General features: G+C 37.5%; 1 protein-coding gene across 8 annotated transcripts; it reads right to left on the bottom strand.

The window, feature by feature from the left end:
* Window positions 1–27,280: 27,280 nt before the first annotated feature.
* TBC1D32 (TBC1 domain family member 32) lies at window positions 27,281–118,426 on the bottom strand. 8 transcript variants are annotated; one of them, XM_052781202.1, is made up of 34 exons: window positions 118,316–118,426; window positions 115,855–116,009; window positions 112,108–112,269; window positions 109,070–109,247; window positions 108,358–108,429; window positions 107,019–107,144; window positions 106,028–106,106; window positions 105,782–105,882; window positions 105,634–105,695; window positions 104,998–105,142; window positions 104,141–104,200; window positions 102,583–102,682; window positions 102,170–102,307; window positions 100,686–100,778; window positions 100,275–100,417; window positions 94,548–94,675; window positions 93,203–93,404; window positions 90,133–90,215; window positions 88,296–88,434; window positions 87,511–87,598; window positions 85,862–85,980; window positions 85,125–85,241; window positions 81,560–81,648; window positions 68,927–69,049; window positions 67,556–67,664; window positions 66,601–66,694; window positions 56,880–57,005; window positions 49,187–49,270; window positions 38,981–39,050; window positions 38,134–38,249; window positions 37,009–37,163; window positions 35,251–35,391; window positions 33,240–33,428; window positions 27,281–29,957 (listed from the first exon to the last, which is right to left on the bottom strand). In XM_052781202.1, the coding sequence occupies exons 2-34, from the start codon at window positions 116,007–116,009 to the stop codon at window positions 29,838–29,840; spliced, it is 3,906 nt and encodes a 1,301-aa protein (XP_052637162.1). In that variant the 5' UTR covers window positions 118,316–118,426; the 3' UTR covers window positions 27,281–29,837. The 8 variants fall into 8 exon arrangements, with proteins under 8 accessions (XP_052637162.1, XP_052637163.1, XP_052637164.1 ...); XM_052781203.1 differs by having other exon boundaries at window positions 100,275–100,402; XM_052781204.1 differs by lacking the exon at window positions 35,251–35,391.
* Window positions 118,427–144,179: the final 25,753 nt, after the last annotated feature.

The following is a 144,179-nucleotide window of genomic DNA, read 5'->3' as shown; positions in this document are numbered from 1 at the left end:
TGACAGATTTTTGAGTCTGAGATATTAGACAACTACATATCCTGCTTTCACTATTAAGAAACAGAACGTTATTCCCATGCATTCAAGCTATAAAATTGCCCTTTGTGTAGTGTAGGTTAAGCAGTTTCATGGTTTTGAGGGTTCCATAAATCTTATAAGCCAAGGTGCTGATGAGTTAGTGTCCTTACATGATTGTTTTAAAGTGACTGCCTATTGCTAGCTGTAGTTCTCCTGTTACACTGGGAATTAAAGATTAAGGAACCTTGTTTAAAGAATGCTTACTGCTGTCTTTTAGCACAAAGAGTACTAATTTGCCATTGTAAAAAGATTAAAAAGTACGGTGATTCTTCAACATCTTGGGGTCTGCATTGAAATTAACTCTTGCGATAACAGAAAGGGATTTGGGGACACTTCTGGAAGAGTTGTAAAAGCATTAAATGGGTCATAAAGCAATCAGCAGTGGCAGCTATATACGAGACTCACTGGGCACTGTAAATGAGAATAATCTATTATTTTCACATGTAGCATCAGGAGTTATTAATAATGAAATGGTGCCTTAACTCCCCAAAGATGCATCAGTGAAAGAAAATAGCTGGAGAAGAGGCCTGAGACATCTTGCTAGCTGAAGGTCTAAGAGCAACCCTTTTCTAAGGAAACGTGTTTTTTCACAAGCTGAGTAATTTCAGACAAAGGAGCAATGTGTGCCCTCGCACTAGTTTCCCTGGCCAGCTACAACTTCTTTGTTGAGAGGTTACAGAGGGAGCCTTGTCAGCTTTTTGTCTAGACTTCCTTCCCCAGCTCTGCTCCTTGCCAGAGGCTTAGAGCTGAGAAGGTCTCTATTCTCAGGTTCTGCAGTTCTCATATACCGTTTTGGGGGGTAATTTAACGTTTTATATTACTCTTCCGAATAAGACAAGTAAAAACTTCATCTACGCTTCTGATGATTATAGTTTTCAAAGTTTAAATCGAAGGCAGCAAGAGAGATGCCTTTAGAAGCAATTTAGAAATTTTAAAATTTTACTCTTGCATTTCCCATCCTTGAACCTTTACTGACAATGTGATTTGGCCTTTCACCTGCCTTCACCAAAAAAGCTAGTCAAGCATGCAGGAAGTTGTCATGTTACTCTAATAACTGATTCCTTAGACCAGGGCAGTTGAACTGCAGGAATTTTGGGCTGTCTTTTTTTTTTTCTGCTGGAATTTTCTGTTTTTCCTCTGGAATAGCTTAGTTTCTATTAAATGAAAGAGAGTTCTAATGCTCCTTTTTCTCTCTACTTTGTTTCTTTCAATGTTCATCATCTGCTGATGATGAACATATTCATCGGTTTCATCAGAAAGTGTTCTAAGGAAACTTCCGCTTCTTTTTAATGTTTCCTGAGCCACTTGCAAATTAATTAGGCAGTGTAATTTCTCCTTGTGTATCCCAACTCCTGATTTTTATTTTGACAATTTTTTACAGAGCCTATGTTGTTCTTCAAATAGCTTTGAAGAAAAGCGTAGAACAATTTTATAGTTAGATATATCAGGACAGGCTCTCTAAAACAGAGGAAATAGGGCTTATGGGCATCTTGCCTGTCTTTTTTTTCCCAGAAGGCTTTTCTTTTTGATTTAGCCCTAAGATGTGATTTAGGTTGGACAGCTGAAATGCTTTAAATCAGCTGCCTCATTTAAATGCCATACTCTGGAAATTCTGACAACGTCCAAAAGACAGAGCCTTTTTGGCCTGAAAGCTAGTGCATAATATTTTATTTGTTGGCCCAGTAAAAGGTATTGCATTATCTACCTTGTCAGTAGATCCTGACATTCATAGTGCTTGGCACTTACCCTGGGACACATAAAACCCTCTTGATAAATTATTTATGAAAAGGCTGGGTAGACAACAGGCATAATGACAGTAGCGTATCTCTCTTCTCTACCTCATTCAAACAGGAGAGACAGTGTGTTTAGTTTTTCCAGTGTGGGATGTTTCAGGACGATTACAGTAATTGTACCTGGTAGTAGAAACATTTGTGGCTTTGCAGAACTATAGCAATGTTGTAAAATAGCATTCGTTGTTTTCTGTCTTTAGTCTCTTGCAATGACCCCCTCCTCTTCCCACTGAGAAGAATATCGACTGACATAATAGCTTTTATATCTGTTAAGGAGTTAGCCCTTAGAGTACATATCAAATCAACCTTTTTATGTGCATATTGGCTTCTTACAGAATGTCAAGACAAAGTCAGGGATTCAGCATTGTCCAGACTGTGTTTTCAAAGCCATTCCGTGACACCTGGAGTGTCAAGATAGAAACCTTGTCCTAAGAGTTGCCTCAAGCGAAACAGAGGTTTCTACAGGAGAGTAGAGCTTGGCCATGAGGAAGACAAAGTTCACTGGTTGCTGGGTCAACGCAGGGCAGGAACATTCTGAACTGGTCATGGGCAGGCCTTAATGTTCAGCACCATTCACTAAGGAAAACCCAAATCCAGGCCCCACTAAAATAAAACATCATGCAGCCATTCATCTGGAAAGTGGATGAAAGAGTGGACACTGTTTATGCAGCTGATGGTCTACAAATTCAGGGACTGTGAAAAATGCTTGGATGCTACAGTGAACTGTATTTCTACAGGACCATGGAGGAGATGTAGTTTCAGTATAGGCTTAAGAATCTATGCAGATTTGAACTGATGTATAGAACTACTCCATCCTCATCCCTGAAGACTTACACCCTAACCAGCAAAGTCTGAGGGTATAGAATGATATGAAAGAAAATTCATTAGCTGCTGAGAAACCATGCATTTTAACAGGTTACAGAGAATAGATCTCCTAGGGAAAAAAAAAATCTACCTTCTTAAATCTCTCAGGTTTTTAAGGATAGGTATGAATGACAAACTTGCTTTTCAGAAGTCACTAATATTCTAGGTGAAATATTTACGACCTGTTTTGTGGGGTTTTGCTGAAGAGGTTTTTGTTCACTTTTCCTCCTATAAATATTTTAATTAAACAAGTGAAAATAGTGTAGGACAACTTTAAAAGTATTCTTGTGCCCACAGAGATTGGCTGAATAGGAATGTCGTGGGCTTTCTTGGGTTGGAAATGTAAAAAAGAGATTATTCTTTTAGTACCCAAATATTCATCTAAATGACATGAATCAGTCTATAAAATAAGGCAAGAGCTGTATAAATGATTCATACATATTAAAGTTCTGGAGTATTTTAGGAAGAAGATTTTGTAAGGATCTTGGGGTTGAAAGAAATGGGAATTAATGAAAAGTAGTACTCAGAAAACATGCCAGAATGAATTCATATAACACTGATGTGAAATAGTCTGATTGGGTCCTACAGAAACCTTGAAGACCTTTCAAAGAATCTCTAATTCAGCTTTGTAGGTGGGAAAGATCTAATTCAGCTTTGTAGGTGGGAAAGTGATGCTCCTTAAAAAGAGTACCTGTAATCTATGAGGGAAACCATCTGAGTACAAAAGAAAGGTTGTCTTTAGATTGTGACTTTCCTTTTATCTTCTCTTTCTGGTCTTTCAGGCCTTGCCTAATAACTGTACAAGGATGCAGAATGAATCAAAACACAGTCATTTATATTTCATTTGAATGCAGGTAGTATGTTTTGTGCTAGAGCCTAGGACTTACCTCTTAGAGGGGAACATCACTTTGGGAGTACTGCACAGAAAGTCCAAGCCTGTAATAAGTAAAGATTATAAAATACTCTTCTGCTTGCCTCTTATTTCTTCAGTCCAACTAGCTGTTTATCTGTTCTTCACCTCTTGCAAATGGAGGGGAGGGTCTCAGCTGATCTCTAAGAAAAAGTAAAATACTAGCTATTACTCCTCTTTCCTTGGTGCAAGAAATGTTCTACGGGAGAATTCCTATATGTTTTTTAATAGACCAAAATGTTAGGGAGGAATGTTTCTTGCAGAAAGTTTTGTCAGAGGAAAAGTCCTTAACTGTACTACATAAAATGCCTCTTTCTGGTAAGCTGCTGGGAACTATTTATTATTGGGAAAAAAAAAAAAGTATGCTGTCATCTGCAATGTCAGGTAACAAGAATAGTTCATTTTTTTTTTGCTCAAAGCTTTCTAATACCTCATTTTTTTCTGGAAATTATACCTTTGCACTTATCTGAAAGGCCTTTGCATTAATTTAGTCTCATAACTCTCTTACAAGACAGAAAAGTATTAGCCTTCTGTCATGGATAGGAGAAGTGGGATACAATGTGTTTCAAGTAACTTCTATCAGGTTGTATGTGGAGTCACTGCAGAGTCACCATGATGCAAGATTGCTGAATGTATTCTTTTCTCTCCATCTATTGTGCCTAGTCTCACATACAGACCATATTGTTCCCCGGGAGCATGGAGACAGATATATCAGTGGGAAGCTTTGTGTTCTAATAAGTGGTAGATGAAGTTCTGAAAAATGTGTATTAAATGGGCTGTTTTGCTTCACTGTGAAGGATGAGAAGAGGAAGATGATATTTCTGCCCTTTAGAGCAACCAAACAAAACATTTGGCATAGCAGGAATCCTATGACTGACTAAAACCAGTGATCATTCATATTAGACAGGTTTCTTTTCATGAAAGAAAGAAAATAACAAAAGAATGGAAGAATGAAAGAACAAACTTAGGATCGTAGTCCAACCTTTCTGATACATGAGTGGGAATAAGAATACGATATGTGTAAAATGAGTGCTCTTCTCATGGAGAATTTCTGTTAGAATTTGGGTTAAAAAAAGGGTTGCAGTTTGGGTAATGATTTCCATTTTATGCTATTACATTTAAGAGTTGCATGTTGAAACTCTCCTCTTGCAAGTTCATGTATCTATAAATAAATTTAAAGAAACAGGTTACGCCTGCAAAATTCATCTGGGTATGAGAATGATTGATGGTGGGTTATCAGTTCACTTACCTAGTGGTTCCCTCCTGTGCTAGACCAGGCATGGTCCATGGATGCAAGAGCAGGAATCTATCAATGAAGATAGTGAGATGGCCACAGTTGAGCACACTGAAAACTTGGAAAGGGTTTAATAAAGAAATCAGGTAATTTTAGCTCTTGGAGAAAGAAAAAAGGAAAAAAAAAAAAAAAGAAGAAAAGAAAAAAACTCAGCAACAACAAAAAAACACTAGACACTCCACTTTAGTTAGAGATCTAAGAAACACAGTCAACTTAGTGTTTACTTTAATTTAAAGCAACTTAAAAGGTGAATTGATTACAGTACAGAGGTACCTAGCTATTGGGATTTCTGACAGTGAGGAGCTTATTAAAGTAGCAGAAAAATGCAAACCACTAAAGAATGGCTGAGTTCAACCAGATATGTTTCCATAACAAGGAATATACTGCTACTTTTCACTTTTCTTAAGGATGGCAATTAAATATGGTCATCAAGCAGCATGATAATCCTTTAATACTTGAGGCATTATGTCAAGACGTAGATATAGATCAAATAGAAGTTATTGGCTGGGTGAGGTGCGTGGCCTACATTATGGAGGAAGTCAGTACTTGACCATAAATGATTTGTTTGGCCTGAAGATTTGTGACTTTTCTGTAAAAGCAGTTTTCTTATTAGCGGTTTAATCCATATTTCCAAGGAAAACAGCTTTTCCCTTTAATCCTTAATTTACCTACAGCTAGGTTCGTTCAGAGCATTTATGTTGTCCTTTTTGGAATGCTCTTGATTGAACACTTACATCCTAATTGCCTCAAAATCATGTCCATCTCATTAGCACTTTTGAAGGTAGGAGTGTATTCTGTGTATCACTAGATGGATTTGGGATGGATTGGGGATCAAGTGTCATGGCTCTGACTATGCAGCAGTTTCTTTTTGAGGCAGAGATAAGGAAAGGCCCCCCACAGAGCAGTAAAGAGACAAGTAAACAGTTGCCTAAATGTCCAGAACCAGTGTATTTTCCCTGATGAGATGTTTGCAGTCAGGGTATTTGATGTCACATCTACTACTTTGATCTTGGGTAGCAGTAAGCAGGTCTTTTCTTACTGTGCATATTAACTTTCGTTGGCCAGATGTGAAAGTAAATGTATCATAGTCCAGGTCTTTGCTATCACCATGGAATAGAATGGGAACATTGTGGATGTTGGGACTGTGTAATCATTAGGCAGAGCATATGGACTGACAAGCGATGCTAACACAGGAGCTGTTGTCCTCATATTCCACATTTTGTCCATACAGACATGGATACATGTCTATTCGTCAGTGACAAAACAGGACAAGACCATATCCTTTGATTGATGTATTTACTATTCAACTGCAACAATAAAAATGGAGACAAGGTGACTGCAGACAGAAAGTTTTCTGTTGAAGTGGGTTTGTGTCTTACTCAGTATCTAGGATTTCATCTTTGCAAGGACATTGCCACATTTCTATACGCAGCCAGCATGTGTCTGTCCATCAACGGAGTCAGTGGGAGCTTGGCAGTTCACAGATTAAGTGACAGCTAAAAGACATGGTCTCTATCATTTAATTTAGCTCCTGATTGATGAGATTTGGTCAGTTTTCCTTTCATTCCAAGATGCAAATCTTTTAACTGCACTTCAAATAGAAGAAAGCTACTCACTTTGTTTCTGACAGAAAACGCAGCAGGGAAGAATATTTTTTGAAGTGGTAAGAACAAAACAGTCTGTTCCATCTTTACTCACCCTAGTAAGATTAATTTCTTGCAGATCTATGCAGTACACATCCAGAGGCTGAGTATTAGTTCCAAAGGAAACCAGAAGCAATGAGTAAGTCAGCTTTATTTCTTTACAATGCTAGCATCATTTAGGTTTATTGTGCCCTCGTTAGCTAAATCAGAAATGCCACATAAGTCCGAAGCTATGACACCTCTTCCCTTAAAAACAGGAGGAAATCACTTGCTTTTATAATGAAATATGATTTGCCACGTGGGCTGTGCTTTCTAGATGTGGCCTGAAACAATTTTCATAGTGGTTAAAATCTCCTGTATTTATTGAGCGTAAGGGAAACAGAGGCCAAATGCGCTACATCTTTTCAGCTGAATTCAGTTTGTGATTCTAGAATGGAGACTAGGCTTTTACTAATAAAGCTTGTAGTGAGGCTAAGAACAGAAAAGATAAGCCCTTTGCTCTTTTTGCTACTCATTTCTGGGACTGAAATGTGAAGTCTGAACTTTTGCAAAGGTGCAGAACAGCACTTTAGGATTTCTTGACTAGCCTATTCTTCTTAATGGGCTTTTAAAAAACCTGTTCTGAGTGTTTTTCAAATTGTAGACTATTTCAGCTTTTATCCAGCACTTCTACCTTTACTCCACACTAACTCTCATTGTGACAGCCAGAGACTGTCTGCATTATATATCTGTGTTTCAGGGGAAGGCAGATGGAATTTTTGGTTTGCTTTGTTTTTTACCTAAGGCTTCATATCTTTTATTAGAATACCAAGGCGTTTACTTGCTTATGTATGTTCACATTGCTTATTGCTAAAACCAGTGTTCAAGTTTAATCCTCATTGCAGTCCTAGGAGCAGATCCTCGTATGGGTTAATTTTTGTCGTTGCCAGAAAGTTTGACGAAGCACTGACCACTTTATGTCAACAGAGCATTGTCTTTGCTCAGATTTAACGTTCCATCCATCTTGCCGGGAGTTTTCTCATCTCTTCTTGAAGGAAAAATGGAGTTATAGGAAAGAGACAATATCCTCTGTAACTGCAAATCATTGTAGGATTGATTTTGGAGGCAGGAGGAGATGGTGAGACAAAGGTATAATGGTTTATAAAAGTTGAGATATCTGGCCATAATAGGCAGACGAAATAGGAATTCATTGCAGTGCAGTACCATATACTCCTCCTTTCAGGAAAGATCTTTCTCACACAAAGGAGGCATCTATACAGGTTTGCAGTGTGTCCAGCCTGCATGTACTGCAGTGAGTGATGAAACTGTGGGGAGGAACTGCACTTAGCCCTACACGCTTGCCTGTATTCTGCCCACAAATTTGGCCCCGGGAGGACAGTGGGAGTTCAATGCACTAGAAAATGCCAACGAGCTGAATTAAAGTCAGGAAAGGGTGCTAGCCTGAACAGAAAGGCATCAGTATTCAGTATGAGCGCATAACAGGTTTAAAAGATGTAGTATAACCACCGCTGCCAGGAGACAGCATAGGCGAATCATTCCTTGTCTGCTGCTGTAGAATAGAAATTACATTGTCCCGAAAGGCTGTATTGAAATAGAACTTCATATCTGTGCTTTGTGCTTTATAAAAAGTTGTGATACTTGGAGATTGCTGAACCGAAAGTTTCTTTTCGTTTCTTTTTTTTTTTTTCATACCTATCTGAGGAAGTGGGAGAAGTTTTAGTATAGCAATATCTGCTAACAGGAGTTGTTGAAGGTTTCAGCATACTGTAATGCCTAGAGCAGGAAGCAACAACTTAAACAGCCTCAGGGAAGGCTTTTAAATGGGTTCCAGGATACCCAATAGGCTCTGTTTTGAGGGTTGCCCTTAATTGAAGTTAAAGAAAGAAAAGAATGAAAGGAAATATTTTCCCAGCAAAGGTCTTTCTGAGTTGACCTTATAAGTGTCTTACTCTCCAGTCTCTGCTGAATGAATAGCGAGGGGATCAACACTGTCAGTTGTGATGCATGTAGAAATAAATAAAACGTGGAAGAGAAACAGTTTTCTGTAGTTTAGTTGAGAATCATGAAAGTTACAGAATTATGTGAGGCGTGTAGAAATCTGCACAGTTTCTTGGAAAGAGAAGCATTGGGCAGAAGCCTATTTCATTAGGTCCGTTTTTACCCCTGACTAGCTTTTAAGAGTACAACAGTCTAGCATTTGAAACCCACAGTCGCCTCAATGCTGTGCTACTGTGGAATATTACTTTTGCATAGGTGAGGTAGACTGAGGTGAGCATTGCTCACAGGTAAAAGATGGGAAAGGTCTCAGCTATGAAATTTGGATCCTGATTTGGATCCTGAAATGGTGATTCATAAAGATTTTTAAATGCCTGGAAGTCCTAGTTTTGCATAGAATCAGTTCTTATAATGAGAGAAACATGGAGCCGTAATTTAGCTTCATTGTTATTACAAAAATAAATCAGAACTTACTTAACAATAATGGAAAAAGGCATGGTTTCTTATTCTTCCTAAGATGCTAAAAATGTGTAGAAATTTTCACTTTTAACTTCTGTTAGAATTGAGGAGGAGGGGAAATTTTAAAACTTTTAGACTTTTATCCATGTATTGTAAAGGTTTCCACATGCACTGATGATGTTCAGAATCATAGCTTTTATTTGCAGAAAAGTAACCTTTCTGTATGTTTGGTAAAGACCAGTTTGATTCTGAGTGAGGATAAGGAGGGTTGATCTAATGGGTGTCAGTTATGTTCACAGTAAATAATAGACAACTTGTAAATGAAAGCTCCCTGGAGAGTGGCATCAGTTCTTACAAGGACTGGGAAAGCAATATGAAGAGTTCCTTATTTTCCTCATCTGCCTTTTTAGCTGTCTCTGTTAGTTTTGCAATACCAAATCAATTCATCAGCAGTGACATTCTGTAAGAAGAGTCTCACTGCCTATCAGTCATGCACTAAAAAAACTATTGTTCAAGACCACAGTGTCAGGCAAAATGGACAAATTCGATCTTACTCCTATCTCAAAGGCTGAGTTTCTGATGATGACTGTTACTTTCTTAAAAGGAATTATGTTTCAGATATTTCTGAGAGCACAGAGAATCATCCTAAGTACCTCAAAGAGGCTGAGGTACGAAGTCACTCTCTATCAGTTGAAGAATGATCAATTCTTGTAATCAACAGGAACCAAATGTCAATTTTACCTGACACACTGCACATCCCAACATTGATTTATTGCTCATGAAGTCCCTTTTCCTTCTCACTGCTGCTATTAGATTTCCAGGCAAACTCACAGAAGAGTAGACCATTTTATTCCACATCATGGTGTGTAGTAAACTCAGGTAGGATGACATTAAAAAGCCTCGGATGAACTAACCCTCTGGGACCTTCAAAAATCCAACCCTTGACAGAGCAGACCTTGGTCTGGGTGCAGGTATGGCGTGCTCATGTCTGATTCAGAGCTTAGGACTGAATCAGAGCTAATCATTGCAGGCAGCATTGCAAGGCAGAGAGAACAAACGGTGACATTTAAATAAAGCAAAAGAAATTTGTGCTAAATAAGGAAGGATTGAATGAGTGGATTTTTTTATTATTATTATTTTGTAAAGAAAAATTTGGTTTTGTTACTGACCTATTGCTAAACCCAGTAGCATTAAAGTGAAACTGGAATGGTAATAACCCAAGTATTTCTTTCTGATGATTCAGGCTTAATGCACCTTTAATTAAATCTATTGGAACAAGTGCTTTGCTTTCCTTGGAAAGGTGAAAAAATGTTGATAATGATCCATTGCTAATTAAGGATTGCATTTTTGTAACAATCAATGCAATTAGTGAAGGTTGCTTGGATAGTTTGAAGCAAAATATAATGTTAGAGCTTTGAAATGTTTTTTTGTAATCTTTTTACATGTGTAACTCCTTAGCAGGCTGCTAAAATAGGATAGTGATAACAGTAAGATGATTATTCCTTTTTGTTAATTTTCTTAGTGCTTTCCCTACAGCAAGTACTGCTAGTAGTATTTAAAAAAAAAAAAAAATTGACAAAGGGAAACCAAAAGCATCTTTATTTGTTCCACTTTATTGCTGAGCATGTGAATGATACGCCACTAAATCTTACCCTTTACATACAAATAAAGGTGGAAAAACAAAAAGTGAATTATCAATGCTGTTGAAGTTGATGGGAAAACTACCCTGACTTTATCAGAGGCCAGTGTGAACTCAGAATGAACTCTAAATGGCTGAAGGTTTCAGTTCTGGCAGTAGATACTGAAAGCACAGCTGGCTGGCTGATACACCTCAGCATCTCACTAGTGCCCATTCACTTGCCTGTAACTTTTGCAGTCACAGCTTAGATAACAATAGTGGTAGGATAATGAGCTTGGATAGGATCTGCTTCAGAAGGGGTATATCCCCCTCACTTGCTTTGTGTGGGGACAGTGGGGAAGGGAAAGCAGAAAAAAATAAAAAGGAGGAATTAAGACCTTCTTCTGAATTTTCTTTTTTTAAGGGGGAAGAAAGTATATAGTGCTTAATGGGTGATGGTCGACTCCTTATGGGGTCTAACAGAAGAGTCTATCTGTTTCTATTCAAGAATAGAAATGGGGAAGTTTTCCCACTGCTCTGATATCCATAGGAAAAGAGAAAAAATTGCTAGGAATATTGCTAACACAAAGGAGCTTCTGTTCTCATTAAAGTCCCCCCCATGCTGGCATATAGTGCAATTTGCTGCCACTCAGTGTTATTTCAATACCTGACATGATGCATCAACAGGGAAAGAATCCTCCTGAACCATAATCACCGGGCTATGGCAACGGATGGTGCTAATGACTCCCCTGGGGCTGTGTTTGTAGACAGCATCAAGGTCTGCTCTGGTGTACCCAGTATTGCTTTGCTTAAGACAGAAGAGTTTGTACCAGCGAGATACCAGTTCTTCTGTTTTAAAGGTATCCAGTAAGATACCATTTGTGAGATAGTTCTGTGTTTTCCAGACCAGTGTGGTGGGTTGACCCTGGCTGGATGCCAGGTGCCCACCAAAGCCGCACTCTCACTCCTGCTCCTCAACAGGATGGGGAGAAAAAGCTCAGGGATGGAGGTAAAGGCAGGGAGATCACTCACCAATTACTGTCATGGGCAAAACAGACTCGACCTGAGGAAAATTAATTTAATTTATTGCCAGTTAAAAATAGAGTAGGATCATGAGAAACAAACACAAAACTAAAACACCTCCCCCCTGCCCCCCTCCTTCCCCAGCTCAACTTCACTCCCTCGTTCCCGACTCCTCCACCTCCTCACACCACGAGTGATGTTTTCCCTCACTACTGGGCAGTGTTTTGCCCTTCCTCACACACGCATTCCCCGAGGCGCCGCCATCTTGGCTGCGGGCCTCAGCCGTGCCCGGCGGTTGGAGCCGGCTGGAACCGGCCCTGTCCGGCACGGGGCAGCCCCGGCCTCTCCTCACAGAGGTTCCCCTCCAGCCCGCCGCTGCCAAAACCTTGGCACCTGCACCCGCTACACACACACACACGGAAGGGATGTTGGAAGGAACAAAAGAAATGAAAACAAGAACTTTTAGCATACGCTGTAAAAGAGGGGAAGAAAAAGCAGGCAGGCCAAAACCGTAGTGTATTCATTTATACAGACATCTGGAAGGGATGGCCAAAATATTCTCACTGCTTTGTTCTTGGTGTGGTTTCCATGGCAGGCTGCTGGAGTGCCTTCCTTGCTGCTTTCCAATTTTTAAAATATTAACTTTGAATGCAAAATGCTGAGTTCAGTTTTGGCAAAGGTTCAGAAAGACACTTTATACAAAAATTAAGGACTTTTATGTTTCAAATGATCTGCTGGAAACTCAGCAGGCCTGAACCCATGTTGGAAGCAGCATATGCCGTCATGGAGTCCCTTACAAATTGGAGCCTCACATAGCCTGCAGCTCTGCACACTCCACCTTGGCTCCTGGAGATTAAGCAGAAAAAGAATGAGCAGAAATGCTACTCAAATAAGCATTTATCTAAGTGTTAATATAATTTGGGGTGGGTCATTAGTTCTAAAGCTGATGTCGGAGAACTCTGGCCTGTCGTCGTGGTTCAAGCCCAGCCAGTAACAAAGCATCAAGCAGCCGCTCGCTCACTCCTCCCCCCTGGCCACAGTGGGATGAGGAGAAAATATAAAGAAAAGCTCATGGGTCGAGATAAGGACAGGGAGGGATCACTCACCACTCTTGGTCATGGGCAAAAGACAGGCTCAACTTGGGGAAGAAACAAAATCAATTTAATTTACTACCAATCAAATCAAAACAAGGATACTGAGAAATAAAACCAAATTTTAAAACACCTTCCCCCCACCCCTCCCACCTTCCCGGCTCAATTCCACTCCTGATTTGCAGGGGAATGGGGACTGAGGTCGGTTCCTCACCCCGGTCTCTGCCGCTCCTTCCTCCTCAGGGGGAGGAGGACTCCGCACTCATCCCCTGCTCCGCCGTGGGGTCCCTCCCACGGGAGACAGCCCTTCACCAACTTCTCCAACACGAGTCCTTCCTGCGGGCTGCAGGTGGGCATCTGCTCCCCCCCGTGGGCTGGGGGGGGGGGACGGGGACAACACAGCCTGCTGCCTCACCATGGGCTGTGGGGGCATCTCCTTCTCCTTCTGACCTCAGTATCTGCAGAGGGGTTCCTTTCACATTCCACTCCCCTTGCTTGCTGCAGGTTCCCCTTCTTAAATCTGTTCTCCCACAGGTGTTACCACTTGCACTGACGAGCTCAGCCTGGGCCAGCGGCGGGTCCGACTTGGAGCCAGGGAAGCTTCTAGAAGCTTCTCACAGGAGCCGGCCCTGCAGCCCCTGCCCCGCTACCAAAACCCCGCCACACAAACCCAAAACACCTGTAATGAATTAATCTCTACTGCTTTAAAATACAGGTATTCATAAACCTGCTGCAGCCCTGATGTTATGGGTAAACTGAGCTTGAGGGGAAACTGAAGCAATACAAATGAGGATCGGTGTCATATGCACAAGCAGTATGGAAAAAGAGGTAAAGTTAGAAAAGTAATCATAGTAAATACAGGAAGACTGTTATCAGTGGCCTTAGGTTGTGAAAAAACAGGTTCTTAGAGCTTCTTTAGAAATGTTATACATGTAGTGGTAGTAGCTGGTATAAATTTCTTTGACTGTCCTCTTTTGTGTACAGGCAGGCAGGCTGAGTTTACACCCGAGAATTAGGTATTATGTAGTACGGATTTAGGAATTATGGAAGAGCCAGGTGTAGATTTTAGAGTTTTAGTAAATCTAAAAGGGTTGGATTTGGTCTGGAGGCCTCCCTATCTGACATTTCAGAGGCTGAAGCATCTATAGAGTTAGATCAGAGATCAGCAGGGATTTTTACAATATCAAAGGCAGATTAGCCAAAAGATTCATAGGTAGTTGGGTCCTAATTCTTTTGGTATTGTGGGAAATAGCCTGTATTGTAATATCATCGCAATCATAAAGTATAAATACCTTTCTCCTATTGGCATTAGACTGAGTTGCAGAAAAGAAAGTTAAAGTTTTATCAGAAAAGACTGAGGAAAAAAATCACTATCTATCCACATTTTTATTTATTCTTGGTGGTCGGAAGGCTTTTTTGTTTGTTTTGTCTCACTCCTTCCCTCTCCATTTAACTTTTGGTGTTTACTTGGAAATTCAAGAAACCAAGAAAAATTGTTATTAAATCCTCTGTAATTCCTCTTTTGCAAACATTTCATCTATATTGGGTTCTAAGACTGGTGTTTTGCTTTCAGCCTAACATACAGGAATGAAAATGTTCTCTATCAAACTGGGCATGGGCTTAATCCCTACTTTTTTGTGGGTGAAGGGGGTTAATTTTTTTCCAGTCTGAAATCCTTCTCTTTGATGAATGGCCTACGCTGCTTAAGAGCTTTTGTACCTTTCATCTCTAGACCAGGTGGAGTGCTGCATTGCTGCATTTCAGAACAGATCTTCTCTAGCAGTGTTCCCTATTCACAAAGAAATAAATGGCTCTTGCAGAGTCACAGCAAAGTAGAGTGGGGAGATGGGGTTAGTCACAATTTGAAAATAGGAAGAAAGCAGTCTCCTGAATGAATGCTTTCCTACTCTATGCGGCTAATTAAAATCCATTACTGCTTTCTGCTTTGCAAAAAGCAGTTGAGATAGATTATTGGTGGTTTGTGGATAAAGCCTGAAGAAGATCATATTGAAAAGCAGTGATCTATTTGCAGCTAGGTATTGGATGGTAATGGATCAGTGATGTATAGCTGAGACTGACTGCGAATGATCAAAATATTTGAAAGAAGCTAAGCAAATTCTTAGGACACACACCCATAGTTGGCAGTGGAACATCTAAACACCAATTTTAAAGCCTTAGATCCCTCTAAAGATGCATCTTTAGAAGGATCTAAGTACATACGGCAATCTGAATGCCTGTACAAAGAATTGGATGCCAAGTATTAAGCACTCCGAACTTTCTTTGGGGGTATGTTTCTTTAAGCTAGTTTCCAGGATTTGTTATCTGTTGTAGTGCTGTTGGAATACCTTTACCTAAACAAATGTGTAGAGCTGGGACTTGCAGTTGCTATTTTTTAATCGTTTTTTGATTCAAAAACCTGGAACTATTTAAGCACTTCCATATACTAAGAAGGTGTTTAGAGCTTGCGGTTTCTCAGTGAGATTGGAACTGGTTAGGCTGACATGGAGAGCTGCAATTATGTGCTGTCTCTGAGCTGATCCCTCTTGCCTGGAAGTTGTGTGGACATAGTATGGGCACATGTGCATTAATAGGTGATCTCCGGTAAGCCAAGCAGGGTTTTTAAAACACCTGCCGTGGGTTTATGGAAAACTCTTCACCGTAAGTTGTTTCAAAAGAGCTGCCTGAGGCCAATACACTGGCAGTTTTAACAAAATGGTTCTGTCAAGAAATTGTCAGCTGAGTAAACACAGGACAGCATTGCACAGAAGACAGCGTTCTACAGTAGGGTGAGAGCTCTGTTGATTTCATATACCCCTTGGGGCTGACTTTTGTTGCAAGCGGATGATACTTCCATATCCATTGGAACTGCAATTTTAAATTCAGATGGTCTCTGTTGTGCTCTGATTATTTTATGAAGGGCTTTGCTTTCCAACTCCATGCTGGCATACTAATTTGATAGTTATTTCTTTTCTAATTTCTTAGTCTCAGACCTAGTGTTTACACTCCCTCTAATTGTTTTTTATTATTACGTTTACTGTTTTAAATTCTGGTTTCTCTCTGTACCTTAAGTAGCTTGCTGCCAGTGCAGTATCTTTGCTACACCACTGTGCACACAGTGTTCACTGTCTGCATTTGCATAATGAGCTAATCTTTGTTGGCTGATTACTTTGTGGAAAGAATTGAACATTTAACTGATAATAATTGCAATCTATCAAACTGCACAGTCACCTCACAAATGATCACAGTATGTTTGCTAACACTTCTGCTGAATTTTATGAGCTCTCACTCTCCACATTGACACCTGACAAGAAACTTGTTCTGGTTTCAGCTGGGATAGAGTTTATTTTCTTCCTAGTAGCTGGTATAGTGCTGTGTTTTGGATTTAGGATGAGAATAATGTTGATAACACTGATGATTTAGTTGTTGCTGAGCAGCACTTACATCAAGTCAAGGACTTTTCAGCTTCTCACCCCACCCCACCAGCAAGCAGGCTGGGGGTGAACAAGAAGCTGGGAGGGGACACAGCCGGGACAGCTGACCCCAGCTGACCAAAGGGATATCCCAGACCATAGGACGTCATGCTGAACAGTAAAACTGGGGGGAGTTTGCGGGGGGGGGGGGGTGGCGGCCTGCTGCTCAGGGACTGGCTGGGCATCAGTCAGCGGGTGGTGAGCAATTGCACTGCGCATCACCTGTTTTGTATATTCTTTTATCATTATTATTATTATTATCATTTTCCCTTCCTTTTCTGTCCTGCTAAACTGTCTTTATCTCAACCCATGAGTTTTACCTTTTCTCTGATTCTCTCCCCTACCCCACTGGCGGGGGGGAGTGAGCGAACGGCTGTGTGGTGTTCAGCTGCCTGCTGGGTTAAACCACAACAAAACTCTACCTAATATTCAGCTCTATCAGAAGAAAGCCTGGGATCTTAACAGGTCAGTTGCTCTGGAATTAATAAAAGCAAGAGATTTCTCAAAAAACCCCCTGTTCTTTGTTAAAGGTAATGATGTACCTTAATATAATGTTAGTTTGAGGCTAACAGAGAAAAGTATGTACTTTTCCAAGCTACTGTTTTAAATTGACTGCCCTGCCTTGTTCTTCACTGAGCTTATAATTCTAAGATTTTCTTTGCAAGCAGAACACCTAAAGCTTTAACTTCTTTGGCCAGATTAAATAACTCTAAAGTTATTAACTTAACCATCACATCTAGCCTTAATTCCTTGATCTACCTTTTTGCAGAAAAGATTTAGCAAGTCTTAGCATGGCTTTCTGTATTCACAGATGAAACTTTTGAAGTTGAATTTACAAATAGCCTAATCTAATCTCAGTGAAATTATCACCGAGACTAAACAAAACAAAGATATATCACCGTTGGCCTCTACTACATAGCAGAGTGGCATGTTTTTCTAAAGTGATAAAGTGCAGCTAGGTCCCTTGGCCTTTGTGAGCAGCATGTTCTTTTTGTGATTTTGGCTTTCTCATAAACACAATCTATGAGACTGTTACTGTAGTTCAAGGAATTCTTCATACCTTCCTGTTCCGTGTCCTGAAATGTTTTGAAATTGCAATAGAAACTGCTAGTACAAATACTAGGGAGGAGCCTCTTTCCTGAAGATCTTGCAGGAGCTAAGGTGGAGAGGGACCAAGTGTTATTCCCCATGTTGTACAGTTGTGGATCTGCAGCACGGGGAACTTGTGATCTGCATACCATTGCCCATGAGGAGGGATGCGGAGTCAGGAACTAAATGCAACTCTTTGTCTTGAGTGTCTGTTGACAAAAGACCTTTGAAGATGTGTATGTGGGGTTTCCCATATTGCTCATACTTCTAAGTAGCTAACACTCAGTTAGAGGCTATATGTAGAGCATTCACTTCGGGACAAGCTTCCAGACAGATTTCTGTTAGGGGCTGTGACAACTTTTAAGCAGTAGCAGGCTGAGCAAAGAAAGCCTTGTGCAAGGAGCCTGTGGCTGCAGTCAGGGAAGCTGGAGAAAGGCTAAACCTGGCTGATCCACAACACACATTGCGAGACCCCCAAACCATCAGGAGTTGACTGTATTGTCACCAACCTGGAATTTGCAAGTAGTGGTTGAAGTACCCCTTTACAGTTACTGGTTTGAGTGAACCCTTCTGCCTGAAGATCACAAACCCTTTAAAATGAATTCCTGATCTTATACTATTGCAGTCATTGTATAACTTTGCTATTGGTTTTTTAAAAAGTGTAAGTAAGTGGCGGGTATATGAGGACCTGAGATAGACACCGGCAACTGTGGTAGATAGTGGAGGAAAAGGACAGTTCTATCAGCAAGGTGAAGTAAAAGCGATGTGCCAAAGAAAATTTACTGTGGGTCTCAGCCAGGATTTTCCAAAGGAAAACATTTACTGTGTTGTAGGCACTGAGCTTGTTTTCTTGGTTAGAATAGGAGAGAACATTTAGCTTTTTCTAGTTTACTGCCTATTCATATCTTCTGAAAGGCTCATTTGGAAGACCAGTTTCTGGCATTTACCTCCTCTGCTCTTTAAAGTCAAGTCAAACTGTCTGCTTACAATCCAGACCATGCTATACCATAAAGTATGTTAATGTATTTCTTTAAATCTTTCAAACTTCTTCTTCAATAGCTGAAATTTATAGTAGGAATACGTTCATGTGCGGGGGGGAAACAAACTCTTCTTACATTGGACTTTTGACAGTTTCATCTCCTCTACTGTAACAAATGTTCCTGGTCAACAGGGGAGGTCCCAGAGGACTGGAGGCTTGCCAATGTGACTCCCATTTATAAGAAAGGTCGGAGGGAGGATCCGGGGAACTACAGGCCTGTCAGCCTGACCTCGGTACCGGGAAAGATTATGGAACGGTTTGTCTTGAGAGCACTCACACGGCAGCTCCAGGATAAGAGGGGGATCAGGCCCAGCCAGCATGGGTTTACGAAAGGCAGGTCCTGCTTGACCAACCTGATCTCCTTCTATGACCAGGTGACCCGCCTAGTGGATGAGGGAAAGGTTGTGGATGTTGTCTACCTGGACTTCAGCAAGGCCTTTGACACTGTCTCTCATGGCATACTCCTTGAGAAGCTGGCGTCTCGTGGCCTGGATAAGTGCACTATTCACTGGGTGAAAAACTGGCTGGATGGCCGAGCCCAGAGGGTCGTGGTGAATGGGGTGAAATCCAGTTGGCGGCGGGTCACAAGTGGTGTTCCCCAAGGCTCAGTGTTGGGCCCTGTTCTGTTTAATATTTTTATCAATGATTTGAATGAGGGGATTGAGGGCACCCTCAGCAAGTTTGCAGATGACACCAAGTTCGGAGGCAGGGTTGATCTGCTTGAGGGTAGGGAGGCTCTACAGAGAGATCTGGACAGGCTGGATCGATGGGCTGAGGCCAACTGTATGAAGTTCAACAGGCTGAGTGCCGGGTCCTGCACTTGGGTCATGGCAACCCCATGCAGCGCTACAGGCTTGGGGAAGAGTGGCTGGAAAGCTGCCCGGCAGAGAAAGACCTGGGGGTGCTGGCTGACAGCCGGCTGAATATGAGCCAGCAGTGTGCCCGGGTGGCCAAGAAGGCCAACGGCATCCTGGCCTGTATCAGAAACAGTGTGGTCAGCAGGAGCAGGGAGGTGGTTGTTCCCCTGTGCTCGGCACTGGTGAGGCCGCACCTCGAGTCCTGTGTTCAGTTTTGGGCCCCTCACTGCAGGAAAGACATGGAGGGGCTGGAGCGTGTCCAGAGAAGGGCAACCAAGCTGGTGAGGGGCCTGGAGCACAAGTCTTATGAGGAGCGGCTGAGGGAACTGGGGTTGTTCAGTCTAGAAAAGAGGAGGCTGAGGGGAGACCTTATCGCTCTCTACAACTACCTGAAAGGGGGTTGTAGTGAGGTGGGTGTTGGTCTCTTCTGTCAGGTGGCTGGAGATAGGACAAGAGGAAATGGCCTCAAGTTGAGGCAAGGGAGATTTAGGTTAGATATTAGGAAAAATTTTTTTACTGAGAGGGTTGTCAGACATTGGAATGGGCTGCCCAGGGAAGTGGTTGAGTCACCATCCCTGGAGGTATTCAAAAAGCGAGTGGACAGGGTACTCCAGGGCATGGTTTAGGGGGCATGGTTAATGGTTGGACTCGATGATCTTAAAGGTCTTTTCCAACCGACATGATTCTATGATTCTATGATTCTAAATGATAGTTTAACTGTGCATGGCATAAGCGGAGGAGAGATTTTTCCATGTGTGCACTATTACTCATGCTACAGGTTCAGCTTGCAACCCTGATGGGGTTCCCACTCCCCATCCGAGCATCTAGAAAACAACCTCCACAAAATAAGGAGGTGTCCTTCTGCTGTTTTAATGATATAAACCAGCTAGTAGAAGTATCTGGTAAGAATCAGAGTGGTGCAAGCAGTGGGAGTATTTAACATAGGAGCTGGGATTATAGAAGGTAGCAGGTTGTTAGGTTGTTTTAGCTGCGTGTAAGAGCATGTCCTGGGAGTTCCTTATTACTGTCTTTCTCCAAGGAGTGTTATATTTGAAATAATTCCTTGTTATTTTGGGGGGCAGTACTGATGGAGAGGGGGGTTTATTTTTATGGGAGACATTTAAGAGGGCTTCCCTCTCTGAAAAGAATCACAGTGCTTTTGGAAATATTTGATGAAATCTGATGTCAAAATTTTATTGTGACAAACAATTCCATTATAATTCACAACAGAGAATGAGCTAGCAGCTTGCAGGTGGAAGATGATACTGTTTTCCTCAGCATAGCGTGTTAGTATTGCATGATGTTGTCAATAGCTGTTTGAAACTCTAGCCTCAGAGATGAAAAGCAGCTGGCACTAAGAATAGCCATAGCGGTAGTCTGCAGCAGAATTGCAGAATAAATCCAGGACAGTGGTTATTAAGTGCTACACTGAGATTCTCCCACTCCTGCAGTTCAGGATGTTTTGGAAGCTTCAAGTCTACTGCATGGTGAAGGTGAAGGCAATTATTCAGCATATAAAATTAGTTTCTGTAAGGGAGAAAGCTGTTTGGCTCCAAGTGATTTGGCTGAAAATTCATTACATTTAATTTTCATGGGAATCTGAAAGGGTTGGGGTATCTAAAGGCCATGGTTTACCCTCACCTCCAGGATTTGTACAAAATGAATTTCCTACGAGTATCTGACTGACTCCAAAGTGATTTAGACAGATGGTCTAACTGGCTTCATGGGTCTATAATTTCCCTCAGAAGGAATTCCTTGCCAAAATCGTATTTGTTCCAAACCTTGATTTCCTATTTTCTAGCAGGAGGCTTTTCTTTGTTGATTTAGAGCTGGAGAAAAATAACATTATAACTAAACACCATCCTGAACCAAAATGGGGAATAAGTTCTTTTGGACCTGAAAGCTTTACCTGGAAGGTCCATGACACAAATTGTGACAGTATAATGCAGTGTTCACAACAGTGAGCTTACAAACCAAGAAAAGGTTGATCTGAAAACAACACCTGTAATTTGCCTTTTAAGTGAAAATTGTGCTGCAGGAGGTAGTCTTGATAACTCCAGAAAATGCACCTTACCTAAACCATCAAGAATTTGGAGGAGAGGGAAGTTCAAATAGATGAATGCAAATATGATGAAATGGGCACAGTGATTTTTTTTCATCACTTTTACTGCTTTGCTTGAAATTTCATCTCCTACTCTGCAGAACAGCTGACAAATGGATTTTGTTATTAGGCTCTTTCCCCTTTCTATTAATGTTCATTTTATCAACAAGGTGAGACCCTCAGCCTCCTCGTTTTATTAGGAATATTGCTTTCTTTCAGCAGTGACCTTACCTGCAGCCATGGTGCAAAAAACTGCTGCGGTGTAAAAGGATTGTTGTGTCAGCTTATGAATGTCTGTATTAATTTAAAGCAACATTTTAAAAGCTGAGTCCATTTTAAAAGCAGCTAATTCCAACATCGTGGATGAATCTGATACCATGATAGGCTTTGAGTTAGAGCACAGGAAATACCAAGAGCAGATGAAATCTGAGAGAGTAAACATTGATTTCTTTCAAATGGTTAATTTCCCTTGGAGTTTTTATTTTTGTTGTGTTTGTTTCTTTAAAAATCTACCACAAAAAAGCCTCCTTTCCCCATTCATCATTCTAAGCAAATTTCAGGTATTCTCCTTGTCTCATTCTATTTCTGAGCAGGAAACTGACCTGATGAAATATTAGTCAAGTGTCAGTTCCCAGTTTAACCCCATCTAAACTAATTTTTCAAACCATGTTGATACCTCCCTGTGCACCACTGCATTTGTATGTTAAGCTTTAAGACCTTTTTTTTTTTTTTGTGATGAAACAGAATCAAACAGTATTATGCTCTGGAGCTGTGGGGCTTTTTTAATTTACTGGCGGTTTGGTATCAGAGGAACAGGGAAAGTGTTTTTTCCCTGATCCTCTCCTGAGTACACAAAACTTTTTGAACGAGTTCTTGTTAGGTGAAGTACTAAAACTAGTTCCTCATTCATGATCTGCAATGAAAAGATTTTTTCTGCTTTAGCTTAGATTTCGAACAAAAGTGAAATCTGAAAGGACATGGTCTGTGTATCTGGAAATAGAATTTTAAATGATTGGAAACTAGGCTGAATAATCTAGCCTCGAAGTAAGAGTCATACCTCTGTCTACTTATGTGTGATCAGTTAATAAACAAAATGCCAGAAGAGGTGTCACAAATATACTCCACTGATTTGCAGAAACGGTACAAACATTACATCTCTCCAAATGACTTCCTTACAGGAAATAAATGCTAGTTACTTCTTCTGACACAAATATAATGTTATGTTTCAAGCAAGTTTTGATTTTCTATCTGCTCGAACTAGTTAAAATTGTATCTTCAGTTCTAGTCCAATGTGGTATATAGGTATATATTATAATTTGAAAGGGAAAATGTGTGCTGTCATTAACATCTATTCTTAAATTCTTTATATAAATTTTTTGCTGTTCTACCTCGGATTTGTCCATCTTTAACTCCTTGTGTTGATTTTGTTTGGGGTTTTTTTTGTTACAGTTTGCCTAAAATGCAACAAAGGGAACTGGAAGAGATCATATCCCATTGATACTAACTGGATTTTTTTTTTTTTAATATATTTTAGGGATAGAAAGGTCAGATATCACAGGTTTATCTTACTGTATAACAGGCTGTGGAACTTAGAATAAATTATATCTTTTAGAATGGCACATGATCTAGAATAGTATGTATCTCAAAAAATCAGATCATGACTGAAAATATTGAGCTGATGATTTATTATCTTAAAAGTAACTTTATCCTACTGGATAGTTATCTTCATTGTAAAATGACAACCTCTTCCAGTCTGTTTCCACAGCTCCTCATTCCTAGATCTTGCACATTCTTGTTGGCAATGTGCTTTTCTTAGGGGGGGTGGTGGGGAGACATTTGGCTAGACTAAAAAGATGTTATCAGAAATCTCTTCTCCACATAGGCAATCACAGACAGTGAGCAAATCATCTTCTAACCATCTAACCTAATAATATTCTCTTGAATTGACTTATTAGGCTATGCCTCATAGGTCCTTAACTGTACAACAGTTATTTAGTATGATATTGTAGCTCTTTTCTCAGCCTTCTAATTTTTACACATGCTTCCTGGAAGTGTTGGGAATGGAACAGGACATTATTTCTTTAATAGTCCCTTATGTTATAAAGAGAGGAAAATTGTCTCCTCATTTACAAATTAGGATTTCTTTCTTAGCCACAACTCATAAATTTCTCTATTGGGACAGTATAGGATTCTTTTCGATAGCAAACTTACTTGTCTTTGTCACTGTCCATTCAAAACAAAGTCCTTCATGTTGTAAACATGATGTTTGGCCCCTGTTGAGATATATGACGTGGCAGTTGGCTGTATTAAAACGTGTGCATTCTAATTAGCCTGCTTCACCAACTGACCCAATCAATCTCCCTCACTTACTTATCTCAGTCTTTATTTACCTCTCTATCAGTTTTGCGGTCATCTGGACATGTTCTGAGAGAGACTGTTATGATTTCTCCCACATCACCAGTTTTGTTGCAGTTTCTGCTCGTGCAATTCCTGTTACATGTCCTTGCGCCGGTGTGTGGATAAGCCTGATGAACCTGCCCATTTCCTTAGGAAATGCAGCCTAAAGTAATTGCTTTCAGTGGTTGGGTTTCAGTAACGATGGCCAGTAATGTACCTTTTTTCTCAAACACTGACAGACTCCCAGTTTCCTTCCTTGGGAAGCTGCTGCTGTAACTCACTGGTGAGTGAGGGACCTGCTGTAATCTGAGCATTGCTCTTAGAAGGGACAGAGAACACACGTATCCTGAAACTCTGCTGGTGCTAACTCCATTCTTCTTGCCAAATTTCTTGCCATCCTTGAAGCATCATCCCTGTATCAAGACTGCAAATGATTGAACCGAGTACCTGTTCACTACTACTACTGGACAAGCAGTAAAGGATGATTCTCATGCCAGAGGTGATGAAACGCAAAGAGATTGGCAACGAAGCACTGTGTCACCACTGGGCGTTATACAACACCACAGCTTTGCCTGTAGTCTGGCATTTTGTAACTTCCATCTGAAAGTCAACACAGCAGTGCTTCTGCTTCTACTCTGTGTTGTGATCTCTTGTCATTAATGATAACATTATACTGAAATTCAGCCTGTTTACCAGGATCTTTTAATGTTACTCAGACTTAGCTCCTTCTGAAATCTATGGAATATTGCTATGGATCAGCTAGAAGTTACTTTAAGACAGCACAAAATAGTTTAGAGAAGCTGAGAATATTTATCTGTTGACCTAGTGATTGCTTGAGTTGGACATCTTAAAACAGTGGAAAACAGAGTTTAGAGTGTAACTATTTAACTTTGATCAATTTTTTTCCTACTAGATCTACAGGAGTTTTTTTTAACCTTCCAAATGCTTCCACTGCTAGTATTTCTCTTGTTGCACGAACACTATATATGGTAATGGGGAAACTGTTTCCACCTGCAGAACTATCTTTTTTACAAAAGCACGTAAGCATTACTTGTATTTTTTTAGATTGGTAGTCAAAGTTTTCAAAGGTAAAATAACTTGGCAAAAGGCAACATAGAAGACACGAATAGGTGAAAAATATTTTGATAGATTATAAATTTTATCCCAAAAGGCTGAGTCATGCTGCAGAGGCTGCTGAAGGAAGTGGCCTGGAATCTGCATGTCTCCTCCCCACACCCCCTGCCATGGGATGAGGAGGAGAATTGAAAGAAAGAAGTAAAACTTGTGGATTGAGATAAGAACAGTTTAATTATTGAAATGAAAAGTTAGTAATAATGATGATGAAAAGGAAGATAACAAAAAGAGAGAGAAATAAAACCCAAGAAAAGACAAGTGATGCACAATGCAATTGCTCACCACCCGCTGACTGATGCCCGAGCAGCGATCCGCCCCCCCCGGCCAACTCCCCCCAGTTTATATACGGAGCATGACGTTCTATGGTATGGAATATCCCTTTGGCTAGTTCAGGTCAGCGGTCCTGGCCATGCTCCCTCCCAGCTTCTTGTGTACCTGCTTGCTGGCAGAGCATGGGAAACTGAAAAATCCTTGACTTAGGCACTACTTAGCAACAACTAACAACTAAAACATCAGTGTGTTGTCATCAACCTTGTTCTCATGCTAAATCCAAAACACAGCTACCAGGAAAATTGACTCTGTCCCAGCTGAAACCAGGACAGTCAGGACTGCTGACAGCTTATTTGGGGGGGTGATGTCTTCCTACAACTGGCTTCTCAATTTTTCTAAGTTGGGGTTTTATTTAGTGTTTGGTTTTCTTGTTTTGTTTTGGTTTGGGTTTTTTTTTTTCCCCCATTATGTGTATTTTAAATCATGTTTATTTACACATTTTAGGTACAAGCAAGGACTCACTTGTTATCCTTTAGTGCTTGGACTGTCACTGGGGATTGGGAACAATGAGACAGCTAAAAACAACAGAGAGAAAAAGCCTGAGAGAGGTAAATACAATCAAGCTAGAAAGTAGGGAAAAAGTAGCTGGAAGAGGCAACCAGAAAAATACAGATAGATTTAGAGATAGAAAATGTCTACATCTCAGTAGAATCCAGTTCCCTGAAAGCAAATGGGGAGCTGAATGAAGGGAGAAATTTACATATAAGCCAGCAAAGCTAGATGAGGGAGTCTTCAAACCAGAGGTAATACAGCATGTGAGCATGTCTTCAGGTATCTATCTGTTGCTAAAATGGTCATTTGTTTTTAGACAGTCGTTGATCCAAGGAAGATGGCGTTGGTTTCCCTGACTGCCATCACTTCAGGCTCTGTTTCAGCCTACTTGTAACATGTGTCGCTGTCCTGTTTCTGTCATAGGGCACAATGGAATTTTATATTATAACCAGGTATTGAGATTTAGCATTTACATAGAATTTTCATGCAGTAAATGTTTTATAAATATTCTCTAATTAATCAACTCGGCACCTACATGGACTGCATGAAACTGTTGCTGTTTTGCAGATAGGGAAACTGCAGCTGATTGAATTGCTGGAGGCAATGCAAAAAGTGCTTTTGTCAGTAGCAGCACTTGGTACTCGGGCTGTTTGGTTTATATTTGTATTCAACTCATCTTCCTGATTATTGTGTACTGTACCTCTTTGCATTGATTTGATGCAATGTTGATGAAAGATATCCTTGTTGCTAAATTAGAGACGTGGGTTTGACGGATGGACCACTTGGTGGATAAGGAATTGGCTGGATGGTCACATACACGGACCTGTTGGAGCGAGTTCAGAGGAGGGCCACAAAGATGATCAGAGGGCTGGAGCACCTCTCCTATGAGGACAGGCTGAGAGAGTTGGGGTTGTTCAGCCTGGAGAAGAGAAGGCTCCGGGGAGACATTACAGCAGCCTTCCAGTACCTAAAGGGGGCTGACAAGAAAGCTGGGGAGGGACTTTTTACAAGGGCATGTAGTGATAGGACAAGGGGTAATGGCTTTAAACTGAAAGAGGGTACATTTAGGTCAGATGTAAGGAAGAAGCTCTTTACTGTGAGGGTGGTGAGGCACTGGGACAGGTTGCAATTCCAGTCCCTGGCAGTGTTCAAGGCCAGGTTGGATGGGGCTTTGAGCAACCTGGTCTAGTGGAAGGTGTCCCTGCCCATGGCAGGGGGGTTGGAACTAGGTGATCTTCAAGTTCCCTTCCAACCCAAAACATTCTATGACTTTACAAGTCTATGATATTAAGGGTTAGCCCTGCAGTGCCTCTCTCTTCTTTGATGGGGGATGAGGAATACAAAGTGGCAGCTATTTTGATGGCAAGAGTCCCTGGGTTATTCACATGCCTAGCACAAGAGCTAATTTTCCTGACAAATACCTGCTGCTGGTAAAGGAACTGATGACTTCGTAATTGGTAGTTTAATAAACTATGGTCTCTTTGAAAATGTATAGAATTTCTAGAAACACATATATATTAATGTTCTATTCACCACCTGGATGTTTGTCACTTGGTTATTTTGAGGTATATGCCAAAAACATTATTTTAAAAATAGGACACTGCTATTAAGGTTAAAATAACAGACTTTATGGGAGTCTTAGCATTCTTTGACCCTGGTGTCAGGCAAGTACTTGGTTCCATCAGTTGTCATAATTCTTTCCTCATACATGCCAGCCTCTTTTATTAATGTAGGTGAGCCAACACATTTCACAAAAGTCCAAAAATATTTAAAACATTTTTTTTCTAGACAGGAAAAAAAGCTAAACCCATGAACTTATGAAATGCACAGTCAGGAAGATAGAAATTAGTGGCAAAACCTTTGTCAGTGTTCACTCTTAGGTTGCATATAATTACAGAAATTTCACTGCAGCTTTTAACATATTTTATAATTTGAATTTGTGTGTGTGCTCACACATTCATTTTATTTAGTGAAGTTGTTTTTCAAGAACTTTGCAGTAATGCTTAATTTGTCTCACAGGAATGCGGCAGTGATATTGGATAAGTCTAAATTCAACATTTGTGGTTTCTGTTGGTCTTATAAAACATTTATTGTATCACAAATTCTAATCAAAATATTTTGAAATTCCAGACATTCTGTAAAGAAAATGTTATTGCAGGTGTTGATAAAACATAGTATTTTCCCTACTTCTTTAACCAAATAAAGAACTACTTAATGCTTAACTTTCACTATGTAAAATCATCTGGTAAAGTTGCCTACATACATAGGATGCATTTGTGGAATTTGTACTGCTTAGTTACTAAATTAACTACAGCAGGGACTTGACCAATTATGCTGGCTACCTACACTTCACAGTATAAAGACTTCTTCCTGTAAGAATACAGATGATAAGTAATTTTTTGCTAGAGAAGCTGAATCTTGTTTCATTTGATAAAGGAGCAATGTCATTGGAATCATCAAGGTACTAAGAGTCTGGCATTACAATGCACAGGGCAATTTACCAACTTCCTATGCAAAATAATTATCAAGACCAAAAATCTCTTTAAAGGTAATTGCAGGAACAGGGCATGTCACTCTAAATTGAAGTGGTACAACTATTACTTTGGCTGAAATGAAACTGAAATCCTAAGAAAGAATAGATGTCCTAATAAAAAGATACTCTTCCATTTCAAGACATTAGTATAACAAATTTTAATAACTGTTCTAATTTCAGATTTTCTTTCCATGTGACTATGAATTTCTGCAGTTAGTAGGCTATCATCATAAATGTCTACTTTTCATCTAACCTCATGGGGGCATTGTAAAGGTTACATTTCTACATGATATTTTCTTTTTTGGAAATTTTGATGCAGATCTGACTGACTGTATGAAAAATATTAAATGGCCACAGGATAATACCTTGTCATTTGCCATTTACATCCTTTGATTACTTGCAAATACTGGGGGAAGGCCTCCTGCTTGCCAGTAACTATCATTTTATCAGCCATAATTTCAATCAAATAGAAATGCAATTATTATTTTTTGACAAGCCAACTGTAGTATTCATTTTAGGACGATGCTGTCATCTACTTGAGTATTATTTAATGACTCAACATCATGCCCAGTGTTTTGAAATTTGGATTCAAAAAACAACTATTAACTGGTGCACAAATATATATTGATTTTTTAAATGATATTTAACAATGATACAATATAATATGGAAAAGAAAGCTGCTAGAATGTTTCCTTAGCTGGCCACTGACTGTTACCTAAAACCTATCCTTACAGGAAATGGGATGCAGCACTCCTCAAGAAAACCATGTTTCTTTTGAAATTGGGAATTTCAGTCAACTTACTTCAACGATGTTGAAGTTTTACTTACACTGCACTGGTGTTAGAAAATATCTAGCAGCCTTAATTCTTGCTTTTCATTGATGATGAAAGGCAAGCACAGATGAAGCTGCGTATTAGTTTTCCTGTCTGAATGAAACCAGAATCTTTAAAAACGATCATTTTCCAGAGATATGAAAACTAGGCCACTCAAGGACTTCTCATTCACTTATGCAGATAGAGACTGTATGTTACAAATAGATGTTTTATGACAAAATTATTTATTTAAAAAAAAAAAAAGACAGGAATATCAGTCTTTTTTCATTGCATGTGTTTGAACACCTCATTTTCTCAACTTTATCCACAAAGTGAGAACAGCTGCATAGAGGGAATTTGTTTCTCATTTGCTGACTTTTCATGCATATGAATATACACTAGGAGTTGTTTCTAAGAAAAATCACTTTGTCAGACCCTATCAAAATATGCAGGTTTTAGGACTGTGCTACAAGGAGATGACAATAATGCAAAGAGTTGGGAACAGGTTCAAGGCTTTATAAGGAAGACTTATGTTCTAAGGAAGACACTTCAGCACATCCTACAAGTGGGTTCTGAAGCTGCTAATGGAAAATGAGGCTGTGCATATAGCTTGTTTGGAAAAATGTGGTATTTTAGGTCATCAAACTTAGATTAAGTCCTTTTGCAAAAACTATATTCTGAAAACCCTCCTTACTTATTTTACAATATGTACATTTACACAGCATGATTTATTTTAGGTGAGACTGACATATCAATCAATCATCATCCTTTTAAAAGATGTAACCAAAACTAGAAAATAAAGTGCTTGTTTGCTTCATCTATGTATTCTGCACTCTTATGCTCCTCATGTCTTTCAGCAGCATAGGTCTGTAGATTGCCTCCAAGCTTTCCATGTATTCTAAATAATCACCCACTTGAAAACCATGGAGTGCTTCTTCCTGCACAAATACACACAGAAAGCAAGTATTAGCTAGGAAAAAAAGATGCACAACTCAAATTTAATGAATTCCAAGCTTCTAAAGATAGCTCATTTTGTTCTGCTTGTCACAGCCTGGGTGTTTAAAATACACCCACTTTAGTACATTTCATTTAGAAATAAAGAATTGGTAATAACCGCTTCCATACAGTTCTTTCTAATCACAGTCTTGGTAACAAATTTTTCAGGTGGACATTGTTCATCTCATTTTTAGAGAATATGCCATATAAAGATTTTTAAGGAAAACAAAATAAGCTTTAAGAAGGCAAAGCCAGGTACTAAAATATTTTTTTAAAAGATTTCTATACCAGCACATGGCATGCAAGAAGTTTGTTTATGTGGCTTTTATATCAAACTAGATTCTCAATAAAACCAGGAGAGTAACAGTAGATACTTGTTTTTAAAATCAATGATAAAGATCTTTATGAAGTGCTTAAATAAAAACAGAATAAACACTTCTGCATCACCACAAACGATTAATTCTTACCTATTCCAAAACTTAGGAGTAAAAGAAGGTGCCCTCAGGAAAAAGAAGCCAACAGGCCATGTTCCTTCTCGTGACTACTATATTAGAGGGAGAGGGAGGATGCACCGCAGAAAGCAGGGTCCTGAAGAACAGTCTAGGTAAAATGGGCGAATGTGGTGTTGCTTTGAACTGGAACAACTTGTGTGCCCACCATGTACTAAGCAGTATTACCACTGTTGGCAGCATGTGCTGCAAGCAGCTCTCTGGAGCCAGACAGTCTGTGTAGACACGTTGTATCTGCTGGTGTATTGACTGTGCATCTCTGCTACCTAGAATTCTCCTGAGAACATCCACTCAGGCTTGGAAGGCTGCACTTTGGCATCTGAACAGGAATTTAAGATGGTCTTTATATTTCTCCTCCCCTACTCACCAGGGAAAGCAAAGGCATGATTTTACCTTCCAAGTTGCTCTTCATGCTCTGTGCTGTGAGAAGGTTGGCTACAGTGGAAAAGAAAACTGACTCCAATAGAGAACTGTAGCAGGTATTTAATTCTTTTTCTTTTTTTTTAAGCAGTCAAATTCTATATTGATTAAATGTGCACATGTATTAAAGCATTGGTCAGCAACTTAGTTGTCAATAATATGGCCTATAATTACAGAAAATAAAGTGAAGAGTAGCTAAATTACTTACTGGCCTACACGTGCTATTACAACAAGTCACAAACCCTGTAGCCCCAGTTTCTCTATTTTATCCGAATGAAACCAATGAAACCAAGATAGTCAAGACGGGTTTACTGAGGTGGCAGGTTACGGTATTCTTAGTTCACATATGGAAATTACAAAGCTATGCACATTCATCCTTCCATGAAAGGATTAATAAAAGACCAAGCAATAAATTTAAAATTCAGTTAATGCTGAAACTTCAAGTTATCTCAAAGGGATCGTAACTGTTAGTAACCCATCTCGGCTAATAGAAAGAACCAGAAAAAGGGAAAAAACGTTCATGGACAATTCGTTACTTCTACTTTTGTCTTTGCACAGAGGAAAGGCAAATTATAGACTAATAGATGATCTCTTTCACAGGTGATCATCTGTTTTTTATCACTAGAAGGACACACTGAAAGGGTGAATGTTTTACTTATTTGAAGTGCTAGGCATAATGTCATCTGAATTGATAGCAAAGTTGTCTCTCCAACTTCTTTTTTCCTGTGCAAATGAAAGTATATTTATATTTTAAGAAAATATTTTTAATTTTAATAGCTAGCTGGGACTACTTATTAGATAATAGCAACGAAGGTGTATTGCTATCAAATCATCTTTTCATTACAGATATAAAGCATGTTAGAAGCTTAAAAATAGAAATTACTATTGGTTCTTGGAAGGAAAATAGGCAGCAGGACTTGTTCATATAGCAAATGACCATTGCTAGTATGAAGTTCGAGATGTGACATTACATTAAAAAAATATGTAATTAGTATTCAAAGGTTGTAGGTGTATTGGTTTTTTTTCTTAACTTTGTTTATGTTCTCAGAATAGTTTCTACTTCCACTTTTAAGAGAATTGCTCCACTAGAGTAATCCAAATTTGTGAATGTTGTGCTGAGAAATAGGCTAAACTTGAAACTGAATTTGGTTATTTCAATAAAAGGGCAGATGACTAATGCCTTTGCAAGTATTAAACCCAAGCAACCTCACATGAAGCCCATAATATAGCTGAAATTGAATGAATACAATGACAGAATAATTTTTTTCTTTAGATTAATTAAGAGCTATCAAAACCAAGAGTACAGTTCAAGTATGCTATTAACTCCTCTTTATCTGCAGTAGTCACTCAATGAATTGTAAATACTCCAGTAGTGCATTAATATACAGTATTTCTCATTAATTTAACAGTACCATGTCAAATTTTTGGCCTGTTTATATTGTAGGTGACAACATACAAATTCTCTCTTTTATAATTTACATAAACTATCCCATCAAGATGAAATAGTTTGTAAGCCACATTGACCAAAACCAGGTCAAACAAAACAATTCACTTATTAGACTCTGTACCAAACATTTTCAAGGAAAATGACTGAGCTGACATATTATTCATATTTAAGAACATCTAAGTTGGATGCAAACTAGTCAGAAAACTATTGTTGTTAGGACAGACTAAGACGCAGATATATAGCTCTCAAAAGAATTTTGACTGGAGTAAAAAAAAAAAAGACCAGAGAAAAAACCCCAGACATGTCTCTGGGAAGAAGAGTCAAATATTTTTATCTATTCATGACTGCATCTATAGCTAAGCAGTACCCTGCAAAAAGAATCCAATAACCAAATGTAATTTATAATATGGCAAAGAATGTGAAATTGTCAGGCTGGTGGTTGTACAGGAATTGGCATCTGTTCAAAATAACAGCTCACTGAGCTTTGTGCCACATCTCTTCAAACTTCAGTAGGAGACCACTGTGTAAACCCACCTTTCTGGAGAACATCTAGTTTAATGAGATTGAAGCCACGTAGAACTGAATCAAATGCCCTCATGACTTAATGTGGCTATTTACTTTGCTTACAAAGGGAACTGATTGGGACAAAATGCAGGAAAGCTATTCTCTGGAAAATCCTATACCACAATTTCCTGCCAGGAAGTAAATAAAATTAAAGTATTATTTCACTCACTTAAGATCAGTAAGTGAAATTCAGTAACAGCTTTGGATTAAGTAACATACCTATCTTCGGTATCAAGAGCTTTGCTTCCCTTCAGCAATTGAAAAATTAAAAAAGAAACACTTACTTTAAGAAAAACCTGGAGATCTTGGTCTTCGGTGTGCTTCAGGATGTCTTGCTGTAGGTGTCTGAACACAGAAATACACATATATATTTGATAATCAGGACCAAGGAAAATACATATAGCAATGTAGTGACAGATCTCGCTCCAGTCCATGTAATTCCAGAAACACTGAGTTATCCATTGCAGACAAATCTAGATGAGAATGAAGTTATATATAATTAAATTGCTGTAGACATTCAGTCATAATTGATCAGCTTTATCTCTTTTCTATACTACAGATCCTTTCTCCTACAACATTACCCTACTTATGAAAATAAAGTACAGAAGAAGCCAAGAATCACCATTTTTTAAATCACAGACTCTGAATAGACTTTCAGTGAGTTCTGCTAAATATTAACACCCTGCATCCATGCATCTCACTTATCTGAGTATATTCTGGCAAATCCTGAGGTTGAGACATAAAACTCAAAGTCCAATGAAAGCGAAGGTGATTTTTTTTCCAAGATTTTTTTAAAATATGGCCTAAAGGGTAATGAGGGTGATGAAGGTGTTGAACGTGGACTTTCCTTTAAATTAAAGTAGTTCTTTGCCTTACAAATGAATGTTAGTTAGGCCCTTCCCTATGACACGTTTTCTTTTAATGAAGTGAGTATGGAACACACATAGTGACTCCTTTTTCCAGTTCTAAATCACAATGTATTAAGATGTGTACAGCAGATTTCATTTAATTCTAGACCACAAATCTTCTGCTAATCAGTCCTTAAAGTGTTTAAAAATAGGCAGCAGCAGAAGTACCAAGATTCTAATTAGATGACAGCAGCCATACTCTGGCATTAAATCTGTTTTCAGGTATTTATTGATGCACACAAGCACTTAAATACATCAGAGTTGTTTTCCCAGTTCAGGGTTTGTTTGGTTTTAATCCTGCAGTAGAACTGCAAAAATCACACAGAAGCTACAGTGGCACCCACCAGTGGCTTTTCAGTAACACGTTAAATAAAAAAAATCCCCAAATAAAAAAATCTTTCAGTGGTTTAGAACAATAACTAGTCTATTATTAACTGAGTGCAAACAATAAAAAAAAGCATACTGTATAACTCACGCAAGAATAGTTGAGGAAGGAGTGACTGTCCCCGTGTGTTTTCCCATGCCAAAATGGGAACCTTATTATAAGCACCTCACTCCTATCTCCTCTCCTCAAAGACCAAGCTGACTGTTTTAAGCAGTATCTGTACCACACTGGCATCTGGCCCCATTAAGAAGTCTCTTAAGCTGCAAATCTTGTGGCAAAAAGGAAGTTTGAAGGCATAAGATGAAAAATATTTTTCTTGCCTTGGAACAGCAATAAGCTTTCTTACTGTGGTGAGAGGTCCTTTGCATTGGCAATCTAACCTATTATTGCATGAAGCTGTTTACGCTTCATCATGACTGTAGTCTTCACAAGTAATGCTCCACATATAGCATTCCATATTACCAAAGAATTGTAGTAAGTAGGTAAAATGAAAGCTAACATTATGGGTAAATATTATTCTTTAGTAACTTCTCTTTAATATATAAGAATAGTGTGTTCTCTGATTGTAATAGTTATGGTAGCTCATATAAAATTAATTTTGCTCTAGTATCACCTGAACTGCTTCCTATTATACACCTATACCAAATTACTCATTTCCCTCCTATGGAAAATTTAGAAATTATTCCAGGGAATAAGATATTTTATTTATTTTTAATGATAAATCTGAGGTTTTAGTATATATTATTTTTATGGAGTTTTCTGCATGAACATATAATGGAAGGTCATCAGCTGCAGTACACTGTCATTATTCTACCAAAGTCAGTTGCTTTCTATTTTCAGATGCTTTAAGTCACTATGCATTCTATACTATCTCTTACCCCCAAGTTTCATAACCACCACACAAGTGCTGTATAGAAAAACCACAGTAGTTCCTGAATGTCCTTGATTTTGTGGATTTCAGTCAAAAAGCTGATGATATTTTGATATGTTTTCATCAGTTACCTGGGATGGGGTGAAACCAGACATGTGGAAGGCTGAAAAGACAAGTGGCAACTCAGCTTTCAGCAACATTTCAATGTGGTGAGCACTGCAAAAATAGACTGGATGGATGCCAGATTCCACTGTGGTAATAGGCAGGTGCATCTGATTAACAACAACAACATCATCAACAACAACAAAATTGAGGAAAAGGGTTACAGACTACAAAAATGTGTTATTTTAAAATACCTTGCTGAGAACAATATCTTACAAGTAAACGTGTATATTTTTATATAAGTCATGCCAGTTATTTTAGAGACAGGAACTAGAATAAACGAAGAAGCTGGTGCTACCTACCATCAGGAAAAACATGTAGTTATTAAACTAAAGACAATTAAAAGTTAGAAACTGTTATTAAATAGATCCTGACTATTCATTTGCATTAGCAATCTAGATCTTTATTGCATGTAAGCTTTGTCAAAGCAGGGATGGAGAAACCATTGTATTTTAAACAAAAGAACAGAAGGGAAAAAAGACTACTTTCTGTTGGATTGTTTTTTTCCCCATCTACTGATGGATAGAACAGAACTTCTATGGTATTTAAAGTTGTTTTCTGTGTGCACATTTCTTTGCAGTATGCATGGCTGGTAGAATTTCACTATTTTGTGCAGCAAAAGGAGGAACAGAGGTTTTATCAGTATGGCAAGTTCTGGATATCAGTGCCTGGTTTCTAGGTAATGAATCCTTGGCTTGATGCTAGAAGGCCAAGGTACATCCTTTGGAATTTTCCTCCTTCCTGCAGTAGGCAGCATCACAATCCACTGGTTGGATAATTCCTCATTCATGTTTTGACATTTTATTTTAGTTTACATTCTGGTAGTTATGCAAATAGGTTAATTATTGAATTTTCTCTTTGTGTTTTCAAGACACATTATGAAAAAGAAATCATTTAGGTATTGAGAATGAACACTAGCACTGCAGCAACCTGCCTGCAATGCTGGTTAGTTCTTGTATGGAAGACGACACTGACGTTTCTCAGCACTGATGGTGTTCAGCACAATTATATTCACACAGCGGAGCAAAATTTCGTTGTGCTGGAACAACCTCAGGGCTGGACTCAGTGCTGAGTGGACCAATACAGTCACTTCTGGTGACAAGACAGACCCATGCACATTAATACAGAAGCTTGAATGTAGAAGCGATATGGAATCTAATCCGTGCTTCTTATACCCCAGAGTTCTCTAGCAAAGACTACAGTTGTCTTATAGTTTATGTTCAAAATATTCAAGACAATGTGACAATGTACAAAGTCAAACTGGAAGGGTTTTATTTTAAATAGATGGAATCACCCCTGGTGAAAGATGGAAATGATATTTCTTATACTACAAACTTGATCCAAAATACTAATAATTTAAAATTGTCAAGCATTCAGTATTTGGGCAGTAATAATTTTTAAAATTCACTAAATAGATTCTAGTGTATTTAGTAAATTTTAAAACTGATAGTTTTACTAAAAAAATCAAAAGGATGGACTTGCACACTGACTGTAGTAATAAAAAAAAAGGTCATTCAACAGTATCGCAGCCTTCATACAGAATTTAATGCCACTAACAAAGTTTACTGCCAGCTTTAAAATTCAATAACATTGCCCTTAATATCAGCCCACCTGTTATCCCACTACTTTTAAACAACCATTTGAGCAAATGTCAAATCTATATTTTTCCAAGAGAATTCTTCAGGGTCATGTATTCAGTTAGAAAGAAACAGTTTTTAAATCCTTACAGATATATGCAGTCTTGGTAGCCAGAGAAATGCTGAAACAAGAAGACGTGAAAATCGTTGAAGAAACATCAGTGTCTTCTCCCCATCCCCTGACATTATGAGGAAGATAGAAGACGTAAACCAGTCGTAGCCAGCATAGCGCTCCCTCAAGCAGCCTGCGTGAAAAGGTTAAGGAACTCAGCCAGAGATCTCCTCGCTGCCCTGCAGGAACTGCAGCCCTCCTCCTCCTCCCCAGGCCCATTCACACAGAGGCAAGAGGTGGTTTGTTAGAGATGACACAAGGGGAATATAGCTGCACAGAAGGCAGCTTCTTGAGGCACGGCTGCCTCTCAAACTGAATTAAGAGAAACTGTTTAAGCTATTTTCCCTATACACCACTTTTTTCCCAGTCCATAAGTAGTCAAGCCAAATCAACAAAAGTAAACAAAAACCAAGTAAATGCAAAAAAACCCCACACCAAAACAAGCGTGCTTATAGTACCAGAAAGGAGAATGGTGGAGGAGGAAAACAGGAGTTGTGAAGATTATGGAAAAAAACCCCTGAGGTAAAAGAAAAGCTTTAAAAAAGAGATTAAGCATATTCTGACTAATATACCTGAAGTGTATTTCAATAGTGATATGTAAGTCTAACACCTGAAGAATATAGCAAAGTTTGTTGGGAAGGGGTATCTGTTTTATTTTTAAAAAAAGTTGCACAGTAGATTTAAAAGAGTCGGAAGTCATAACACTCCTGTTGATCAGATTACAGCCACATATCATTACACGGGCAATACCATTAACAATGTTGGTATCACGGGAGTATCACCAATACTCATTAATGCTCAAAGGTGCATTGCTGCAGACTCTTTATCACATACAGAAAGATGTGATCCTACTCCAAGACAGTTTATGACAAAAATGAATGAGACTTACAATTTTAACAAAGTATGGGAACAAAAGGGTGAAGATTTTCTTGAGTGTGTGGGGTGTGCATTTTAAATTACCAAAATTTCAAAGTAAAAGTGTTGCTTTTTTTTTTCTTTCAGTATGTTTTACACATTTACACCACCATCAAAAGCCCAAACTGAGAGTTCAAATGCCACTGGCATTTTTAGGCAATATAATTTATGCCACCAAGGAAGGATACAAAGTGAGGATACCACAGTTCTTTGCTGTTTTTTCAGAAATTTCTCACAGTTCATTAACACAAAGCACAGCCCATTTTCAGCATGTTCTTTTAGCAAGTTTAGGTATTTTCCATATCTAGCACAAAAAGTTAAAAATGAAAACTGTTTAAAGGTTAAATATTTAATTCCTAAAAAGCAAGAGCTCATATTTAATAGGCTTGTGAAAGTTAAGCTGTCATAACGCACCAAACATCTGCTACTCAGTGTTACAATTCCTCACCTAAATTCCTTGTAGTTCAGTTTTAGAGACTGTGGTGGTAAGGACCAAGTACTCTAACAGAGACTACACATTTTCTTCATGTACCTTATTTAGAATTCCATCTAAGTATATTGTATGTGTAATTATTAGCATCAGAATTCAAATATTAATGCTAAAGATAACAATCTGTGGAAGTACAGATGTATTAGCTTTTCCTTCACCATGGCTCTGAAAATTACCAGCCAAATAAAATGTTGTTTAAATGGCATATAACTAAGCTTAACTAAACAGAACCATTTAGAGAAGTAATGTGAGGAAAAAAAGACACGTAACTCAGGATAATGTGATTTTATGGTAAATCTCACTAACAAGTTACAATTAGCCTTTACAACAATAAAGGATAATAACCTATATAATCTGTAAAGATAATTTAATTATGTACTAATACCTTTTTCATTTTCAAAGTTAGAATTCATTTTCTTAAAGACGATCTTTAGATTTAAACAGTACTAAGCATTGAGTTGACGGATTAAATATCATTAAAGTCACTCCATGAAAATCAAACAAATCCTAGAAATACACTAGGGAAATATTTTAATACCATGTACCTGACTGTCATTTCAACACCAAGCTGCTGCACAGATGAAAGGCTTTCACTCTTCACATCTGCATCCATGGCTAAAACAAAAGAAAAAACATAGTAAAGTATTATGATAAATATGATTTTAACTGAATAGTAATGTAAAACTTCTTTTATGTATGAATACCAAATCTGGAGAACTGTTTCTTATTTGAAATAAGTTTAGCAGTGTTTGCAAAGGATGCGTCAAGAACCTGCATTCTTCATGTACAGTTTGTTTGGTTTTTTTTTTATTAAAATCACCTTCTTTATAAGGAAATCTTCGCTGTTAGTATGGTTATCAGTAGCTTTACAGCATGATGTAAACAAACAACATCTTTTTCAGTCCCAATTCTTAGTAGAGCTTTGTCCTTTCTGGCCAAGAAATCAGACAAAGCAGCATTTTCTGATCTACTTTCTTCCATTCCAGTGGCCTTAAAGTCTCCTAGCTGTAAAACCAACTTTCTTAACAAAAATTCTATTTTGATACGAATCACAGAAAAGAAACTTTATAGCTGATGGATCTAAAAAATCCTGTATTTATGCGCATTGTTCCTTCACACAGTAATATATATCCCATTTTCTGCATTTGTTTAAATTAAAAATCCAAGTTAGACAAATTAATAAATCATGAATTAAAGCAACCTCTATTGTAATATTTTCCTCAAAATTTTAAATTCTAAATGCAATTAAAAATGGGGCATTGTTTCTCTTGTGTACATATATCATGTACCTCAGGAAAAAAATTACAGTCCCATAATATCACGTGTTACAAAGCTGAGGGCTTAAGACTTTAATATAATTCTTTCAAAGTGCTACTTAAAAACCAATAACAAATGAAACAAATAAATAAAAAAACCCCTAACAACAGACATAATTTGTTAAAAATGTAAATAACAGATATGGCAGCAGAAGTTAAGATATATTCATGTAAGTGATAAATGTAAAAATCTGATTAAACAGACACACAGTAACTTAATATGTATTTTTTTCTATGTCCTTCTCAGACAGAGAAATCAAACTGAAGGATTCCCAGGTGTCCTGGTTTCAGCTGGGACAGAGTTAATTTTCTTCCTAGTAGCTGCTATAATGTTATGTTTTGGATTTAGGATGAGGATAATGTTGACAACACACTGATGTTTTCAGTTATTGCTAAGTAGCGTTTAGACCAAGTCAAGGATTTTTCAGCTTCTCACGCCCAGCCAGCAAGAAGGCTGGAGGGGCACAAGGAGTTGGGAGGGGACACAGCCAGGGCAGCTGACCCAAACTGGCCAAAGTGGTATTCCAGGCCATGTGACGTCATGTCCAGTATATAAACTGGGGGGAGCTGGCTGGGAGGTGCAGATCGCTGCTCAGGGACTGGCTGAGCATCAGTCAGTCGGTGGTGAGCAATTGCATTGTGCATCACTTGTCTGTCTTGGGTTATATTTCCCTCTCTTTCTGTTAACTTCCCTTTCATTGCTGCTATTATTATTATTATTATTATTAATAATAATAATAATAATTTATTTCAATTCTTAAACTGTTCCTATCTCAACCCACAAGTTTTAGTTGTTTTCAATTCTGGATAATGAACTAAGTGTTAGGGTCATGAGAAATTAACCCTGTATTTTGACAAATAGATTTATACATAAGAAAAATCAACTGGTCTTTGAGTAAAACAAATTTATTCAATAATCTGATGGGATTGAAATAGCAAACTCACATCAGAGAGGTTTTTTTACCCAAAGAACAGAAGTTCAAATATCTTCTGCATGGCATACCAGCAACACAGTATTTGGAGGAATACATATAAAAATCACAGGGCATTTCAGTTAAAAACCCACAAAGATGAGTGACACAGTTCATATCTTTTTACAGCTCTTCTTCCAAGTTACTTGTTTACTCAGGCTGCAACTACCATACTAAGTCAATTCATTTTCAGGTTCCTGTGTGCAACTGTGAAGGCAAGAGGCATACTTATATCCTAGAAACCAGGGGGAATTTGAATGAGTTGGCTACGACTGGTGGCTAATTCAGTCCTGACACGACCATATTTAATGGCAGGAGAGAGGCAAGCAGTGTAACAACCTCTAAGCCACATGGAAGCCCTGCGTCCATTTTGAGGTGGATCCTCCTGTGGGTGGGAATGCAGGAACTGGTATCCCAGTCCAGCAAGGGTGTAATGAGGAACAGCTGTATCACAACCCACAATCTGACCCCAGTTTCCATTCTGTAACAGTTTACAGCAAGGACTGAATGCTTATTTCCCATTAACATTAAAAGAACATGACTGATTTCATTGATTCTCATTGCCTTTTCTTCTCTGTTGTAACAATTTCTTAGTTGCTGAAAAGAGTTTTCTCCTTATCAGTTTTCCTTTTGATATTTTCCCCTGTATTGTGAAAGAAGATAAAATTAACAGAGTTTGGATTGAATAATAATTCTATATTACACAGTACCTCATCAAGGCAAAAACTGGCAAGTACACCAGTGTATTTGATATAATCATAGCTCCGCATACTAGGCAGTCAAGTTGCTGCCAATCCACAACTCACAATGGGAACACACAAACTGTGGTTCTTTGTCCTGGGTCAAAAGTTTTGATTTTCCATTTTGTTTACCAATTAATGCACTGGGAAGACTAGGCTTTAGAAAACTATAAAGTAATTAAGAATACACAAAGGACAACTTCCCACTGATTAAAAACTGGACCTAGAAACCATAAATGTTCTAATAACAATTTTCTAAGCTTAATAAGTGGAATATTGAAATACTGCATATTGCAATCCATGGATAAAAAGTTGACTAGTAAGCTTGCAGGAGTATGTTGTGATTGTACTATTGTAATGATGCTCATACCTCTGATTTAATACAGTGAATTTAATTTTCTACAAAACTCATTTGACAGATATTCATCAATATACCTGATATAACTGTCTTGAAACACAATGGGTTTCATAACAAAAGGCATCGACAGATCAATTTTCTAAATAAGAATGCTGTTTATCCTCAAACAAAGGACAGAACACCTCTCTGAACTGTGAATTAGATAACAACATGATACAGCACTGTGGCTATTATTAAATGGAATGAACAACATGCTTTGGCAGCTTGCTTTTCATTTATCTAATAAAACAAAAAATTCTATGTTGAACAGGTATTTTACACTTCTTTCTTTAAAAATGTGAAACACTGTAAAATAGAAATTAAGCCAAAATTAAACTAGTGACTTGAAGGATATCAGATTTCACTAGAAGCTGATTTACAATTAAAAAAAAATTATTATAATAGAAAGTTGACTTTATCTCTCATCTCATTGTAAAATGCATTAAAAAACCCACAGCAGTAAGTATGGACCATTTTTAAGTATAAATTATATACTTTTTTTAGCCTTTTTTAGCCATGCAACTGCTCTTCATATTAGTAATCTAACACACACACACTTCATATAAGCTAATCATAAGAAACACTGGTATGCCTGCTCTCAAATCTTTTTTTAAATCCACTATTTAACACAATCTTGTTCATTCAAAAGAGAAAATGCTTCCTTTGAAACATCAAGGACTGTAAACTATTAATTATCAGTGATAACTTTAAACAACAACAACAAGGTACACTACACGTGAAAAATTTTAGAATATTATCTTTTTCTACAAGAAAGAAGTATTTCTTTTTCTGACTTGGTAATCATCTCCCTCTGGTTTCCAATCCTCCTACCACTAAATCAAATTCAGTGTTCCACAGAGAACCAAAAAGAGAGAATTAGGACCTCTGCTGCTTGAGTGGGGAAGCAGTGAGGGTCAGGAGCAGGGCAAAGGTGGCAAAGAGGGCTCACTGAGCAACTTGTCCCACCTGGTTCAGTTAGCCTAAATCTGGGATTCCTAGGTAAGGCATGCTTCACTGTCATCGCCTGTCTAGTCTTCATCTTTAAAGAGAAGCAATCCTGTGCATCCTGGATAGTTCCAGACGCAAATCAGGGGATCCTGGGGAGAGGTGAGGATTAACTTTGGCTTACAAACAAGCTCTTTCCTCATTTATTATTTATGCTCTTTCCTTATTTATTTATTGCAAAAAAACCTAGTGATGGAGAGGAATTAGAAGGTTTTTATCTTGTGTCAATAAGAAAAGATGGGCTGATTGTCCTCTGTGGTTTTTATCTTCCAGGTCTTCCTGCAAAACTCTGAGCAATCGTAAATCTCAAAAGCAATTAGGGGGAATGGGAAGAACAGGATGAAGGGAAGATGGGGAGCAGCTCTTTAAGCAATCTTAGTGTTTCCTTGCTTCAGGGTCATGACTGGTCATTCGTACTAACTCTGATCATGCCCACTTCAAGCATCTCAATGGGCAGTACTTCTCAAAATGTTTTGTAGCATTCATGCAAAGCACGGTCCCATAAGGCATGATTTGCAAAGGCAATTATGTATTATTATTAAACTCAATCTATAGCTACAGACACTTTAAAGTTAACTGGCATGCACAGTCCAGTAGTATTCTTTCTGATCAGACTAGACTTCAATCAACTTTACAACTCCTATGAAAGATTGCTTTCTTATTCGTTTTCCTCTCTTACCACAAAAAAGCTTTTATGTGTTTAAGTCAGAAAATGGGCTACATCATTGCATTTATGCTGAAATGACAGGATGCCAAGCTGAAACAGCTTTACAGCATATCTCATCAACTTTAGGTAATAATTAATTTACTTCCCTGTTTAACTGCTGTTACCCCAAAGAAACTACTGGCTTCCCTTTTGTGTTAAGTGAAGAAAATTACTAAAGCTGTTGCTCACATTATTTATTTAGCTTTTTCACTTCCCAGTGCCCAGGCCACATGTTTTTATGGCTATATAAATAATCTTTGCAAAATGTTAAATTTTAACTTCAGTGATGGTAAGAAAGATTAGTTTTCTTTGTATGGATGGAAAATACTTTTGATTCAAAGGAAGCACGCAAGTAACAATACTGCAAACACCTGAAAATCCCATGATGGCCAGAGCTACCTGCATAATTCCTGCAGATGCTTCAAAAAGCTTTAAAGTACGTAGTTACATTTGCTATCAGATCTCTAGTCCTTGGCTTTGCCCATATAAACTGAAATTGTGGAACTCGCAACTTTTATTTTTACCAAAAAAGCAGGTTTTTTTACTTACTCTTCAACAGGTTAGGTACCTAACTGTCAGTGGGCAGGTGCCCAAGTAGTCAGTATGGAACTTTTATGTTTTGTCAGTACCTATCCTCTCTCCTTCTGATATCCTTATGAAAGTTTTCCATTTTAAAACATTACTTGGACTTGGGGCAGAAGTCATACGTTTCTCACTGTATTCTCTTCTGCCATTTTGCTACCATTTTTTGATGGTGTCATCTCCTCCACCAGGCTAGTCATCTAGAGCACTTCTGACAGTCTGAATCTCATATTCATTGTTAGAATTGTCTATAAAAAAAAATCCTATTTCAAAGAAAAGTATTATTATTGTTGGATTTGAACTGTGAATGGAGACAATGTAAATGAGATCCAAGAATAATTGCTGGAGAATGTTGTTGGCTTCTAATCAGAGCTAGATAATCTCATGTGCAATTCCACCTTGACTATTGAAAGTATCTGTTATGTCGTCAGTACGCTTGTCATAACAATACAAGATCAAAATATTCATATCTAGAACTTTTTCTTTATGTATTGGTCATCACAAAAACTCAAGCTATTTTTGGCGGCATCATCATCAAGAATGAACCACTTTTTCAGTCCAGTTACATATAACTGGCAAAGGGCAAAATGCTTATTCCTAACAGCATCTTTAGAGTGGGCAGCCATCTTTAAAGAATTCCATTCACCAAATGATGCAGGAAGAAGGGAAGAATGCCCTTCTTTCTCCTTCCCTTTCAGCCCAATTTGGGGTTGTAGTCCTGTATTTCTCATTTGCTACTCCTTCTGATCAGCTCTATACTGATAACTTCCCACTGGTGTTTTTAAAATTTCTCAGTTCATTACCCAACCCACCTGACCCTTAGAAGATTAAGAGCTCATTAAACAGTAGAAAGTTCCTATGAGATTTTGTTCAGTCAGAGAACTAAGCCTCATCTAGAGAGGGAACACACCGTGACTTTTGAGTTTTACGGCCAAGACCCAAAATCCCTGAGGTTCTGTCCCTTTGGCAGTACATGGCAGAGCTGTTTCAGAGAAAAAGTCCAGTGGAAACAGAGAACTCAAATGCAAAGTCATCTGCGCAACCAGAGCTACGAAAAACCCCAGTTGATCCTGAAGGGTCGTAGCATTTCCAAGTTTGGGCAGTCTGCAACACAGGGTGGAGATCAATTAAGAAGTCCAGACACCAACATATTAGATGACTCTGCAAGTGGAGTTCTTTGAGAAATGGGTTTGTTGGAACCTTGAGAAAACTAATACATTTCTGCAAAGCACTCATGTTGCAATGAACTGGAATGTGCTAACAGGAAGAGTAAGTGGCTATTTTAGCAACTTCATATCCCCAGTGCATCATACCTATTTTACCACTATAGCACATTTCAGTTTCTTGCCATTCTATTGCCTATTACAGCTAGACATCAATGATTTGGTTTTCAATGGTTTCTGGGTTGTTTTTTTTGGTTTGTTTTTTTTTTTTATTAAGAAGAAAGAAAAATAAAAGCAACCTAGTAAGTATTAATTCTGGGAAAGGGGATAGCCAGAGTTCATTAACATTTAACGTACATACTGTATGTTATTTCACTCATCTGAATCCACATCACAGCAGTATCATTGCTGCTAGCAGAAAGTAAACTTCAAGTAAGATTTGTGTTACCGTTTATAATTAAACACTGCAACTGCATAGTCGTTTATCAGGTATCTTTCCTTCTCTCATCTCGAAAATGATAACAACCCAAACTAATTTGATTTTTCCATATTTGCAAATTTTATAATAGACTGAAATCCTGAGGGATTCCACAGCAGATGGATGACTGTGTTATTCTAATTACAACTACCGATGGGTTTAGAAAGCTGTCATTTTTTAAGATAATCAATTTCTCATTTCAAGAGACATGATAAACACTGAATATCTATGCATTGTACTGAATCCACTTTCATGAAAATTGTGGCTTCTCTTCATTAAAATTAAACAACTATTAGAAACTGTTTTTCAGTTCCTCAGACCCAAATTTATTCAAGAGAATGGTGGACACACGCAATTGCCAAGTGCATGTTTGGCTTACTTAGATGTGCAGCTAGAAAGATGCATTTGGAATATAGTTTACCTTCTAACAACTCATTAGCTTTACCTAATTCAGAAAAATGTCTCTACTGTAACAGCAGTTTTAGCATTTGACTTAGTGCTTATACATACATATATGGAAAAGATACTGTGAAATACCATGGCATTCAATAATTAATTGCTCTCCTTGGAGAAATTCCAACCCTTCATACACATCAGCAGAAAACCCCAGGAAATGTATACAAATCTGATCAATCATTATTCAGTCAGTGAGAAACCTAATTTTAAGCAAGTAAGGTCTAAAGATTTGAGTGTGTTTTGTTTGTCCCTTCTGTACAAACATAGGAAGCATAATACAGACTTGGGTTCTCAAAGCGCATTCCCTGTCTTCATAGGAATGCCACGCTGTATGTTTCGTGATGTAAAAAAGAACCTGAAATGAGTGTTAATTTAGCTATACAACTGATTCTTACAATCAAGACCTTTTACTGTTCCACAGAGGAGTATGATCATATATTCAATTTTAAAGCCAGATTTTTGTTTCACTTTCCTGTCAATCAGCATGAATTTATTGGTCTAAACTAGTTTCCCTGGACAACACTCATTGCTATACCTGTCTGAAAAAGGTGCTATGAAATTTTAGTAACTATTTTCCTATAAAACTTAAAGAAACCCTTGATGAAATATGCTGTTTGCCTGAGCAACACTCTTTCCTGGACTGGAGAACTTCACAAAAAGCATCTGTGATCGTGGTGTTGCTGGCAAGGAAAGAAAGCACTAAGACAACACCAGCCCTTTGCCTACATTTCACATAAGTTTCTTACCACCAGACTATTGACTATCCTTGAGAAGGCTTCTCACTCTCCCATTTCCAAGCTTGTCTTCATTAAAGCACACGGAATATCAAAAGCATTTGTAAATGAAAATTGCTCATCAGCCAACCCTTCAATTTTGGAACTTTTATTTGAGAACTGAACAGGCAAATTTATCCAGAATTAATATCCAATAGTGCCTGTATAAGACCGAATGAAAAAAATATTCAGAAAATACAAAAAGGAGTATCATACAGACTGGGTAATTTTATCATGGAAAGAAAAATCTGTCAAGCTCAAAAAAATCGAGAATTGAGGCTTTTATTATGTTATCTCTGTTTTGTTTCTGTACCTATTCTTTGGGATTTTCCATTCTAAAAAATTAATGTATACAATTGTCACAGGATTTTCAAACCTGGTGTTTCTTCAGAGTGGGCATTACATTTTAGATAAATAATGTAGTGTTGTTGCCACCTCCACCTAACCAATGGCTCATGGTGAAATCGCACATCAGTGAAGTGGAAGATCCAAGTTCAACCTTCCTGAACATGTTTTAAATCCTAGCTTTGACCAAAAGGTTGAGAAGAGTGGATTGAAACTAAGGTACTCGACATCTGAGCGAACAGAGTATGGACTACTGCTTCCCTTTGTTAGAGTTCTTCCACACTGGATGGAAGCACTTAGCTGTTATGATTAAGAAAAAGCAGGATGCTGTCTTTGCTGGGCAAGGCATCCACTTGGAGGTTGCACAGTTGACTTCTGTTCCTCCTCTAGTTAGTTTTTGCCTTATTCAAACCAAGCAGGTTTTCCTGTTTTTCTAACAGGAAACACTAAGATAACCTTGAACAGTTCGGTCTGCGGGCTACACTGTTCTCCAAAGAAATGCAACATAGGCATTCCCCAAGACAGAAAAGAAAAATACACCTGGGCCTTCTGTATCATTGGAGAATATGTGATACTTTGAACTGTGACTTAAAAAGAGAGATGTAAAGAGGGGCAGTCTAGGTTTCAAATAAATCATTTACATCATGAAGACATTACGTGGGCTTCTAAAGGAACCATCAAAATCATCATTTGAATTGGGAAGTGTCAGAAATATGTAAATAGCAAGTATTATGAGTCCATTAAAAGATTTTTGTTGCTCATTATGCCTCCAGAGAAGTTGAAAAGTAAATGACAAACTAATGCAGGAAAACAAAAAAACTCTTTAAGGATCTTTTAAGGAAAAATAAAATAGTGACAGAAAGAACTGTCACTTCAGCAACTCTCATTACGCAAAGAGAGAGGTTCTCAAATAAAATTAAGAGTATTCTGTTAGCAAGCTTTCAGAAGGTAAAGTCCACTACTTAAAAGAAAGAGATCCGTTAAATTACTAAAGGGGTTTTATGCTTTGAAACTTCAAAGGCAAGTCTGTGAAGTCTCCAAGGACACTATATTTGCATCCTATGGATGTGAGAATAAAATATCAGTATAAATAACAAACTCTCCCAAAGCAGGCTTGGTTCTCCAGAGTTAGTGGCAGAATAAGTACTCTAAATGACTGAACTACAACCTAAGAGGAAAGTCCTGGACAGAGAGTAAAGAAGGAAAGTGCATTTTCTGGCAGGTATTAACAATGCTTCTAAATCTTCTGATTTTGTATGTGCTTCAAAATATTAAAATGTATTACTTTACACTCAGAATAAATTAACTTTATCATTCATCCTTTATTCTTGGCTCTACGCACAACATCTGTACAAAACTAACACTCAGATTACTCTGCCAACAATAGCAGTTCTTTAATACATATCCTTTAATGCAATATAAATTGCATACCTTTGGGTTGATTATATATTATGGGGCTTTCAAAAAGTGAGGCAGATTGCTTACACCATCTTAAATGTTTATGCCACCAGGTTTGCAAATCATTCTATAATAGGTGTCAACAAATACTTTGAATCATACCCTCACCTGTTCTGCATCTCCATCTTTCCATTACACATACAGAAATATGAAAGCCCATCACTAATAATTATATCTGTACTGTTTACTCAAGCGCATCATCTTTTGCTCCAAAGTGAGGTACTTCCCACCACTTAAGTAATGAATTTCTGAATTGTTAAATAACATATTAAACAACCCCCAAAACACTACAGATACATTTAAAAGGAAAGCAATTTAAATATGAAGAGGCTGCACGGCAATAAGTTATTAGGAAACTGACCTTCATAGTTTCCTGTGCTGAAATAACAATCCGATCGGCTTTCAGAAAGATGCAACACGAACTTTTCAATTAATTCTGCCAAAACTGCAAGAAGTTAAAACATTAAAACATTAGAGGCAATGAACAAAATGTGGAACTACATTACCTAACAAAATGACAATATGTGAGAAACTAAAGCTATTTGAATTCCTGCATGTTTATTCATGGTTTTATGGGGGAACAATTCAAAGCATGCACTGAGTTTTTGCATTCCTAACACTGCTCCAAATTAAATTAAATTTTAATGGCTTTACTGAGAATATATTCAGTGTAAACGGAAAGAGAATCCCATTTATATCCTCTAAGGATTACTTCAGAATTTGTTACACAGTTTCAATATGAAATGAAAATTAACTATAATTAAACTACAGTATCTTACCATATTTGTCTGTGTATGTAGACAGGAAAGAGAAAAAAAACAAAAACCACCCCCACACAATAAAAAACCCACACCACCCCAAAATGATGCTAACAAAAGTAAACGAAGTTTTAAGGGCTGTTTTAAAACACGATATAAAACCACCTATGCCATCACAAGATAAAAATTATTCACTTAAAATTAAGCAATAGGAGCACCTCCTTTGGAAGATTCTGTATTTTATGACTAGGAGCATTTCCTTTGGGAAAGTCTGTATTTTGTGATGACCATAATGTTCTTATTCAGTTCTTGCCATGGAACTTTGAGTCTGCAGATACTGCATAAGTCAGTCAAATGCTGACATCTGGTCACTAGGTAGGAAATCGTATCTCCCACCTTAAGAGCATGTTAGCCAGGAAGTTAGTGAGAACTCTCAGTGACAAATCATTAGCAAAAACTGTTGCCGATTCCTCAATTCTGCAAGTTTGAGGCTACTGCAACTGAGCACACTACCACCTTACAGATTTAAACAAAGGATACAAGGAAGCCTTTACACAAACTGCATGGAGGAAGCCCATATTGAGATGAGCCACATTAAGAATTTAAGAAAGCAACAACAAACATGTTTTGTACGTAAATACTATCCCAAAACAGCTGCTGTTGTAACGATGAATAGAATTTATAGAACAGTGATATAACATTCTTTTCACAGTAATGCATAGCAAGGAAGTGTATTTGGAGAGTAACGAGTGCTGCTACCCGTGGGATTTCCTGTTTTCAGACTGCATGTTACCATTTCCTTGGCAGCAGCTCAATTTAATTGCACTGAAGCTTCAGCCCCTAGTCACCCGCTCCTGCACATTTACTCCATGCACCTACATGTGGTTTTGCTGGTTTTATACCAAATAATTCCACTTAACCATTTTAGTGGATAGGTGTACGAGCAGCTGTATCAGCAGAAAGCGTAACAATGTGTGGTGGAGGTGGCAATGGAGAAAGCTAGAAAACTCTTGAACTAGCCTTACTGGCAGAAAAACTAACACAGGAGATTGCAGTGCAAGCTCTTTCGTGCATGGTGAGGCAGAAGAAGATGACAGAACCTCCACTCACAGTCTGATGCTTCTTATGCCAGAAAAATAATGAAGAAAAAGATATCATAAAGACAACTAACTCTTCTTCCAACCATTTTAAGCTAACATACTGGTATTAAATCATGATTTTTTTTTTTCTCGATTAGTTGTCTAAAACATTTACAGAAATTAATTTACACTGAGTGAGTCCAGAAAAAATTTTTAAAAGGTTGAGTTTTGGTAATACTATGTTGATGGGTAGGGCAAAGGAGAAAAGTTTCACTGCAACAGCTAAACATGGATTTACACTTAGAGGAGCCAACTCCAACAGTAACAAAATTAATTTTGCATTGCAAAGGACTACTAAATCCAAACAAAAAAAATTACATATGTAATTTATATTCTTATGCATTTTTATGGAGACAAGAAACTGCTATTTAAATATAATATAGCTATTTTTAATCATGGTTGATAAACCACATGGGGCTAGCAAAAAGCAATTTATTTTATAGAAGAGTAACACTTTATTCATTTTGTGAGAATAAACAGTATAAACAACCTCACTAATCTTCACTAATATGCTTAGTGGAATTTGGTCCACAAAGAATATAACAAATATTTGTGTAAAATGAGAAAAGGTGTCTATACTTGGAGCTGTAGATTGCAAAAAGCAGAAATTAAACTTAAAATTTGTAACTAGCTAGATGTTTACTGTATGACTATTAGTATTGTGATTACTGAAATATGCCATACTATAATAACAAACAGGAACTATGTTAAAAAGACTAAAATACCACATAATTCAGAAAAATTAAAACCAAGTCAGAACATTGTACATTTCTTCCCTTTTTGTTGGAAGGCATCCACACACTTGACCTAGCAGTCAAGTATTTCAGTTCAGTGCTTGAGTTAATGGGAGAAGTGACAGCTCAACTGCTAAGCAATTTTTTGAAACTGAAGCACTAAATTGATTTCCACCATTTGAAAATATTTATCTAAGTGGCTATCAGGATCTTTGAAAAGCTTTTAATCAAGTTTGAGAGAGGAAGACACACATAAGAATTTATCAAAACAAATGTGGTTAATACATAAATAGAGGGTTTTCACAGGACATTGTCTCTTCCAAAAGAAAGTCCATGTGAAATGACAAGTAGTTATTTTAATTTTTGTCTTTTAATACTAAATCATTTAGCTGCCATTTGAACACTCTCTGAAAATCTTTATAAAGGTGGAAATTGGCTCAGTGATTTTCATTTAACGGGAAAAGTAGACAAAAGAAATTTAGGAAAGTTCATTGTATAGTACAGTCAGTATTGTAAAAGCCCACATTCTCATGCAGAGGTTATGTTCAGAGATAGAGATTAGGGTTGTGGCCTACCAACTCAGTGAAAATGTTGATTTTCTTAAATTACGGTAGCTTGGCTGTATTAACATTGAAGTTTTTGAGAGACTGGCAATTACCTCATGCAAATTTAATCCACAAAATTTTAATTTAGGAGTGTGTAATCATATACAAAATAAATGAGAGAGTTTTAAAATTCCCTAAATGATTGCAGTATGCTCATAAAACACCCGAATTCCTGCAGGATGGGTTTTTTTCCTTGAAGAACTAATGTACAAAAGGAAGGTAGTTAAAATGGCCTCTAAACTGCATAAGAACGCTGATTAAAAAAATCCATGTGATTAAAACTGTTTTAGTATGTAACCAGCATGAGAGGTTATCTAATTCCTACTCTTAAAGGTTTAAGCCAAAAAGGTCAAAAACTGCAAAAAGCATAAAATTTTTTTAGATCTTCTAATGTAACTAGTGTTCCTGTATCATATTCTATACCAATGCACAGACGCTTCAGAGGCGTTTAAAAGAAAAAAACCTTAATCTTAAGAGTTAACAGTAGTCTTGCTTGACTTGTGCTAGAGGTTAAAAATTCAAGAGTGAAAACCTTGGACAGCTGACTTCTTTGTAAGAGTAGTGTCAGAAAATTTCAACTCCATCAACAATACTTCAGTTTAATAAATCTACAAAAACCGCAGCTGGCAATTCCACTCTTAATGGCAACAATAAGGAGGACTTTTTTGAATTCCTAAGATGATGGGAGAGACTTTAAATTATTGTACATTGAAATGGCAAAGGAACAACCTGCATTTTCTTTGAAAAGAAGAAAACAAGATCATAAAAATTCTGACAGTGCTTCCATTAGAGATGAAGGTTGCATATCTTATATACAAGTATCTTCTCTATTAATGGAAAAACCAGCCTTTCAAATCTTATTCAAATGTTGTAATCTTCACATACATACAAGCACGTTCACATGTGCTTACACTGCTTACGGGATATTCCTTTGGAAATTGCTCCAAACTGGTTTGGGAGACAGAAGAAAGAAGTTTTTATTTGCGATTGTTCTTGCTGCGTAACATGAAAGACCCACTGTTCCACTCTAATTCTGAAACAAGCCTCCTTGAAAAATCAAGTAAGGACATAAAAAGGTAAACATCTTTTCTGTATTATTCTAAAAACCTCTTTTGTGAACTCAATATTTTTAAATTGTTCATACTGAAAAATGAGAGCAGACCACAGGCAGAATCTGAATGACTCCATGGAGGAAGTCATTTCAGCCGAGTTTATTATCCCTATCCATACCCACATACAGACATAAAGCTTGAGGAGAATGATTAGGATTTGGGGACTCAATGCCTCTCATTATGAAGGGAAGAATGTCAGCATATAATTAATTATATGATCCCTGCAACACCCGTAATTTCTCTTACTTAGGGTTTAAAGTCTCCTAAGAGAAGAGAGGATTAAGGATGTTGAATCTGCCAAGACAGGAAAGCGGTCAGCTGCTCATACAACACTAACTGGGAACAGATAAAAAAGGAGTTCCCAGGGTTGAAAACAACAGAAACGCCTTCCGCCATGCCTGAATGACGAGAAGGGAGAGACAACTGAAAAAGGCATGGATGAAATAGTCAAGCTGAGATACTGGTTCAAAAAAAATACCTCCCAGTCACGTGAACAATTTGAACATACAATATACTAAGCCTAGATACACACAGACTAATAATCTTCTACATAAATCTAAGCTATTGCTCAGACGAGTTGATTTGTCTATTTCTATTCCTGCCAAAGCTTAGATGCCAATACATAGAAAGCTCTTATCTAGATGTACTAAAGATGCTTCAGGGAGGCCACAAGTATTGCAAAGAGTAGTCCAAAAGAGGCCAAGACTTAACCTGACCGAGGGCTCTATCAACGGTTCTCTAGCTGATCTAAGTGACCCAAAGACATAGGCAAAGCCACGCAATACCAAGCAGCTATAACCGTAGCATCCACAAATCTGTGGCACCTTAACAGAAGGAATGACTGGAAGAATGCCTTTGTCTTAGCTTATTGTGCTTAAAACCATAGAATGTAGAAGCTTGATTTGCTTTTAGATGACCAAGGAAAACCCCACACTTTCAGTCCTGCCACACTAAAAGACATACAAGCCCAAGGAAGGTTTGTATCTCCTCTTAGCAGTTCAATAAAGCTATTCAAGACTGGATCTTGATGTTTGACCACAGAAATTACTTAAAAGCTACAGTCAGAGGTGATGCTTTAGCAGAGAAAACACCAATCTAGGGATGAAGATGGACATTCCCAAAAGTAATGTGATACCGCAGCCATTTGCACAAAAACACTCATCAATTCAATGTGATGGTAATCAACACCAGAAGAGTGAGTTAGAGATATTGATACTGTATGGTTTGCTCAAGAATTTTCTGATGGAGTTCAAGCAGGTTCTATAGATTCAGCATCTGGTAATCCTGACACCAGATCAGAAAATATTTTAAAAATCAATACATGTTGCACTATACAGTCATTGAATCTAACGTCATCTTTGCTGATTATGTTCTGGCTCAACTGCTGTTAATGTTAGTCTCCTTTAGAAAGGGTCCGGTACATGAAGTGTAAGTATGCATCTTTGTCCTGTAATCCTTGCAGTTTGTTCCATCTGTAACTAAAGAGAAAGTTTTGATTTCTTGGAATCTGGACTGAAGCCTCTCAGTCCTCTGAAATTTGGGAGAGCTTCACATGCTGCAAAAGATACAGAGCAGCACAGCTGTGTGTCATAAAATAGTTTCAATGATGTTGTCTCAAACCACACAGCTAGCAGATATTTTGCTGCTTCTCAAATATCTCCAAGCAGATATGCAACATCTGAACAGCTTTGCATCCACCTTAAATTACCAGTACTTAGACTGAATTTATAATATTACTACCCTTTTGTAGGGTGTTTTTATTTATTTAGTGTGTCATGCTATTCTGTTTCTGTTTTCATACTCTACTTTTTTGTGTGGTTTGTGAAAGCACTTGCAGAAGTCCCTGTGAGGCTTAACAACAACTCCACGGATACTTTCTTGCTGACTTTTACTCCTGATTCCATCTCAGCTGGAAACGGTTATCCAGAAGCAAGCATAATGTTTTTGCTTTGGGTTAACAAATCTTAATGACTCTCTTTAATCCTCATTCTAGCTTGTGGTACCTCCAACAAAGTTACAGAAGAACAACCTACACAGGTTTTGAGGCTGTGTATGGATACTACAAAGCACAAAAGGAAAGACTTCTTTTTCTTTGTAAGCCATCTACTTTAAATGTATGTTCCATTTTTTTGTAAAAATATGTTTTTTCAACAAATAATTCCTTTTAGATGCAGGAAGACAGACTAACAATTTTCAACAAAATTTTCATATAATCCAAGAAGAGAACAGTCTAGAAAATATGCTGCATTCAAACAAAACTGATTTTACAAAGACTAAATTTTTTGTGCTTCACAATATATAACACCAAAAAAACCCGTCACTGAACTACTAGATCAGAGTCATGCAAGATAAGTAAACATACAAGTTTTCTAGAAAAATCTAGGGTTTTTTAATTGCTACTCTTCAATTTATTTTTCTTATACCAGCAGAAGCTCATATAAAATACATTCAGTTGTTTCTGAATGGTTATGAGTCTCTATTTGTTCACCTGTTTCACAGAGCTGTCTGAATACATGCATTTGTGGACATGTACAATATAACGTATATAAGTACATATATGCATTATATACAAATATATATGTATTCTGTCTACACACACAGTCTTCCAAACGGAAGGTGAAAGTTCTGACTAGTTTACCATCACCTAAGACTATAGACTCAAGCTTGTTTCAAACAAGCAATAAGAACAGAAAGCTCAGAATTTAGAAACATTCAATAAGTACTGATTTTACCCACATTATACAAATGACAAATTTCTTATTCACTATTTTAATACTAAATCAGTTCCTGTATAAATGACTTCCTTAAGGCTTCTGAAACCACCCTATAACTTTTATATTGCTATATAATTTATCACAAATTCAGGTCTCTATAAAACACAAATGCGGGGTTACTTTGATCTCATATAGAAGATACTTCACCTGTCTTCACTATCAGTTGTATTAATTGCTTACCAAGAATTTAAAGGGAAGCCTTTGGCATCTGTAAACAAAAACTTTGACTATGTACTGACCATCTGACCATAATCAGAATTCTTACAGAAATGGAAGCCAGTCATTTCTGAAAACACCTAGCTTCTTTATTGCTACACAAGTTTATATGATATTACAAATTAATTATTGCGTATGATTTATGTCATATGGGTGATCACTGTTTTTGTTTTGGCTGTTGTTTTAACTGATCTATACCAATGTTCCTGCATGAGTGCACTCTTAAGTAGAAAATACATAAGAAAATGAAGATAAACCTGAATGAGTGGGTTCTTTGATGTTTAGTATGGCTTAATTCTGAAAATGTTTACTGAAATTGGCCATTAATGTTATTTCCCAACCCATCTTAAAGTCATTCACTGATCTCTGGGAAATGTCTGTTTTCTCTCAGGCTCTCTTTTCCATTTTCTCAGCATCTCAGTAATGGACCCTTTAGAGATCTGAAACAAAGACTTATATTTGAGCCCTCTTTCTGTGTCAAATTTCACTGGAAACAGCCAACAGAGAGGGATGATGGCCATAAAGAGAGAAAAATAGGATGTGAGGCACAAACCTTGTTTTCTCAGGAAAATCCCATTGGAATAGTTTTTGCAATCAACACAAAATTATTGACTACTTGTACAGATAATGTAATCCTCACTGAAACTTTAAAGAATGGTTGCTTACTAGTGGCCTTCGGTTTGCTTGCTTTGTTAAACTCAGTAAGTCATACTCACTTGTTCCACTGATGATATCTGGTCTGGCTTTCATGACTTTGCAGAACTGTTTTCTACAAATTTCTGTCCACCCGGTTTGCTTCTCTGGACTTTTAAAGAGTGATAAGAGCTTGTCAAGATCTTTATCTAGAAGAAATTAAAAATGAGTGTTATTCTGTAATGATAATCTTGGCTCTTTTTTTCTTTTTTTTTTTTTCTTTCTTTTCAACTCACTATGTAAGTAATAAGAAGCTATTAGTTAGAGAGTACCACAGAAACAAGTAGATGCATTCAGAAACTAGAAACCATTTTAATGAAGAACAGTAAAGTCAGATGCAGCTGAGAGCTCTCTTGTTTTCTGGTATTTTTGGCAGACCTCATACTTCAGGAAGAAAAGACTAAAAAAATACCCCTTATCCTATGACAAACTGGAGAAGCAGTCCTAAAGCTGATGACATTCTACTTTATACAGAACAGAAATATTCATTCTACTTACTGCTGGGTTTTGAATATTTAAGATATTACTGAGGCACATTTTGTAACTGCCCTAAAGCTATTACTCCTCTCCTGAAATGGTAAGAATCAGAAAGACATTTTAAAGAATTACTACTACTTAAAGAAAGTAGTTTGGTATTTTCATGTAATTTCACCACTCTAAGAATCTAAAATTGAAGACAGGCAAAGATCCTCCACCAAATATCATTGGTTTAATAATAAAACCGTGAGGTGGCAACACTATTGTAGAACATGAAATGAAACATGCAACATAACAGTGTTCCATAGAAAAATTCTGCTTCTTTCTGTAAGCAGGTTTCCTTCAAATGCTTCCAATATGGACAGATTTTATGGCATCTATGTGTATGCCTTCAGGTTGCTAGGCATACCTATTGAGTAAAATTTGCAAAAATACATTGGGCTGCCCATGCTATGAGAATTCTTATAATAGCTTTGCTGATAATCGCCAGCATTTCCCAACTTTAGCACAAGGACTTGAAATTGGGACAAAAGGTTACACCAAAGGTATGCTTTTGCTGTTGCTGAAATGTCACCTTTTAAGTTTTGTGTTAATATTTAGAGAAACTCAGAATTTTAAATCGAGTTTTCTGAAGAATTGAGGTGCACACAACATGCTCCAGTCCAGGGCCACAGGTTCTTTGTTAGTACTGTCAGAGGCTGCAACAATGTTAATTCAGGCATTTTCTAACTTCAGAATGCTTGACTTTTTACCTGAGCACTATTAAAACACAGTCTTTTGGTACAATTGCTACATATAAGGCACAAATATATCAGATAATGTTTCACATTATATGTTCAGCTTCCTTATAAAACAAGTTTGCGGAACAGTTTACAAAAAGATCTTTATGAAAGATTCCTTTTAAATGCAAAGAAAGGATTTCAAAGATTGCTCCTTACTGCTACTCTTACCTTGTTATTAAAGACACATTCTCTCTTTATAATAGGGAGACATGCCTTCAAAATTAAAATTGCCATTGATGCAATGACAAAAGGACAGTAAGTATGCTCTCTCTCTTGGCTAAGAGTGATTTTTTTTTTTTTTTCCCCCTCTATTTTCTACTAAGGTAGAGGAAATTACACATACTCTACCAATTTTCTAGAATAAAATATCACAGGCTGAGGAAGTAAATTTCACAACTAGCTGAGTCTCACAGAGGTTTGAAAACAGAGGAACCATAGCGACAAATGTAGAACCAGCATGTGTAATCATAAATGAAAATGTTAAGTTGGCTTTCAACAATCAAAATGTCTATCTTGGAATTCACGCTGAACAATGAATACTAGCAAGCTACCATGACACATGATGACACAGCACACTGAATAATATATACAAGGTAGTGGTAAAAATAATGCATACATATGCTTTGGCAAATCAAAGAGAAATAATTTCTTCCCATATGCAACATTTGTTAAAAAATGCTAATATATTGGGAGGGGCTGACTATTCAAATTATATCTGAAGGCAGAACAAATTTCAAGTTCAAATGCCAAGTCATTTTATAAAGCAATTTTGTGTAAGATAAAACTGATCAAATTCAGTTTTCTAACAGAAAATACTGACCCCTACAAAATGGAAACAATCAGTTAGACTGCCTCTCCTCAGGCAACGTGCTTCCCAGAGTACTTGATCCTGCTATGAAATATTTTCTGGTCAACTCGAGGGGAACAATAAAAGGTGGTATCTGTAATAAGGTAAATGCACATGCACTCCAGCTGTGCGCAATCTCTGTGCTGTGGGACCATGCAGTTCCCATCATTACAAAAGGATCGTAGCCTACACTAATACTAACTATTCACTAAGGTGATAAAGGTTCTTCATACCTTGCAAGCTCTCCTTTGTTCTGTTTCTACATTTTGGACACTATAGAAATTAATTCTGTCATGAAAGGTGACTTCTGATTAAAGATTCAACAATTGTTTGAGCCAGCCTATGGCTATTTAGAATATTTGCTGTTACTTTTACTTCTCTATAGTATTTCAGTTTTCCAATAAAACTTGTTTCCACAAAAAAAATACTATTTTAAAATTCTCTTATTCCTTTAAGATTATTAGAATATTTTCAACAGAATTACAATATTGCATATAATTTATTCCAAGCTGATCTAAAGACCTTAATGATTAATAATCAGTAAATTCTCTCCCTGTCATTGGAATTTATTATACAATACCTAGTATTTCAAAAGAAGCTTATTATAGTAACTTAATTATTATCATTAATAATTATTCCAAATTAACCTGAAATTCCTTTGTTATCCTCAAATAACTAAATTCTCAGTTAGTATCTTTCCAAATAACATGCACTGATGCTTAGAACAGCTTACATGAGTATGAAAACTTAATGAGAAGAAGGATTTACTCTTATAGTATTATCAGTAGGATTTCTAGTTGCTTCTCTGCCCTTTTCTGCTATTTCTATAACCAGTGAAGATTGAAGAAAATCTTAGAACTGCAAAGCAACACTCCTCTACAAGTTAAATAGTTATTTTACTTCCTAAAGGATTGTAGTAATTCAGTTTGGCAGACAAGGATCAGCGACTACAAGCTGAGATTTAATCAGCCAGCTTACCAACAGAGACCAGGGTGAAACTTTGATCCCTCTGAAGGAAATAAAACTACTAAAAAAAAAAATCCTCCAATAATTTCAAGAATGCAGGATTTCAAGATCATGGCCCGTCTATCTCTGCTGCCTCCTTCTGGCTTCTTGATTTGACCCCTATTTTTCTTTGCACAGTTTGTCTCTCTAATATTCTTCCTCTCTTGCAGGTTTTATAAATTTAAATCTTTTGTTTGTGATTGCTGAAATGCGCACATGCTAGTATCTAGCAGTGTCAATGCATCCAAAATTGTACTGTTTAAACATGTCACCTTTCACAATGTTAATTTATGCTCCAACAATAGGATAAAGAAGTAAAGATTACAGTACTACCGTCTTTTCTGAAATTTTGCTAAAAAGACCACGGACCACTGTATTTGCCTTAAGGTTCCTCTGAGAAGGTAGTATTTAATAAAAAAGGAACTTAAACAACTTCAAATATGTACCAAATGTAACTAATGCAGATGCGTGTTCTGTCATCAGAATAGTGACAGGCAAGCAACCTACTGAAAACAAGAACTCGTTTTTATCTAACCAGTGCAATTTCCCCCCCCCCCAGGAGGACACAAGACTTAGGATCCTCAGAGAGTGCACAGGAATGTTCAAACTCAAATGACAGAGAAACAAGCTTAAGATCCATGCAACCAAGATACTGTAGCATAACCATGTATTTAATAAATCCATTACATACTGTAACTGGTATCATATTGTGGCAACTTACAGCATCTTATTTTCTTCCAGCTAAACCACTTGCTTCTCTAACACCTTGTCATTAACCATGGACTATCACACTATCACTTTCTCCAGCAGGTCACCACAGTACCAAAAAAAAAAAAAAAAAAAAAAAAAAAAAAAAAAAGAGAGAGAGAGAAAGAAGCTTGGGGGGAGGGGGGGTTGAATGAAAAATGTATCCAAAAAACTCATGATACCAAATAAATGCCAGCTCACTTTCACAAGTTAGTAGGCAACTATAACTTGCCCAATGGTATTACTATGCAGCTGGAACTACAACTACCACACAGTCCTGGGCTATGCACATTGCTTGTTACTGAGGGTGGGCTTTCACACTATTGCTGGAGGTGTTCTAAACGCATGCCGATGCCAAAAGAGAGAAGTCCTGCTCTTCTTTCTTCTCTTCTCTGGTACATCACTAAGTGGGTTCATTAGTTATCCTATATTAATGACTTGAATTTTTTTTTTTTTTTTCCTGGAAGAAATACCAGAACTGCTGAAGGACAGAAAATGAGGGAACAGAGGAAGAAAAAAAAAAAAAACCAAAAAAACCAGCAATAGAAAGGAAAAAAAAAAGTGAGGAAGGATATGAGTAAGATCTTCCTCCTCTGATGATAGTGAGCTTTTAAATATGCTCAACCCTAACAGTGTGATTGAAGAGAAGCTTATGTCAATTTAATTAATCTGCTGCAGTCTTGCCTTCTTCCTCGTATGTGGTTATATTTTGCCATCCCATCCCTTCCTTTGTGCTAGCACTGGTTGCTCTGTGTAACCTTGTCAAAAAAAAAAAAAAAAAACAACAAACAAAAAAAACAAACCAACCCCCCAAAAAAACAAACCACATTTACTAGTTTATGAAGCTATGGAACTGCACTGTAAATATCCTACAGTTACCTGCATGTATGAGATCTGAACCACCACACCATAACTTTCTGCAAGTTTAAACCGATCTCATTCCCTAAAAGATGCTGCTTTATAATTCTTCAAATAATTCTTCAGCTAGCTTTTATGTCTAAAGCAGCTAAGACCTAGGAAAATTCATAAATGTTTTAGAAAATGTCAGAAATGCCACAAGCCGTTTCTCATCTGATTTTGTTTTGTGATAAAAGTGTTTTTCTGTGGATAAGAAAGTAAGATCTGTAAATCCATGTGTATCTTACTCAAAATCTAAATTTAGAGATAGTGAATAACCTGACTATATCATATTTGACTGCTACATGAAAACAAATCCATGTAAGGATATATATATTTTAGCAAAGCCCATGCACATTTCTGATAGACCTGTCCACTTACTTCTCTTTCATTTTTCATTAATTGAGTGGACTTCTTAAAGAGTAGCAGACAACAGGCTTATACATGAATACTGAGCCAAATATAAAAAGGAGGACAAGTCAAAGAAGTACATGTGATGAAGACATTTATGTGAAGTTCTAAGGGATAACAGGAAAGCTAATATAGCTGGTTCTTTGGCAGACAAAGTTTAAAAAAATTTTAGAGAGCCTGCTAGTTTCAGGCAGATATAACAAAAAAACCCCCACAAAACCAAAACATGGCTGAAAAGAAATCCAATTAAAAAAACCAACAAAAAAACCCCCAAAATGGAAACATAGCAGCATGTTCCCATTCAAGTTAAGAGTATAAAGCAAAGAACTCAGAGAACAGTGGCTGAGACAAAAAAATCAAATGTCTTTAAGAACATTATCACTTAAGATATTTGGTAGTAATTCTGGACTGTACAAGCCAGGAAGAGAGTAAGATTAATGAATGACAGGGTGCCTATGTATGTGGAAACGGTAAGCAGTGAATGCATCATTGCAGGACAATTATGGACACTATTCTTCAGTCACACTCATCATCAACTGTCGTAACTGCAGAGCTAGGAAAAGAAAAGGAAAACAGATCTGTGCAAATACAAGAGTGAATATTACAGTTTAATGTGGTTCTAAAAAGTTTAACTTTTAATAACCTACAGTGTAGCTAATATTACAAGTAAAAAAATCATTATTTTTAATAGTTGTATCCTGAATAACAAAAGACTCTATCACTCTTTGAAAACCACTTAATATTTCTTCCTCAAATTATCTTACTGAAATAATAATTGAACAATTAAGACAAAAGAAAAGCAACAGGGTATCTTGCTGCAGTGTAAACAGGTGGTAATGGCATAATTAATTTCCACATGTAAATAATGATCCGCATAAATCATTTGAAGCTTCACTATAAATTATCTTTGACAGAAGTGAACCATTAATATACTGCTATCCAATAGTTTTCCAACTCTAAATACTGGCTGAAATAATTAATGCATATTAACACACAATGAAGCAAGTTTGGTTTTCCATATATCCTTTTCTACAGACACATATAGCATATGGGCACATGCCTAACATCTGCAAAACCAGGGCAGATATTTGTAAAGAGTGAAGCACTACAGATTTTCCTCAAATACAAATATACTTTTTGGGTGAGTCTACCCATTCAAAGTGTCATTGTGAAATGGAGGAATTACTCCACTACTCCAATGTAGTTACTAATTTTACCAGCATAAATTATGATAGCTTCATTTTCGATCTAGTGAAGCAAAATATCCAGTTGCCAGTGTCTGTGAGCAAAAAAAAGTTCTCTAAGATGCAGCCTTCAAGCCTTGGTGCTGGTAAACACATGTTCCAGACTGCAGAGTTAGCACTGCCCTTCTTTTTCTTACAGCTAATTAGTCCTCCTCTCTTTCCCCCCTAAACTGAACAACCAAAAAGGTGCCAGTGATGCATGTTTACCACTGTCCTTCCACAGAATTTAGAGAGGGAAGAAAAAAAACCTATTTCTTGGGGTTTCTTCATAGAAGACTCAGTGAGAATAAGTCCTTTTCAGTGACCACCCCTCATGTGTTACTTTAAGATTTATCTGTGGTTTCCATTGTACTAGATACAGTCACAGGCTACAGGAGGTCTAGGGCTCTGGAAATGAAGCTTCCTGTTCCCTGACCTCAGTAGTACATAATCTTTTCAGCAAGCAACAGCCACACTAATTCCAAAACATTCAGTGAGTAACGTCAGCTTGCACTTAGAAAGGCAACTTCCATTAGTTGAGAGACATCCCTGGGAAACAAAGGTTCTTTTATTGCATCTGTCTTTCAATTCCATCTGAAGGGAGGGTCAGAAGAGAAACATGTTCAGAGACAGCAATATCATATCTGAGTGCACACCTGTAACTTTTTTTTCCCTCCCCCCAGCCATCTCCAATATCCATTCTATAGACATATTTAAAAAAAAAAAAAAATCAACTCCGGTTATGTTTTTACAGCTGACATCACGATTACGTGATTGTCACAGGACCAATTTTCAAAGGAGAAAGAAAAGGTATGCTTCTCTTCAGGTGTCCATGTCACCTGGGTAATAAGAGAGGAGGTAAGAGATCAGGACAGACAGAATAAAACCTACAGTTACAGCCTTTTCAGCCAATGAAACTACGTTCTTTAACAGTACTAAGAATCCAGTAGTCTCAATTATTCACGTAATATAAACGCCCCAAAAAGAGGACAGGAATGATACCGCACAGGTTACATAATGAAACACCGCAGCACGAAATCTGAACACAGACAGCTTCAGGGAATCGCAGAAACATTGTGCTGGCCTTTGACCCTTGCTGACAGATCCAACAAAGCAGTCATGCATTCCCACTCATAGGATGTACAGGTGTTTGCGTGGTTGCAGAACTCTTGCCACTCAGAAGACAACTGTGTGAACCCTGTCCATCTCCTTGCGCTGAAGCAGAATTAAAATTTAACAAGTATTTGTCTGAACTGTTTTTAAAACCTCCGGGCAAGTTGTGTAAGTAACACACAACATAAATTCTGAATATTCACAACGTCAAAGAAGTTGTTCTTAAAACCTCCAATGATGTTTTCATGACTTCCAGATGCAGCCTACTAGAATTTTTTTTTAATTAAGTTGTAACAAACCTTTATTGCCAAGTAAGCCAACTATTCCTTTTTCTGCACAGGGACACAGAAAACAATCAGTCTGCCCTCCTTATAACTGCTTTCAACATACTAAGAGACTTGCATGACCTCTGTCTTTTCAGCATCAGCCAGTTCCAATTATTTCAATCTATACTTGCGTATTGCATTTCAAAGTCACGATCTGTAGCTGCACTTTAGAATCCCTCAAATGTATCTATTTTCCTTAGACTGCAGTGTCCATGCTAGAAGTACTCCACCCAAGGACTCAACACCTTCAGCTGACAAATATCATCTTCTGTCTTGTATAAATGTAACTCACAGATCTTCCTCATAATCACATTTTTAACCTCTTTTGTGAAAGAGCACTCCTATCACTGCCACACTGTAGTGCTGAAGAATACAATTCAGATATTCCCCATCTTCTACTCATGCTCTTGATTTCTTTTTTTCCAAGCACTGGAATTAGCAATTTATGAATTTCATTTTTGATCTATTTATTCTGATACTTTCTTTCAAAATAATTTAGACTTCCTGAAAGCTGCAGTCTGACAAAACAGATATTCACAGTTTGGTGGAAGAATCTTTTTTTTTTTTTTTTTAATGACAACTGAAATAGAACACTTTCAATGTTTTGTTTTCCTTTTTTTTTTCCCAAACAGCAAACAAAATATTTTGTTTTGACTATGAAACTAAATGTTCTGTTCATTTTTCATTTATATAGTCTTTTACTTCAGTTACTGTTAATATAAAAAATGCCATTTCAAATTAAAATATTTCAATACTTCATCAAACATTTGCAAACCTTTGAAACTTCATTTCAGCAAACTCACTGTTTATCAAAAAGTTTTACCCAGGCTTTCCTAGCTGGTTGTCATCCACAAAAATGACAACTACAATCTCTATTCCATTATCCCACTGGTTAATGATGAGCAACAGAATTGCTCTGAATAGGAGAACAGAGAGATTCTGTGGCATATAATAAAAATATGCTTTTCCAATCTAAGAGCAATACTACCTGCTTCCTTGAATACATATTTGAAACAACTGGGCACCCACTTTATACCAATTTGATTGTTGTCTTACGAAAATTGCCTTAGGAAGCCTGGAATGGTATTACTAAAATTAAGATACAGAAAACTCCCTTCTTTTATAACTACATGGCCTTTCCTCTTGTCAGAGAAGGGAATCACCTTTTTTTTTTTTTTTCTAGATATTTTTAAACAGACTATTTTGTATGCTACAGTTAATGTAGAATTTCTATCACTTTTGAAAATCTGTATCTGCTAAGGAAATTCACAAATAATTTCTAGTAAGTACATCTCAAGGATACAGTAAACATGAACAAATAGAAACAATGATTTATTTACTATAAACCATTCATCAGATTCTTTTGCATTGTCTACGCAAATTAAAACCTTAAAACGGTTTCTCTGTATGAATTAAACTGCTTTGCCTAGATAGTTCTTCAAAGAATTCTTTAGTCTGCCCACATTCCAAATTGATGTTCAATGTGGAAACCAACTATCCTAAACGCTGTCTATTTCACACACCACCAAGTTTTGTAAACAGAGGGATCTGAATGAGGGAAATAGTGTACAAAAAATTTGTAGCTTAACCATACTGTCTTGCTTCAGTTACTAGAGATGATATAAATGTATCTCATGAGTCACCCACCTGAGACGAGCCAAAAGGTTAATCTTGAAGTTTGCATAAGAATTAGATTACTAAACAGAGCTTTGCAGATTGACAGTTGCACAAAGCCAGACAAGCAAAACCAAACCAACTTATTTAGCTACAAATGCAGCCAACAATAAAAAAATCCTTAAATACTTAGGAGATTATAATCTGGGGGATGGGGGACAGGGAGGAAGGAAAAAAAAAATTAAAAAAATCAACAGAGATGCTTGTTTGACATCTACACTGCTTGCATGCTTTGTATGTACCTTGTCTGAATTCAGCTTTCCTAGGAATTTCTGCAAGATAGCACTTTGGCAAAGGGAACGATGAAAACATTGGCCAAGGATATGGATCACTGCCCTAGAAACAGGACCAGAAAAAAATTAGTTTAGGAGAAGAATTAATAGCACTTGCTCGAATAAGACACAGGTAAAGTTCCCAGAATTATTGCCTATGCACCAAAATTATGCTTGATAGTACAATTTGCAATGAGATATTCCATAACTAAAAAAAACAGTTGAAGGATACAAAATCCAAAAAGCATTTGAGCCAGAATTTTTTCCAGTATATGCCACTGACAGTTTTGATTTTACAGTTATTTTTTCAACCAAAAAGGAAATTGCAGTTTTTATAAAAACAAACAAAAAAAACCCCCACAAAATTCTATTTCCAATTTTATACATTGATCTAGCTGTCTTTGCTGTGTTAACAGTAATTTGCATTTCATCTTTACGAGACTGACAGCTAGTGAGAAGCAGAACATTTAAGGGAGCTGCTTAACAAACACTGTATTGTTAGAAGATCGATGAAAGCTCCAGGTATTAGACACTGCAGATGAAAACCAAGCACGGAAAAAAATACCAAATAAAAGGAAGACGCAACAAATGGAAAGCTAATAAAAAACCCACAGAAATATAAAAGTAAAAAAAAAGACAAATTGCATTCACTTCTGTAGTAGGAAAAGCAACATTAAAATGGAGCGATATAAACATTTCATCTGAATGCGGTATGTCCTAGACACATGCCAATCCCCAGATAGTGGGAACAATGTATTTTTTCAGTGTACCACTTCTTAAAAATTTTAGTCCTTTATAAAGCTAAAGGTGGACTAGTATTTCTTAATGTTAAATAATTTTCCACATGCTGAATTATCAGCAAAAATGTTCAATTAATGAAGGCAGAAGTTATGGAAAGAGAAACTGTTGAACTCTAGATTCTTACCTTATTTAGTACTCTCAAAGGCAAAATCCTTTCCTGTGGTCCTCCAATCAGATTTATCCTTACAAGAACATGGTTTCTCTCCACTGATAGACCATCAATTATAAAATCTCTGGGGAAAAACAAACAAACAAACAAACAAACAAAACCCAAGAACCTCCAAAAATCAGAACCACTTTGATATACTGACTGTTTAATTCAGAAAACTTTAACGAGCAAGAATACCTTGAGAGACATACTGGAGTTAAAACACAACCTGGAAAACACACAGGCATAAAGAAATAAACAGAAACTTGAAGTATTTTGAGATGTCTCCAAGCATTATCCTAACTTTGTACTTCCCTACCTACTGCTGATTGGAAACATCTGAGCAATTACTGGACACAAAGGAGTAGAAAACTTCGCAAGCTTTGTTATGCCCACGTGCTCAGTAATTAGGGCAGAGACAGTTAATGGGCCATCACAATTTGCTCCTTATTTGGCCTACCACCAAATTTCTGCTGTCTCAAATAGAGTGATTCATAACTTAGCACACAGTCAACTTGCTGTCTGAATTCACTGTGTAGCCCAAGGTACAAAATTTCTTAAAAGGAACAAGAATCTGGTTTTATATACCAAGATTCTTACAACTTTTTCCTTAGTAACAAAATAGTAGGTTTCATCCTTAAATGGTAAATAACAATCATCTGTATCTGCTGAGATTTCACCCATACTGTTTGATTTAAACTCTGTACTGGTGCCATACAGCAAACAGTAAGAGGAAAGTTCTTAAAATTCAGCATGCTGAAAGAAAGGACAAAATGTCTGTGACTAAACGACTGTCCACTTCTGTCCCAAAAATACACTTTTCTTTTTGAAAGGATGCATTGTGCAATTTTATTTAGAAGTCAGCAATGGAAAGTCACAGAAGTTGGAGTGTTGACTAAGTTATAAATTACTTAAAAAACCAAAACCCCCCAAACCAAAGTACTGATGATGCCTTTACTGCATAAACGTTAAAACAATACTCTAATTATATATTATATAGGTAAAAGAATAATATAAAATAAAAATTAAAAGGCATATTTATATCCACAAATTTTGCACTTTTTTTTTTTTAAAGAAATAACTTGAGATTAATAGAAATAAAAATGAGAAAAATATTTCCTTTTTTATTTCTTACACTTTTGAGGTGGACGTGGGAAAAAGAACAAGTGTTGTCTCTTTTCATAATTTAAGATTGATGACAAACCTGCATATAAGTAAACTTATGCACATTAGAAGCCAACTTCAGTGAGAGTATTTGTATGTTTAAAGCCACTAAGGTATGCATGTGTTTGTTCTCAGGAGAAAAGTTTGATAGTTAAAATAACATCTACATCAGTCACTTCTTACCCCGGTCCTTCCGAAGTTTCTGTGACGTTTTCCTCCTGAGCAGTTAGTAAAACTTGTGACACTTTATACTGAGTCTCCAAGAGTAAAAGGGTATTGAGCTCACAGCATAGCACGTTTAACAACCTGCAGAAGGACACATTGACATGATAGTACATCAGTCAGGAATCCAGTAATGCAGAGTAAGACAAAGGTGAACATGTTTATGAGATCTCAAAATGGAAAAAAAAACCAAAACAAACAAAACCCAAAAAACTTAGTGTCTGAAAAATACCCAGACAGAACTGGGTCAGGAACACTCCTTTATATCCTTTTTAGCCACTCAAGTGGCACAGCCTTGAGCAAACAGGGAATGGTTCCCAACAGATTTTTCATGTGCACTGAACAGGCAGAGAAAATATTCACTGGCCAGTGCAGTCTGCTTTTGAGTTCATATCACGGAATAACAAAAGTGACACTGACTTAATACGACAATGTGAAGACATTGTACAATAATAGGCTGGTAAGGCAACTCAGAATCAGGTTGTCCGAAGCGAAGGGGAAGGGAGGGAGATAAAAATACATCTTTCCTTTAGAAAACAGGCTTTTAAAGCACTTCCGTATAATCAAATTTAACACAGGTCAAAAGCAATAAAAGATTTAACATGTAACAAAAACATGCTGTATTGTTTTATTTTAGAGAAACACAAAACAATGGTAAATGAAATTAATAATCACAAGAGCACATTACAGCACATTACATACAATTTTCTTTTATAACTTCAGGGCAAATTAACAGTAAAAGTACTCCAATATATTTCATGTAAATCTGATGTAGGGCAATCCAAATCTTTTCTTTTTTATTTTTTTAAATAATCTATTCACTCTAACACAGCAACAGAGTAATGTCATTGAAGGCTTCCTGTTCATGGAAAATAACATGACTAAACATTCTTGTTGCTATTTTTATTTTCTATCACAGTCATAAAACACAATATAAATTAAGTCTGATCACCATTATATTTTGCATTCACGTAAGACTTGATATGAACTAGAGAATACATATTGTTTGAAGTTTGTAGTCTGTTAGTCAATGCTTATTTTCTTCCATGTAATTCCCAATACGCTTCTACTGACAACAGCAAAAATTTGCAAGCCATTCTCTGGATAATATAACACAAATTCACACAATCGTGGCCAAGGATTAAATAGTCAAGATGATAATATGTCTTTTTTTTTTCTGTTGCTTTTTTAATATAACTTGATCTGTTCAGTTTCAGTCCTCTTCCAGTTTTATTTATTTTGCATTAACTGTTTCCTGACATTGATTTGTTCTCAGTACTTTTCTTAATCACAGAAGAAGAAATGACAGTTCAACTATAATTTTTTTTATTATTACATAGAAGAAAAATCCACAAAAAGAGCACTGAAACCATTATGAAGATGGACCATTTCTTCTGTTAAGTATGATGACTTTAAATGGCAAAGAACCTGTTTCCAGCAGTTAAAAACCACTTGGGAGAAGACTGATAGCTGAGAATGCTTATAATGTCTCCTCTGGTACACAAAGCAGAGCAAAAAAATAAAGCAAACCATGAGCAAATAAAATTAGGTGGAAGGGATAGTGGCAGGAGAAATGACAAAATATATGAGATCCAACATAAGCAGACTCTGTGGGGGCATTCAAGTGAAATTTTCATCTACATGGAAAAATCCATTTAAAAATACTGTCACTGAAGTACAGATATTTGGTTAAAGGTAATACTCCATTGCTTTACCTTCCAAAGTCATAAATGTATAGACTAAAGTTTGAAACTAAAAGAAAAAAAAAAAAAAAAAAAGACATTTTCTGGTGTGTATATTTGTGAGCATGCTTGAATATGGCTGTGGAGTTTTTCCTTTTTTGTTTGTTTTTAATTGCATTGGGAACATAAGAATCGGATCAGACTGCCCAGCTCAGTATCCTAAGGAGTGCATGCTTATGAAAAGGTATAAAACGTCAACAGACGTAACACAAGAAAATCAAAGCATATATGCTTTGATGTAAGGTCTTGTACCTTGGAAGTAATAACCCCATGCAACAGTACAGGCTGGGGACTGACCAGTTAAAGCAGCTTTTTCAGACAAGGACCTGGGGGTCCTGGTGAACAACAGGTTGAACATGAGACAGCAAAGTGCCCTTGAAGGCCAACAGCATCCTGGGCTGTGGAAGGAAGAGAGAGGTGGCCCTTGTCCTCTTATCAGTAGTGGTGGGGTCATCCCCAGACTGCTGGGTCCAGTTCTGGGCTTCCCAGTAAAAGCATGACATGGATGCACTGGAGCAGGTCCAGCAAAAGGCCAGGAAGATGATGAAGGGCTTGGGCCATCTGACATAGGGAAAGAGGCTGAGAGAGCTGGGACTCAGCCTGGAGAAAAGAAGGCTCAGGGGCAATCTCGTCAATGTGTATAAATACCGGCCAGGAGGGTTTGAAGACAGAGCCAGACTCTTCTCAGTGACACCCAGTGAAAGGACAAGAGGCAATGGGCATGAATTGAAACACAGGAAATTCCATTTTAACATACTGTGATGGTGGTGAAACAGTGGAACAACCTGCCCAGAGATGTTGCAGCATCACCGGGCTTGTAGATGTTCTAAACCAGAATGGACACAGCCCTGAGTAATGCTCTCTAGTAGAACCCACTTTGAGCAGAGCAGTTGGAGTACACAATCTTCAACCTCCCTTTCAACCCCGATTCTATAATTCTGTGAAAACTACTACTAAGATATACCATATTCCCAGGAACAAACTGCAATACAGGTAAAATAAAAGGTTAGCTGAAGGCAGTTTTTATAGAACAGTAATTTTAAACAAATTCAGAAAAATCAAAATACATATCATAGTTGTGAAAATATGGTAGTAATAAGTAATTTTGTTTGAATTCTGCATTTCCTGTCCTATGTCATTCCTGTCTTTCTTGGAGGGTGCTCCCTAGATTCTCCCACTTCAACTATAATTTCACAACTAATATTTCACTGTAGAAAACTCTAGTCTGAAAGAAGGCATGCTAACTAGTACTTGTGTACCTATGTAAACTGACTACCTCCTTAGTCTTGGTAGGTGGAATCACAATGACTTTTTCAATTATGGCAGAACAGAAGGTCCTTCATGGGATATAAAACAGCTAGTAAATAATTCTAGCTGCTAAAAAAAAACGCTTGTTAGTTTTTATGTTGCCTCTCTAAATTTTTTCATAATATAAATAATATATTTGAAGTATGAAATATTGAAAAAATGAAAATAACTAAACCACCTATGAATTTCTCTGAGTTGCTAAAAACACTTATTATGAGGATAGCTTATTATCATAGTTCTCAATATTTTTTTCTGCGAGTTCCTTTTAAGAACACAAAATAATATGGTGTTCCCTGTACTCCCATTTTCTCAGTTGTCTTGCCCCCCCCCCCCCCCCCCACTTCAAATCACACCTCTCTCAAACACCACCTTTATTATGGTAAAGCCAATTCTAGTTTTCTGTAGTTCCCACTGCACTCCCATAGACTATTCTTCCTTACTTTCATAACTCAACATTCTTTCCAAAGCCAATCTCTGTCCTCACTTCAGGGATGCCTGCAAATGCTTGCATCAGTGACAGATGCAAGATACTGTTCTTCGATACAGCAGTTGTAGTAGTCTGTGGTGGGTTGACACCAGCCAGCAACTAAGCACCCACCCAGTTGCTCGCTTACTCCCCACAAGCAGACCAGTGCCTAGCCAGTCTCTGAGCAATGGCTACCTGCAAGACCAACTCCCCCCCCCAGTTTTTATTGCTGAGTGCGATGTTATGCAGTTTGGAACATCCCTCTGGTCAATTCAGGTCAGCTGTCCCAGCTGCGTTCACTCCCAACCTCTTGCACACCCCTGGTCTGCTTGCTGGGCAGTGGGGGGGGGGAAGAAAAAAAAGAAGAGAGAGCCCTGTTGCTGAGCAGTGCTTGCGGTGTCAGCCTAAACACAGGTGTGTTATCAATACTGTTTTAGTCACACATCCAAAATACAGCACCACATGGGCTGCTATGAAGAAAATTAACTCCATCCCAGCAGTACATAGTCTCAGCAAAAGAGAAAATTTCATGCTATAAGCAGAAGTCCATCCACCATAGGGAAGAAAGGAACTGGCAGATCCAAAGTAAACTATACTGCAGTCTCAGTAATATATGTGTTCAGGCAGTGTGCAATGGCTAACAAAACCCGAACTGCTTGTGTCTATGCTGTCTATATGGTGTTGCAGTGATGCGACCCTGAAATGGAGGACTAAAGAGGTCTTTAGTAAAAGGTTTTCTTTTGCCTTGCAGTTACTGCCTTCTATAGATACAAGCATGGCGGATTCAGGCCAGTGCAAAACATACAGCATGACATTTGTAGAGAGCTCAGTTATGGGACAAGGTAAGGTCTTTCTTTTTCTCCCAGGAATTAATATTAAAAACATAAGTGGAAACAAACAAGGACTGGAACCTCTTTACAGTAGCAGGACCTCCTTCTTGCTAAATGCATATGTATAAAAACAGAGAAACCCAAAGCAAAATTTTCATTAAATAATTCCAGTGTCATCAACATGGGGGCCAGCCTCAAAACATTTAACATCAGAGCCTCTGTTACTAATTTGATTTATTCTTTATTATGCTTTGAGTAGCGGCCTGAGCTCCAATGAGAACACTGATCCAAACAGCAAGTGGCAATTACTATCAAGTGTGCCAGACCAGTAGACAAAGGCAAATAGCTAGGGGGAAAAAAAAAAAAAAAAAAAAGCAAAGCCAAAAGCTACCTGGTCAGCATTAGAACACAAAGGGCACTTGGAAGTTTCAGCCATGCAAAGCTTTACATGCTGCCTTTGCAGACTGAACAAAGGGTATTAGTAATCAGCAGAGAGACAATGCCTCCGCATGTGGTCTTGCTAAAGAATCAAGGCTTTTAATTGTCCCACTGAAGGCAATGCTTGTAGTGGCTTTGAAAAATATGAGATCTTATGGATACAGAGTATTTATCAATACCTCGAGTACACCTCTGATGACTGGGGCACTGGAAGCTACTACCTCAGGGCAGTCATGTTTCTCCCAATAAGAAAACTCGGGGACTGATGTGTTCCTTATGATGTTCTCTACATAAAAAGATTTTCAAAAGAGCACCTACAGCACTTTAGCTACCCAATGTACTTACAAATCACATGTAATGTGATTGCTAATGGTAAAAGAGTTTCCCTAGCTAAACAAAAATGCTTTTCATGAGCATCACTTGCCAGCCTAGAGGACTCAGAAGTGAAGCAGATTTTAAATTGCAGGAAATGAAGCATTTTAATTTCCCTCAGTGAAGTAAAGAGAAAAAAAAAAATCAACAAATAAGTGTAATAATCCTATCATAGAACCTGCTGTTGCTATTTTATTAATTATAAATTATTTTAAATTAATAAACCTAACAAACTTCTATTAACATATAAACTAACAAAAAACTGAACTAACTGTATAACTATATGATGTGGAAGCATGCCAACATAATCCTGTTGCAAATATCCATCACTACTAATGTAGACTCTGTCTTCTTTTACCTTTGGATTATTAAACAGGGGTCAAAGATTTACAGGACACATGCACTCTCCATCGATCACTACTGCAGAAGTCTTTTCCCTCACACACATCCAGCATGCACACCTGCAAGGAAGAGGTTCATTTTCAAAGAACTGTATGTCACTTACTAAACACAAAACACACTTAAAAGAATAGATAATGTGTCATTAATTAACTCAATCAAGTCTCCTTATTTAATTGAAAAAGGTTTGGTAGAAAATAACTGGAGGACTACATAGTCTTTCATGCTTCTAACATAAGATAATTCAAATCTGGCAGATTTGGAGAAAGAAAGAAATACTGCTAGGCTCAATTCCTCCCCTCTCTCGCCATACTCCTCCCTCCCTTTGAGAGGAGGAACTCTATGAAACATGGCTTTCTTCCATTCACAAAGACATAAGGGTGTTGAATGCCACAGGATGTGGCATGAGAAGGATTTCTTCAGTACATCCAGCCAATAGCACCATAAATCTTGTTGCAAATGTACCAGCCAGTCATTCAAATGTTAGTGATCAAAAAGATTCATCAGTGACATTAGTTTTCATGGGCTATGACAATATATTTAAGATAAAGATATGTGAAAAGCAAGAGGTACAGCCTTGTTTCTGGCTCTGCAAGGAAGATGGAAAAGAAAATATGAAAATAGTAAAAAAAAAAAAAAAGCCATGTTTTCTAAAGGGGAAACTGAATTTGTTTAAAACCAGTGTTAAATATAAATAAAGTCTTGCTTCAACTTATAATGAATGAGATTTTAAAGAATTATATACAAACATTTTCAAAAAGCTTCTGCTACTCATACTGCTTTTTAATAAAGAGAAAGAGGGAATAAATCTAAACAGCATGTTGACCTGAGGAAAAAGAATGATCAGGATTTGTATCTTCTACCTTTAGAAAATACAATAATTAATGCTCCTTCCATTGTGTTGCAATCATATATAACAGGGCGTGTTTACAATGCAGATGAAAACACAATGGAAAAGAACGCAGGGGTGTTTGTTATCTCTATTTCCCAAACCCACAAAGTTCTCTCTTGTCTATCACATGCTTCTTCATCTCCCAGCTCCTGTAGGATTTAATTCATTCACCTGGATTTCACAGGAGTGCACTAGACAAAATTTTGACTAATACATACCGCTTTGAGGCAAATTTCAAGACACTGATTGATTTTGATCTCAGTATAGAATAAGCCATTGAAATTCTTTTTCTTAAATCTTTGTCTTACTAGTTTTGTAGGCCAACAGAAATAGATAGAATGCATTTTTATCATCTGCACCCATTCGGCAAGTAAGAAAATGAGTATTGTAAGAAAAAACATATTCACCATGATATTTTATATGACAAAAAAAATGTCACTTAACAATGTCAAAGTATTTATTATCTAAATCTGAAAATAACAAGCCAATATTCTTTTTCTATCTGTAGGAGGCTCTGTAGCTCTACAGTCCTGGGGCTGATACTGATGAACATGCGACTTAGACTAATATTTACAATTTTCTATAATTCCAGAGAAACATAAATGCATTTAGACGATTCACACAGAGCACTGTAATAAATACTCTTTTTTCAGCTTTACCTTACACAGGCCTAAAATAAAGCTATTTTTGATTGCAGTTCAAAATACGATTCTACAAAATAGGTTATCTTCAGATATCTCTAATGCTAAGCAAGCACACCGTGTCTTTAAAATTAAACAGTCCCAATTTGCATATCTAAAGGAAAAGGATTTACTCTCAGTGTTTTCCAGGTATTTTCCTGCAGAAAGTCAAACTCTTGAACAGAGTGCTGTCCTCGTTGCTCGATTCCCATTAGCGTGAGGCGTTTCAGTGAACAAGTGTGGGACTAACAAAGATTTTTCCGATTCAGAATGTAAATTCACAGAATCATAGAATGGTTTGGGTTGGAAGAAACCTTAAAGATCATTTAATTCCACCCCCCTGCCATGGGCAGGGACACCTTCCACTAGACCAGGTTGCTCAAAGCCCCATCCAACCTGGCCTTGAACAATTCCAGGGATGGAGCAGCCACAATTTCTCAGGGCAACCTGTTCCAGTGCCTCACTGCCCTCACAGTGAAGAACTTCTTCCTTACACCTAATCCAAATCTGCCCTCTTTCAGTTTAAAGCAATTACCCCTTGTCCTATCACTACATGCCCTTGTAAAAAGTCCCTCTCCAGCTTTCTTGTAGCCCTCCTTTAGGTACTGGAAGGCTGCTGTAATGTCTCCCCAGAGCCTTCTCTTCTCCAGGCTGAACAACCCCAACTCTCTCAGCCTGTCCTCATAGGAGAGGTGCTCCAGCCCTCTGATCATCTTTGTGGCCCTCTTCTGGACCCACTCAAGCAGGTCCATGTCCTTCTAATGCTGGGGGCCCCAGAGCTGAATGCAGTACTGCAGGTGGGGTCTCACCAGAGCAGAGTAGAGGGGGATGTATGTATGTACATACAAAAGATCTTTGGACCACATAATAAAAAAAAAAAAAAACAAACCAACCAACAAAAAAACCCCAAACCTCTATAGTGGTATATGTATAAGATAGCCAAAGAAAGAATGGGGGTTTTTTGACTCTTTAAGGTGTTTGGATGCCTATTACTGCCATATAAGTATATATCCATTTAAAATAAATAAATAAATAAATAAATTCCAGGAACAGTATATGTTATAAAAGTACTCTGTTAAACGACTGGAATTTTTGCAAAGTTGCTTGTAGACCAACTCTGATGCCCTCCCACTGCCCACAGTCTATGCCTATTCCCAGTAACGCTGTTTCTCCTTCTGTTTTTTATGCAAGCCAATACTAATGGAGTATCTTTGAATTTTTTTTTGGAGTATTGATACTTTTTAGGAACAGGGGATTGGTTATTGAGGGTAAATATTTGGTGCTTTGCTACATTTTAATCCAGCTAACAAACACAGTGTCGCTAATATTCACAGAAAAGTCAGTTCCTGAATAGAGAGAACAGCAATATGTAAATGCCTGAATAATGCTTTAGGCAGAGACTTTGAAAATATATATTATGCATATATTTTCTTGGCAGGCTGTAAAAGCTCACAATTCATGGATGTATTCACTGTACTGAAATAATAGATAAGTTGCTGTGATACCATATAATTCATCAGTCTGAAAGAAAAAGTACGTTACTGCTGTTTACTTAATTCCTTTGTTAATATAAGTTACGGAGATTCAAAGAGCTTGGCCTTGAAAGTGAGGTCATTAAGATCTCTAGTGTCACACCTTTATGAAAATTGTTCTTTCTCACATCCAGTAACTTATAAGATCAACAGGTACACTTGTATCACAGAAATAAAGCTGACCATTAAATTAAGAAAATTCTCTGTTTAGTATGTTAAAAATTTATTACTTTAATTACTGCTGTGAATTTCCTTTCTCTAGGATTTGTGCTCTGATGGCAATTTAAGTTCAGAATCTTCTAAAACAGAAAGACTATTGAGAATTTTTGCATCAGTTCCTGTGCATCCAGATTTTCAGTCTGCACAAAAGAGTGGCTGAGTCAGCCTTCAGTGTTCTTTTATCAACCAATATTGGCTGATGGAGAGACTTCCTGATTCTAAATAGGTGCAAATCTGCTTTGAAGTTGAAAGTTGAACTGACACTTTAAAAATCTTTCTATACACAAATTAGGAACTGTCTATATACTTTCACTTTTCTATTCTTATCTCCAACTTCTTGCCTAAAGTTTCCCTTTAATAATTAATAGTAATAGTAATTTTTTTTTTAAATTAGTTTAAAAGGACCTTCACATGAATAAATCTTGTCCTCGAAGCATGCAACAGCTGCAATTAAAGGAATGCCAGATCAGTGTCTGTGAAACTACTAAAGAAGAATCCTAGGCCAAGATACTTCCAAGTTAAGAATTACAAAAAAATACATTCGCACTAAGCTATAGCTTGCCATGGAACTGAGTATTTTACCTTGATCACAGAGGACCTAGTCTGTATGAATGCACTCTAGGGACCATTCTTTATAGACTGAGAAATATCGGCTATGCAAAACCGTATCTAGCTTCCTTACATTTTCCTTTAATTTCTACTGCATAAACACCACTTTTCAGAGCGGGCAAGCTTGAAAAGGAAAGTTGACAGCAAAGCCTCTGCAGGATTGTCCTTCAGAATAATAATTCAGAATTCAAACTTATTCAAAATGAAGACAATCATCCACCAGAAAATGCAATATTAACATTAAAAACATAAATAGATACACCTATGGGTTTTGGATTAAACAGACTGTGGAAATACCTATACATTGTAAGTTTTCTATGTAGTTACACAGCTAGTAGCCAAAATAAATTTCAGTCACTGAAGCACAGTATACACGTGAAGAAAAAAGTACATCTAAATTGCAGAAGTTGCTTAACATCCAAGTAAGCAAATTTGTAACTCTTTTGAAGAATAAAAGTAGGTTACAGGACCTCAGAGTATAACCTATAAGTTACAACAGATCTGAAGTTCAGCACTCAGCTTTGGGTGAGCCACATGTACAAATAACAAAGTATATGGCTGTGTAGATCTGTGAATGATTAAAAGAATGTGGGTCTGGCTGTGCTATTGGTATTCGGTCTAGCGGAAAGAAATGTTTCTAGACAAATATTTCACCAAAATCATTAGGTCACAAAACTGTTTGATTTTCAATGTTGCAGTTATCATAAACATTTAATATTTTATTTCTACATAGCAGCAAAGAGAAATGTAGATCTTTTGCTCTAATTTACTTGCTGAATTTTCAGATCTGTTAAGCATCTGATATTATTTGATCTAACTGCTGCTGAATTTGGTATTCTTGATGGAATTTGGTCAAGAAGCAAATCAACTACACAAGGCAAGGTTCACTTTACAAAACACAGATGTCTGCAGTCAGCAGCACTCACAGAAAAGCTCATGAAACTTGGTTTCAAAAGGTATTTAAAATGAACTGTATACCTCTCATATTCAGATAATATAGCCCAGGGTTTCTTGCAAGTCAATCCTATAAACAATACAGTAAGCATGACAAATTCCAGAATCATCCGGAATTCTGGCATCATTTTAATAGGCAACTTTGAATAACTATGTAAGAATAAAAATTCTCTTTGTGCAGGCAGTTGAATTAGTCCTAATAAAAGGCTTATATGTGCCAATTCTCTGCCAAAAAACATTCGTACTGCAAGCCCCACATGCTCATGAAAAGCAATTTAATCAATAAGAAAACACACTCTTACATTATCTGTGGTATACACAGGCCCACATTAAAATCCCTCAAGTTCTATCTTCCTTTCTTTTACAGGAAAGGCAAAGAAAGAAGGGGGGGAAGGGAACAGGAGTTTTGAACAAAACAAACAAACAAACAAAACCACAAAGACAACTGAATCTGTTAAAAATGAAGTTAAATATGAGGTCCTAGGTATCACCAAGATTCCAAAAGTCCCTGCAGAACACAAAGCCTCTACTGAAAATGATATTTGAAAGTTTTAAAAAATCTTTCCTTTACCTTATTATCTACCACTTTTATGAGTAGGTTTCCACACTGAAAATACTACTTAATGTTTTCTTGAAATCTGGCAGTTTGACTGGATTTTCACTTGGTTTTTGACTTTCATTGTCCAGCAGAAAACGTGATTACCACAGTGAACAATAAAGCTCATCTTATCTGTTTAACAACGTAGCTTCTTTTACACGAAAACAGATGAGCTTTTTACATTTGTCATACGTGTACTTAGGGGTAGTTCTGTTGCTTCACAGGGTATAGGCCTTGTTAAAAATATTGTAAGCATTCAACACAACTTCCAACACATGATCCATGTATTTGTGTACCAGTCTCTGTCTTACAGCATGGGAGTCAACCGCTTACACAGTCAGATTAAATAACTCATTTTTGCCTATACCTTACAAGGGTTCCTAATGTCATTGTAGGAGAAATCTGGTTTTTTACCTTATAAACGTAGAACACAATCTAAAAGTAAATTATTATTTTAAACTGTAAAACATCTCACCTTCCCTGATACTTAATTAAATCAGTGGGACTTCTGTCAAGCTTTTTATGGAGTCAGTATAACCCAAATGAAGAATAATACCTTATTTTTCAAATTTCATCTTAGGACTTCTCATTCCTATCCAACTAGTGTTTTCCTCCAAAGCAGCATTTACAACTTCTGATTTATATGACAAAATCATGTATCTCCCAACTCCAAATTCTGTCACTGTTCATCTCCTCCACGCTCAGCCTTATCAGCAAATTATACTGTATCTTATGGTTATTCATACATAGTATGAAATAGTTTTACCGTGATATCAAACTACAAATACTGCACAGAAAGCTAACATTGCAGTACTTAATCAATTGGGTTATATCTTGCCTAAGCAAGGTTATCAAAATTTTCCATACTATGAAGTACAATCCAGAAGATCTTTTATTTCAACTGCACAAAATATGTCAATAACAGAAATGTGAATTCAAGGATTTATATACTCAACTTTGGAAAACAGAAAAAATACAGACTAACTTCTGTGTTAAAATATTATAAAGCACTTAATATTACAAAACATGAGCATGATGGTATGAGCATATTGTAAGTGTTCCATCAGGTTTTAGAAATATTCGGGATCAAATGGTACTCTCCTTTGCAAAATAAATTTTGGTAAAATCGGTGATAACTGAACTAATACATTAAAGAATAATTTTAAGTACAGGGAGACTAGATAAACCAAACTCTGATATAAACATGGTAAAAAAAATACTTTGTTTATTTTACTATTTTGGTACAATTTTTGGTTTATGCACTACAATGGATGTACCACATGTTCTTTTCAATCAACTAGGCAAAATAACAACATGCAATTTCTATTACTGCTTATCAGATTACAATATATCCACTTACAGGTAATAAGATTAGTTCATCACTATTCTCATTTTGTAGGCCATTTTTCATTTAATCTTCTTATGTTTAAATAAAGGGGGGAATTTCACCTTCGTGCATAACAAAAACCAAACAATGTTATCAGAAGCAACACATCCAAGCATGTTACATCCTATTTAGTTAATGTGACCAGAGAATAAAAACCAAGCATCTTACCTCAGACCAAAGATATGTGATTGTTCATAACTGAATAAGGAATGAATTTTAGCATCTGAATTCAAAATTATAAGCCTGTCAATGATATCCTGCCAAAGGAAGACAAATGTAAAAAAACTCATGTATGATTTTATATTTTATGCACATAATGGTTTCATTGGAATGTTTACTATAAAATCAAACCTATTATTATAACACACATTGAAATTATTTCTGTAAGAAGAGGTGCTTTCCACCATAAAAGTCAATGGCAAAAAGAAACCATACAGAAGGTGGGGGGGGGGGGGGGGGGGGGAACTAAAAAAAAAAAAATCACTAAACTTACAAAAAGAACCTAGCATATCAAGTATCCTACTTCTTATTTAGTATTAAACCACAACAAAAATGTTAAACTGGTTCTTTATATGTTTGAAATGTGTATACATCTATTTTAATGAAAAGAACAGCAAACCCTTTAGTGTATTACCCTTTCTAACACTGGTTAGTACTACATGCTTCAAAACAAGGCCATTTATTCTCAGTGTAGCAAGGCTTGGCTTGGATGTTGAGGCTTACATCTTTCATCCTACAGCATCTCATGTAATAGACAATGAGCTGTGGCTGCTTCCCACTTCTTCCACAAATCCAACCTAATTATCTTCCCCTCTGGTTCACTGCATATCCAAACTGCTTCTGAAGAAATAATTTCATTAAAAGACTAAGAAATGCATAAAAACATTCACTGATGTTATCATCTCAGAGACAGATTGCTGTGCTATGGTCAGAAGAAACAAACTACAAAGTTCTTATGGGCTTTATTTAATCTGGATTAAATCCAAACTTTTATTTTCTCCATGTTTAAGAAGTATAGTTTCAGAGACAGCAGAGGGAGTTATTATTCAACTGGCTAGATCAATGAGTCATTTCAATATGATATGAGAGAAAAGTTAGGATTCATACTTTCATGAATCAACCAAAAATCTGGTTTTCAACAGACAGAAAAGTAAACACCACAAATAAAACTCCTAGTAGCAGAAAAAAAAAAATCTAGAACTTATCAAAAGTAAACCGTCTTCATAAAATGCATTCTTATTTAAAATACAGTGAAACGATGTTTTCCCTGTTACATTTTTTTGGGCAGTAGGGGAGACAGCTGTGAAGAATGTACTTTTTCCACATAGTATGTTCACAATAAAATTCACAATAAAACAATTCAACTCAGACCTCAATGCTGTTCATAAAATTGGTTATGCAAGGAATTGATTTGTTTGAGGTTTAAGGCTTTTTAGATATTTACATGTACAAAGAGTTAAATGCCAAGGGATATTTCTCCGGCAACAACCTTATTCTCTCATCTATACATCAAAGCTTGGAGCATGCAAAAGAGTAGAAAGAGCAGGCACAGAGAGAGGACTATTGAGAAAGCAGACCAAGCTCTGATTTGGGATATTAGGAAGGAAGATAATGAACTAGGTGCAACACAAGGTTTGATCAGAAAAACGTGCAGATAGATCTGCACTGCTCAACTACAGAGCATAGCTTAAATATTACAGGTAGGATGTCATCTACTTTGAATACCTAAGATACACCATCTAAATATAAGATTCTCCATAATCACTGGAGGGGGGAAAAAAAAAAAAAAAAAAAATTTCACCTGTCTTTCAAAGCTACAGATCTGGAGGGTACCTTCCAAGCTAGATTACCTTGCACCACTTGCATATATGTACTGTAGAACCTCTCAAAGGAAGAGTGGAGGCAGGCAGAAGGACCCTGATTCATCTGCCGCACTTTCTAAAATATTTTTATATGGCAAACAGAGTAAAAAAAAAATCTGGCATGTATTAAGAAAAATTTTTCTAAGGGCACAAAATAAAAACCTGAAAACCTGATTAGTCAACAGTTAAAAGTAGTAAAAGCCCAAATTATAATCTGTTCAGTCAATCACGCAACTAGTTAGCCAAAAATACAGAGGAAGAAAAAAATGTTTAAATCCTGTGTGTTTAAGAAATAAAGGGCATACAAAGATGATTAAGTTCTGTATATTATCAAATATAGTTCAGCATAAATATTACAAGTCAGATTCTGTGGCAATGTGACATGATTCAGAAATAGAGAAAAAAAAAGCACACACAGCAATTAGGTCTTCTAACCAAATCTTCTAGTGGCACTGAAACTGCTTTTACTTTGCTTTCTAACCACAGTTACATCTGGTCAAATCTTTTATCTTTAGCTTTCTGCAATCACTGCCAAAACCGTGGTTATAACAAATCTATATGTGTGCTTAACCCCAGAAGTTTTCCGAGTACTTAGACTTAGCCATTATATGTTAAATTAACATCAGATGAACTATTTCCCTTCTGTTAACTGCATAATCTTGGATGTCTAGCTTAGGCTTAAAAACCCCACAGTTGCACAGTAGTTAAGTGAGACAAACCCCAACCAAAACATCTGTAGCTGTTCAGGGAACTTTGAACAATTGTACCAGTATTGCTATTTCTGGAAACCTACAGAATTCTATCAAAACGCTGAAGTGCCTCAAAAGCAAAAATGACATAGGCTTTCAAAAGTCACAAAAATCATTACTTAAGATCTACTCCAATCTGAAAGCTCTCAAATATGTATCACCTTCAACATACATCTATCTTCCCTGCTCCCAGTGCCTCAGAAAACTTGATGACTGAACAGAATTATCTGTCGGTGGACACACCAACATTGAGTGGACTGGAAAAGTGAAATTTATTATCCCATTTCCTCCTGAAATCATCAAAAGAGTATTACAAAAGAGAACTACAAAAATCCCTTCCAAACATAACATACACTATTATGATGTACTCTACACAACTTACACCATCACCAATCCAGAGCTTGTGCTAAACAAACACTTTAGCACAACAGCAATTCAAAGTACTAGCTCGTTAGAAAAAACAAACTGATTTTAACTGCCACTCAAGGTCACAGATTAAATTTGCCTATGCTTTGTAGATGAGAAAAAAACCTAATGGATTGCAGTTGGATGAACTAATACAAAATACTACTAAATACAGAAATGGTGATACTATTTTTCTTAGGACTGAAATATGTCTTAATCAGTAACTTTCCAATTAGTGATTTTTTTTTGTGAGTCATCTGTGCTATTAAGAAAGCCTGAGGATTTTTGATTTTCTCTTTTTTTTTTTTTAATTTTTTGTTTAAATCCACAGATAGTGCGATGGAGCAATATTATATAAAATACAAGTACAGATATTTTCCAGCATTTTCCAGTATGTAACTGCATGCACATAAAGAGGTGTTTATGTATGTCACTTTTCTTTCCATGGAAAAACACAATCCTAACACAAGCCAGGAAAGATGATCCTTAAATTAGGCATCAAATTTTATCTTTAGGACTTCAAAATGAAAATTTAGGTTAACATGAATTGATATGTGCATATACTGCCCTCATGCTGTATATAACACAAAATGCAGAAAATTTCAAAATCTTTCAGTAAGAAGAAAGAACTTATTCTATTATTACAGTAACATTTTCTCAGGAAAAATATCTTCACAGAAGTATTTATTTTTCTTTCAAAATAAAAACTATACTTACAATAATATCTGTAGGTACTTCACGAAGTGAATACATTGGTTTGTTTGGTATATCTTGTTTACTCAGGAGCTCAAAAACTGCAGGGTAAGTAAGCAAGTTTATCAGAGACAGAAAAGACTAGAGAAAGAAAAAAGGGTGGACAAAAGGGAATGTTAATCAGTTAAGTATAACCAAGTAAACATTAAAAAATATTTTGCATTTACTTTAAGTTTGTTCTTATCCTTTGTAGGCTGAACTTGACATAAATAGAGCTGCCCAAAATAGAACTGCAAACCCTGGCAGGTGTCTATATAATCTAAAAGGGCAGCAGCATCTGTGAAATATGTATTATCTATCAAATTGTACAAGCAATTTTGAAAATTACAATATTTTCATTACCACATAATTCTAAAATCTAGAGACACAGCACACTCTCAAACACACCGCTCTCCCTCATCTTACTACAGTAATCAGAGACATGAACTGATGGCCAGTATTTTAAGACTTTCACTTTTGTCATGACAGTTATTTATTATTTTATATTGACTTTAATGGATCCTTGGCATTGTGACCTGCCATGCAACACAAGGATCCTTTCAATCAGTCATCATTTGACTAGTTTATTATACTAATTTTGCCCCACATGCCAAGAAGCAGGTATAGTTGCAATAAAAATTTACAGAAAGGTACATATCACCCTATCTGAAATACAGCACTGTTTTTCCCATGCCAATACAGAAGATTAAGTAATTTCTCACCTTCTGACAGTTTTGGTCAATAGGGTCAACTGGAGTAGATTTGGGTTGGGTTATCCTCAAATCATCTTTTCCACACTCCAAAAGAGCCCACAATTCAGTTACAAGTGCCTTTATAAAGCCTAAAACAAATTTTTGTTCTAATCATGAGAATTCCAAGAATACCCAAAAAACCATTTTGATATTAAAAAACATTTTACACCACAATTCTAACTCAGATTCTCAAAATTCTCTACACTGTGGACTAAAGTTTCACCAGACTGCCTGAGGGTTACTCTCCCTGCTATTCTTAATCCTTTAGGCAAACTACCTTTATATTCAATCTAAAATCTACAGCAAGAGTTTGCAAAGACTATTATACTAGAGTAGGATGATATTTATATATCTTCCATGTAAAGGAGCTGCTGACCTTCTTTAAGAAGTTAACTGCTACAGATCAAGGCTTAGCTGGTATTGGCTCTGTGGTTTTAAAAATACAGATTTACTACAACTCATTAATAAATGAAAACATACCACAATGAAAAGTTAAGGACTCAAAAAAATCTTTTTAAGAGAAGTACTACTAGCTGAAATTAAAAATGTTAAATATTAAAATAGAACAGGAAGGATAGCCATTTAACTCTGAAATCTCCAAATGTAAATTATAGGCTTAATACAAACTTTATGTACACTACACAACCTCCTCTCAGGGTTGAAGACCAATGCTGATTATTTTTTGTCTACCATTTGTCTTTGACACCAAGGGCCATAAGAAGCAACTTGGCTGAGAACCTTGGACAGGACAGATGAGTTACTCCTCAAGCAGATCTGCTCCCTGCTTTCTGAAAGATCCCAGAGGCATAAATAATAAGCAACCAACAATCAGTTTCCTTGACTGGCAGAATTTGCCTGCCTTTCTGACAGTCTTTCACAGTTAAGCCATTTTAATTACACACCAGCCACTCCTAGATACTTAGAATATTTGCAACTTTTGTACCTCATGGAGTTCCTTAGCAACTTAAGACAGCAGCTTTACTTTATTGATAACATTCTAGTTTTAACATAACAACTACCTAGACCACTTGGTGGTATGGCAACAGTTGAGTTATCTGAGAATGAATCTGAAGGAACTTTGTGGTATGGGTACTCATGAGAAGAACTGTCCATTCAGACAATCTCAATTCCATCTCACTGTTGTATAAAAGTGCCAATGACATTCAGACCTTTGAAGTTTCTCACACTTTGAGCAGTCAGTAACCACAGAAAAGTACATACAAATTACAGAAATCAACAGTTATTAATTCTGATCTGTAGATGAATAAGAAGCACTTGCAAATTGTCAACAACTTTTTTTTTTTTTTACAGATATAAATGTCTTCATGCACATACAGGAAATTTCTGGAAATCCAATCCAATGAAGTAAAGATTTTGCAAAATTTAAGGGGAAAAAAAAAAGCCACCCCAAAACAAAATCCTGCATCAAGATAAGTGAATGTCTTAAAAGTTGGAAACAATATATTTACATGAAGAAGAAATCAACATTTAAGCAGTCTTTGCTAATACTGTGCAATTATTCCACTCAGTTGATCTTTTTTAACATCTTTCTCAGTCTTTTTCTAATATGCAAGACTACAGCATGTAACTATTCATAACAACATCATTCTTCAATTTACCTGAACTCTGTAGAGCTACTGCACCTGTTGGTGTTGTTGCCATTTGTGTAACAATCACTCTATTACCAAACTCTTCATATTCATTTGTCTGTTAGTAACAACCATAAAAGCACAGTGTTAGTTATTCAGAGGGCATGAAACTATCAAATGCTCGCTTAAATATTAATCTTTCCTACACTTGTTTACAGAATTTAATCCACTGTATGGTTAGTCTTGAACAGTTCGTAGATATTATCCTCTAAAGACTTACCAGGGTCAAATTCCAAACCAAACATCTTTAAGTATCTTATCAAAATTTAAATGCAAAATACTATGGTTGAGACATGCAACATCACCAAAGAATAAAAACGTTAGTATTATAATGGTTTTTGCACACATTCAGTAGGATGTCTGTAACATTATGTTTTTTCTCCTAAAATGCACATTATACAATTTTTGGTTACATGTCAAGTATTGTCTAGTGTATCTAGATTTCAATACCATCTACCAACATGGACTACAAAAACTGGCACTTAGAAGAAAAAAAAATATTTTTCCTAGCATTTCAAACTTTTTACTATAAAGTCAGAAAAACTAAATATATGCCTGACATTCTGAAGATGAGTAACATCCAACAAACTTAAATCAGTGTTGCACCAATATCAAAGATAAGCTACATTTTAAATCCATTTTTGCAAAAATTAAGTGAAAAAATGGTTTATGAATTTATTTTCTTCTTATTTTCTTCTTTATTTTATCATAATTATTAAAAGAAAGAAAAACTGTACAGACTCTGTAATGCTTACCTGGATTTTTTTTGATAAACTGCTGAACATAAAGTTCACACAGTCATTCACAGCACCTGTACTATGAAGCAGAAATAGTCCTTTGGGTGTGACAGAAAAATTTAGCAAGGCATCTAACAAAGTCTCTTCCCATAACAAACTGCAAGAGTAGAAAAATGATAATTAAAAAAGATATGTAAAAAAGCATGGGGAAAAAGAAAAACTACAATTTCTAACTTTGAAAAACAACTTCATTCACTGGACTCTATATGTTTACGTTAGTTAAAAAAAATATTTGGGAAAGTTACATGTATATGTATATGTCATAATATGTATATGACTGTATTTTGTACAAACATTCAAACTCACCCTGGCAAAACTAGGGTTAGATAGGAACAAAGAACAGAAGGATGATATAATGGGGAACCCAAAAGACCTATGCCATCCTTAAACATACTTATCACTTACTACCTGACTCTAGACAAGTCTTAAGGTATTAATATGGCGGTTACAAATTGGCAAAGCAGGCACAGCATTTCTCACCAACGTAAAAACACTATGAGGAACTAGTAAAAACCTCACGTGTGAGGAGATGAAGGCTCCTGCTAGATATTAGTACAGAATTATGAAAATAAGGTGCTATATATACACAATAGCTTCATATACTAACAGCATTAAATGGAAAATATTTTCTACAGACATGGCAGGAAGAACAGCAATTGCAAGAATGAAGTATGATTATACCCTCTGCCCTACAAAATATTCTACGCCCTAAAAAGAAAAGTGAAGCAATTATTTCACCTTTAACTAGGTACCACGCTGCAGGTATCACTAGACTCTTGTGATTCTGCTTCTCTAAAAGCATTTGCTTACTGGATTCTCATCTCTAGTTCTCATTTCTCATTTTTGACTCCTATCACCAGCAAGCAGCATACAGCTTTCCTCGTAGCAGTCAACCATTACCCCAAACTTTAATCACTTCTGCAGAATCCCTGCCATGTCATGTTCAGAAGCAAAAATTTCACCCAGAAATATATCAGCATGCCTTGTTCCATAGTTAAATGAAAAATCTAGATGCTAGGAGGAAATTGTAGCTTACGTCAATAGTAGTGATTAGTAACAGCCTCCTCAGTCAGAGCTCGGTATCCCTAGATTTCTTTTTACCACTAGATTTGAATTGCTATAACCAGTTCACATGCCACCACCACAGACCAAAGTAATAACTGTTGAGGTATCTTTGCAAATTATACGTGACATTTAAGGTAAAGTATAAACAAGAATCTACTTAACTAACTAGGTTCTGCACTAACACCAACATCGCCCTGAATTTTCAGGCCCACAAATATTTGTGTATTTCTCATCTTAACGCATACAAACTTCTATAAAGGGACATTCAGTTTGAGTATAAAAGGAAGGATGCCTTTCACTTAATATGTATCAGGCTTTCAGCTAGAATGCTGCCAATCTTGCTACATAATATTCTGAAGGTGTAGATACCATTCAGCAGAACAGCATTTTAAATTAACACCACATCAAAGCCATAAGATAAACTCTGACAGCTATTTTGTTTTATGCTTTCTAATTCACATTTTCCTCAAACCAATTTCTGTAGTCAAAGAGAATCAACTCTAAGTCAATTTTACATAGATTAGACACAACTCTGTAAGCCAAGAAAGTCCTGAAAGGTCAAGAACAATTTTGTAACTCCACTGAGACCTATGCTAGGATGATTTCACTCCCTCTACCTACCACTATGCTTTTGGCAAAAAGACACAGGTTTGTAAGGTGCCTCAATCGCAGATAAAGTAGCAGTGTGTGTTCATACTTGTGCACATGCATAAATTAAGCATCGACTTACATGGTTTTTGACTCTAGACTTATTGATGAAGTTGAGTCCGCACCAGTTACAGGAGTAGGTACTCTTTCTGAAAGCAAACTTGTCTGTGAAATAAAAAATAAATAAATACCTCCTTACTGTTTATTTACACCATTTTCAAACTCCAGATCTTGCTCGTTCTCTTGTTATATATTTAAAAAAAAAAAAACAAAAAAACCCAACCAGTGATCAGGTTGTAGTCTAGCCTTTGGCACAGAATAGACTATTCCACTACATTTTTTATTCTGGAAAAGCTTATTTTTTTATTTCTTCCCTGGATATAAACCATTTTAAAGCTAATACATTCTTTTAAATTTTTATTAGAATTCTTAAAATAAAAAACTCTTTATAGTTTTTAACTGGAGACTCCCAAAGCAAAAATCAGCATTAAAAAAAAAAATATATGAAAAAAAAAAACAGAAAGCAACCCTTTACTCTACTTCTGCCACAGGTAATGGAAACAACAGCCTCTGCAGTCAATGACTCAATACCAAATTTATTAAGTAATTCTGCCAATTTTTATTTTATTTATTTATAAACTATATAAATTTATCTATATTGGTAAGGATATAATTAGAGCTACATAGATAAATAGATATACATATTTTTATATTTGATGGAGTTTCCAATTTAAATGATATTTGAAAATAACTGGTGTGAAAAACACCGTATATTGAAGACAAATAATTTAAGTTGTTTGCTTTTTATCCCTAGAAACATAAAATTGCACAATTCAAATGAAAGCGAGTAGTCATTAATTTACCCTCTTATAAATGTGATCTAATAAATACACAAAAGATTCCTCTATTAACAGATCCAGGACAACTAACTAGTTTAAGTTCCCCTTTTATTATCATCTGTACAAATTCTGTCCCAGAATTCCAGCAGAATCTGCCCAGAAAAAAAATTGTTTCTCCATCAGTCTTAAAACTCCAAGACACGTGTAAAATAGGGCGAAACAAATTACCAGTCTATCCATTAAAAAAAATTGTCACTACTGCTTGGATAGAGTCCACCAAAGTCCACCATTTTTGCTACACTATAAATGGTACAATATTTATAAACTGCAGATGTTTTAAAATTGAACAGTGACAGAAGATAATTTTAAAATTAATCAAGATGGCAGAGTTGAAAACATGGCTTTCCTGTACTATCTTGTCGATTCCTGAAGTCTTTAATATGTACATTCCTCTTCAGTCTCAATTTGACCTCCAAAGTGATGTGAAGAAATGGCATTTTGTCAGATAAATGTTTCATGATTTTTTTTTAAATTCAACACATTCAACCTACTTACCTTTCATGTGTCAAAACAATTTTTCTAAATGATGTTCTATACCATAATAAAGGATTTTAATGTGCAAAGAAGTCTTTTGTGAATGTGTAAATGCTGTGGTGTTTTACAGCAAATAACTGGAAATGCCCATCAAAAGCATGTAACAGTCTGCCTGTGATAAACATTAAATAGAATAACAGGCTAGTTCAAGACTGACTAGTTACACAATAGGAAAGCAGAAAAAGACAGATTGTTGAGTTATGTAAATTACAGTATGATTCAAGTGAACTAAACTCCCTAATACAATAAAATCCTACAGTTCTCAATGCAAGGAAGACCTTAAGTTTCAAAACCAACATTCTTTGATGAGAAACAGAGTTTACTGTGATATAACTAGCATTTTAATTAATAATATATTTTGTTTTCAATCAAAATGTACGCTTTCATGATAATATTCATATATAAAAGCAGTGAGAAATACCCACAAGCTGCTGATTTAAGTCTCTCTTCTATACGTGTTCTGTCTTTCTGGTATTTTCCGCCTCAGTTTACATTATGACTGTATTTTTAAAATTTCTAATCATACTAAAAGCATACAGCATTTGACAGAAAGAATAGCTATTCATTCTCTTTCCCTTGCATTCAATCTCTCTCCTGCTTCCTCACCTAAAAAAAAAAAAAAATCTTTAGTCTTTTAGCCAATTTTTTCTTCCAGCTTGGTCTGATCCTTCTCTAAGAAAATATTTTACAATCACTAGAGGAAAAAAAGAGATGGTTCCATTTTTCAGTATAAAGTGAAACAATGCAGCTAAATTTTGGGTTTCAACTAAGAGTTCTAATACCTGTAGTTTAAACATGCTTTCAGTTTAGCTGGAAGTCAAAGTTGAAGCTTAGTATGCTACCCTTACCTAAATGCTGCCAATGTTACTTTAATGATTCAAACGTCTGTTTGAATTTTACTTCACTGTGAACTTTTTCAAAACTGTTCTTGCAGCATCTGCTGTCATTTTTCCACCTTAACTATAATTTTATAATAGTTAAGAATTTTCACATTGCATATGGCTATCAGAACAATGTAAATGGAAAAGTTTAGTGAAAAAAGCAGAGATCCATATACCTTGTTCAATAAATTTATAACAGAAAGCAGAACACAAAGAACAGTTGGACCCAAGTTCTTTTATGCAGAAAAAGCATTAGACTCACAATCAAACTGAAGTTGAAGTACAGAGTCTACACTTCATAAGATATCCAAGCACACAGGTAAGACAAGAACTCCTGTCTGGCACTTCTCATTATGGTTTCTTGAAAATATTTCAATGGCATCCAGCTATTTAAGTCAAATATTTGGAATCTCCTTTTATTCTTCCATATCTCTCACCAAAATGAACTAGCTTAACCTAAAAATTACTAAGACCACATCTCAGGAGTTTTTCCTTTCAAAATATCTCAAACCGAGAGTGAAGACAAGATCTGTGGTAACACTGGCTATCATGACATCAAGTGACTTCTAGCATCAAGGACAATGAATGATAGGTCTATCAAAGCATCTTGAGAGTTCCTGGTTTAATCTTAAGGCATAGAAGTCTCAAACTAAGCTTCTGCTAGGTTCACATACAGAAGGAAAATTTGAAAAGTAGAACTTCACTTTTAGAACAATTCCAAGCATTATCTTACTAGTTAAATATAAGCAACCTGAAGCAAAGAACAACTGTTACATAAACTGAACCTCTTACAGTAAGATTTTTTTTTCCAATCTTCCTAATCCAATACAAGATATACCTTTTTCCAGGCCTCTCCAATAGATTCATGCAAGCCATAAGGAATCAGCATCTGCAGGCCTTCACAAGTTCTGTACATCTGACGACATACAAAAATGAAAGCTCCTTTAACAACTGGCAAATGCTCGGATCCAGATAAGAGAGAAATGTCGTCATGAAGAAGTTTCTTTGTAAACTGAACAATTACATGAACAGCTGTAGGACTAGAAATAAAATAACACTTTTAAAATTTTGTTTTGTAGTTATCAATAAGCCTTGTAACAAATCCTCTAACTAAACTTATTTAAATTTTTCTAGGGGAAAAGAAACTATGGAAAGAAACTATGACCCACTATGGAGGGCCCAACTATATTATAACTTGTAACACCAGTCAGAAGAAGAGAAATGTACAGCAAGTGATTTTACTTTGGCTACAGGTCTACATAAAGCAAAAACGCATCCACTGGCCATGCAGGCTGGATGGAAGACATGAACTACACAGGCTGTGTGTTTTATAGGAGTCCAATTGGGAAGAGTAACAAGACAATCATTTTAGCTTCTGCTTAATCAGTGTTAAGGATATCACTACAAGGAAAAATTTGTCCTTGTTCTTCCTTTTTCCTATCCGAGATCTCCCTCTGAAGTCTTCTGGGTTTGCAATGCAAAGGACAACTCTTTCTCCAAAATATTATCTTTTACTTCCAACCCCCCCTTAAAAACATATGCAACTTCTGAGATTCCTCCACTTAGAAGACATACATTCCAAACATTTTCACAACCTGCAGCTTAGATATTTTTAAAGACCAGTCTCAATTTTACTGCCGTTTCAAGTTTTACATCAGCTAACAATATACCACCCGTAGGATCACACAGATCCAAAGTTAGGTACAGCGTTACGACTGTCAGCTTCTGATAGAAGATCTGTCTCTACCACATGTATTGAAAATGAAGGAATGCTACATTAAATCTATTCTTCCAGTAAGTCACGTTGATTTTTAATATTTATTCTAAAAACAAACAAAAAACAGAGAAGAGAGGCCTTTGGCCTGAATAGTAGCACCATGAATATAATGGAACTACATTCAGATAAATGAAAGCTCTCCATAAATAAGAAAAACAAGTAAACCATGGAAATCCCCCTTAATAAAAAGTATTTCTTTAAATTGTCATTTCACCTGATTATACCCATAAGTGTCTCCCTAATACATTGTCTAAAACACTTACTACTTTACTTATCAGATATTTTACTCCAAACATCAACAAAACATACAACATTATAGATAAATGAAAAAAGAGAAAATTAGTCTCGTAAGACTAATGTAATTCATTGAAGTTCTCAATAATGCCATTCATTAATGCATTCTTACCTATCATCTTTGGCAGTTTTTTCATTTTCTCCATAAAGAAGAAGAGAAAGACCATCTTCTACAGCAGCAATCCTTGCCAAAATATCAGCTACATCAATTAAAGTGGTTTCAAGACAATTTATATACATCTATTTGGAAGAAAAAAGAAGAAAAAAAAAAAAAAGAAGTTTTAAATTCAATGCTTTTGTGAAAGCTGTTTATTCAAGTCTGGCTTATGTATACAGAACTTGAAGGTCACCTTTCCAATGATTGCTTAATGGCTTAAACAAAATAAGTAAACAACCTATGTTCAAACAACACACAGAAATCTTCATCACAAATGGCAGTAACTGCCACTTCTAATGATGATGGCAGAAGTCCAACGACTGAACAGATATAGAGAACAGACATTTTTAAACTCCTTTTTCTCTTTTCCCACCATGAATGTGGAAAGGCTCTTGATATACCATCTAGGGGTATAAGAACAATACCTGAATCAAGGGGAGAAACATGCTAATTCCCTCGTTGCTGCATACATATTGGCAACTCTTTGGCTAGAAATGGAATTCCAGTTCCTAAGACCTTTGGTGTCCACCTCACTTCTAGGCTGCAGGAGGACCAAACAGCCATTTGTTTTGGAATCACGAGGAAAGTCTTCTCCACTGGAGCAAAGCAAAAGTCCTCTACCAGTTTCTTACTGCAGAGCACTCTATAGCCACAACTAGGCTGTAATCAAGCAGACCTGAACATTTAACACTGGGATTCAGACTGTTCAGTACAGCACCGTGACTAACGAATGTACTACCCAAATTAATGTTAAATTGGCCATTGCTTATTAATAAGTGAAGTCAATATTCCAATGGTGGACAAGTAGAACATAGGTGTTCCATGAAGAACCTGTCAGTGAGCAGCAAGGGCAGGATGCTCTGCGAGGACAAGAAGCCAGGAGCTGAGCTTGATAACGAGGCAGGCAGAGCCAATGTTTCGCTATCAAATGGGCAGGCACTCCCACTATACCCAAGCAAGGTGAGCAGACGAGGTCCAGCGATAGTAAGCGGGTTCACCCAACAGTCCAGATCCCCTCCACAGTGATGAAGGAGGTCCAAGGTTAAGCCGGGAAGCCAAGTCAGTGAGTTGGGGTCAGCTGCAGACATAGTAACCAGGGTCAGACACAGCCCAATGATCACCACACAACTGGATTTATAGTGACAAGGCAGGTCTGAGGTGAAGCAAACCAAGAAATCAAGTCTGTGGGTCAAGGTTCAGATCAATGGGACAGTAGGCTTCAATACTGCTACAACATAGTACAGGCAGAGAATGAGGACAAGAACGTCATTTCAAAAAACAGTAAGCGGAAGGTGGAGTGAGTCCACACTGAGGCTTATTGGCAGAGTCATCGCTGGGGGGATCTCTGCCGAGGATTCCTAGCAGAGCTTTCTCAAAAAGCTCTCTTCAAGGCTTGACATCCACACCATTACCCATGCTGGCCCTGAGCCCAGGCTGCCAAGCCCAGGGGAGGGGAAGCAGGGGGCAGATGTGCTGAGGGCCTAACAGTAGACAGTAGCTGCAATTCTGCAGGACTTTCGCAGTGTCCTAAAGGTGCTCACCAAAACTCTGCTCCTGTCCGTATGCCTCAATAATGCAGTCATGAGATAGCCAGAGTGTACCTTCTCACCCAGGGACTGAGAAACACTCCCAATTCCTAGGATTTATGCATAAACATACTTACAAAGAAGAACAATTTTCAAAGTGAGAAGTCCCCTTTGGTAACTTCCCCATATCCACACCCAGCACAACTGAGTGGAGTCACCAGTGAGATGACTTTTAGGCAAGGATGAGCTAGGGGGGAGTACTGTTCCCAGTAACACTTGTTAAATATCTAGTATGTCAGAATGGGGAATAAAGCACCACTCTCCTGAAGTTGAAGTCCACTGCTTAAATCTTTTCCCCTCTTCTATTGCTCATCAAGGACAGCTGGACTCACAAAAGAAATTATTTTTAAAATGCTATGCAATCCAGCTCCTGCTTCTTCTCTTACAGGTAGCTCTACAATTTATATAGTGCACAGAGAAAAAATAAATAGTCTTCCTACCTTAAAATTTAAAGAATTTACTTTTAATGCCAGTGGTCAAAGTAACCCAAGAGAAAAATACAAATTCAACTTTGTTTTTTTAGTTAAAATTTTCAGTGATAAGAGAGTTAAAAATCTCCCTGACCTTTTCTTTTTAGGTTACTGGGTATCATTGTTCAGGATTCTAAGAAAGGAACATTCTGTGCTGTCACTGTTTCTTCAAGAGTGTTATTATTTTGCTTTCCCTGTGCAACACAAAAAAAAAAAAAAAAGTACTTTATTTAAAATGTGAATGCAATATTCTGCATCAGCTATGCTTCAGCAGCAACTCAGAGGCTACAGAACCCAAAAGGTCAATACTGCTGCCCACAAACTGATCCTTCTGACAACTCCTGCTCATAGCCACTGAGTTTCTCCTCCCCCCTCTACTACAGATACACAAAAGTACTCTGCTTAAAAGGCAAGTAAAGCTTGCACTTACCTGAGAGAATTCAGAGCTCAAATATAAAATAACAGCATTGTGTTTGCTCATTAGGCCCACCGTACAACCAAGGAGCCCCACATGCAGCTCCAGTGCTACCTGCCTCCCAATCCCAGTTGAAGGAAGATGTGTGCATGGCCATAGCCTTCCTTTTGAGACAGGCATGGTCCACTATTAGAGTCCAGCATTAGGATTCTTGGGTGTCCAAGAAATGCCAACGGTTTGGTTGGGAAGCAAAACCAGTTCAAATTCTTGTAAGAGAGGAAGAGGGTCACTCTGACTTGGTCTACCTTTTCTAGCTATTGGTTTGCCAGATGCAATACAAAACAATTTGCACCTTTGTTAGAACAGATATGACATATTCCAGATTCACAACACATAACCAACCTACTACAGCTACTGTGCATTAAATATTCCTGAACACAACCTGTTTTTTTTAAACAGACCAGTTACTAAGTCACAGGAGGGCTTACAATTTGTTAAGAGTTCAGCTACCTACAAGAGACAGCTGAGCATGGCATAAACAAAAGTAAGGGAAGAACTGCTAAACTTTGAGATAACTTCTTTTTTAACTACTAATGTAGAATAAAGAAGAGAGACAGTTGTACATGCTTTAGAATACCATGTAACCATAGAGATTGCCTACGGGAGTACACAGGCCTCCATCACAGCAAATCAATGAAGTATTGCCTTAGTACTCTTCTTAAATTTGACTATCAGTGTTCAAAGCACATGCAGGCTTAGTCATTTTTTTGTACTTGTAAAAATTTGCACTACATTTTTCCAATGTACAGTAAAAAAAAAAAGCGTTAATCTTGCAAAAGCATACACATAGCCTTATAATGTATAAGTAAATGTATACTTATGTATACTTAAATGTATAAGTAATGCTACTGTACTCAGTACAGATACCCACAGAAGAGCTAAATTATTGACATGATCAAATTTTTGCAGGACTATGGTTTTAAGCTTTACAGAAATACATACTTTAAAATATTTACTTGGAAACTGATTGAAATAGCACTGGAATATTTTTGTATAGGTAAAAATATATTCAGGAATTAATACAAAGAGTCTTTTCTGAAAAATGAACAAGCTGCACTGAAAAAATAATCAGAAGGATACTTACAAAATTCAACTTTAAGAACCTAGATGAGGTATTTAAGTTAGGAACCCAGACTGTCTTCGCAAGCATGAGTCTCAGGAAGTAAATTCAAAACTTCTCAGCTGTTGTGACAGCCAACATGGCTTCATTAAGGGCAAATCACGCTTCACAAATATTCTGGCCTTCTACAACGGGGTTACAGCATCAGTGGATAAGGGAAGAGCAACAGATGTCATCTACCTGGACTTGTGCAAAGCGTTTGATGCTGTCCCACATAACATCTTTGTCTCTAAATTGGAAAGACATGGGTTTGATGGATGGACCACTCAGTGGATAAGGAATTGGCTAGATGGTCACACTCAAAGAGTTGTGGTCAACGGCTCGATGTCGAAGTGGAGACCAGTGACGAGTGGCGTTCCTCAGGGGTTGGTATTGGGACCAGCACTGTTTAACATCTTTGTCAGTGACATGGACAGTGGGATTGAGCACACCCTCAGCAAGTTTGCTGATGACACCAAGCTGTGTGGTGCAGTCAACTCACTGCAGGGAAGGGATGCCATCCAGAGGGGCTTTGACAGGCTTGAGAGGCGGGCCCGTGTGAATTTTGTGAAGTTCAACAAGGCCAAGTGCAAGGTCCTGCACAGGGGTTGGGGCAATCCCAAGCACAAATACAGGCTGGGCAATGAGTGGACTGAGAGCAGCCCCAAGGAAAAGGACCTGGAGGTGTTGGTTGATGAGAAGCTCAACGTGACCCAGCAATGTGTGCTTGCAGCCCAGAAAGCCAACTATATAATGGGCTGCATCAAAAGAAGCATGACCAGCAGGTCAAGGGAGGTGATTCTCCCCCTCTACTCTGCTATTCTGAAACCCCACCTGGAGTACTGCGTTCAGCTCTGGGGTCCCCAACATTAGAAGGACACAGACCTGTTGGAGCGGGTCCAGAGAAGGGTCACAAAGATGATCAGAGGGCTGGAGCACCTCTTCTACAAAGACAAGCTGAGAGAATTGGGGTTGTTCAGCCTGGAGAAGAGAAGGCTCTGGGGAGACATTACAGCAGCCTTCCAGTACCTACAGGGGAGCTACAAGAAAGCTGGAGAGGGACTTTTTACAAGGGCATGTAGTGACAGGACAAAGGGTAATGGCTTTAAACTGAAAGAGGGCAGATTTAGGTTAGATGTAAGGAAGTTCTTCACTGTGAGGGTGGTGAGGCACTGGAACAGGTTGCCCAGAGAGGCTGTGGCTGCCCCATCCCTGGAATTGTTCAAGGCCAGGCTGAATGGGGCTTTGAGCAACCTGGTCTAGTGGAAGGTGTCCCTGCCCATGGCAGGGGGGTTGGAACTAGGTGATCTTTAAAGTCCCTTCCAACCCAAACCATTCTATGATTAGTTTCTCTCAAAGTCTCTTTATGTAAGACAGCTCAGGCTCTTCTATGGGCATTTCAGACCCTCAGCCTCTCTGCCTTGAGACTTACGGTCATGTAGATCAATTAAGTCATCTCAGTCAAAACAAAAGCAATAGGACAGGCAGAAACTATAACTAGACTTTCAAGTACCTAGAGGTAGATAATTTTTCCCAAGATTTTTACAGGTCTTATAGAAATGTTTAAAAAACAAAAAAACAAAACAAAAGAGCCCACAGACACCTCTTCCTTTTACCATTTCAGAAAATAATAATTTTCCATGAAGAATTGCATATTTTACCTATACTAATTATTGAGAACACTTAACTTCAAGTTGCCAGCAGAATTTAAAAAGGAATAAAAGTAGGTTGCCTTTCAAATGGCAGGTAGAGCAAATAAGTATCCAAGAAATATCCAAAAGACACACAGAAACATTGCAAGAAAAAAAAATTAAGCAATGTGAAGAGAACGGTCTCACTACAGCACAATTTTTGCTAATATTCACAAGATTTCAAGAAAACCAAGTTTGCCAGGCCAACAATAACAACAGCCTACGCTATTTAAGGCATCCTATAACAGCTAATGTAGAAAATACTACAAAAGTTACCATGTGACTAAATCTTCTACACAGTAAATACATAAAAATGATAATATTTATAGATTTAAGAATTATTTGGAAGATTACTACAAACCTCTGTGCCACTCAGTAAACTTTGAACAGGATGAAGTAGGGCATCTATCACTGCATCCGTATATAAACATTCAGCAGCACATCCTGTTTGATCACAAAAAACTTGCAGAATCTCCATAACAAGACTTGCTGGAGAATAATTGTCTGGGGAACACAAAAAGTATTTGTTTATATTTTAACTTACATAAACATACCTATATGGCTTATGTAGATGCTTCTGAATTATAACTTTGTTAAGCACTGATTTAACACAGTTAGAGGGAAGAAGGAAAGGTAAGGGAGGAAGGGAAGAGAAGAATCTGCACAAATAACAGACCCAAATTAAAAACTGCAAAAGAAGTTACCACATGCCTCATTATAATTATATACATATATATATATATATTAGCACATATTAAAAACAAACATTTACCTGTATGCACTGCCAAAGCTGTCTTTGGGTAACTTGGAGAGTAATAAATAAGCTGAGTAAATAATACCAACAGATCGGTTATGGATACACCATCTATTTAAAAACGAAAATAAAAAAAAAGGGAAGTATTCTGCAAATTGAAGTGCAACTTTAATTTCACACATAAAATGGATTTTGTAAATATATGTAAACGATGCTTTGCTTTATTGAGGAAAACAACATATGTACAACTCAAAGCAAAGGACATGCATGTCCCTGAGACTCTACCAAGGTATTTCACAATCAACTTAAAAGGCTTGATCTTGCTCCCAGTTTAGCCATTTGCAATTTTACCATGTCTTCCACTGAAACAAATGGCCGCCAAAGTTTGAGAATGCCGAATATACACGGCTGTAGGAAAAAGCATTACCTTGCTATTAGATTAAGTGAAACAACTGGAAAAGAGACAACTCTTCCTCAGGCCTGAAACAAAAACAACAAACATGTAGCTAAATGCAGGTTGGGAACTATTGCTCCAAGTTTAATGTAATTAAGTTAATAAATCAGACAATTTGTGAGGAAAGGGTTGCTATCTATGAAGCTGAGAAGGAGACTATTAAGAAGACAGATGGTGGTGTTGTTACTTTTGTAGGGGAGAGAGAAAAGCAACCATCACCAATGGATCACTGCTTGAATGGTGTTATACAGATAATCCATAAATGACAAAAGCACTCGATTAGTAGATGTTTCTTCCTCACAACTGCTCTACACTGGATCTATTAAGTCCTGATCCTCAAATCAGAGGGACAAAATACCTTCAAAAGACAAGTCTCAGAATTAGTATCCAGTAATGTTTTGAATTCTACACTGAATTAATAGAGATATTAATGTAATGGAACACTACAATTGTTCTCACACACCTGCATTTGCCAACCTGCACAACATATCACCATATGCAGATTTCTCTGGATGCCCAAGGGCTTTTCCATCTCATATATTGTAACCTTATTAATACCTCTGTGCCACAGGTATCGACCTTTTCCTGTACCATTGTTTTACCTTAATTATATTAATAGGTTAAGCTCAGAGCAATTGTCTTCAATTTGCAATTAGCTTGAAATACTGATTTTGTTTCACACCTGACAAACAGTTTTGGTCCCTGGACATGTCTCTCTTCCAGCCAATTTTATCAATTGGTTTGACAAAAGGTATTACTCATACCTAGAAAGACTGAATCACTTACACACTGATCCAACTCTTCTTCAACATGAAATTAATACAGGAAACGTAAAGATAAAAGCAATTTATTCAACCACATCCATCAAAGATTAAAAAACTGTTGATGCTCAAAATTACCTATACCATCTTTTAAGAAAGGTTTCCAAGCACAGAATCGCTGAACAGAGTACTGTCCTATAATGTCCACAATATTGCAGTGGAAATATGTATCAAGTATGGACAAAGTGTTGCTCAACAGGTTCCATTTTCATCAGCCCTCCTCTTACCTTTTTTATTTTTCAGCTGTACTGGAAAGAGATTTCGGCCTTGCTTATAGATCAACAATCTTCCTAGAAGGCACAGTGAATGAACAAAATAGACATACTGCAATTCTGGTCCAGTGTAAGAAAAGTTCTGGGTATCACCTTTAACAATAAAACAAAAAAATCAGGACTTGACTCTTTTAGTTTACTTTACAGTATCTAGCTAATACCTGAAACGTACACGGATCATTTTGCATATAAAGACAGACAGTTTAAGTAATTAACCACTGCTATTAGTGTTCTCTCAAAAAATGGATATACAATATTTTGGGAAGAAAAAGAACAGATAGAACATCTTCCTCTTGAGGTAGCATGCTCAAAGACCTAGAGAATGTGGATGTATGTGCATATAATGCAAGACATGCAAAGATACTCACTACAATGCTGCTGGGAGAAATCATTGACTCTGGAATTTTTATTAACTGCTGCCTTGCAAAATTCAAAATAATCAAGACATTGCTGGACAGCTGCATTAATCTGTGGAAAAAAGCACAAAATAATAAAATACCTGGTATTTTACAATAAAGTCATTCTCCCTTGTATCCAAGGACTGTCCTTTAACACAAGAACCTAAATATCCACTTCACTGCAATTATCTCATGTTTCAGTGCTTTAGATAGGCTAACCAACAGAAGGCCAAATTTTACAGGGCTATTAAAACACACTGCCATTATTATTACATTATAACACTACCAGCTCTATAAGCATTAAGACAATCTATGAAAGAGAGTACAGAGAACATGCAAGTATTTTGAGAAGTTAATAGCAATCTGTGATTGCCATATTGTCATTACTATGGAAGATTTTCACCTTCCACACGTGAAAAACTTTGACTTGAATAAACTTACTAAACCGTAAGTTTGGTTGTTGGGTGCTGTCAGTGCTTTTAATGTTCTTTGCAGAAGAGCTGTATCATTATCATCTAATCAATGTATATAAAAGTTTAAAAATTATCAGCATGGATTTAGAAATTAATCACAAATATAGCACATAAACAAAGTACATTTAGATTTATTACAGTTTGGAGGTGCTAAGATTTATTGACAAGTGTAAGTAAAATATACAGACATACCCAATAAAAAAAAAAATACTTAATTGAATGTTTACTTTATGCTTATAAATTAGATTAGACTACCCTGCTCATGGACTTCCTATTATAAACTTCTTGTTGCATGGAACATGCTTTATTCTATGCTCTGTTCTATGCATACAGATAAACAAGACAAACATCTTTTGTAGTTGTCTGTATCCTTGTCTCCCATCTCAAGGTTTTATCAGTTACATATATTTTACATTATATTCCATTTGTATTACAATATTTTACAAAACATAGCCAAAGTCCTGTCTATATCAGTGGATCTCACATCTATATTGGTCTTACTGAAAACAATGAAACTTCCACTCCAGTGAAGAGATCTGCCCACACAGAATATGTGATAGGATTAATGCCTACATCACTGAAGAAGTTTTCCTAGTTTGATTTATTCTGCTGACATTTTGAATCCTTAATTCTTCATATCCTAACTTAAAGAACACAATGGTGGCTTTTTAGTGTCTTTCCACCAAAAATCCAAATTCAGCATAGAATTTGTGTGATATTTTTCATGCACCATTTGCTATTTTTATACATTGTCAGAAATAATTCTAAATATGAATGCAACATAAGGAATTAAAAAATAATAATCCTAATTAAACACCTTCTACAAAACATCCAAATTTCCCCTTACTCAGAGCTGTCACATACCCTTCTTTGCATTTAACAATGATTCATTTAAGCAAAGAGAAAGTTAAAAAAAAAATTAAAATCAATAAGGTTCATCTAGCTAAACAACATGGAACAGCTCTGACAAAAGGTGAAAAGGAAAAAAAAATGCTCAAACCACAATGTGCAAAGCAAGAACAAGTTCCAAGTAAATTTGCCTTGGGTATACTTACCAAAGATTTATACTTCTTTTCCAAAAGCCTAAATACCACTGTTCTGCTGTAATACGCATGCTAAAATGACAAAGAAGACTTAATGTCAACTTCATAGACTCATAGAATCATTTAGGTTGGAAAAGACCTTCAAGATCATCAAGTCCAACCATCATCTGTGCCCACTAAACCATGTTACTTCAAACATGTAACTTTTATTTTCTAATTAAGAAGTAGAAATCATCTCTGATTCTGTTCTATTAGAGATCCTGTGCACAGTATATATTCAATGTATTGAACTCAACGGAGCCTTTTGTTTGCACTACATTTAAGATGACAAAAAAAACTAAGTCATTCGAAAAATGTGTAGCAGAACATGCAATAAACAGAAAAATAACTACACTGAAATGTTAGACTATGTGTTTTGACATTGCCATGTAAATCCTAAATTATAAGTTTATATATGGTAGGCTGCAAAAAGCTCTAACATCCACTGGAAGTTAGCAAGTCGGGTGCAGCATATCATATATGTAACTGCACTTTCATGCTCATCACTTCTTCCAGAAAAATATTTCTATCTTTTGATAGCTGTCAGTCAATTATGACAAAGGGACTGAAGTCCCAAAGCGCAGTAAGTTCTCAGAAATTTTATGAAAACTAGTAACTGAATAGAAACGGAGGGAGAGAGTAGTGCTAAAGGGCAAAGGACATAAATGAGTAAAAAGAAACCCCAGACTTCCTTAATGACAGTGCTCATTATAGGTTGTTATCAGGTCACAATAGGTCTGTGATAACAACAGTCATAAATCAAACTTTTCAAAATATATGTTAGACATGAACAAGTTACGGGGTTGTTGGGTTGGGATTTTTTTGCTTACCGTCCACTTTTTAAACCATACTGCTTTGATATCTAGCAGAGCCAAGAAGTAGACTGGACTCAGAAAATCTGGAGAGGCAGGATGATTAGGCTCATGTTTTACTGACAAAAGTGACAATGTACTCTCCACTACTTCTTCCATGTACCTTATGACACAAATAGGAAAAAATGAACAGAAAACAAAAATCACTTAAATCTTTCCACCAGTAATACTCAGGAACAGATTTCTGGTAAAACCTCATTGTTCAGAGAAATCATAAATATCAACATTATCTTTAACTTGATCTTGTCAGGTTATTAATTCTTTGTATTACAATGAATAAAACTAATAACATACATGTGTATTCCACTACATGATAACATATTTTACTATGCTTGTTACTTCATAAAACATCCAAATTATTTTTGTTAAAAAGCACTTCAAAAGCTAAGTAAGCAGCTTAATATGACCCATGACTACTTCTATGCAACTTGCCTATTCCACTTTTCCCACCCTCTATTCATATTTCCCCCCCTTATCACTGACCAGTCATCTGTGCATCCTGTAATCAAACTTTTGCTAAAATTATACGCATCTAATTATATGTTGAAAATCATTAAATTAAGAAACAGTGACAGGTTTTTGAAGGTGACATACTTTTCTGGATGACGTATCCAGGAAGATGGAGCTTCCTTTTGGTACTCATTTAAAAGGCGGACCTGAAAACATAATTATTAAAATTAAAAAATAAAGAATGCATGATGTTTCAGTAATGACAAAAAAGGTATGGAAAGTTCATTTATACCTTTTTAAGTAAACGATTTATGTCTGTGTTAGATACATCCAGACCAGCTGAAATACGAAGAGAATATTCTCCAGAAAGAAAGTACAACTCCAAGTGTCTTGCTAAAAAAGAAGGAAAAAAGACCAACCTCACCTCCATGACAACAGTGGCAAAACAGACTGTATTATACAGCTTCATTACAAAAGTTAACTGATTTTCAGGAAGTACATTGCTCATGAAGCCTTAAATGTAATTAAAGGCACATACCTAAACTTGTATAGACTTCTCTTGTCATATTAAATGGAGAAGAAGAAAATGTTTTTGCATAGAACCTAAGAATTTTCTCCTAAGAGAGAAAAAGCAAGCAATGTATGAAATAGTCACGTAACTGTGCATCTTCATTGCACAATAATCAATATGTAGTGGCATTATTCTTAACATTACATATTGCTGAGATATCTCTAAAGATGTGAAGCATATTTTATAAAAATATACAGTTTGGGACCACAGAAACCTACAGTCCAAAGGAAATTTTACTCAAATACTTCAAATGACAGCACTAATGCAAAGCCTCACTGAGATACAAAGCAGCAGATCAGGGAATATTGCTGTACTTTTCCATTAACATTAAGGTTTTCATGTTATTAAATGTACTGATGACTTGTAAATAGCACTGTTTCAAAAAAAAATTGTAGACCTTAGCTGAAAGAGAAATACATGACAGCAGCTGGGGTAACTTTCATATTTATTTGATAATCACTTTAAAATTCAAAGAAAAAGAAAAAAAGGTTTAATTGGCATAATAAATAATCTAAATGCAGTTTAAGCAGCTGCCATTTTTTTTCTTCATCAGTCCTGTGTAATATTGCTATGTATCATCTTCTCATCATCATGGAGGATATACCTGACTTATATAGGAAATATTAACATGACATATTTTACAGAAGAGTTTTGTCATTTTTTTTATACATGTTTGCTGAAAGACATTCTAACCTTTTCATTCCCATTAAAAGATATGTAAATGAATACTCCAGTCTAAAAATCCTATTGAAATCCTGTTGTAATCCTTTAAATCAAGACCTACTGGAATCATATAGTTCTTTTACTTCAAAAAGAGTTTATCTGATACATACACAAATAATAAAATGTCTTGGGACCCTGCTGGACTACTCATAATACATATGTAACTTCTTATTCCTCTTCAGTACTCTTTAGTAAGGCTACACATCTGATAACTAAATATAGAACATTAGCTTACACTGAATGTTGCATCAGGATCTGACAGAGACATCGTTAGATGCTTACGCAGATTTGGCCAACTCTCAGAGTTCAGTATATCAGAGGGAGGGGCAAAGCACAGCGTCTGCAATGCTTCCTGGCGAACCTGAAGTGGTCAAAAAGATAACCACCACAAATGTGTTCACAGCAACCTCTCAAATATGTAATTCACAATATAATTTGGAGGAAGGAAGGAACAGGACCTGGGTGCAGAACAGATAAGGAATTCCAGAATACTTACCTTCTGCTATATTTTGTATGGTAATTTAGACAAAACACTACATCACTACATATTTGAAGAAGCGACAAACCATTTTATATAGGTTTTCAATAATGAATGCAAGGATTATGTTCTACTTTCTGCTTGTATTCAAATATTTTGTTACGAGGCAATACAGGAAACTATCATCAAATACTACAAATGGGCCTAGCAGCTCTATAAAATGTCAGTAAAGGAAAATGGAAACAGAGTTACCAGACACTATGTTTTACTGCTGAATTTTCATCAGCATTATAATCTAAATTTCAAATAACTTTCTTTTTTGTTCTATTCGTAGACAACTGTAATCTCTAGTAATGTATTTCATATTACTGAAACAAACTGTAGGAAATTTTAACTATATTTAAGAGCATCAGACTTTTTACTTGGTTTTCTAATAAAACTCAAGTCACAACGTTCATACCAGTTCCCACCTACTGTGCCTTTTTCAACTGCCAGACAATCCCAAACAAATCTTACTGAGACAGCACTCTCAAAATGATGCTTCTCCAACCTTCAAAAATATCAGCAGCTGGTGCTGATTGGTGGTTAGAGACCCAAATTAGTACTGCCACTGACAGGAAGGCAAACCTAACTTGGACTTTATATATTCCATCTGGCAGCAGCTTGTTGGCAAATCAGCAGGCATCTCTCTCTTCTGATAGGGGTAACACAAAGGACAACATAGAAGTTACCAAGAAGGGCAAGGGGCACGTATACAGGAAGATAAACTTCAATAACTTTACTTCTCACAGAACAACTTTTTTCAAACTAAAAATGCCCATCTATAGCACATAAACTCCTAAGAAAAAAAAAAAAAAAAAGATACTTGCTGAAACACAAAAGATATTTGCTGCAACACTAGCTTTTGAACCAGATGGTTATGAACAACGAAATACTGCACTGCAGAGCAGTTGCTGCACTGAAGCCAAGATACATGAACCAACAAAGACAAGATTCCACCCAGGTACATATGAACTCTTATGTACATACAGTCTGTTTTCCAATATACCATAAACATTCATCTGTATTAACATTTTTTTTCTTCTTTTAAACTTACTTCCTTAGGCTGAACAGGGTCAAGCCTTTCTGCAAGCAGCTGCAATTGTTCTTGACTCATGAACGCGTAACTCTGTAATACACATTATAAAACGATCATTAGTATATTTTATTAAACTGAACAGCAAAAGATTAAAATCATCAGTCTTTCTGATATCTAATTTACTTTTAATAATTAGGACTTCAACATTTACACTAATTTAACATTAAAGTCAACATTCTAAATGTTTTCTGCCATTTGCCCAAAGCTAAATTTACAGCAACAAAATTACTGTTACATATTTTACTTTGCTTTACTTAAGTTTCCTGTATCTTCATAAAATCCCTTATAATAGTTCATTCAGTAAGTAATATAGCATAGTGCAGCTGCCTGGAAATGAACTGCACATTACTTGGCTCCTAAAGTAAAATCACAAAAAGTTAGATTACCTTTTACCATTATTTTATCTTTTTCTATGCAGTACTTGCATAGGTACTTTAGAGCACATGGGTATCATATTAATCTCATCTAGGATATGCTGTCTAAAGGTTAGATAGCTAGTATGAGCTTAGTACTTCAGAGTGAAAGAAAGGTAATTAATTCATTTTAGGATATATCAAAGATAGGAAGGATGAATCTTTTTTTAGGGCTGTTCTCAATCTCCACTGACAGAAACTTCACAATTTTGCAGTACCATGCTTATTTCATAACATAGAGAGAAAACACATTGTACTTGGTTGAATGAGGAGTCACTGTCAGAACAGTTGTCTGTATAATAGCCACTCTGACGTTCATTCTTTGTTTTACCATCCAGCTCCTTATTACGCATCCGATCTTCTTCAAACTTGTTAATCAAAGATTCTACCACAACCATCATGACATTCTTCAAGGCATGCATCATTTCTCTGTATCTGAGAAGTAAAAATGATTTTAATATTAAAGAGCACCAAAATCATTAATTAAAAAAAAAAAATCATTAAATCATGAGTAACTGAACATGGCATAACGCTACTTAGACACAAACTCACTCAATTTACAGAAATGAATGAAAAAAGAAATGCAAATCCAAAGTGAGCAACAAAATATGTATGTACCTTAAATGTTTCAGATAACTATATTTTGAAATTATAATAAAATTCCTTTTTGCCCTTCTAAAAGCATTCAATAAAATAACTAACATAATCCTGTTCTGGCAGGTTCTTAAGAAAGAACAATGTGAATCCACCAAAAGGGAGAATCTGTCCCTGAGAAAACAGGCCAGTTCTCATCCTTGTTACTGTTTATGTTTCTTCAAGTTCAACATCCAATTTTTCTTCTGCTATAAGCCTCAAGCAGAACCAATAGAAGAGAACACATTATCCTGATTCAACATCTTGAGTACAGGTCATGCACACAAAACAATTTTCTTTCAACAAAACCAAAACCAGGGTTTTTCTAAGTTACATAAATTGAATAATAATATCCACAAGGAAACAATTCAAAATAAAAGCTGCTTCAGAAAAACCTCCTACTGTAAAATGTTGATATTTTATTTCCAATTATTTTTTACTTTAAGGCTATTACTTATTTTACAGTCACCAAAGATATAAATTACCATATTGTGTATCCTCCTACCTCTCAAATTAAAAATATAAGATACAGACATATTTAGTTCATTGGAGCTTCTTCTACCAACTTTAATGAGCACAAGAACCCTAAGGTCCTGATCCTCAAAACAAAAAGACACAAACAGCGTAACGTGAAAAACAGTCATCCTAACATCTGTTTTCTAGGTGAAAATAAAAGCCAAGTGTAGATGATTAAGAACTGCTTTCTAACATAAATGACTGTACTATGAAAATACAAAATGTATCACTACAGAGTTAAATTCCTTAACGCATTTTTCTCCATAAATACTTTTAAGCATCCTACCTACCACAGAAAATGAGTAATTGTAATGAACAAAACTGGAACTCTGAATGATCCTGAAATGGTATCAAGACCATCACAGTGAGACCCAATAATGCTCAATCAGAGTTCAGAATGTTTGCAGACAGGTGACAAGAAAAGGACCCTATAAAAGCATGGTTCATAAAACATATTTCTGAGTACTTCTAGATAAGAAACCTTCTGAAAACGAACAGAAAATAAAATCTCCTAGAACAGAAACATACACTATTTTTTAATTCCTTTCTTACTGAGGACACATAGGAAACAATAGGTATCACAGTAAAATCCTAGTTCCACTAAAAAGAGAGATGGAGATGAAGTTAAGATTGTGCAAAAAAATGAGTGAAAAAAATAGTTTGGCTGATGTAGCGTACAAAATCATTTTAGTGGCTAAAATATATGAGAGTCAAAAATTGCCTTTTTTGTTTTCTTCCTCTGCAACACAAAAATGACCACCGATGCTAAAATAGTGGAGGGTTGGTTGGTTGTTTTTCATTTTTCAACATTCACCATTTCAGGTGCTCAATTTAATTTCATTGTTTATACATTGTAATGGTTCGACCTCAGTAAAGCTCTCATCATGACTCTCTGTGACAATTAAAAATAAAGAGGCAAGGACCTGATTCACTGTGATGACAAAAGTATACTGTCTATTTTAATTAAAGAAACAATACTTTTAAAACTGCTTTAAGCATTATGATGTAGCTAGATTTTGTACAGGAATTCCAAAAACAATGTGATGCATAGACTAAACTTTTGAAGTTTTACGTATTTTCTAGAAAAAACAGCTGTATATACTAAAATTCATTTTATAAGAACTACTAACTACTGCTTTAAAGAATCATGGCTATTATCTGCCTATGCAAATTTGAAATCCAAAGCATGAAAATTCAGTAAGAGAGCTACCAGCCTCTGTATTCCAAGGAAAAGTTATTTTAATGGCCATAGGAAGGTGAATAGAGTTAGTAGGGAAGAGATGACTAAGAAAAGAATTTAACTGGTAGTCACAGAGGTTTTTCTATTTAAGGCTTCTTTACTAAATACAGTGTTCAAAACCAATTAATCTCATCCACAGACCCTATAATATGCTGATATGTGGCTTTGCACACCTACTGATTTCTGGCCATCTGACAGTTTGAGTCAAAAAAATCTCGGATAATTATACACAGTTGGTTCACATACCAATTCTACATTATACAGACAGCACTGTGGAAGTATCTTTGCATGTACACTAAAATACAAAGCAAGATAGCTCAAACTTCAATTTTTAAACTACTCAATGAAAGCAGATCTGACTAAACATACTACTCTTACAGGACACCTGGTTAGATCCCAAGGAAGCAATCTTAAAAAAAAAAAAACAACCACACACATATTCTTATTTCTTTATTTAGAAAACAACATTGTCACGCAGACTCTCCATTTATATCTAAGGAAATTATCAAAATTTAATACCTGAAAAAACCAATTTTTCCTTTAGGCCAACTTCCATATCACAACTGAATTTGATTTGCAGCTAGTGAAATAGCATGAAGTAGTGATTCTTCTCTCAAATCTTACCCCTGCCCAACTCCAGTCCTAGATACCTCAAGAACTTCACACATTTGCTACCGATCTTTTTACGCAATAGTTCGTAATCTTAATTCCAGAGTGAGACGAAGCATGAGAAATTGCAATGTAGGGTGGGAATATCTGAATTCCTTAGCACTGATTTTTGAAAGCAAAGAATCACTTTTGTTACCCATCGGTTCAGAATTTGTTATTCAAGACAAGTTCCGGAAAGGAGAAAGGAAGGCAAAGACCTAGAAGAAATAAAAATGTGAATTACATTTATATACTCACTCTTTTGATTCACGGGTCTTCTTAGTAACATGTTGGACAAGCGTGTCATAGCCAGATACTTCACCCTGATTTTGAGCAGAAGTACATTTTTCTGTTTCTTCTTCAATCACAGATCCCACAGTATCATTTATATATTGTCTAAGGTATTTCACAAACTCATAGCTGCAACAAATATACAAAATTAAAATGTAACAGATTTCCTTGAGCTCACCATCAGACATTTTCAACTTTATATCAACATTCACTACCTGCAACAGCAGACCTGTTACTTTAAGGTAAGGGTTTATGACTTGCAGAAAAATAAACTTCAACGGCGTAAAAAAACACAATAAAGTTTGATCTTCTTCAATATGGTCATTATCAGCCTATTCCAGGAAGAAACAATAACAAATATTTACTAATTTCTTTTTGTGCTTCTTCTAAATGTAAAAACCTACTTAGACAAAAGTTTAAGGTTTTGTAGACAAAAATCATAGAATATCAAGAAAACTCAAATTTAAAATTCCAAAAGAAACATTACTTGGAGCATTCTGAACATAAAACTGTCTTATGGTAGATCCATCTGGTATTATTATTTATGCAGTATACATGCAAAATGAGAAGAAACACAGAAAACACAATTTATAAATTCTAGCATATGAGCATGTCTAAGGCTTCTGAAAGTCTGTGTGTCAGGACAGTATGAGGAAGATCTCAGTCAAACCGACAAACTAGCTGTCTGTGATTACATGTACGTGTTAAACATAAGGAAAGCAGCACTTTACGCTCTTATTATTAGATACTCACAGAAACTTGTTTAAACAAAAGAATAATCAGAGGGGGATTTCCAAATGAAACACTCACCGGGTCCCTTCTGTTTTAGCTATAGAAATTGCTAAAAAGTAGTGCTCAGAATATATAAACTTTTTTTTTTGTTAGTCTTCTGATTTGTATAAAGGACAAGGCAAACAAACACAGAAAAAACTTATCATACATAAACAGTAGATGTATCGTTATATTTTCATTATATCAAATGCAGATGTGCAACTACTTTCTGTTAATTTGGATAAACACAGAGTGAGAAAAATTCAAATAAAAAAGTCAGTTCACCATGTAGGTACAGAGTCCAAAGCTATAAAATGCAAATGTAAATAAAAGCAGCTGTTACAACAGGCAGCAGCTTTAGCCTTTCTTGGGTATTAAAAAAAAGAAAAAAATATCAGATTACATTCAAGATACATAAAAAAAAAAAAAGCACAGAAAATTGTCTTGTATCATACATACTTCCTCACTGCTAGATTGCCTACCTCAAGTTCCATCAGATATAAAGTTCTGTTCTTCTTTTTTTTTCTGTCATTTACCACTTATTTCCATTCCTACATCACTTTTGTTCTCAATGAAAGTAACAGAAATACATCTCAAGGAAGATGCAAACATGTCTATTTGCATTTTCATTTGTCTTCAAGGCTGGCTTTTCACTTCTGCAATAATGAAATTGCACATGACTCTCCACTGAATGAAAGCTTTCATAAAACTTTCTCCCATTTGTTTTATGACAGTAACATTTCCAGGGTATACATTTTTGCAGTGACTGCGTTACTCTGAAATACACAGCAATCACATCATTATTCATGCCACTAAGTTTATGTCTGCTTGATGTCCTAGCCTTGATCTTCTGCATCATTCTTCCACCTTAAAAATGTTTTGTAACAAATAAGTGTTTCAGCAATGACAGAACTACTACTTCACATGCAGAATCAAGTCAGACTGATCTGGCTGAGCTTACAAAGGAAGCACCGGGGGAAAAAAAAAAAAGTGTTAAAAAAAACTCTAGGACTTTAAGGAAAAAATACAACAGAAAACACACTACTTATATAGTTAAAAATCCTGATTTCTACTACTGCACATAAATTTTGAACTTGATTCAATTTTCCTTTTTATTGGTTTTCTGAGGATCCTGTGTTTCTGTCTTTTCTATGTCAAAGTGGGAACAAAGGATAAAGTAAGGCCTCAAAATCTGATACAATTACTGAGGCAAAACAACCATGAGGCAGAAACAGTGCTGATCAAAACACTGAGCTTAAGTAGCATGTTGGACAATCCAAAAGCACACACGACTAATAAAGGAGCTTGCAGTCTGGATGGATGGGGTAAGGGTCAAGGAGAAAGTTTCTTAATGGTCTCACTAATAAATGGCCATATGACCTCCCTGACCTTCCATGAAAACCAACCTATACTGCCGTGGGTCATGAACAAGACTAGAATACCTCCAGAAATATTCCAGCACCAGAGAGTAATGCTCACATTCTGCATTCAGAGCATACTTGATTTTCCATTAAATGTAAGTTAAAACTTCTCATGAAATAAAAGTATCTTTAGGATCACCAATTTTTTAACATACCAGAAAGAGTAACGGATGCCATGGTTTCACTGTTCTAAAGGGGAAAGCTATGTATGCATTATTTCCAGCAGCTGTACAACTTACTCCTTCATCCCGAGTATTCTCCTAATAAGTCCTCAGAAGAAATACTGACAGAAGTCATTTCATAGGGTTTTGGTTGTTTGAGCTTTTTTACTGTATATATCTTCCTTTAAATAAAAATGTTTTTCTTTCAAAACTACATGTAATTTTCAACTTTGATATGTTTATAACAAATTTTTTTACGCTCCTACTTGTCACCCGGTAACACGGTGCTCAAAATTCGCAAGACTGCCAACAAAAGTGTTACCTGATACAATTTGTAATAGAAATTAAACTTGAGCTAAAATACATTTTAAAGGATTTAGCATCTTCAGAAGATAAAAGAGCATGAAAGTTTTAAAATCACAGTGAAATTTTAGATAAACCCTAGTTCTATTTCACTTATTTACTTTTACCTAACTTCTACCACTGACAAAGCAATGCTAAAAACCAGACAAATTTAAGAGAATGTAGAGAGTGCCACTTCTGAAAAAACTGGCAGGGAACCAGCTTTCTCAGAAGTCAGGTCACAGAACTCTGGTCCTTAATAAAATGTCTTCAGGGTTATTTCAGCTTGATACTCTCTTGACTTGTCATAAATGCATACTAAAAATCTCCCCATATAGTAAAAAAACAAGTTAGAATACCATGGAAGGGAAAGGACTGTGGGCTCCAGAAATGTAGATCGTATGTAAGTGAGGTCACACTGTCAAGTCTGATTTAACAGAAGTGTGATGGGGATGCATTTCTGCTTTATTCAAAACATAAATCAAAAGAATGACTACCTGATAAGATACACAAGGGTTCAGTAATAAAAGCCAGATAGATCAAATATGGAAGCCAAGTAGCCTTCTGAAAATTTACCTTATTTTGAAAAACAAAATTATATTGTCTGGCAGGTGTCAAAAATACTGCCTGACAGCCTTCAGTGAGAATTTCTTCTAGCTTCTGTTCGCATGTGCATTTAGTACATTACATGTACACATGCATCTGAGCTGGCCAAGTTAGGTAGTTTTTTAAGTTCCTCTCTCACAAACAGCTCATCAATTACTATTACAGTAAAAATATATTACCAAGAATGAAAAAAAAAAAAAAAAGAAAGAAAGAAAAAAACCTGAGAAAAATGGCAAAATTAATTTTATTCTCTAAATTAGCATCTTTTGAGAGTTGATTAGCGACAGGAATATCTATACATATAAATGCATACACATTCACACAGCAAAATAAATTGTAAACATTTACCAGGAATAATATAGTAACACATTTCACCTCCTTTAAAGTATTAAAAATAGCAAAAATATTTTTACTTGTGAAAATTCTCATCTGTTTCCTCCAAATGCAAGAGAATCTCTTCTGCACATTCTACTGATGGGGCTCCAGTGATTTTTTCCTTCACACTCTGCAGCAACTGTCTAAGCATAGACTGTAACAGAGCTTCATCTTCACTTGTAAAGCGAGACATCTGTATAAAGCAAATATAACAAGCTCTCAGTTTGGGGTTTTTTCTACCCTTCAAGATGGTAAGAAAAGCATACATCCCTTAAATTGCTACTTTTTTCCTGTTATCAACAACATGAGATTTTCTATCAAAAGACATGAGCACAGACAGTAAATATTTGATAGAGCTTATCTTCAGACAAACTGGAAACAAAATAATCAAATCAGTTTTAATAAACCCTCTGTTATCTTAGTAAAATGCTCTTAAATGAGATACTGCATTAAGAAGAGCCTGAGTATTCCTGTTCATAGTCGCTTGAGGACCTGCCCATCAAATAGGCACAAGACTACAGTCTAATTTAAAAAAGGGGGGTTTTACAGCTGTAATGACTGTTATCTTGATGAGAAACCTCTACAAGTCTCTCAGCTGCTCCTCATTCACTATTACTAGGCAGTTTTGACATTTGGATCCCTCTACTCAGAGCTGTTGCTGTGCCGGTGATGGAAGGTGCTGGCAGCTTTTGCAAGGGCCAGGTGGAATTATCAGAACCATTTAATTTCCCTGTGGTAATCACCTGCAGTGACCTGACAAAGTCCTGTCAATTTAACCCTACAGCTACTGGGAAAAACTGGGAGAAGCAGCAGCAGTGAGAAACTGGAAACATCTGTCAAGTCCAGAAGACAGCATCTTATCACTTTTATTTTCAAGGGTTGCAAAGAAACCCAAAAGCTCCATTTCTCTCTTGATTAATTAATTAACCTAAATTCATGGCTTAAAGTTCTTTATATGCCAAGGAATACTTCCAACCCCCAGTGGCAGTTCTAGCTCATATATTTCTAGTCCATTTGAGGAAGAATGATGTAGAGACCTTTGACTTCTTTTAATTTAAAAAAAAAAAGTCAATCAATGACTCTCTAAGCACCTGTGAATAAAAATACGCACACTTGGAAGAGACAATATAATAAATCACTTCTTCAGACTTAAACACTATTAACCAACAAAAAAAAAAATTGAAGCCATACAGCACCAGCTGGAGGAGTTACCCTTTATGAGAGGTAACGGTCCCTTGAGTTAGCAGTTCTCTGTGGTAAGGGGCACAGCTGCTGAACATTTTACTTTGATCAAACATAATTCAGCATTAACTCAATCATCTTACCAGAAATAGCATTAAAATAAAGTTAAAAACAAAACAACAAGAAAACACACAAAACCCTTGTAATAAACTTAACTCTGCAATTTGCAGTCCTCTTTCTTATAAACTAGCATCTCAAGATATTTAATCAAAGTCAATGCATTTTTAGGTCCGTATAAACCACTCTCATAAGTCTTACATTTTGACCTTAGCATTGAACAATATCCTAATCCCCTGCAAAAAACTTCACTCAGTATTTTGGTCCGACGAGGCATTTTTAGAAGTGCAAGTATCTGGATAACGGTTGGCAATCAGCGCAAAGACCCACTCAAATTATTCATAAAGGCAAATCATGAGTGTTGCAGTTTCACCTCCAGTTTGCTTTGAAGACTCTTACTTGGCTTATGTACTAACAAAGATGGTTATCTTTAATTTGTAAAGGTTTGTGGTTTGTTGTGTTTGGGTTTTGGTGGTGTTTGTTTGGGTTTCTTTTTTCCTCAGCAGATATATCCCCCATTCAGTTTCCGGGTAAAATTTAAAGGACCATTTTCTCCCTAAAAGACCTCTACCCCAAGCCCACTTCGTGCAGTCTTTTCAAGTTCAAATTCATTTTCCCGGCACCATCCCACAACGGCAAATTCTGCCCCCAAACCCAGAGGATGATTCAGAAGCGGCCTGTCGTTGCCAGCATTTATCCTTTCACAAGCCTTTCCCTGAGCAAGGCTTTGCACAGAAAAACCGATAATTTTAGCAACAAAACAAACGGCAGCAGTTACCAGAAATACGAGTAGCGCGAGAATTCCTACCCCTTCTCGATTTGTACCGTCAGTCATTCGACTCCCTACCAGTTTTTTTGGCACTGAACAAATTTCTAGTGGCAACTCGCCTTATGAGAGCGGCTTGTCCTTTCAGAAGCGCCAGGCGAAGAGGCTAACAACCTCACCAGCTCCTTCCCTCACGCCATCGCTAAAAGCGCGGAGGGGCGAGCCCGCCTTAGCACCGCGGCTCCCGCAGCCGCCCTCCCCTCACCCCGCGGGAGGTCTCCGAGACGTCCCGCCGCCCGGCCCGGCCCCAGCGGCCCACACTCCCGGTTCCGCCCAGCCCCAGGCTCCGGCCGGGGTTCGCGGAAAGCGGCGTTCGCCGTGCGCGGCCCTCCGCCCCGAGCCTTCCCCCCGCACCCCGGGCCGGCGGGAATCACCTTGAGGCGGCGGCGGCCGTGGCCGTCCTCCCCGTCGCGGCGGCCGCGCGTTTCCCCGGCCGGCGGCCCTTAGCAACCGGCGGCGCCCGCCGCCCAGTCTCGCAGGCCCCTTAGCGACATCGCGAGAGGGCCGGCGGGAGGCGGGAAGGCCAGCCCGCCTCAGCCCGCCTCAGCCCGCCTCAGCCCGCCTCAGCCCGCCTCAGCCCGCCTCAGCCCGCCTCAGCCCGCCTCAGCCCGCCTGTGTTGCCGGCCAAATTACGTAGAGCGAAGGAGCTGAGGAACAGCGCTGACCTAGAAAATTAATCTGCCCTCTCCCCTCTTTTTCAAGGGAAAGCCCGCGGCTTGGGTAACTGGGACAAGTTTATCAGTAAAGGGTCGTCGTTCCCCAGCAAAACTCTTAATTAAACATTCAGCTGCTGATAACTCAGCTCTCCCTCTCTCCAGGCTGGTGGTCAGGGCTCACCCCTGCCCGGCCCGTGGTGGCCCCTAGCCTTTTGTGTGGTGTAGGTTTTTCCCCTGAAATCAAAGGAATTTACATCAGCAGGGGAGCAGGTTGTCTCAATAAATAAAAATATGAATGGCAAGGTATTTTTCCAGTGCTTTTTAACTCTCTGTCCCTTCCTGGGATGGAGGAAATATTACAAAAAGGGAAAATAGTATTTTTTTCTGTTCGACAAATAAAGGGCTAACACAGAACAGTGAAAGCATTTAGATTTGAAATCATTTTCCATTAGCTCAGCTATAACAAGCTGGAAATGAGTTATAATAAACACTCATAATGATGTTTGACAGTGCTTGCATGTAAGGTGACATGAAAAATTGTACATTTTTATCCTTTACTCCTACTTTTTTCTAACTATGTTGGTAACGTCAGTAACGCTAATCTTCCATGACAAGATGTTGCTGTATCTGTAGCGCCTTCAGGTAATAGAGGTCTACCTAAGTGTGGGGATCCAGTCTCTCACAGTAGAACTACTAGCACGTTGGGTCCAAGCACATAAAGTGCAGTATTTGTATTGAAAAGTGATGATTCAGGAATTGAAACATAAACCTGTCTTACTGCTCGTTCCTCAGAAAGAAGGTTTTGATCAGTTGCAATGGAGTCTCTGCGGTACCTTTAACGCTGTTCTCTTCAGCGCTTTGAAGTGGCCAGTGCTCTCAGGTAACCACAAAACAAAAACTGGAACAATTGTCTGCTGACTGCTGCTTGCAAAGGATCTTGAGTAAACTCACCAGAGTCCTCAGCTCAGCCACGCACTCTTCACTTCTTCTAAGTGCACTGTTTGGAATGGGCTACAGGTGACAGCAGCTTATTCTTCGTCCATGCCAGGGTCTTCTTTCATACGCAACAGAGCATTTTGCTTCTTTTCTGTCCCCATACCAATTGGGAAGTGCTGTGCTGTGTTACAACACTTCTAATTCCTCTATCACTTCACAAGCGCTGATTCAAGTGACAGCGCCTCAATTTCATGGCTGGTGTGGAATAAAGAAACAGTATACATAACATTCAGCATTCCTAGTCCTTACTGAAAGAGCCTCCATTTTAGCATGCCTTTCCTATCTTATAAACCACCTTGTAAGACAGATTGCAGTTGTAGTGGCATCACGGAAAGATGTTGTCATGGTACCTGTGGTGTTTCTGAAATCCTTCCATTCCTTTCTACTCTCTTCCACCTTCTGTATTTCATCCAGCTTCTTTTGCCACACATTTTGCAGCAATTGGAACCTGGAGCCCTTTCTCCTGAGCCGAGCTGGCAGATCTCAGCTGCCATTTGGCATGATCATTAGCGTGCATCCAGGCAGATACCTTCTGAGGGTGATACTCCAGGGTGAGCAACTCTATTCGGAAGTACATTATGTTTACATGGATGGATGTCAGTCACATGAGAGAGATTGCAATCACTGTGAAATTGCTCATGCGGATTTCACACTGGTGAAATTCCACTGTCTCTTAGACCAAGGCATCCTTCTCATTGGCAAAAATATTCCAGATGTTCTCTCCCAGGTGTACAAACAGGAAAACCCCTGGCTCCTAACCCTAGCTCAGGGAGACATGAGTTACAAACAAGTCTTCTTAGGATTTCAATGTTCATAGAAAGTCACAGGGATGACTTCTATAATTTCAGAAACTTAGAGGAAACAGCAAATGCACCAGTTCTTAGAGTGTGTAGCATATAAGGTAAGCAAAGTTTCAAACTGTGAAACATTGTAGGGATGTGAGTCATTTAAGTATTACAGAGCAGTTTAATTTCCATACCTGATGATTAATAAGAAGATTCTCTCCCCATACCTTGAATATGTCCCAAAATTTGAATTACCAGTTTATTCCAAATTTCTGTAAATTTAAAATGTTCTTGCAGTGTCTCCAATGTGGCAGTTCAGAAAGGAGGAAACTGTGGACAACAAAGAAATCTTCTTTACAGCTAATGGTAGCAGTGGGAACAGCTGGTCATAGTGCTAATGTCATTACACCAGGGACATAATTTCTCTCCCTTCCTCTCTTTCTGCTCTGTTCTGCCCTGCCTTTTCTCTTTTCCTTCATTGTTAACTGTCCACAAGACCACCCCTTTGTGGATGGCTCACAAAGGCCTACAGAGATTGTGATTTTATGTAGTTGATGCACAGCCGTTAGTGTCTCCAAGAATGTTTAACTAAGACTTTCAGCAACTCAGTAGGACCTTTATTTTAGCAAACTAAAGGGATCGTTTTTTAGTATCTGATAGAATAAGTTACCAAAACCAGTATGTATTGAAATCCCACTGTATGCTTTTCCTTGGCTGATATGGTTTTCAAAGTAGTATATACCAAAGAAGAACTTAAGGGGAGGGCAAAGTACACTTGACAAAAAAACGAAACAAAACCAACTTTCTATACTCCATTCCAGAGCTAAATCAAGACCAGGAGGAGCCAGGATATCCCCACTTTAGAATTTCCCAAACTAAGACTAAGATAGATGTCAGATTAGGAGAAGTAAGTGTGAAACCTGGCTCTGGAGATAACACAAGAAGCCTACCCCAGCTTTCTGAGCACCCTGACATCCCTCTAAGCAGTTCTTGAGCTGCCAAATAAAAGATGAAGACACTTCATCAACCCTTTTATGACCACTGTGGCATTTGTTGCCCTCTTGCATCACTATTCATGGGAGTTTCCCAAATTTGGAGGAACAATGAGCATGTTTTGAAAGTTCATTAGATCATAATCTAATCATAAATATCAAAAAGGAAACTGCTTAAAATATTACTGCTGATGGGAAAGTCTTTTTAAATAATCTCCAAAGGAAATTTTCTATTTTGGAGACCATCTGTCCTTTCCTCCCTGTGCACTCTGGGGAAATACTAACCCCTTACTAGATGTTTCCGTTAAAACAAACAATAAGGAATTGGTGGGTAAATGGGCATGAGGGTCGCAGGCTGGATCACTTCATACTATCAATCAGCTGCACTTGGAAGGCTTGTGTTAAAACACATCCATACAGAATTTACATCGGTTTCATCACGAAAAAACATAAAATATCATGACTTTAGGCTAAAGTTACATCAGATGAGTTTGTACCTTACTACTGAGAGCTAAGCCGATATGAGATGCATGTAAGCTCTTATAGGAATCAAAAAATAAAATTGGGTCAGTTTACTTATTTGGTAATTAAACTTCAGTTATGCTGACATTTCATAAAGACTGGAGATCTAACATTGCTATTCCTCATTTCTTTTGTATGGGAAAAAGAAGTGAGAAACTGGCAGGGGATCGATAGGACTCTCGCATAACATTGTGAAGCACCAACACAGAACCATCCTGCCCAATAACAATCAGGAATGTTATTGATTAAAAATTTAACTTAGTGAATATATAGACACTGATTTTTCCATCTGTATTTTATGACCCAGTTTTCAATAGATACTCTGCATGTGGTTGTAAAAATAACTACTGGAACTGAGGTTCAGTGCAGATGATAAAATCTACACTGCAGTGCTAAGTAACTGCCTCAATGAATCAAAGATAAAATAAGCTTCAATGATAATATAAATATCCAAATGCCAATAAAATGATTTTCTGATCCACAAATCTTTCTTGGTGAAACTTCAAGGAGCTGAGGATATATGTGTCACTGGCTCTGATTGGCCTTAGGCAAATCTCTTAACATTGGACTTACGTCTTTATTGGAAATTGAGGATAATAAAATTATCTTTATATGCCATTATGAAAATTAATGTCACAGAAGTACAATATAATAACCAAGTGGCACCATAAATCTCTGATTTATTTGCCATTTCTTTTCTAATTAGTATTTTGGTCTTTTTTTATCATGTGTTTCCTGAAGGTGGCAGCAATATTCAAGAGTTGCATGGATGTCTGACTTTTGAACCTATTGACCTGTAATACAGCATTTCTTTCAATGTAAATTTATTTGTATTTATGGCTATTTATAATATGCTAAAATCAAACTTTGATGGCATAGATATTGTAGTTGTGGACATATGATGTACAATATCACCACAGAATATGAAGAAAATATGTTGACCTGGGGTGATGGTGATTGCTTATTCTTTCATCTGGTAAAAATTCAGAAGCTAAAGGAATATTCCTAAAGTATTAAATATTTTTAATTAACATTTGACTGTTGCTTGTAGTTAAAGTTATCCATTTCGTTGGCTTCAGTGAAGTCTGGATCATGTACGTTTCTGAAGGGAACTGTCAGTTCATTTGTGGGCACTACATTAGCACTTCAAAACACTACAAATATTATCTGTGATCACTGAAGGAAGATTACAGCCTGTCTACAGGGTTCCTTTCAGTTCCATTCCTCCATTTGATCTTAATCGTTTATAATCACTGCTGGAGCCACTCAGGCCACCTGTATCTCACACCAGGGTTTTAATTCAAAAAGAATCTTTAACACTTCTCCTTTTGCCTTAGACTCAATACACTTTGCATTACTGTGAAATGGTTTTGCTACTGAGGCGAGGCAATTACATCATCATTAGAAATAGGAAACAATTTAGAGAACTCTCTTCTCCTTTAATTTTGCTAGCAGTTGCCTGGTCAGGGACTTGCAGATCCCAGCTGCGGTCCGAATGGAGAATCATGGAAGCCAGCAAAGACGTCTCCGCCACAGGGCTCTCCTCCCCTTCATCTTTCACCCCAGGATGGCATAATGTTAGGTCATTCTCATGCCTGCAAGTCTTCTGTTAGCTCCAGGTCTGCTCTCACAACCCATCCAGGACAGGGGCCCAAGTTCTGCTACTGCTGTCCCAGAAAGGCCCCTTTGGAGGAAAGGAATTGCATAGCTGCTGATGGCCGTGCTGCCAAAGGAGGTGCAAAACGGAGGCAGAGGCTTCCCTGCGGGTCTTCGCCGGTTCAAACGGACTTCCCAAATCCTCTCATACTTTCAGAGCTGAATGCCTCATTCTGAGAGAAAAGTAAGGAAGAAACTGCCTTTGTTTTAAATGTAATCTCCCCTCCTAAATGTGCATGGAACACAAAAGCTACGGTTTTAAATTATGCTAACGGAGTTTAGCATAATGTGCTTCCTAAGGAGTCTGCTCAGCAAACCTGGTGGCCTTTTCTGTAGTGGTACATGAATATTCCTGTGCCTTAGAATTGTCAGTCTTTCTTCTTGTCCTCCCCAATTACTGTCTGTGCTACCTTGCAAACCACTACTTTGATATCCTGAAGCTGAATATTTTTATAATTGCTTGTTTTTAAGCTCATCTTTTGTACAGTATTGCTGAAGTAACTTCCTTCAGATTTCCTCCCAAGATTAGCATTAGTTCCTGCACCCGTCACACTGACATTTCAGAATTCAATCATCAGCTCTTCTGAGCTGCTGATGTGGTATTCTGTTGCAGACACCGACTGCTATTCCTTTTGGATTTGTATCTGTCTTAGATTTCCCTAAAACGTGTCATTGCTATCACTTCCCTTATTACACCATCTGTACTATAAAGCCCGCATAAGCATTTTTCTGTTGAGCCACTGCACCTTCTCTGTCCTCTTTTTCCCATCTGTATGCTGAAAATCGTATTCGTCCGGATAAACTACAGCTCTCCTTACCCAATGGCTTATCCTTCTCTAGTTCTGAATCCCACTATCAAGCACAATACAATTTCCTTCGTGCACCGTCACATCAAGTGCTTTCTGTAATCCTAATATTTGCAGGGAGTCAAGTACTTGAGACATCTGCTACGTAAGCTGTTGTTTTATATTCTTTTGTTAATATAAGTTATAGTCTTGTTTTTAACAGTTTCTTCTAGAAGTACAAATTAACCTAACCAGATGTGACGCACTGAAAACTTTGTTCTCTTCATTTTTGGAATGCTGTAAAATGCTTGAAAAGTAAGCAAATCATGCTCTTTGCTGTTCATTTGAAGCTATACTCTTTTGTAAGACTTGCCCAGGAGGACAGAATTTGGCCCGTGCTTTGCCATGCTTTATTCCTCTGTGTACTTACAGCAACATGAGCTGTAGGCTTTGTTTGTCAAATATTTTGTGTCCTAGCAAACTGTGACCTCCTCAAACATCAAAGTGATGTTTTAAGGAAATAGTAAGAGCATTGCTTTGTAACAATGCTGTTTATTTAAATTCCAGAAAGCACTTTTTTAACTTTTTCTTTTATTTCACTTAGATAATGTCTGGGATCCTAACATAATTTTACATCTGAGAAAAGTTTTTGGAGCTCCTCTAAGCAAATAGCATGTCTGAAGTAAAGAAAGATGGATGAAGAAAAAGACCAGTCCCGAATGTCTTCACGCACAAAAAAAATGATGTTTTCTTGAAAACTGATTTTAAGATTGTTGTATAACAGAATCTGTTATGCAATGGAATCTCACTGGTAACACACAGAAATCCCTTAAGATAATGAATCTCATTTCTTTGGAAAAGTGAAAAAATGTGTTGTAGTTTTGTATTATTGAAGTCAATATGCCACCCTCATCTCTGGTATAATTCCAGTAAATTTTAGTGCTAAGGATGAATTTGATTCAGTAAGTCTGCAAATACATTTCTCTGACATGAATAATAATCTCGAAGTAACAACCTGAATACTGAATATTTTCATTGGTATTTATTTTAGTGCTCTCATGGCGTGAGTAAAATTCCAATAGAGACATGGTTTTATCAGTCAAACTCATTTCAGTGAGGAGTAAGACAAATACTTCTTTATCTTGACACACCTCTGCAGTAACTGTTACAAATTTTGTAATGCATATTTTATCCCAGACTAAATCATTGTCCCCAAAAGATATTGGCAAGTAAATAAAATATTAGCCATATATTACTTTATTTTAGTATTTTGAGAAAAAAAGTGATTTTCATGAAAGCCATATGGCTTGCAGCAAAATGAAGAAATCTATCCACAGAGCAGGCATAACAGAAATTACTAGGGCTCTCTGCCAGTGCTTTAGGATGCAAAAGTGCAAAGCTACATTCAGCTGGACAGGTCTTGCCTCCCACGGATCAGGACTTTGAATGTTACAGCCTGTTTGACGGGAAATGTCCTGTTTTTTTTAATCTCCATCTGTAAACTCAGAAGAAAATTGAACAGCCTGCAAAAAAATCTATCCCCCCTCTTCTTCAGTTCAGAAAACTCATCTCTTCAATTCTTTTTTAGGGGAACCACCTCCTCCATCCAGGCAATTGTACTTACACATACCCATCTGGGGCAACTACCGGAAAAAACATACACCGAATCCCTGTTCTCCCGAGTCAGCAGTTTATTTAAATCCACAAGGTGGGACTCGGGTCCCTTGATTCAGGAGGTACCTTTTTTCCAGACTTGTGAATACTCTTGTTTACTGCACCAGACCTACAGTGTACAAGTCCATGCTGCTGAGTGGGCAGAGAGCTGTGGTTCTGGGGTGGGAGAAGTCAGCTGCTGCTGGGGGTTGGAACTTCATAACCTGGCTTTACGGTCAAAGAAAATGCGAGCATATCCTGTTTTGATAAGGCATAGCGTAATCTTCAGTCCTTTCACATAATGAATATCTCATCTGTAAAATGGGGTTTGTGAACTTGTAATGACTTGATTGAAGACTGATTATTCTGCTTGGAATCCTTGAAGCACTCCCATAGCAATGCAAAGTATGCTAATAATGTGATAATTACTATTTTAAAGTCTGTTTCCCTTTTGGCGCAGTCTTTCTGCTTAACTAGGTTCCTGGGCTTGCACTGAAGAATAATGCGATAGCTGAAGGGAAGAATCCTTGTGGGTGTAGACTCTAAACTGGTGTATATTGATTAACTTGATTTATGCTGATGGATCTTTCTTAAATTACAGCAGTGGAGGATTCAACCCCAGTTTTAAGGGGTTGAACTACTCACAGCTGAGTAGTTCTTGGCAAAGTTCTCAAAAAACTTTAAAAATATATTCCTGCTCAGTTTTCAGCATAATTTTGCTAGCTACTCTGATGCTTTATGGTGTTTATAGCACTAAATAATTGTAATGCCATTGTGTTTTTATATTCTTTATTTTACTGCTTATGCACCATATGGTATTGATGTGTATTATATTGCATATAACTCAATACAATAAACATAGCATTACAAAAAAGAGTTGCTGCATTTTTTTTTTATTACAGGTAGGTTACCTACTGTGATGAAAATAATATAAAAATATAGGGAAATTATTGTTCCCTTTCTTCCTACTTTTTATTCAAGAAATAACCCATGGTAAATTAGGTGCAATTTTCATGAAATTTTATACAAACATAGATCTTGGTGTAAAACAGTAAATAAGCTCTGCTAGAATTTTATGGGGTTTACACCTGATTTTTAAAATTAGCTTATGTTTGTAATGCTTTGCCTCAGAGGTTACTTGAAGATCAGTCCTGAGGGTTATTGCACATTCTCAGTTGTTTCTGAAGGCAACGGATGCCAAGAATCGCACTTCGCAGAACTGAACCATTTATTCTTTCTGTTATTTACCCATATGGAGAATTTTTTGCATTTTAACCAGGACACTCCAATTCCTATCCATCAGAGACTGAAATACTTAGCTAAGCTTACTGCGATGAGCTGTCCTCTGCAGATGACAGTAATTACTTACAGATATATACTGCATGGCTCTCATTTTGTGGTCTTGTTTCCAGAATGGGACCTGATATCCAAAAGGGACCGTTGAAATAGCATTTTTTAGGCAGTACATGGGAAAGTTCAGTGGCCCAAGGCCCTCAGCTCATTCTTACTGTTTTTTTTTTTTTTTTTTGGCCTTCCCCCAACATACTGAACAAGGAAGATGCAGGCAGAAAATATAAAATGAGGGACTGTCCCTCAAATCCTGCTCTGGAGCTTAGGTGCCTTATTCAGGGCTGCAGGTACATGCCCCTCTACTTTTGGTATCCAGAGTCCATATTCTCTCCAGAGGGTAAGTGCCCATCAAAATGGCTTGAATAAGCTAGGCAAAGCTCCTGGTGTCTTTTCAGAGCGTGCCCTCACTCTGTCTGAGGAGAGATTAGCAGTGGTGGATCTGCATATTAGGCATCCTCCAGGTGAGGGACCCCAAACCTTCCTTTCTCGGCAAAGTCCCTGTCAGCAGTCTGGAACGTGAGTGCCGCAGGGAGGGGAAGGAAGGTTCCCAAAGCAATCCTAAATTTCTGTAGCTGAAAAGCGCATTACAGGGATGGAGCTTGACTGTAGCATTGTGGTTAAGTACCGATGTGTGTCGGTACTTTTCCTTTTATTGCTCAAGTCCAGTGACTGTTTAATATAGAATGCATGATCAGTCCTGACAGTGGAGACAGTCTTATCGTTTCACTCCTACCTAAGTGTCCCAGTGGCTCTGCAGAGCCAAGCTCCCCCTCCTTGGCTTTCCCTCCCTCTTTGACAGATCCTGACCACCTTCGCAAGTCCCCAGCAGGAGAAGAGGACAGTCCTGCTCAGGCTAGCCTACTCCTCACCAACGATAAAACTCTCCTTGGAGCGGGTTTGTGTTAATTCCCAGTTTCTACAGCTGAGCTAGATAGCGTCAGTGGGCACTGTGAGACTGAAGCGGGAAGAGGTGTGCAGGCATTGGGGATCTTCAGAGCCAAACAGGAGGTTGCATCCTAATTTTCAGTTTGGGGTATAAAGTTTACCAAGTCCTGTTTATACCAGAGTTCCTTCTGAATCTGGTCCTAAATATTTTCCATTTTTCACATGGGCCTCTTTCTCTACTCGGTTCTCTCTAGGTCAATGACAGTTCTTATTCCAATTTCTGATACCTAGGGTAAAATAATATGGATGGGATGTAGAAAATGTCTCATATCATTGTATAAGCATAATGCTGTTTTTCAAATTGTCACTTATTTTGTATAAATGGAAGGCTTTTTATCAGACAGATGTTATAGCAAATTACAACCTACATGGGTACAGAAGGGAGTGAAAGGCAATTTCGATCAAATGTACAAGGAACTGCTTATATATACTGTATTTAGAAGTTTATCTAAAAGAGAGACAACCTGTAGGAAAATTTCAGCCAGCCTGTCACATCATCTGTCTGTCAAAGATGATTTGTGTGTTATTTAATAAGTTAGCAGAACCTGTCATCTCCCAACACTACATATTGCTTCTATCAGCGCACCAAAGCCTTGATTCATAATACATTATGCAGATAAATTTGTCCTGGATAATTTTTCCAATGTCAGTAACACTAGCTCTGTCTTAACACTCTGAACTATTTAACAGCATGTCACAACCCGTGCTGGACAGACCAGGAAGGGGTCGTGGTGAGTTTGGAATTCCCTCGGGCTAAATTAAGGTGAAGCAGCACCAAACGATCAGTTCAACGTTTTATTTATGGCAGAAGCAACCTGAACTTGGAAGGGGTAACAGTAGGTGGTGTGGTTTCTCACAACAAGAATTGGCATGAAACTATCTCAGTAAACTGTAACCACATATATATCAATTCAGGGAAGAAAATAAGGTGAACCCTCCTGTTGGGTCAGGAGGTTCAGAGCGGACCCCCTTGCTTTCCAGACTCCTCCTCAGAGAGGAGCCTAGGGATGGCTGGATCCAATCCTAGTCCCAGACTTGGTCAACAGTTTATGTCTAAATGGACGAGGTGTAGGGATTATGGGCAAAAAGACAAAGACAGAAAAGAGAAAGATTTCACCAGCCCTGGGTCCAGCGTTGGTCCAGCCAGCCAAGGGATCCAGTTCTGGAGGCTGCGCACACGTGGGGCTTCAAGTCCTGTCCTTTTATCATCTCCTTGCCCCTCCTTCGGGTGGGCACTCAAACTCATTGGGCTAATTAGGTGTCATGCCTGGTTTGTTCTTCCAGAACCTTCGGGAAATGGGTCGGTGGGCTTGGGGGGTGTTTGGGGAGTAACTTCTCCCTCCCTGCAGGCATGACCGTTGTTTGATCTTTGGCCATGCGTGGTGAGCTGCCCTGCTCCGCGTATCCGAACAGGGAACTGCGCACCCTCCGTCATGGCCTCCTGTAGCTGACCAGCTTCTTCACCTGCAGTTCATTATTATGCAGGTTCGTTGTTAAGCCTGCGTACAATGTTTGAGACGTTCACTCTTTCAGTCCCTCACACGTGGTGTTGCTATGCAGCCTTGCAAGCAAGTCCCATTCCTTCCCTCAACTGCAAAAGCCAGGCCCCGGTCTCTGTCCATCAGGACGGGTGTTTGAGGCATTAACTCCATCCAGTCTCTCACATAGCAACACAAGATCAGTGGAGCTACTTCACCTGAATCCTCCTTCTCTTCACTTTTGTACTGGTGTAACTCAACTATCAGAAAGAAATCACATCTATCTACCCTAGCATTAGTGACTTAATCATGCTTGGTACTGTAAAAGCATGTGGTGCAGGTCCCATGGAAGGAGGCTGGAGGCTCCAGCTCCCTGCAATCATCACTATTCAGCCTGCAGCAACTGCGACCCCCCTGGAATTTTAAACAGAGACACTGCAGCGGCTCATTGGGAACAAGTGAAGCTGTTCAAGTGCTGATTATTCCAGCAGAGCCTGAGAAAATTAATTAATAATTAGGTGTGAAATTAATGTACACCTTCTGTTTTCCCTAGTACTTTTCCCGTGTTGCTAATTTGCTTCTGCACCACCAAGGGACAAAGTAGATTTAAAGAACATATGTGGGAATGAGCTAGAAGTCTCCCCAGGTAAACCTTGTTATATTTGATAGCTTTTTTAGTATCGTATAGAGCTTTGTCTTAACTCTTTAAGATGTCTGACTCCTTAAATCCTAAATATTTTGAGTGCCTGTTTAAACAAGACTTAATTTGCTGATGAGAAAGAGAAACAAGTGCTTTGTCTTTATGTTATATTATACTATATGGATATATAGCATATTATTTCATTTTGTCTTGTCCTGTATGTTTGCATTTCAAATGCATTGTTTATATAGGATGTACTAACTGAAAATGGTGTGAGCTGATGTTAAGGCTGCAGTATAATGTAGCAGCGTGTTGTTGGAGTGATCTTAAATGTTTCTGTATGTTAAGCAGAAGGTTTTACTCAGAGTGTTTTGTGAATCTTTACAATGAGAAATACATAAATGAAATTGAGTGGACCTCACGGCCTCCATATGAGCACTTAAGTATAGACTGCACCAAAATGCAGCATGAATATTACAGACATTTCAGTGAAATGATAGCTTTGACTGTCAGCTGCAATATAGGGTATGGGAAGTTCTCTTGGAAATCTGGGGTGACATGAGATGACGTTTGAATCTCTCTGTTCCTCTTAAAAGGTGAAGTCAGGGACCTTTTGCTCTAACTGGCCATCTCTGGGTCCTTTACTATGTGTAAGGCTATACCTATCTTTGTCTTAGTGCTCATTCTGTTAACTCAGACTGGGGGTTTTGTATTCTGTAGTCTTACTGACTTTTTTGACGATTCCAGGCTACTGGACAGGGATGAAGATATCTGGAGCACAAGGGAAATTATGTAGGTGTAGAAACTTCCATGAGAGTGGGTAGAAGCAAAACTTCTCTTAAGAAGTTTAAGAAGCATCCATTACTGTAGGAGCAACACATGGCACACAAGAAGATGAAAGGTTCTTTCCCTTTTCATAGAAGGGAATAGGAAATGCTTCTTTCCTAAGCAGAAGGATGTCTGCAGTGCCCTTCCCACTCTTACCTCTTCCTGAATGTACTTGACCTGGTAGGGAAGCTTAGCAGGTCTTTACAAGATTGCTTTGTTGCTTGTTCTGAATTTGGTGCTATTCAGGTATCTCACTTCTGCTCCAGTGAGGAGTACCATTTTAGTCAACTAGGTACATCAAAAGGTGAAATTACTTTTGACACACTTTAGCAGTCTTTGAAGTAGCTCATATATAATGCAGATAATTTCCCAAACTGTTCTTATTGCATATGCTAAGCAAATAATCTGAACAAAATCGAGCTAACCCATCTTGTTCAGATTAGCCTTCTTGCCAGCATGTTAGCAAAGGGACTTTTGTGGTCCCCAAGCTTGTTTATTTTAGTGATGTACCAAAAGGTAGCACTTTCCTTTCTTTGGATGCTATTTACCATCAAAAGCTCTAGGAATAATCTGAAAGGTACATAGTTAGGCTACTTGTAAACTGCAGTAAGAATATATGGCAACATTTAGGTTTACAAAGAGTAGTATTTGCATATAAATCCAAAGAACAGTTTATGTAAAGATTTTTAAAAGACCGATTCATCAAAAATCAGTTACAAAAATATATTAGGATTAAATAGATTCTAAATGTTATGGCTGGACGTAAGTGGCTTGATTATACTTTTAAATGTCTAGCACTCTGTTTCCACAGTCCTAATAAACTGAATTTCTATTTCTTCCAAAGACTGTTTCTGCTGTTTATCCCATTTGAATAAATATTTGTGCTTGGACTAGCTGACAGGGGGAGGGAGGCAGGCAAAACCCTTCCACTGACATCAACTGATGGTGAAAGCCCTGAGCAGCACCTGCCACGTGGAACACGGGACGTGCCGAGGTGAGGGACTGTCCCCTCTGCAGTAGTTACAGAGTTGGTCTGTGACTGCCGAGGCTCACCACCTCCCAGGAAGACAAATTTTAAGGCTCTCCTCTGTGCAGTCTTAGGTTAAAACATTGTTAGTGCAAACTTATTATTATTACGGATGTCACCAGTTTTCTGATGTGGATGTTCTGTTTCTTCCCTTCTCTTCTCATAATCCCTTTTTAAGGCCACCCATTCTGCTTCATCCGTGCAGGTGGAATCTCCTGAGTAAAATAGGGCCATGTATTTCATGCCCATGTTTAATCATCTTTTCTGATTATGGATCCTTCACTTCAACCAGAAAGATTTTTTCTGGGCAAAAACCTTCTCTTCAGTGTTAACTTACCAGTATATACAGGTGTACCTATGGCTGTGTAGAATAGCTATTCATAATTATATCAATATTCCATGACTTCATCAAATTAGCAAAATTGGCCTTTATTAATAACTCAGGTCACTTTTTGCTTTTCACTTTCTTTAATTTATTTGCTTGGTTTATGAATGGAAAAGGTCCCTCTGTTTAGCTTTGTCTCTCATCGAATATAATAGGTAGGTAGATAGATACATCTGGGAATAAGAAATTTAACTTAAGCATTTGTATCCCACTGAAGAGGAAGAATAAATTTTACTGAACTAGCTGGAATGCCTGTAGTCTGCGGTTGCTCTGTGCCTTCAATACTACAATGTGTTTGAGGGCCCGTGGCATGTCATATGTGATTTTTCAGTGGCAGAATCGGTTGCAGGTTTGTATCCCCACCTCTGTGAGGCACAAGCCCTGTGACAGGGAACGACGTTAAAATCCCTACAACTGAAGAGCAGGACAGAATGTGTGACGTGCTCCAAATTTTCATTTCCACCACCTGAAGTCGGTGGCGTGTGTTGGGGACAAACAAAGCGGCCGGTCTGAGGTGGGACCCTCCTGGGTGGGTTGGCTGTGCGCTGCTGAGTATGTGTCAGCCGAGAGAGCGACAAAGGGAGGGAAGGGACTGTCCTCCTTTTGACACACCACTTGCCACCGCACCATTTCTCATTCTCCACGTTCTGATGCAGTATTACGTCTGATTACATCAGATTTAGGACTACATCTCTCTCTGACACCGAGCGGTTACTGCTTTCAGTGCTTGGATGAGAAAAAGAACCAAATGTCATTATCTGTTGAAAAAGATCAAACATGAGAACATATCTTTCTTCCCCCTCATTTCTTGTGTCATATACATTTCCCAATCTTTCCAGTCTCTGTGTAGTTCAGAGAAGCTTTGGGTTCCTAACAGCATTGAAGTTCACAGTATTATAGTATATGCTACTATAGTAGCAGGATACAAGACCCTGCATTTATATGTCTGGGATTTGCTTTATTTTTTTTCCTTATAATTGGCCTACTTCCTTTCTCTTGCCACCAAAGCAAAGCCTTTCCTCTTTTGTCTCCTCTGCTTTTTTGCTTTCTGTTTTGCTTGAATTTGTAATGGAAATAGGAAAGTGGGAGAGATTTATAAGGTACTTGGAGGATCTCAAATCCCCGCAGCTCTTCTCAGAGCTCTGTGGAAGGGCTGCCAGCTGCATTCTTCATTCCCCTCTGCTGTGCCAGGCTCGTCTTCCTCCCTCTTCCTCGATCCAGCTTCCTACAGTCCCTCTTCCCTTCCCTATCAGTTTGGAGCAGACCCCCATCACGTATCATGACCTTAGACATGCCCCAGGCTAGAAAGCCCCAAAGTTGCTATTCTTCTTTACAAGGCCTGCCTGGCCTCCTCCCTTACTATTTTTTTTTTTTTTTCCCCTTGTTAGGCATAGAAAGGTCAGGCCCTCGTCCTCTGAGCTTTCCTGAACTTTGGGCGCTAGCCATAAGTTCATTTCACTATGAGAGAATGTCAGAGTCTATTTAAGTCAGTGGAAAGACTCCTGATGATTTTGGAGAGGTTTGGGTAATGGCTGTGAGACCACAGGATGGGTTGTGTTCATCAGAATTTCTTTCTGTAGCAGTCCTACCCAGCAAGCCAGAGGAATGCCATGGCTCACCCTAATTCCCCAGAACACTTGCTTGCTCTTATAGTCAGTGGTAACTACAGCAACAGTGAGGAGCTCTTGACCTGTGTCTTGAGCTATCATCTGAAATGTAATTACTTTTCTATGATGGTAATATTAAGAATTTTTGCTCCCTTTTCACCACCACCACCCTTTTTTTTTTCATAAAGACAGTGGCCAACTGATTCATGCAACACATCTGCACTTTTACAATGATGCCTCATGTACCAAATATTCCCAGGCTATGCAACTTCCTTTATTTTTCATCAAGAAAACCAGAAAACACTCATTCTCACTTTTTGCTGATATTTAGCCAAATTTTTCCAGCATTATTTTATCCATATCATATTGAGGTTAACATTTGTAGAAAAATATCTGTGACTATGGTTACATTATCCCTCAGTCAACCCTTTGCTAAGTTTGATGTATTTAGCAGTTTTATTTGTAGCTTATAATTAGTCCCAGTGTTCTGACCATTTCTGTTACTCTCACTGAACCTCTTCTTCATTTAGTAATGTTTTTCTGCTTATTGAAATTAATTTTAAAACTCTCAACCTATTAGCTAAGTTGTCCCATTCAAATTTCAACATTTGACTGGTAAATTGGTGCAACAAGGTGGGCATCTTACATTAACGTTTTTAATGAACTATTGAAGAAATGACTTTGCAAAGCTTGGAGCTCCTAATTTTCTTCTTGGCATATATACCTCCTAACTATGCACACGTGGGTATTCATGAGTTCCTGGCTTAACTTTCACAACAAGATCTTTCCTATGTAAATGTTTTTTGCCAGTTACTTCTGACCTCAAGATGCAATTTTGCAATTTTTTTCCAGCCTTTAAGACTAAATTAGAGTATCCTCTGGGGTCTTTTATTTCTTCCTAATAACTCGAATCTTGTATGGTTTTAAATACTTGTGTGTCATGTGCTGGATCTGTGCTTTAAAGTTATGTCTAATGAAGATAGTACAAAATCTATGCAAGTTGACCCACAAATTGTGTTTTGTTGGTTGATATTTATAATCCTTTCCTCTCATTTTATTATGATTTCTCAACTGTGGAATTTTTCTTGTTCTGTATGTCTGCTAACTTATATGTTCAAAGTAATTTAGTTTAGAAAAAAAATCAGCATGATCTTTCATCAAGGAGAAAAGGGGTGGCTGCAACAACAGTAATTTTGCTATTTTAGACAGCCAGAAGTCACACAGTCAAAGAAAGAATGGCAATGTGTGGCAGATAAGCCATTTGTTCAGCACTGACTATGAACTGGAGCCTGTACAGAAGACACAATCATTCATGTCAAAACCAAATCCTCAAATAATTTATCATATCTGATTTAGATTCCAAGAGAATTGTAAAGAGGATGAGACAAAGGAGATAATCAAACATTTTGGAGAGATCGCTGATGTTATCTCATTCAGGCAAGCAAATGGTGAACTGTACTGTCTGCTTCTCAATTTCAGGCTTGGATGGGATTCCTGCAGGTCTTACATTTAAAAAAAAAAACAAAACAAAAAAAAACACAAACAAAAAAAATCCCACCTGTCTTTCTTTAAGACATGCTGAGACCTGTATCATTGGAAGTTGAGAAATGACACCAAACAACCTCTGCCATTTTTGCCTTACACTGGGTAAGAAAGCAACACTATGGAGCCTAATAGAAAGGGGAACACTTGGCCCACCATTTCCATCTACGTTTGTCTGAGGATGAATTTCGCCTCTTTTCTTATTCTCATGAGGAGAAGCTGCTAGTGTGATGCTCTCTGGAGGATGCTGTGTGTTAACAACAAGATTGTGTGGAGATTTTCTTAATCAAAAATGCATGTCCAAATGTTGGCAAAAACCTTAGTGTAGTTTGGATCATAGAATAATAGAACAGCCCAAGTTGGAAGACACCCCCAAAGATCATCTGGTCCAACCTTTCATGGAAAAGGGAGCCTAGATGAGGTTATCTAGCACCCTCTCCAGTCATGTCTTGAAAACGTCCAGTGGTGGGTACTCCACCAGTTCCCTGGGGAGGTTGTTCCAGTGAAGGATTGTTCTTACCGTAAAAAATGTCTTTCTTATACAAAGATGAAACCTTTCCCGGTACAACTTGTACCTGTTGCCCCTTGTCCTCTCCATGTGGCCCCTGGTGAAAAGAAAGCCTCCATCCTCTTTGTAGCCACCCTTTAAGTACTGGAAAACTGTGATGAGGTCATCCCTGAACCTTCTCTTCTCCAGGGAGAAAAGACCTAACTCCTTCAGTCTTTCCTCATAGGGCAGGTTCTCCAGCCATTTAATCATCTTCGTGGCCTTCCTTTGGACCCTCTCCAGTCTGCGCGTGTCTTTTTTGAATTATGGAGACCAAAACTGGACACAGTACTCCAGGTGTGGCCTGGCAAGTGCTGACTAGAGTGGAATGCTCACATCTCTATCTCTGCTAGTAATGTCCTTGTGGATGCAGCCCCGGATCTGATTTGCCTTTGTTGTTGCAGCAACGCACTGCTGACTTATGTTCAGCTTGTTGCCCCCCAGGACCCCCAGGTCCCTTTCAGCAGGGCTGCTCCCCAGCCACAGTGTTCCTAGCCTGTACTGGGCTCTTGGGCTATTTTGTCCCGGGTGCAGGACCTTGCACTTGTCTTTGTTAAACTCCATACTGTTCTTGCTTGTCCACTCTTCCAGCCTGTCCAGCTCTCTCTGTAAGATGGCTCACCCTTCTGAAATGTTCACCTCTCCACCCCGTTTAGTGTCATCAGAAAACTTGGCGAGGGTGTTTTCAATCCCGTTTATGAAGGTGATGAACAGCGTGAGACCCAGTATTGATCCCTGGGGGACCCCACTTGTGACAGGCTGCCAGTCTGAGTAAAAACCGTTGATCACCAGATTATTCATTGATCATCAGTTTATCAGGGTAAGAACAGATTCCCTGAAATCTTTCTCTGTCACTCTACCCTATTACTGGTTTAAATTTTTTTAGCAATTAACATCTCTGATTTTTCTTTGATATATCTTTTTGCTGTGTCCCCAGGCTTTCTGTGATAGCTTCATAAGAATAGTGGGTAGAACACAAAATGCTAGATCTTGCCTTAAGAACATGGAGGAAGGTTCCTTCTTTCTTTTCCTCATCAACAATTTGCTTTCCTTATCTTAGGGCACCTTCATTTATGAAATTCGTTGGAGAGTAAGGAGCCTACTTAGCAGTCTCTCGTTACTTTAGTGAGGAGTTTTATTTGTTTGTTTGTTTAATCTACTCATCAAGATTCCTGCTGGATATCTTTTCAGTAGTAGCCTTGGGTTTGGACATGGCTCTGAGAACCAACATTTGGAGAAGAGGTCCCTACTAAATATAAGGCTTTAAAGCTGGGAAGCTAAATTGCCATCTTCCTCGGAGTCCAAGCGTTCTGACAATATGTGTGTAGTGGCCTGCAGCAGTTTTTGTAAGGGAGAAAAGGAGACACCACTGAAATATGCAAGGCAGATGATAAAAATTTTTTCAAGGCTATGAAAGCCAGGAGATATTAAAAAGCTAAATAACCTGAATGATCAGACCAGGAAGTTTACCCATAGGCAGAAGGTAAAGGGATATGCAGGATTTTTTGTCTGTGTCCTGTTTAAAACCATCTTCTTGAAAAATGATGAACAGATTATATAGGGAAAAAAATGGAGGGATGGAGATATGAACTGAATGGAAAATAAAAAAGTTATTGTCTGGAGTTAAAAAATAAATATTTTCTATGGAGGTCTTTGCTGGTTATACTTCTTACTTGGTGCTCCAGAGGCTGTGTTCATAGAAGTCACTATTGATTTTAAATAAAATGCTGTAAAACAGCATCTTTTGCAGTTTTGTCCATTTTGTTTCAAAAGTGTTTGAGCAAATGCATCTTTGGAGATCACACCATTGAATTTGATTCAATAAGATTATTCCAGGCATTCAATTTAACCTGTTGGCTCATAAACTCTCTTTTATCAAATGCCTGTTGTAATTTAAGCCAAATAAAGGCTGTTCTTTAGTGAATGCAATGTTGAATATTGCTGAAGCACAGCCTTATTTGTGTTGGCTAATGGCACAGTTGCAGATAGCCTTCAGAAATGTATTTAAGATTTGCTATAAGATATTTTTCTTTTCATACTGTTTGCAGGAGGATTGTGAGGAAAACTTACAGTTAATGAAATATTTCTTTGTTCAGTTAAATTCTGGTGAACTGCTGCTGAGATGTAAATTCTTGATATCGCCATTTCCCTTCTTTCACCCATGCACCACAAGAAAAAACTATGACAGCAAGCTGAAATATTCACAAACCATGAAACTCTGTGGCTGGGCTGATTCAGAAGCCAAAGCAGAAAAGTTTTCTTTCTAATGCAATCCATGTGTGATGCCAAAATACACTGTTAAAACAGTGGAGTGAGATCTACCTCCCCGCCTGCTGCAGGACCCCCCCCCAAATCCATGTATTTCCCTGCAGTATGATATAGAGAGGGAGGAGGAGAGAAGAAAATCCAAGTTCTTAACTATCTCCCAGGCCCATGTACGGGCAGACTAGGTAATTACAATCCCCATTTCCTTATATGAAGGTAAGTGGGCATGGAGAAGGGAAGGAAGAAAAGGAAGTTATGGCAAAATCATGTTGGGCAGTGACACATAACCTAGAAGTGTCTCAGAACTTAGCAGCTATGTTTAGCTGTTACTTATCCTTCCCTTTCACTATTGCTAGGAGCCTCAGTCGTTCACCAGGGCTGCGTTGCCCCAGGTGCTGAATAAACACAGAACAGAAAGGCACTCCCTGTCACAGTTTACAATCACAGCATAAAAATAACAGGAGCAAGCAAGAAGCCATATGCTTTAAAAAAAAAAAATTATGCATTTTCTGAGTTGAAATTTGGAAATGTCAGGTGAAGTTCTCCTGCAAAACTGTCTTTCAAACACCTCAGTAGGCACTTATGTATACTAGGATTGGGCATATACCCCAAACACATGTTTAATACACAAAGCAATGTGAAAGGTAGTATTTCCTAACTTTTTCATGTTTAACATTTCAAACCATAGCTCAGGTTTGTTCAACATAGTTTAAAATATGCAAATAAATGTATATGTACAATTCTAATAATAAATGAAACTAAACGCATTGTTTTGATAATGAATTAATGAATTATGGTCACCACTTGTTTTCTGGGGAAAAAAGCTGCCCTCAGCTATATTCACAGATTTCAGCAGCTTTGGTAGGATTTTTACAGCCCAAGCCTCAAATTCCACTGTCAAGCAATGGACAAAAGATCTCGTGAAAGAAGTGGAATTTAATGAATGGGGTTCCTGAAGACACCAACTTAAAATGAAGTTGAGCGATTAAGCAAATGTTGTATCCACTCTGAAGATTTCAAATCTGTCTAGTAGCATAGAAGGAAATGCGATACAATTTATTTTACATGGAAGTTGGAACAATTTCTAGCAACAGAGTAGTCTCCAGGACTCTCCAATCCCTGGGAAAACCACGGAGCAAGTCCTCTTGGTAGACACTTCTGGGCACGCGAAGGAGAAGGAAGTGATTGGCAACAGCCGGCATGGATTTTCCAGGGAGTAATCATGCCTGACCAACCTGACTGACTTTTATGTTAAAATGACTAGTTTTGTGGACTGGGGAGAGTAGCGGATCTCATTTACCTTGACTTTAGCAAGGCTTCCAACAGCGTCTCCTACAATATTCTTGTAACTAGGTTGGACGTTACAGCGTGGATGGCTGGTCAGCAAGTTGGTTGAGAAGCAGGTGGATGGTTGGGCTCAAAGGACAGTGATTAATGGATTTTATTTACCTGAAGGCTGGTGACAGTGGAGTACCCCAGGGTTGTGCCGTGGGACCTGTTCTGTGTAACATCACCGGAGCAGCCCGCTCCGACCTCCGTCAGCACCGAGCCTGCTGCAGAGGAGCTGGACCAGGGACCTCCCAAGCATTTTTATGGTGTAGCCTTTGTACAACTGTCAATGTCTGCATTCTGGAAAGCACATGTTCAGAAACGATGCTAGGTTTTTGCTTTTGAAAGCCTGTTCTTAGAACGTAAGTAACTTTTAAACTGCACCAGGCATCACTGAGATCTATGAAGGCTGAACGATATGTTACATACACCTGAAAATTTAATCTAATGTGGACTCTAAACAGTTCTTAGAAATGAGGGTTTGATTTTTAATTTAAGAAAAAAGAAACCAAAATCAAAGTGAAGTAGGAATAGATCTACTTACTAATAAAAAACCTGCTAAGTGGCAACTCTGCTTACTAAAAATTGAATTTATTTGCCAGAATGAGTGCTGAGTCAGAAAAAGTCATTGTGAAACCAGCTGAACACAAAAAGCCAAATTCAGCATTCATATGCATTCACACAGCCATCATTGACTGGGAACAGGATTGGCTCAGAGCATGGAAATGAATAAACCTTTGCCAAGCGAAGAAAAACTGAGCCAAATTTCAGAAACCGCATCACAGGAACATTTCCCCGCTGTGCCTGTGGTTGTGGTCTGGTGGTCTGCTGAAGTGAGGGAGAAGAGAGAAGCATGAAATCAGCCAGACAGATGTGTCTGCAGGCACTGAGCAGCAAGAGGGTTGCAGAATAGTGGCAAGGTGCCTCACTGACTGTAACTCTTTCTTAAAAAGCTGAAACTGCACAGAAAAAAAAAGTTTATTAATTCTTTACAGGCATTTAAAGAATTATGCATGGGCATGCTTTTACAAAAAGTGATTCCCTGCTTGTTGAATCATAGGTGTACTCCTCCTGAACAGGCATTTTGCTTCACTGCATTGTTTTTTCGTCTCCGCATCTGTGACAATAGATAACTTGTGTTATGGGAAGAGTCATTCTATAGACCTGTTTTCACTGTGTTACTGAAGGATGCTTTAAATGGCGTCATTAACAGTAAGGAAAATGAAATTAATTTTACATGAAAATATAACTTACTGTGTGGTGAATTAACAGTTATTTAATATATTTTGAAGATAGGGTTGGTGGTATTATTGTCCCCATGTGAACTGAATCAGGCTGGACAAAGTAGTGGGGGAAAAAAAACCAACAAAGCCTAAATTTGCCTAGACTTTCAGGACAAAACAGTGAATCTAAACCAGTAATGAATATTTGATTAAGATTTGGGGGGACAGCGGAAGAGAATCCCGAGAGAAATTCTTATTCTTTAAAATTACTAAATGATTACTGGACAAGACAGAGTTAATTTCATTCATATTCCTACAATTTTTTCTAGGCTGCAAAATCTTTTTCAGTTATTTTCAGTGGGACCAGATAGTAACAAAAGCTTCCACTCTCAGTGCTCCTGAGCAGACCTGCAGGTGGCACTTAGCAAGTCTAATGGGCCTGGGGAGATGATGCTGCAGCGATAGCTGAGCTGCATTTCAGTACAGTCGACAGCTCTGAGCACAGCAGCTTCTTTTCCTTGCTATTTTTTTTCTGTGGGGAAAACCCCAAAGAGTCAGCAATGTGAGTCTATCTTAAGCTGCTAAACTTTATTATTCACCCAAAGGATAAAGAAGGATATTCACGGAAATGAAGCCTTTCACAAGCTAAATCCTGACTGTGCTCTCTAGACACAAGGTGCCTGCAATGGAAAGCGGGTCCCAGGAACCCAGGACAGTATTCCTGCCTACCCGGCAGGGCTGGAGGCTTTCTCCCTTGGTAATGATGAGCTCTGCCTAACGATGTGCACAGTATAGCACACATCATACAGTCGTCTATACGGATGCCAATGCCTGTGGCTGCCGATCTGGGTGCAAACAGTAGTCGTTAGACCGACGCTGACTATGCATGTACTGAGTAGGAGATTACCAGTGAGAGCAACGGCAGCTGCTCTATCTAGTGGTGTAATGATGTGATGGTGGCAGAAATACTTAGGAAGAAATAGGTGTTTCCATTGCTTTAGGCTTTTCCTTCAGCACGGCACCGTACTGCCCCATATCCCTAGTCACACGCTATGCAAGTGTACTGCAAACATTTTAATTTTCCATCATGTGTATCAGAAATAATGCTTCCACCATTAATGTATAATAGCATAACCTTCCCTGCCATGAAACATTCAGCTTGCGCCTAACTGGTATGAAGAATAGAAAACCACGGTCCGTTGGAGGAAACAAGCGGGCAGCTGTACAGGACACAGTGAGCTATATCAACCTCTGCCAGACCACAGAGACTGAGTGTGCAAGCTGGCCATAAAGCTCCCACTGTTCCCACCAAGGAGGACAGTGCTTGGCCAGTGCTGCATACCGCTGCCTGTTAAACACTGGCTGTACACCTTGCTGTGTGTGCTGTGTCGCTGTAGTCAATTTAGTAAAAAGCCACAGCATCCTCTCCTCTGTCTGTTGGGGATGCTTTTCTGTCCCATAGTACAACTTCCATTGGAATAATATAAAAAAATGGGAAGCATGAAAAATTGATGAGACTCTGTGTTCACTTTTAAAAAGCACTAGCGTAATACAGATATGTATAATAAAATGAAATGTGAGAAAATACTTTTTCTTTGCTAATTAAAAAAAGCTATGCAGATACTGTAGTTATGGGTTGGTCTTTTCTACACTTACCTCATTTTTGCATGTTGCTTCTAGCTAAGATTTCCTCTTGATTCTGGGGTTTTGGCATTGTTTAGTGCAATTGTAACCCTTAGGGAACAGCCAGCCCTCGCTGCGCACTAAGAATGTCTTTGGAGAACAGGGAGAACAAAAAATGAATTATGGCTACCCAGTGATTTCTCAATACATTTTAATGGCAAGACTGGATACAAAGAAAGCACAATCTATGGCCTGAGTGACACGAGAGCGGTGGTTGCATCGAGGACAGAGGAAAGGCAGGGAGGCTGGGCTTGTATTTGAACGGCAAGGTCATTTCTGCCACGTGGATTTTGCAGTGGTTGCTGGAGGAAACAGGTGGCTTGAAATAAAACACCACCTGAAATTGGTTATTTAAAGTGGTAGCGGTGGCTTCTTTAATGCAACAAGCCTCACTGTGGTTCTCCTGTTCATTTTGATCACATTATAAGTGACTTGACTAACTTCAGCAAGGCCGTGTATGGGAGAAGCTTCCACTAGCAGGAGAAAGGGGATGGTCCTTCAGAGCTCCCTCCGAGTGCTCCTTCAGAGTGACACAGTGTGAGGACAATAAAATGCTAAGACCAGGGTTTTCCAAAAAGATAGTTGACTTTTGGGGTGCTGAAGTATTCTTCAGGAAACTTCGGTGGGCCCTGCTTTTTAGGAAGCGCTGTGTATCCATGCCCTGCAGCTCCCTGCACGTCTCTCTTGCACACACAGCTGCCACCTACTGCTGCAAATCTCAGGCTACCTACTTGCATCAATTCTAGGTGATGAGAGAAGCCTCCCAAAACTAATTAAAAGAGCCATTGCAGCATCACAAGGAAAACCATGCTTTGTGAATAAAACACCCCAACTTCTGTTTGTACACCCTTCCTCTCCAACTAATGGCATCTGTTCTGTGAGTGTGCCAGTATATCCTGTGGTGCTTGTCCATAACAGCAGGAAATTGAAAGCTGAAATTTCTATTTAGGGAAGCTGAATAAAGAGTTTGCATTCTTTCGGTTTAACTATTTTTGAAAATCAAGCCACAGTTTAAGGATGCCAGAAAGCACAGTAAAACCTGCAGCCTCTTGCAGAACAGATGCTTTTGGCTGGAGTAAGAGGGCAGAAAGAGAGAGAAAGACCAGCATGAAAGACCAGGAGAAAAAGAGGAAAAGATTTGGGGGGAGCTACAAAGAAAGAGGTAAGTTGAAGACGGGGCACAATGAAATTAAAGTTGGCGTCATAAATAAATAATGGCATAATTTTCCTGGTAGTGCAAAGCTGCAAGCCTGCTGATGGAGTAAACTCCTTGCTTAGTGCCATCTGCACTTGCTGATGGAAACTGTGTCTTGCTGGATGTAGAGCGTGGAACGTTCCTGAATA

The sequence above is a fragment of the Harpia harpyja genome, chromosome 3, assembly GCF_026419915.1.
Source record: "Harpia harpyja isolate bHarHar1 chromosome 3, bHarHar1 primary haplotype, whole genome shotgun sequence".
NCBI lineage: Eukaryota > Metazoa > Chordata > Aves > Accipitriformes > Accipitridae > Harpia > Harpia harpyja.
This window is presented reverse-complemented; position numbering and strand designations above follow the sequence as displayed.

Coding starts and splice junctions, on each gene's coding strand:
- TBC1D32 (XM_052781202.1), bottom strand. CDS start 116,009: ATGTCTCGCTTTACAAGTGAAGATGAAGCTCTGTTACAGTCTATGCTT. Junction 112,270..115,854: donor ACAGATGAGAATTTTCACAA/GTAAAAATATTT, acceptor TATTTGTTGCAG/CTATGAGTTTGTGAAATACC. Junction 90,216..93,202: donor TTGGAGAGGCCTGGAAAAAG/GTATATCTTGTA, acceptor TTTATTTCACAG/ACAAGTTTGCTTTCAGAAAG.